Raw genomic sequence first — 144,179 nt, forward strand, 5'->3', positions numbered from 1 at the left:
TTTTTTTAAATGTTTTCAGGGCAGTTATGGACAACTATAAGTTACTGGCACACACGTACACTGTGGGCATCTACACAACTCTAGCCTCGCTAATGGAAAATGCCTTTCCTTGGTGATTGTCATCATTTTAGCACAATACTGGGTAAATGGATCTGAGGCCACGTTACTGTTGATATCATACACTTATAATATATACAGTGTATCATGGGACGCGCCTGTCACTGGCAGTGACACTGAAGACAGCTGGAGGAGATATGGACGGGGGGGTCAGTTACAGTGAGAGGGACAGAAGACGATACCATTCCTTCTCTCGGAACTAACACATCCGTTCTTTAAATAACTCTCTCCTCAGTTTCCCTCTTCCTCCGTCCTGTCCATGGGATTATACAATCCCTAGAAGCTGACGCTCTAATCATGACCTGGGTGCTCGGAGCTTTCTTTCTGCTATCCTCGCTGAACTGTGAGTCTCTGTCTGCCTGTCTATTGTTTTTTCTGCACCTTTCTCCATGAAATGTCTGCAGTCTGTATGTCTGTCAGTCTTTCACTGCTGATCTGCCAATCTGATCATGCTTTTTACTGAGGTCCCTCTGGGAATAGCTGCTCACCCTCCATCTTGGCTGCACCTATACTTCATTATTCTTACTATAGTATCGTGTTAAGACTCTCCACATCCGGCATCCGCCCACAGCCCTATGGTTTTATCTCCTTATCATTGAGGAATATATATATATATATATATATATATATATGTAGGTCCCTGTTGTGCCCTTACTTACCCATGGGCCCACTCGTTATCTGTTGACCTTTACCTTACCTGAGGACCCTTACGTTACCCATGGATCCTTCCCTTACCTGTGGCTCCTTTACTTACCTGTGGGCCCTTACCCATAGACCCACTTGTTACCTGTGGACCCTTTTATCTGTTGACCCTTAATTACCTTTATATCCTTTCCATACCTGTGAGCCATTACCTTACCTGTGGGCTCTTACCTAACCTGTGGATCCTTCCCTTACCTGTGAACCCTTTACGTACCTGTGAGCCCTTACCTTACATGTGGGCCCTTACCTAACCTGTGGATCCTTTGCTTACCTGTGAATCCTTCCTTACCTGTGGACCTTTTACTTACCTTTGGGCCCTTACCCAATCTGTGGATCGTTCCCTTACCTGTGGGCCTTTACCTTACGTATAGACCCTTCCCTTTTCTGTGGATGATATATGTTTTAGATGTTGTATACTGTGAATTACTCTCATTATACATCAAGACGCATGCCACCAAAGACTTTGGGAAACTGTTCTTACTCTGTTAAATCAAGAGTATTTAAGATATAAGATATAAGATCCTATATAAGATATAAGAAAACCAACAATGCTGGCAAAAAGGCAATTAGAATGGCTAAACTAGAAAATAAGAAATTGATAGCCAAAGAAAGCAAAAACAATACCACATTCTTTTAAGTACCTAAGTTCTAAAAAAACAAAAAATGAAAGTATAGGTACACAGGAAACAAAGATGGGTGTGTTAGTTAATGACGACCAGGAAAAGGCAGACATTTCAAATAACTATTTTTCCTCAATTTATATTAATTATATGAAAATATCATTTTGCCTCTTTATAAATCGCTGGTAAGACCACACCTTGAATATGCTGTGCAATTTTGGGCACTCGTTCTAAAGAAAGATATCATGGCATTAGAAAAAGTGCAGAGACGAGCTACAAAATTAATAAAAAGGAATGGAGCATTTTAGTTATGAAGAAAGGTTAGAAAATTTAAATCTCTTCAGTTTGGAAAAACGGCACCTCAGAGGGGATATAATAACATTATACAAATATATTCCGGGCCAATACAAACCATTGTCTGGAAATCTATTCATAAACAGGACAATACATAGGACATGAGGTGATATGTTTAGACTGGAAGAAAGGAGATTTAGTCTAAGGCAAAGGAAAAGGGAATTCTTTGCCTGAGACATCCTGGTCTATATTTCTTCTTCTTAGAATGCAATTAAGTTACTATGACATGACCTATGTTTTATAATACCATGATGATGTTCTTCTCAATTAATTCTTGAATATTATCCCTTAATAACCCTCGATATACTTTCTCAGCCACAGTTAAGCTCACAGGTCTATCATTTCCAGGCAAAGATTTTGCACCCTTTTTTAAAATAGGAACAACATCTGCCTTTCTCCAATCCTCCGGTACAATTACTGAAAGAAAAAAAGATTAAAACCAGAGGTTCACTTATTTCCACCTTTAGCTCCTTAAAGGACCACTACAGGCACCCAGATCACATCAGCTCAATGAAGTGGTCTAGGTGCCAGGTCTCTCTAGTTTTAACCCTGCAGCTCTAAACATAGCAGTTTCAGAGAAACTGCTATGTTTACATTGAGGGTTAATCCAGATTCTAGTGGCTTCTCCCTGACAGCGATCCTCAATGCGAAAATTGCATTGAGGACATGCTGATGTCCATAGGAAACTATTAAGTAAAGCTTTCCTATGGGCGGTTTAAATGCGTGCGCGGCGCTGGTTGCGCATGCGCATTTGGAGCTGACGTTGGCAGGGGGAGGAGAGGTCACCAGCACCGAGGGATCCCGGCGCTGTATTAAGGTAAGTGGCTGAAAGGATTTTACGTGACTGAAGGGGGGCCCTCAGGGTGGGGTGGCCCTTATAACCCTAACTAGTTTTTTTTCCTGGCACTATAGTGCTCCTTTAAGTACTCGTGGGTGAATACCATCAGTTTCTGGAGTTTTGTTTACATTAACTTTCTTTTGTTGCTGCAGCACCTTAATTATTGAGTCATCCAATCAGAATTTTTCTACACTTTTTTTGCAGCAATCGTTTGCCTATATCTTGCCATAGGTCCCTCCTTAAAGCGGCACTGTCATGGCCGAATCCCGTTTTTTTTAACCCCCCTCCCATCTCCACTACATCTAACTGACCCCCTAGTCACCCCCAAATGCCCCTAAGCAGGGTCGGCCTTAGGCCTTTGGGCGCCCTGTGCGAAAAAATTTCACAGCGTCCCCCCCCACCCTTCACGTCCCTCCCTCCCCCACTCCTTCCTCCCCTCCATCCCCCTTCACACAAATCCTGTCACACACACACAAGAAGACAGCCATACACACGCACACACAAACACACGCAGGCAGTCACACACAGACAGCCACACACAAACACACACACACAGACATAGAATGTGATGGCAGATAAGAACCATTAGGCCCATCTAGTCTGCCCAGTCAGTCACACATAGGCAGTCACACACACACACACACACACACACAGGCAGACAGCCACACACACACACACACACACAGGCAGACAGCCAAACACACTGAGGGAGACAGACAGCCACACACAAACACACAGGCAGACAGCCAAACACACAGAGACAGACAGACACACACACACAGTCACACACACACACAGGCAGACAGTCACACACACAGACAGTCACACACACACACAGACAGTCAAACACACAGACAGTGACACACACACTGGCAGACAGCCACACACACACACACACACACACACACACAGAGACAGTCACACACACACAGGCAGACAGCCACACACACAGGCAGACAGTCACACACACACACAGGCAGACAGTCACAGTCACACACACAGGCAGACAGCGACACACACAGGCAGAGAGTCACACACACACACACACACACACGCAGACAGTAACACACACAGACAGTCAAATACACAGTCACACACACACGCAGACAGTCACACACACAGAGAGTCAAACACACAGTCACACACACACAGGCAAACAGCTACACACACAGGCAGACAGTCACACACACACATTCAGACAGTCACACACACAGACAGCCACACACACAGGCAGACAGTCACACACACAGACAGTCACACACACACAGACAGTCACACACAGACAGTCACACACACAGACAGTCACACAAAGGCAGACAGTCACACACACAGGCAGACAGTCACACACACACACACACGCACAGACAGTCACACACACAGACAGTCACACACACAGGCAGACAGTCACACACACACACGCACAGACAGTCACACACACAGTCACACACACACACAGGCAGACAGTCAAACACACAGACACACACACACACACAAGCAGACAGTCACATAGTTACCTCTGTTAATTATGGAGGCAGACAGGCAGTGCAGCTCCTGGATTCTGGTTGTTGGGGGAAGCAGGGACTCCTTCCTGCTTCCCCTGCAGCAGTTCTCCGGCGCTTTTAGCTCCGCCCCCGCCGCACGGTAAGCTCCGCCCCGCCGCACGGTAAGCTCCGCCCCCTCCGCAAATTATTATTTTTTTTTTTATCCCGACGGCCATGTGTGAGCCTGGACATGCGACACAGACAAACACCTGGACATGCGAACAGGAATTTTATCCATTCATTAATTCGTCAGAAAGCCGAATGAATAAATAGAAAAATCAGACGAACAAACAAACACCAAATATCAGTGTTTGTTTGTTCGTTCAGTTTATTACAAGGAGGGAGCTACCGGCGCGCAGCTCCTTCCTTGTAATATGTAAAGATAGAAGCGGCAGGGAGCTGTGCTCCCCACCACTTCATAAGCCCCCCAGGTCCCCCCTCACTCTATGGGGGTCAATATGACCCCCATAATAGCATAAGGGAGATTAAAATCTCCCCAATGCCCCTACTCGCGGTATAGCCAGTGGCTGCTCACTGTTAAAAAAACAAAGCCTACTATCCGACCCCCACCCCTGCGCGGTGGGTGGGGGCCATAAATTACAATGGGGAGGGGGGGACCACCTATCCTCCCCGCCGGCCCCCACCCTTGAGCGGTGGGTGGGGGCCATAAATCACAGTGGGGAGGGGGGGACCTCCTGTCCTCCCCCCCGGCCCCCACCCCTGCGTGGTGGGTGGGGGCCATAAATCACAATGGGGGGGACCTACTGTCCTCCCCCCACCCCCACCCATGAATGTTGGGTGGGGGCCATACAAATAATGAGGGGGGGCTACTGTCCTCCCCCCCGGCCCCCACCCCTGCGCGGTGGGTGGGGGCCATAAATCACAATGGGGGGACCTATTGTTTTTTTTTAGGGCCCCCACCCACCGCTCAGGGGTGGGGGCCAGGGGGGGAGGACAGTAGGTGTCCCCCACCATTCTTATATAGGGCCCCCACCCCACGCTCAGGGGTGGGGGCCAGGGGGGCAGGACAGTAGGTCCCCCCCCATTGTAATTTATGGCCCCCACCCGTCGCACAGGGGTGGGGGCCAATAGTTGGTTTTTTTTGTGTGCGTTTTTTTGTTACAGTAAGCAGCCACAGGCTGCTCACTGTTTACTAGACATGCCCCTACTCGCGGTATAGCGAGTAGGGGCAGATCATTTACTAATACTAAGTAATCTTTACTTAGTATTAGTAAATTTGGCTGAAAGACCAATTTAGGTCTTTCAGCCTTTTAGTAGATAGCTCCCTAATACCGTGGGAATTAGGGAGTTATCTACTAAGCGGCTGCAAGATGCAGCCACAGCACGAATAGGATCGGAGTTTCATTCATTCTAATGAAATTCCGATATGAACAAAGTCCCGAATTGCGTTCTAACACGAATGGAGAAACTGTTGGAACGCAATTCGGCAGTTTTGCCGGCGTTCTGTCTAAGTGACAGGACGTTCGGCAATACTGACAGGAGGCATCGTGGGAACAGGGAGGAAAGCTAAGGATCATGGGAAAATTGCTGTTACCACCGGAAACAAAGCACACTTTGCTGCTCCGCTGGTCACCGCATAGGAAACCTCCAGAAGAGAAATAGTCCCTACTTTTTCTTAAGTTTTAAAGAAAACTAGAGCAGATAGGAAGAAAAGAAGAACAGATCCTGAGAGATGGGGAGAAGAGGAATCGATTGGGGAAAGGTAAGTTCGGCATGACAGTGCCGCTTTAGTAATACTGAGCAAAAATAGTTATTTCAAATTTCTGCCTTTTCCTGGTGTTCATTAACTAGCATGCCCATCCCAGTTTTCAGAGTACCCTACACTTTCATTTTGAGCTTTTACAGAATTGATGTACTTGGGGGTTGTTTTGCTCTCATTGGCTATAACTTTCTCACTTTCTAGTTTAGCTCTTCGAATCGCCATTTTGAATGCCCGGTGTGGCGAAACCAACCTCGCCACTATGAGCTGGAGAAGCCTGGTTGCTCGCCTGCTTCCTTTGGACTATGGACCAGACTCTAAAAAGCTTATTTTCCCTGCAGAAAGGCTTATTCGTGCCTTTTCTACCGAACAAACTAACGAATGTGGGACCACCTGGGAGCTGGAGTGTGCCGTCAATTGACCGCCCAGAAGCTGCGGTTAACCGCAGCTTAATTGATGAACGCTGGGTGGCCTTTGTTTGTTTGCCGAACACGTGGCAGCGGCCATTTTAACTCCCGAACAGCCAGCGGTGTTCAGTGCTCAAACTATGGAACTGTAAACGGACACTTATTTGCACGAACACCGCTGAGCCGTCCGTCGCCTGGTTCCTATTCGTACAAGTTTAACCGAACACCGGCATTCGGTGTTTGTATATGAGAATATGTGTTAACCCAGATAGCCATGCCATGGAGCCTATCAATGGGATTAAAGACTTTGGCTCCATGGCGATTAAACTGTATTTGTGTGGTCTGAGTGCCATTCACCTAATAATGTGCACTCAGACCTGAGCTATCTGGGGATGTGTGACATGTCTGTGTTTTATGTATAAAAGGTAACTTCGTGTATTTTAAGGTGTTTCACTGTATTTTGTGTCCCATGTGTGTAATGGAGTTTTGCCTCTGTCCTGGGAGATAATTGAATTACTTCTCCAATTATCTCCAGGATAGAGGGAGGAGATCAAGATGCATTGTGGGAATGTTTTACTGCTGTGTGTCTGTAATTGGTTTATGTCTGTCCTTTGTTACAGTCTTCCATTTGGTCCCCTAGGGGAGTGTCCACCAGGTGGGAGACCTGCATAAATACTGGGCAGGTAGCCCTGAGTAAATGAGTTCCTGCTTAACCCTCAAAGCGATGTGTCGTCTCGTTCTTTGGGGGAATTGGATTGTATGCTGACTGCCAGGAGTGTAAGCGGATTGTATGCTTTTCCTGTTCGGCTGATTCCAGGGTTCGTGTGTTTGCAGTTCGGGAGTTGGTGAATTCGTACAGTTTATAGTTTGGGAGATTGGTGATTGCAGTAGCTGCTGGTCTATGGGAAAGGGGATTATCGCCTAAACGTTTTTTATCCCCTTCTGAGCGAAACGGTCCGTTACAATTGGTGGCAAGCGGCGGGATCGTTCCTACAACCAGAGGGACAGCTACAGACAACACCATTCCTGGGTTACAGATTGAGGGCAACGCTGGTACTCGTACAGCGACCCTATCTACAAGTGAAACCAACTTCAGTAGAGCAAGCATGGCACCCAGGTACACGCAGGAGGAGTTTGACAAAGAGCTGAGATCACGGCTGATTTTCCTCGGACCCAACCCCCCGGAGAAATACGTGCAGCTCGTGAGTAGACAGGTAGAAGAGTACCTGCAGGTCGGAGCAGGGAGGGCACGGAAGTTGGCAGGTTGGGAGAGACCCCAGTGGCCGAGCAAGTTGCAGGGAGAGAAGCGTGTTGTCCTTCCTCCCCAGCGGCAGTGTGTACCCCAGGGAGCAGAAGGTGCCGTCCTTCCTCCCCAGCGGCAGTGTGTGTCCCAGGGAGCAGAAGGTGCAGTCCTTCCTCCCCAGCGACAGTGTGTACCCCAGGGAGCTGAAGGTACCGTCCTTCCTCCCCAGCGGCAGTGTGTACCCCAGGGAGCAGAAGGTGCCGTCCTTCCTCCCCAGCGGCAGTGTGTATCCCAGGGAGCTGATGGTGTCGTCCTTCCTCCCCAGCGGCAGTGTGTATCCCAGGGAGCTGAAGGTGCCGTCCTTCCTCCCCAGCGGCAGTGTGCACCCCAGGGAGCTGAAGGTGTCGTCCTCCCTCCCCAGCGGCAGTGTGTGTCCCAGGGAGCAGAAGGTGCAGTCCTTTCTCCCCAGCGACAGTGTGTACCCCAGGGAGCTGAAGGCGCCGTCCTTCCTCCCTAGCGGCAGAGTAAGTCAAATGAAAACTTGCCTGCTCATATATATGAACCAGTTTGAAAAAGCTGCAGATGTTTTGTTTGAAGCCTTTGCAAGCCCTCCCCTTTTAACCCCGCCCAGACTTTCTGTGGCTTTCACAGACTTCACATTGCAGCTCAGTGAGAAGTCTTTGCAAGGCAGGAGCTCTGGGCAATTTCTGCCTCTTGAGTTTAGCTCCACTGTGCTCAGGGACGGTGCTACCATAATACCGTATGTACTCGAGTATAAGCTGAGTTTTTCAGCACATTTTTTGTGCTGAAAAACCCCAACTCGGCTTATACTCGAGTCACTGTCTGTATTATGGCAATTTATATTGCCATAATATAGACTGGGGGCTGGCAGCGAGCGCTTACCTCTCCTGCAGCTCCTGTCAGCTCCCTTCTCCTCCTTCTCCGCACTATGACCCTTCGGCTCTCGCGAGACTTACACTGGGAGCTGACAGAGGAGCTAACCGGACCGCCGCTGAACTACCAATGCCACTGGACCACCAGGGAAGGAGAGCCAATAATAAAATATTAAAAATAATAATAAAAAATAAAATAATTTAACAAAATTAAATTAAAATAATAATAATAAAAATGCCCACCCCCACCAAGGCTCTGCAACACACACACATACACACACACACACTGCACTCATACACACTGCACTTATACACACACACACACACTGCATTCATACACACACACTGCACACATACACACACTGCACTCATACACACACTGCACTCATACACACACTGCATTCATACACACACACTGCACTCATACACACACACTGCACTCATATACACACATTGCACTCATATACACACACTGCACTCATACACACACACTGCATTCATACACACACACTGCACTCATATACACACACTGCACTCATACACACTGCACTCACACACACTGCACTCGTACACACACACTGCACTCGTACACACACTGCACTCATACACACACACTGCACTCATACACACACACTGCATTCATACACACACACACACTGCACTCATATACACACACACACACTGCATTCATACACACACACTGCACTCATACACACACACTGCATTCATACACACACACTGCACTCATACACACACTGCACTCATACACACACACACTGCACTCATACACACACTGCACTCATACACACACTGCATTCACACACACACTGCACTCATACACACTGCATTTATACACACACTGCACTCATACACACACTGCACTCATATACACACACACTGCACTCATACACACTGCATTCATACACACACACACTGCATTCATTATATACACACACTTTAAATAAATATTCAATTAATATAATTTTTTTAGGATCTAATTTTATTTAGAAATTTACCAGTAGCTGCTGCATTTCCCACCCTAGTCTTATACTCGAGTCAATACGGTAAATATATATTAGGTAAGATGGGCAAAAGGGGGGTTAATAGACACACAGGAGTAGACAAACTGTGGGGGCGGCAAAATTCGTCTTCGTCTGTGTAGACAAAATCCTTGCTCCGGCCCTGACTGAGCTAACCAAGCCAGGAAGTAAGAGGACCTGCTGTTTGCTTAAAAAATGCATAATTAAATGCTTCAAAGTTTTCATTTAGGATATGTCTACTTAACAATGATTATTTATTTTGTATTTGGGCAGTGGAGTGTCCCTTTAAACCCTCCACCCCCCTTCCTCCGCCACACACAAAATATGTTATATTCAGATTAATTAAATCCTAACCACGTTTGGTATCTCCCATGCTCCCTGCCACATTGTCAGACGAACTATCAAAGAATGTTCGTTTTTTTTATTTATTTCTGATTTGATATCTTGTCCTCGGCCATAGATACGTAGTATACAGAAAATTGTAAACGTATACATAAATGTCTCTCCATTTCCCTGCCTGCAGATTCCTTGTCCAGCGATGAGAAAAGACTAATACAGGACCTGTTCTCCAATTATGACAGTAATGCCAGGCCTTCGAAACACATCGACGACATCATCAATGTGAAACTTAAACTCACACTGACCAACCTCATCTCCCTGGTAGGAGTCCACGATCAATAGTTCATGTGCTGAAAGCCCCAGTGAACAGACACACCATTATACAGTCAGTATCAGAGTAAATCTAAGAAACAGATCCCTCATAAACCTACATAATACAGAGCCCTAATAATCTATCCCCTATATAATACAGGACCGATAGAGGGTCTGTATATCATTCTATAGGACAGAGCCCCAATAATCTATCCCCTATACTATACAGGACCGATAGAGGGTCTGTGTATCATTCTATAGGACAGAGCCCTAATAATCTATCCCCTATATAATACAGGACCGATAGAGGGTCTGTATATCATTCTATAGGACAGAGCCCCAATAATCTATCCCCTATATAATACAGGACCGATAGAGGGTCTGTGTATCATTCTATAGGACAGAGCCCTAATAATCTATCCCCTATATAATACAGGACTGATAGAGGGTCTGTGTATCATTCTATAGGACAGAGCCCCAATAATCTATGCCCTATATAATACAGGACCGATAGATGGTCTGTGTATCATTCTATAGGACAGAGCGCTAATAATCTATCCCCTATATAATACAGGACCGATAATCGGTCTGTGTATCATTCTATAGGACAGAGCGCTAATAATCTATCCCCTATATAATACAGGACGGATAAAGGGTCTGTGTATCATTGTATAGGACAGAGCCCTAATAATCTATCCCCTATATAATACATGACCGATAGAGGGTCTGTGTATCATTCTATAGGACAGAGCCCTAATAATCTATCCCCTATATAATACAGGACTGATAGAGGGTCTGTGTATCATTCTATAGGACAGAGCGCTAATAATCTATACCCTATATAATACAGGCTGATAGAGGGTCTGTGTATCATTCTATAGGACAGAGCGCTAATAATCTATCCCCTATATAATACAGGACCGATAGAGGGTCTGTGTATCATTCTATAGGACAGAGCCCCAATAATCTATCCCCTATATAATACAGGACCGATAGAGGGTCTGTGTATCATTCTATAGGACAGAGCCCCAATAATCTATCCCCTATATAATACAGGACTGATAGAGGGTCTGTGTGCCATTCTATAGGACAGAGCCCTAATAATCTATCCCCTACATAATACAGGACTGATAGAGGGTCTGTGTGCCATTCTATAGGACAGAGCCCTAATAATCTATCCCTTATATAATACAGGACCGATAGAGGGTCTGTGTGCCATTCTATAGGACAGAGCCCCAATAATCTATCCCCTATATAATACAGGACCGATAGAGGGTCTCTGTATCATTCTATAGGACAGAGCCCTAATATCTATCCCCTATATAATACAGGACCGACAGAGGGTCTGTATATCATTCTATAGGACAGAGCCCTAATAATCTATCCCCTATATAATACAGGACCGATAGAGTCTGTATATCATTCTATAGGACAGAGCCCTAATAATCTGTCCCCTATATAATACAGGACCGATAGAGGGTCTGTGTATCATTCTATAGGACAGAGCCCCAATAATCTATCCCCTATATAATACAGGACCGATAGAGGGTCTGTATATCATTCTATAGGACAGAGCCCTAATAATCTACCCCCTATATAATACAGGACCGATAGAGTCTGTATATCATTCTATAGGACAGAGCCCTAATAATCTATCCCCTATACAATACAGGACCGATAGAGGGTCTGTGTATCATTCTATAGGACAGAGCCCTAATAATCTATCCCCTATATAATACAGGACCGATAGAGGGTCTGTGTATCATTCTATAGGACAGAGCCCCAATAATCTATCCCCTATATAATACAGGACCGATAGAGGGTCTGTGGGTCATTCTATAGGACAGAGCCCTAATAATCTATCCCCTATACAATACAGGACTGATAGAGGGTCTGTGTGTCATTCTATAGGACAGAGCCCTAATAATCTATCCCCTATATAATACAGTACCGATAGAGAGTCTGTGTATCATTCTATAGGACAGAGCCACAATAATCTATCCCCTATATAATACAGGACCGATAGAGGGTCTGTGGGTCATTCTATAGGACAGAGCCCTAATAATCTATCCCTATACAATACAGGACCGATAGAGGGTCTGTGTGTCATTCTATAGGACAGAGCCCCAATAATCTATCCCCTATATAATACAGGACCGATAGATGGTCTGTGTATCATTCTATAGGACAGAGCCCTAATAATCTATCCCCTATATAATACAGGACTGATAGAGGGTCTGTGTATCATTCTATAGGACAGAGCCCCAATAATCTATCCCCTATATAATACAGGACCGATAGATGGTCTGTGTATCATTCTATAGGACAGAGCGCTAATAATCTATCCCCTATATAATACAGGACGGATAAAGGGTCTGTGTATCATTCTATAGGACAGAGCCCTAATAATCTATCCCCTATATAATACAGGACCGATAGAGGGTCTGTGTATCATTCTATAGGATAGAGCCCTAATAATCTATCCCCTATATAATACAGGACTGATAGAGGGTCTGTGCATCATTCTATAGGACAGAGCGCTAATAATCTATCCCCTATATAATACAGGACGGATAAAGGGTCTGTGTATCATTCTATAGGACAGAGCCCTAATAATCTATCCCCTATATAATACAGGACCGATAGAGGGTCTGTGTATCATTCTATAGGATAGAGCCCTAATAATCTATCCCCTATATAATACAGGACTGATAGAGGGTCTGTGTATCATTCTATAGGACAGAGCGCTAATAATCTATCCCCTATATAATACAGGACCGATAGAGGGTCTGTGTATCATTCTATAGGACAGAGCGCTAATAATCCATCCCCTATATAATACAGGACCGATAGAGGGTCTGTGTATCATTCTATAGGATAGAGCCCTAATAATCTATCCCCTATATAATACAGGACTGATAGAGGGTCTGTGTATCATTCTATAGGACAGAGCGCTAATAATCTATCCCCTATATAATACAGGACCGATAGAGGGTCTGTGTATCATTCTATAGGACAGAGCCCCAATAATCTATCCCCTAAATAATACAGGATTAATAGAGGGTCTGTGTATCATTCTATAGGACAGAGCCCTAATAATCTATCCCCTATATAATACAGGACTGATAGAGGGTCTGTGTGCCATTCTATAAGATAGAGCCCTAATAATCTATCCCCTATATAATACAGGACTGATAGAGGGTCTGTGTATCATTCTATAGGACAGAGCCCCAATAATCTATCCCCTATATAATACAGGACCGATAGAGGGTCTGTGTATCATTCTATAGGACAGAGCCCTAATAATCTACCCCCTATATAATACAGGACCGATAGAGGGTCTGTGTATCATTCTAAAGGACAGAGCCCCAATAATCTTTCCCCTATATAATACAGGACCGACAGAGGGTCTGTGTATCATTCTATAGGACAGAGCCCCAATAATCTATCCCCTATATAATACAGGACTGATAGATGGTCTGTGTATCATTCTATAGGACAGAGCCCCAATAATCTATCCCCTATATAATACAGGACCGACAGAGGGTCTGTGTATCATTCTATAGGACAGAGCCCCAATAATCTATCCCCAATATAATACAGGACTGATAGATGGTCTGTGTATCATTCTATAGGACAGAGCCCCAATTATCTATCCCCTATATAATACAGGACCGATAGAGGGTCTGTGTATCATTCTATAGGACAGAGCGCTAATAATCTATCCCCTATATAATACAGGACCGATAGAGGGTCTGTGTATCATTCTAAAGGACAGAGCCCCAATAATCGATCCCCTATATAATACAGGACCGATAGAGGGTCTGTGTATCATTCTAAAGGACAGAGCCCCAATAATCTATCCCCTATATAATACAAGACCGATAGAGGGTCTGTGTATCATTCTATAGGACAGAGCCCCAATAATCTATCCCTTATATAATACAGGACCGATAGAGGGTCTGTGTATCATTCTGTAGGACAGAGCCCCAATAATCTATCCCCTATATAATACAGGACCGACAGAGGGTCTGTGTATCATTCTATAGGACAGAGCCCTAATAATCTATCCCCTATATAATACAGGACCGATAGAGGGTCTGTGTATCATTCTATAGGACAGAGCCCCAATAATCTATCCCCTATATAATACAGGACCGATAGAGGGTCTGTGTATCATTCTATAGGACATAGCCCCAATAATCTATCCCCAATAAAATACACGACCGACAGAGGGTCTGTGTATCATTCTATAGGACAGAGCCCCAATAATTTATCCCCAATAAAATACAGGACCGACAGAGGGTCTGTGTATCATTCTATAGGACAGAGCCCTAATAATCTATCCCCTATATAATACAGGACTGATAGAGGGTCTGTGTATCATTCTATAGGACAGAGCCCCAATAATCTATCCCCAATAAAATACAGGACCGACAGAGGGTCTGTGTATCATTCTATAGGACAGAGCCCCAATAATTTATCCCCTATATAATACAGGACTGATAGAGGGTCTGTGTGTCATTCTATAGGACAGAGCCCCAATAATCTATCCCCTATATAATACAGGACTGATAGAGGGTATGTGTATCATTCTATAGGACAGAGCCCCAATAATCTATCCCCAATAAAATACAGGACCGACAGAGGGTCTGTGTATCATTCTATAGGACAAAGCCCTAATAATCTATCCCCTATATAATACAGGACTGATAGAGGGTCCGTGTGTCATTCTATAGGACAGAGCCCCAATAATCTATCCCCTATATAATACAGGACTGATAGAGGGTATGTGTATCATTCTATAGGACAGAGCCCCAATAATCTATCCCCAATAAAATACAGGACCGACAGAGGGTCTGTGTATCATTCTAAAGGACAGAGCCCCAATAATCTATCCCCTATATAATACAGGACCGATAGAGGGTCTGTGTATCATTCTAAAAGAAAGAGCCCCAATAATCTATCCCCTATATAATACAAGACCGATAGAGGGTCTGTGTATCATTCTATAGGACAGAGCCCCAATAATCTATCCCCTATATAATACAGGACCGATAGAGAGTATGTGTATCATTCTATAGGACAGAGCCCCAATAATCTATCCCCTATATAATACAGGACCGACAGAGGGTCTGTGTATCATTCTATAGGACAGAGCCCTAATAATCTATCCCCTATATAATACAGGACCGATAGAGGGTCTGTGTATCATTCTATAGGACAGAGCCCCAATAATCTATCCCCTATATAATACAGGACCGATAGAGGGTCTGTGTATCATTCTATAGGACAGAGCCCTAATAATCTATCCCCTATATAATACAGGACCGACAGAGGGTCTGTGTATCATTCTATAGGACAGAGCCCTAATAATCTATCCCCTATATAATACAGGACCGACAGAGGGTCTGTGTATCATTCTATAGGACAGAGCCCCAATAATCTATCCCCTATATAATACAGGACCGATAGAGGGTCTGTGTATCATTCTATAGGACAGAGCCCCAATAATCTATCCCCTATATAATACAGGACTGATAGAGGGTCTGTATATCATTCTATAGGACAGAGCCACAATAATCTATCCCCTATATAATACAGGACCGACAGAGGGTCTGTGTATCATTCTATAAGACAGAGCCCCAATAATCTATCCCCAATAAAATACAGGACCGACAGAGGGTCTGTGTATCATTCTATAGGACAGAGCCCTAATAATCTATCCCCTATATAATACAGGACTGATAGAGGGTCTGTGTATCATTCTATAGGACAGAGCCCCAATAATCTATCCCCAATAAAATACAGGACCGACAGAGGGTCTGTGTATCATTCTATAGGACAAAGCCCTAATAATCTATCCCCTATATAATACAGGACTGATAGAGGGTCTGTGTGTCATTCTATAGGACAGAGCCCCAATAATCTATCCCCTATATAATACAGGACTGATAGAGGGTCTGTATATCATTATATAGGACAGAGCCACAATAATCTATCCCCTATATAATACAGGACCGACAGAGGGTCTGTGTATCATTCTATAGGACAGAGCCCCAATAATCTATCCCCAATAAAATACAGGACGATAGAGGGTCTGTGTATCATTCTATAGGACAGAGCCCCAATAATTTATCCCCAATAAAATACAGGACCGACAGAGGGTCTGTGTATCATTCTATAGGACAGAGCCCTAATAATCTATCCCCTATATAATACAGGACTGATAGAGGGTCTGTGTTTCATTCTATAGGACAGAGCCCCAATAATCTATCCCCAATAAAATACAGGACCGACAGAGGGTCTGTGTATCATTCCATAGGACAGAGCCCCAATAATTTATCCCCTATATAATACAGGACTGATAGAGGGTCTGTATATCATTATATCGGACAGAGCCACAATAATCTATCCCCTATATAATACAGGACCGACAGAGGGTCTGTGTATCATTCTATAGGACAGAGCCCCAATAATCTATCCCCAATAAAATTCAGGACGATAGAGGGTATGTGTATCATTCTATAGGACAGAGCCCCAATAATCTATCCCCTATATAATACAGGACCGATAGAGGGTCTGTGTATCATTCTATAGGACAGAGCCCCAATAATCGATCCTCAATAAAATAAAGGACCGACAGAGGGTCTGTGTATCATTCTATAGGACAAAGCCCTAATAATCTATCCCCTATATAATACAGGACTGATAGAGGGTCTGTGTATCATTCTATAGGACAGAGCCCCAATAATCTATCCCCTATATAATACAGGACTGATAGAGGGTCTGTATATCATTATATCGGACAGAGCCACAATAATCTATCCCCTATATAATACAGGACCGACAGAGGGTCTGTGTATCATTCTATAGGACAGAGCCCCAATAATCTATCCCCAATAAAATTCAGGACGATAGAGGGTCTGTTTATCATTCTATAGGACAGAGCCCCAATAATCTATCCCCTATATAATACAGGACCGATAGAGGTTCTGTGTATCATTCTATAGGACAGAGCCCCAATAATCTATCCCCTATATAATACAGGACCGATAGAGGGTCTGTGTATCATTCTATAGGACAGAGCCCCAATAATCTATCCCCTATATAATACAGGACCGATAGAGGGTCTGTGTATCATTCTATAGGACAGAGCCCCAATAATCTATCCCCTATATAATACAGGACCGATAGAGGGTCTGTGTATCATTCTATAGGACAGAGCCACAATAATCTATCCCCTATATAATACAGGACCGATAGAGGGTCTGTGTATCATTCTATAGGACAGAGCCCTAATAATCTATCCCCTATATAATACAGGACCGATAGAGGGTCTGTGTATCATTCTATAGGACAGAGCGCTAATAATCTATCCCCTATACTGTAAAAATTCAGTTTTTTTCAATTCATTAAAGTTTTTGATGACTTTTTGGCAGAATGAGAAGGAGGAAACTCTGACAACGAACGTTTGGATACAGATAGTGAGTATCAGACAGACTGTGTCCCAAAGTGAAGCAATTCCTTAATTTACTGCTCAACTTTCTTAAATATCAATTGTTCTCTCTAAGGAATGGGACGACTACCGCCTGACCTGGAACACGGCTGATTATGGCGACATCGACATTGTGCGTGTTCCTCATCATATGGTATGGTTACCGGACATTGTACTGGAGAACAAGTAAGTCTGTCCCTCCCCCTGCAGGGTGACACAGTGACACAGACGGAAGGAGGGTGACATTGTGTAAGCAGATATTAATTATTAACGTGGGTTCTGTTGTCTTGCAGCATAGATGGCAATTTTGAAGTGGCGTATTATGCTAACGTCCTTGTCTATAGCACAGGATACATGTATTGGTTGCCACCAGCCATCTACCGGAGTACCTGCAGCATCGAAGTGACCTATTTTCCTTTTGACTGGCAGAATTGCTCTTTGGTATTCAGGTAAAGTTCTGCTCTTTGTGTGCCATCCTAGAGAGATCTCAATATTTCTGTATTGGAGAGATCATGGTCCAATGGGGAAAGGTTTTTATTTTCTGCTCGTAACCTTTATTTTCTGCTCGTACTTAAAAATCCCAAATGTTAACTAATTTATAATTACATATATCATACTAATCTAGGTTGAAAAATGTCTCAAGTCCAACAGGATCTTGAAAACGCTTCTTTTTAGTTTGTCGAAAACAAGGCAAAAAAGCCCAAATTTAAGGAATGTCCAATTATGCCACAAAAAGGGAAGAGACAAAGGTTCTTCCTGACTCCATAATGACAATCAGCTTTCTCCGTGGATCAATAACTCCCATACATGTTAGTAAAAGCCTTGATTATTCTGCTTTTCAAATAGACATCCTCTTTAGGCAGAGAATTCCACATCTTTATTGTTCTTACTTTAAAGAACTCTTTCCTCTGTAAAATGCATTTATTTCAGTCAAGATGGGTGACCTTATATCTGCCGTATATTCCTGGTAATAAACAGGTTAGTACTTAGTGGTTTGTTTATATTTGTATAATGCTATCATACATATAAAAAGGCAGATTTGTATTTTGATCCCGCGAATCAATCCCCCCTTTTTTTACACAAGTTTTTGCAACCTTACTGGCTTTTGCAACAGCAGACCAGCATTGCGTACTGTTGTCCAGTTTGTGATCTATAATTGTTCACAAGTCCTTTTCATTTATTGTTACCCGTAACTCATCCCCATTTAATGTATAAGTGCCTTGTAGGTTCCTTATTCCAAAATGCATAACTTTACATTTATCTATATTTAATCACATCTGCCACTTGCCTGCCCAGTCCCCCAATTTATCGAAATCCCTCGTTAGAGAAGTTATGTCATGTTAAGACTGTATTTTCTTAGCTTTATTTGTGTCATCTGTAAACACTGACAAATGACTCTCAATGCTAACTTCAAGATGATTTATAAACGGATTAATTAGACGTGGACACAGGAGAGAACCCCGAGGAACTCCACTTACCACTTTATTTAAAAGCAAAATTATTCCTATGGAGTAATATTATTTTCTACATAAACACAATTGGTGTTTTGTTTGGATAACCTGCAAACATTTAATGAAACATATATAATAAACTAAAACTAAACTTTTTTTTTTACACATAACATAAAAGTTTCTTTAGAAAACTAAGTTAAAATAAACCACCAGACAGTGATAACTAGGTCTGTGCAAAGTGTACAGCAATGATTTCTGGTTTAACGAGATAGTGGGCTATTTGAAAGGTTTGTTTGAAATCTTCTGCAAATGTTCCCCATAAGATAAGGCAGTTTTTAAAGTGTTAATGATCCTGCATAGACAGTTTCTGTTGACAGTTCTACTCTATTAGTGTTGGGGTGATTGAATATGCGCTTTTCTATCCATCCCTTCATCACACAGAAAACCTTGGCAAGACAATTTATTTCCACCACTTTTTCTAATGCTAGATTGTAACATAGTCCCAAACTGGTTTTCATGTTGATTCTAGGCCAGTGGTTCCCAAACCTTATTCCAAGGGAGACATTAACAAAACCTGGACTGTTGGTGGGTCTTGAGGACTGGTTTGGGAAACGCTGTTCTAGGCATTTAGTATAATCATAAATGTTGTTTCTGTCTCAGTGGATTAAGGGGCCCTAGATCCCACATGTTGCCTTTGTATCTGTATGGTGGCTTATTGCGGCTGTCACTGTTCTGCAGGTCTAAGACGTACAACGCAAATGAAATAAACATGGAACTGGCCTATGATTTTGAAACAGAAAAGCTGATAGAATGGGTTGACATAGATCCAGAGGCGTTCACAGGTGACTCCAACAAAAATTCCTTCTAATTATATTCCAGTCTTCTTTTCTGTCACTAAGGCCTCCAAACCATCATTCTTATTTATAGGAACACTTCAAGCACCATCACCACTACAGCCCGTTGTAATAATTATGGTTCCAGGAGTGCTCTGGCACCCTACCAGAGTAAGCAGTTAAATCATTTAAAGCAGCACTGTTAATTTTTTTTATTTCCTAAACCTAGAATCTTTACAAAATATCGACCTTGACTGTCCCAACACTATACAAAGATACCATAAGACAAAGTAGGGACCAGTAGGGACAAAGTTGACAAAAGGTGGAGCCGTCAACTTTTGTCCAATCCCAGTAACAGTCACAATTGGCGATAGTGGGATTCAGACATAGATCTATGGAGGCTCCTGGGGTCTTGCGCAATCCTCTACAGATATCAACGATGAGAGATGAAGCCAGGAGCTGAAGAGGACGCACAGAGCGAAGACTGCGGAGGCCGCAATGGACAGCTTCAGGTAAGTACAAAAACCTTCCCCTGAAGCCTGCGACAACCAGGCCATCACTGGAGGTGTCCCTCTTGGGGGTATTTGTAAAATATGAGTGACAGAACCACTTTTAAGAATCACTGTAGGCACTATAACCGTTCCAACTCATTGGACTGTTTATAATGCCTGGAGTACCCTGGCACTGTCCCTCCATTCAGTGTTAAACCATTTTCGAGCAGTTTAACATTGAATAAGGGTCCATTGCTACCTTAGCTGATCCCCCACTGGAGGTATGGGTAAGACAGAGATTACACACTTCCTTGCAGTCATACCAATTCTTACCTGCAGCAGTACAGTGATAGGCAGAATGCAGTCAGATAACACGCTCAGCCAATCGCAGTGACCAATTTGCTGTTCAGGCTAATGCCTAATCATTAGCCCAAGCAGCACAAAGGGGATGGGCTGCTGGGGATACTTGGTCAGCATTAAAACATTAGAAACAGTTAAATGCTGAATGGACGGACAGCGCCAGGGTGTTCTAGACACTATAACCACTTCAATGAGATAAAGCATTTATGGTGCCTACTGAGTTCCTTTAAGAACAGTTTGATACATTTCTGGATAACCCTGGGCTCCCACAGTGACAGCCCTGTTTTTAGATTGTCCTACACTGTAAATCTGGGTAGCGCCACTGAGCTAAGCAGGGCTGTTCAGGGCCACATTCGTTGACTGAGAGCATCAGCTGGGCATTCTCTGTTAATGAACTCGGACCCATGTCCTGCCATGCTTAGCACAGCCAAGACGTCTGGCTTCTCCAAGTAAAACTGAGGCTGACATGGCACTCCTGGCTGTAGTGGTTATGGTGATTGGAGTAATCATTTATTAATGGAATGCTGGAATACTCTCTGACTCTCTTATCTCCTCATGAATGACACTTTCTAGCACTCCTTCTATCTGATAAAAGATTCTATTCCCTCCATATTCTTGACTACTCATTCTCCATTTTTTAATATCTCTCTTAACTAGAGAACGGGGAGTGGGCAATAAGGCATCGACCAGCACGAAAGGTTATTAATCCAAAATATTCTCTAGACGACCTACAGCATCAAGAGATTTTATTCTGTCTGATCATCCAGCGTAAACCTCTATTTTACGTCATCAATGTTATTGTGCCTTGTGTCCTTATCTCCTCCTTGGGAGTTCTGGTATACTTCCTTCCAGCCAAAGGTGAGTGACATGTAGCCACCACCCAAATGTAAGATTACTGTAACTTCTATGTGACCCTGAGATAATCAGAGGTTGTTTTGTTTAGCCACCTTTACTTAGTCCAAATTCACAGCTATGGTCAGTAACGATGGGATACACATAGCTATGGTCAGTAACGATGGGATACACATAGCTATGGTCAGTAACGGTGGGATACACATAGCTATGGTCAGTAACGATGGGATACACAAAGCTATGGTCAGTAACGATGGGATACACATAGCTATGGTCAGTAACAATGGGATACACATAGCTATGGTCAGTAACGATGGGATACACAAAGCTATGGTCAGTAACGATGGGATACACATAGCTATGGTCAGTAATGATGGGATACACATAGCTATGGTCAGTAACGATGGGATACACATAGCTATGGTCAGTAACGGTGGGATACACATAGCTATGGTCAGTAACGATGGGATACACAAAGCTATGGTCAGTAACGATGGGATACACATAGCTATGGTCAGTAACGATGGGATACACATAGCTATGGTCAGTAACGATGGGATACACAAAGCTATGGTCAGTAAAGATGGGATACACATAGCTATGGTCAGTAACGATGGGATACACATAGCGATGGTCAGTAACGATGGGATACACAAAGCTTTGGTCAGTAAAGATGGGATACACATAGCTATGGTCAGTAACGATGGGATACACATAGCTATGGTCAGTAACGGTGGGATACACATAGCTATGGTCAGTAACGATGGGATACACAAAGCTATGGTCAGTAACGATGGGATACACATAGCTATGGTCAGTAATGATGGGATACACATAGCTATGGTCAGTAACGATGGGATACACATAGCTATGGTCAGTAACGGTGGGATACACATAGCTATGGTCAGTAACGATGGGATACACAAAGCTATGGTCAGTAACGATGGGATACACATAGCTATGGTCAGTAACGATGGGATACACATAGCTATGGTCAGTAACGATGGGATACACAAAGCTATGGTCAGTAAAGATGGTATACACATAGCTATGGTCAGTAACGATGGGATACACATAGCGATGGTCAGTAACGATGGGATAAACATAGCTATGGTCAGTAACGATGGGATACACAAAGCTATGGTCAGTAATGATGGGATACACATAGCTATGGTCAGTAACGATGGGATACACAAAGCTATGGTCAGTAATGATGGGATACACATAGCTATGGTCAGTAATGATGGGATACACATAGCTATGGTCAAACACAAAGATAAAGCACCGTGCTTACAGCAGCAGTAGCTTAGTATCCAGCAATATCCAAAATATTCTCTAGACGACCTACAGCATCAAGAGATTTTATTCTGTCTGATCATCCAGCGTAAACCTCTATTTTACGTCATCAATGTTATTGTGCCTTGTGTCCTTATCTCCTCCTTGGGAGTTCTGGTATACTTCCTTCCAGCCAAAGGTGAGTGACATGTAGCCACCACCCAAATGTAAGATTACTGTAACTTCTATGTGACCCTGAGATAATCAGAGGTTGTTTTGTTTAGCCACCTTTACTTAGTCCAAATTCACAGCTATGGTCAGTAACGATGGGATACACATAGCTATGGTCAGTAACGATGGGATACACATAGCTATGGTCAGTAACGGTGGGATACACATAGCTATGGTCAGTAACGATGGGATACACAAAGCTATGGTCAGTAACGATGGGATACACATAGCTATGGTCAGTAACAATGGGATACACATAGCTATGGTCAGTAACGATGGGATACACAAAGCTATGGTCAGTAACGATGGGATACACATAGCTATGGTCAGTAATGATGGGATACACATAGCTATGGTCAGTAACGATGGGATACACATAGCTATGGTCAGTAACGGTGGGATACACATAGCTATGGTCAGTAACGATGGGATACACAAAGCTATGGTCAGTAACGATGGGATACACATAGCTATGGTCAGTAACGATGGGATACACATAGCTATGGTCAGTAACGATGGGATACACAAAGCTATGGTCAGTAAAGATGGGATACACATAGCTATGGTCAGTAACGATGGGATACACATAGCGATGGTCAGTAACGATGGGATACACAAAGCTTTGGTCAGTAAAGATGGGATACACATAGCTATGGTCAGTAACGATGGGATACACATAGCTATGGTCAGTAACGGTGGGATACACATAGCTATGGTCAGTAACGATGGGATACACAAAGCTATGGTCAGTAACAATGGGATACACATAGCTATGGTCAGTAATGATGGGATACACATAGCTATGGTCAGTAACGATGGGATACACATAGCTATGGTCAGTAACGGTGGGATACACATAGCTATGGTCAGTAACGATGGGATACACAAAGCTATGGTCAGTAACGATGGGATACACATAGCTATGGTCAGTAACGATGGGATACACATAGCTATGGTCAGTAACGATGGGATACACAAAGCTATGGTCAGTAAAGATAGGATACACATAGCTATGGTCAGTAACGATGGGATACACATAGCGATGGTCAGTAACGATGGGATAAACATAGCTATGGTCAGTAACGATGGGATACACAAAGCTATGGTCAGTAATGATGGGATACACATAGCTATGGTCAGTAACGATGGGATACACAAAGCTATGGTCAGTAATGATGGGATACACATAGCTATGGTCAGTAATGATGGGATACACATAGCTATGGTCAAACACAAAGATAAAGCACCGTGCTTACAGCAGCAGTAGCTTAGTATCCAGCAGCTTAAAATACATAGTAAAAACAAAGAGAACGTTACCTGCGCTCTGGCACACAAACTTTGTGTGGTTAGAACTAGCCCACCTTTATTAACACATAGAAATTTGTACTGGGTGAAACAACAGGGGGTAACCAACAGAACAGTCCCTCCCTGGTGCCACCTAGTCTGAGATTCAATTAGTGTCCGGAGAAGGTTCCTGGCTGATTTACTAACACATTATTAGATTTTATAAGTAGATAGGGAGGAGTACCCAGAAGACCCCAATGTAACCAAACTGTGGCACTCTGGCACCATAACCACTATAGCGTGCTGATTATGGTGCTTAAAATGTTCCTTAAAAAAAATAAAAAAAATTAAAAGAGGGTTTGGTCATCAGACACCAAATATGGATGAGTGGAACAGAAAGGTGATAAATATAAAACATTCATGTCATGTATAGCATTGGGGGCTCAGTTCAGATTACACCTAAACTCTCTGCATAACAAAGTGCCCATTAAGAATCCCCTTTGTAGAGAAGGGTTAATCTACCTGGAGCAATGAGATACTGAGCATGAGTGAATCTCGAAATGCTCCCAGGGTAATCTGAGTTTTACAATACTCCCAAAGCTCGTGGAAGATCCTGTTAACGGTCCTTTGTGTAAAAAAAAAAGGTTACTGTAAGTAAAATCTCTTCTTCTGTATTCTTAACCTACGGTAACTCCTCCTTCCTGTCGTTCTCCAGCTGGGGGACAGAAGTGTACAGTGTCCATATCAGTACTCCTGGCCCAGACTGTGTTCCTCTTCCTGATTGCTCAGAAGGTCCCTGAGACATCGCTCAGTGTCCCCCTCATTGGCAAGTAAGTGTATTACAGAGTCCTCTGGCCTGAAACTATATATACACCTTTTCAATATCACCTAAAAAAATGAGTGCTTGCAAAGAATCCCTGTTGTATATGTATTTAATGTGCTCAAAGCCTTCCCAACTCCTTAGCTGCCATGAAATTTGACCTACAAAAGTTGTTGTAGAGTGTGCAATTGAGGGCTTGCACTGTCTGTCTGCAGAGATATAGGGGGCAGAATGGGGTCACAGGCAGAAAACTTCATCTTTCTGTATGGTAAATGAAAGGTAAGAGGGTTATATAGGGTTACATATCCTTTTGCACTGCAGATAGCTGTATATGATAATTCCTAGATTTTACTAGTAACATGACGTAAAGTCATGATTTTATTAAAGACACGGAGGCGAGTATTATGCATATCTCTTTCTTTATTTCCTCAGCAGCAAAGATAGAGGAATATAAATATTATCAAAAATGAAAGAAAAAACTGTACAGGCATAACGAGTAGCCAATCACATAACAGAGGAAGTAGCTATATAAGTCCTGTGTCTCCCACAATCCCCCTCTTTCTTGCGCAACCGAAGACCAGGTAAGATAAACGATGTCCCACTTGATCCAAACAGGAAACGGGAAACAAAACGAGAACTTCAAGCTAAAAAAGATAGAAAAATATGGTAATTTCCAAACTCAAACTGTAGACTTACCAAACATAAACGTGAGGGATCTACATGAAACATGATGCTGAAATAGAATATATATACATGATTAGAAATCAATATAAAACTGTCAAATCATCTAAGCATGATAAAAACTACACAGTACAAAAAACATGAACTCAATACAGACCCAATTGCCCACGTACTCGTATTGCATCGAAGCATCTCCAATCCCAAATCCACACCGGGAGGGTGGGAGGGAATAATACTCGCCTCCGTGTCTTTAATAAAATCATGACTTTACGTCATGTTACTAGTAAAATCTAGGAATTTTATTAAAGACACGGAGGCTCCTATTATGCAAGTTTAAAGCTGTGCTATCACCTGAGATGCGACGTGTTCAATTGGTCTGAAATAGAAGTCTCTGAAGGTCGACTCTCGGGACCAGTCCGCTGCGCGCATGATGTCCTCTAGGCGGCAACCAACTGTGGATGCCTTCGAGGCCATAGCACCCCTTACAGAATGAGGCGTAAAGACAGATGTGTCTATACCCGCTAGGGATAAAAGCCAACGAATCCAACGCGCCAGCGTCGGAGTCGATACTGGGCGATGAGGAGCCTTAAACGAAATGAATAGGGGATGGCGTTCAGATGAGCGCACCGCACGTGTAGCCTCTAGATAGGCCTTCAAACAATCCACCGGGCAGAGCGCCGGACACAACGGGAACCTAGGATATACGAAGGATTTGGACGCCGACTTAGTTCTCCTAGATATGGTGAAAGTAACGCCATCCGGCGTAAACACAAAGGCACCCCAGTCAAGAGCCCTAACATCGGAGACTCTCTTACAAGAGACCAGGCAAAACAGCATAACCATCTTGGAGGATAGTTGTTTAAGAGTCAAGTCCTGGTTAGGGTATCAATCCGACAGAAAACGCAACACAATGTTGACGTCCCAAAATGTCGAAAACCGCGACCTAGGCGGACGGACGAAGCGAATACCCTTGAGAAGACGGCATACAAAAGGATGTTTGCCGATGGGTACACCTTCCAACCCACCATGACCGGCCGATATGGCCGATCGAAAAACATTGATAGTCCTGTACGCCTTGCCTGAGTCGAACAGGGCTGTAAGAAACCCCAGTATCAAATGGAGAGGGGCAGATATGGGATCCACTGCCCGTTCCATGCACCAATCAGACCAAGACTTCCATGCAGCTCGGTAAGCTGATCGTGTGCCCGGAGCCCAGGCGTTATCGAGGAGCAAGAGAGTCGACTGTGGAACGTCAGGGACAAGCCAGCGTCCCCTGAAAGGAACCATGCTACCAGGGGCAATTGGTGCTGGAGCACCAATTCGTGCGAGTTCCCATCCGGATCCAGAAGGAGGTCCTGGAAGTTCGGCAACAGACGAGGGAAGTCTATGGACAACTCCATCAGACGAGGGAACCACGGCCGTGATCTCCACAGAGGGGTGATCAGGGTCAGACAACAGTCGTGACGAACCAGCTTCGAGATCGTACGAGCGATCATGTTGAATGGGGGAAAGGCATACAGGTGGCCTGGAGGCCATTCTTGAAGAAAGGCATCCGTCGCCACTGCCGCCGGGTCCGGTCTCCAACTGAAGAACCTCGGTAACTGAGTGTTCAGTCGAGATGCGAACAGGTCCATCTCGAACCGACCCCACAGCCTGTTTAGGCTTTGGAAGACCGAGGCGTGCAAATGCCAGTCTCCCGAGTCTCTCAAATGTCTGGAGTTCCAATCCGCACCTGAATTGTCCAGACCCGGAATATGTTCCGCCGTCACCGAGACGTTGTTTAGGAGGCAGAACTGCCAAAAGTCCTTCGCCAGCAGAGCCAACATTTTGGACTTGGTTCCGCCCAAGTGATTTATGTATCGGACTGCCGATACGTTGTCCAATTTGAGGAGAACACAACAGTTCGCCTTTCCAGGGGTAAGGCTGCGAATCGCAAAGGCCCCCGCCAGGAGTTCCAGGCAGTTGATGTGTAACGACTTCTCTGCGTCGGACCATCTGCCCCCCGTGGAGATGTCGCCACAACGAGCCCCCCAGCCGTGCAAGCTGGCATCTGATTCTATGACCACGTCCGGAACGGAACCGAAAATTGCTTTTCCGTTCCAGGCTTCCATGTGTGCCAACCACCATACCAGCTCGTCTCTGGACTCCTCGTCCAGACAAAGTCGGGATTCGTATGATCGACCCGAACGTAGGTGTGACCCCTTGAGCCGTTGGAGAGCCCGGTAATGTAAGGGGCCTGGGAATATCGCCTGAATGGAGGAGGCCAGTAGGCCGATGATCCTCGCCAACTGCCGGACTGACAAGTCCGAAGCGCGAAGAGCTCGACGGAGCTCCTTCTGGATGGCTTTTATCTTGGATTCTGGCAAGTACAGGAACTGCCGCACGGAATCCACCTGGAACCCCAGGAACTCCATAGACTGGGCGGGTGTCAGGACCGACTTGTCCCAGTTTACCAGAAAACCTAGGTTCTGTAAGAGGTTGATCGTCCAGTCTAAATGCAACTTCAGGCATTCCAACGACTGTGACATGATCAGGATGTCGTCCAGGTAAATAATTAGTCGAACCCCTCGGGTACGGAGGAACGACACCACCGGCTTCATAACCTTGGTGAAACACCAAGGAGCCGAGGAGAGGCCGAACGGAAGGCATGTAAAACGCCAACGCCGTCCGTGCCAGGTGAAGTGCAAGTAGTCCCTGGATTCTATCGCTATTGGAACCGTGAAGTATGCATCCTTCAGGTCCAATTTGGCCATCCAATCCGACTGTCTCAGGAGGTCTCTGAGACAATGGATGCCTTCCATCTGGAAATGTTGGTAGCGTAGGAAGGCGTTGAGAGGGCGAAGGTTTATCACTGGGCGGACACCGCCCCCTTTCTTGGGTACAAGGAAGAGATTGCTCGTAAAGCCTGGAGTGGCGAACGGCAATTCTTCGATGGCGCCCTTTGAGAACATCTCCGCGACTTCCGCGGAGATCATCGCGTCCTGCTCCCGTGGGAGGGACAACTCCCTGGGGGTATACGTTTGGACAGGCAGGGAAACAAAATCTAGTTGGTAACCCTTTACGCATTGCAGAACCCAAGCATCTGAGGTAATAACTGCCCACCTTGGGTAAAATAAGGCTAGCCTCCCCGCCACCCGAACCTGATCGAGAAGGGAAGAAGGGGTACTCACCATAAGGGCGTCTGCCCGACGACCCACCACGGGGGTATCTAGAGCCCCACGATCTCCCTCTGGCCGGGAAGAAAGGAGGCGTTTTCGGGTCCTGGAGCCCACGAGAGGGGAAAAAGGAACCTCTGTTGGCCCTGAATGAGCCACGGAAACCACGGCCGGGAGGACGGTTCCTGCTACGCCCGGCCCCACCGAAAACCTTGGGCGCGAAGACGCGCTTCATATTAGCTTGCGCCTTGTCAATAGCCGTAAAGGTTTTTACATAGGACCCCATGTCCTTCACAAAGGATGTGCCGAACAACATCCCCTCATCGGCTGAGTCAGGTTCAGCTACGGTCATAGCAGCCAGTTTAGGGTCTATTTTCAAGAGAATAGCCTTGCGTCTCTCGGAAGACATAGCCGTGTTGGCATTCCCCACAAGGCATATAGCTCGCTGGACCCACCCGATGGCCACGTCCATATCTAGAACTGAGTCGCCATTACGGGCTGCCTCGAGGAGCTCGTACAGTTTAGACAGGGGGCCCAGCGTATCCAGAATTTTATCCTGGCACCCTTTTAGTGAGTGATCAAGACCCTTTTTAGGCTTCCACCCAGATTTATTAAGAAATTGGGCAATTTGAGGGTCCACTTCAGGGGTCTTACAGGCAGCGCCAGGGAGGGAGGGTCGTGGGCATTCGGCACGCAATTTATTGCGGCCTTCCTTTGACAGAGGTGTGCGAATCCTCTTAGCCACATACTGGGCGATATGGTCCGGAGGGACCCATTCGGCAGACCGCGGGTGACGCAGGTCGTCCGGGTCAAACAGGGGGTTCCCCTGTGGGTCTAAAAGCCCTTTATCATTATCCCCAGCGGGGTCAGGCACTTTTCTACGGGGGACGGCAGAGGACCCCGAAGGGGTGACACCCGTAAGGGGTTGATCCTCGCCAGACTCGTCCTCCCCATAGGAGTCATATTCCATAACATCGGAATCATTGTCCACACTCCGGTCGGTATCCGACCCATCATCCAGGGCTCTAGCCCGTTTCCACAATCTAGCCTTTTTAGCCCGGCCAGGGGCTCTTGTGCGCGTGGGATGCGCGCTATCTGCGACCGCCAAAGGCGTGTCAGTCATGACAGGCAAAGCCTGCATCGAGGAGTGGGACCCGAGATGTCTAGCCTTTGCCTTCGCCTTACGGGCACCCGGCACAGTCAGGGCAGGGGAAGGGGACCCCGCACCCAGGGGGTTAGGGGCAGCCATAGAAGGCAAGAGCACAGACTGAAGTGACTGGGCAAAGGAGGATGAGACAGTCCCCATAGCGGAGGCAATAGCCTTTTCAAGGGAAGAAGCCATAGTAGCTTCCAACAAGGCTTGGAGTTCCTGAGAGGCCATAGCGCCCTCGGGATTATCTATCGTAAAATCCCCAGAAGGGACAGTAGGCCCATCTTTGCAATCCTGCATAGTGAGGTACAACAGAAGCAAAATTGAATACTAGAAAAAAATGGGTTGATTAACCCAGTAGAACAGAAAAAATGGCTAAACCTGATCGTTGGTGTAGCAAGGGGACCCGTAGGAAGGGACCGACCGCCCGGCACAGCAGGGTGAAACGAATGATCGCCCAAAATGGCCGCCGCACGTGTCAGGGTGTGCCCGTGGACCGGCTCCAGGCGGGGGAAGGGGCGCGTGCACCCACCCGCGTGGGCAGCCCGCGAGAGTGGAAAACGAGCACACTCAGTCGCGTCCACAGAGAAAGGGGGCACGCGGCTGAGATAGCGCCGAGAAGCGGCAACAGGGGCGGTATGAGGGAAAACAGCCCGCGGCGGCGGGCAAAGCCCCTAGGGGAAACCCCCAATACACCAACGATGCAGGTACTAGATAGTAATCAACAATAAATAAAAACGACAATAATGAAACAACCATAAGCAAAACATGAATCACAAGTAAACAAAATGCAATGAGTAGGAGAGCTCAAGTAAAATACTTAGCTGTCTGAGGAAGCAGCAAAGAAAGAGGGGGATTGTGGGAGACACAGGACTTATATAGCTACTTCCTCTGTTATGTGATTGGCTACTCGTTATGCCTGTACAGTTTTTTCTTTCATTTTTGATAATATTTATATTCCTCTATCTTTGCTGCTGAGGAAATAAAGAAAGAGATATGCATAATAGGAGCCTCCGTGTCTTTAATAAAATTCTATTTTTCTTTGTTAAAGCCCTTCGCAGTGACTTCGCCTACACAATGAATGGTTTCTGTCTTACAGGTATCTGATCTTTGTCATGTCCGTGTCGACTCTCATTGTGCTGAGCTGTGTCATTGTCCTTAATGTTTCTCTGCGGTCACCAAGTACCCACCGTCTCACCGCCAACATAAAGCATGTGAGAGGCTACTGACTAATCCTGGGACATATATCTCCAAACTCACCTGCTCAATCCTAAACTGTGCTGGGAAATCAGCTTGTCACAATTATCATCAGTAATGAGACAGGGAACGTGCTCCGTTATCCCCTACACAGCAGAGGGGAATACAAATCCCTTTCATTCATGTAACTCCTGGCAATTATCTATCTCCGAGGGTTTAAGCCACTCTTCAATATGGCATTGCCAGCTCTCATACAGAGTTATTAACCAGAATCTGAATATTCCTGAATTAATTCCGAGTCGCCAAACTGAGTCAAAAATAGCCAAGGTATGACTATAGCAGAGTAGGAGATTTTAGCGATTAATCCTGAGATTGTTACCTTGACTTACATGAGTAACATTGTGGTATTAAAGGGTTATCCTGACCCGGTTCCCCAGTTATGGGGCAAAAAGTTTAGCACCAGTTTGCTGCCTTACCCGTGTCCATGCCATGCTCCAAGGCTCCCTGGCGGTCTGGTCACATGCTCCGAGCTGTAGAAGCCGTTGCAATTTACTGGCAGAGAGCATCAGCTGACCACCTTCATTCTGTGAAATGATGCTACCGGAGCAGAGTTACCCTTCCAGCAGCAGAGGGGTCAAAATCCGTACAAGCAACATTTCATACTCCAGGCACCATGACCACTTCAAATCACTCAAGTGGTGATGGTGCGTGGAGTAACCCATTAAACATTCTGCCAGAAATGAGGAACTTGTAATGTTAAATATTGGAGCTGGGGTTGTAATGCCTCTCTCCAAAAATCCATGGACTGTGAATGAGCCAGTGACCTCCATAGCACTGCCCCCTCTCTATTCCGAAACATTACCAGATGGCATCACATTCTATGTTATCCACTCATTCTGCACTTTGTCATCGGGCTACATAAGCAACATGATATAGCAGTGCTACGGAAATCTGTGGCCATTAACTAGACCACCAGAAGTAAATACCCCACAAAGTCACCATAGGTAATAAAATGGCATTTTTATTTAAGGATTTAGGGTCTTAAGGGACAAACCTGGTAATGAGAACATAAGTCTGGGGAGGTGTACGACAGCTGGAGAGGAAAGGATTAAGGGATGGGAGCACCAAAATTAATAGGTTGGCACATTCCTGGACTGGGTCCCACCACCGCCATTGTGTTTTCCTGCTGTGGGAGGGCCCCTTGAAGTGATGCTATTAGTAATATTAATATCCATTTATTGGAAGATGTTCCTGGAGGTGCTACCTCAATACCTTCGGATGACGGTGGAGCCCTGTGAAGAAGCTGAGGAGACCCCTCGCGAACGAAGGAGAAGCTCATTGGGTATAATGCTCAAGGCTGAGGAGTATATCCTAAAGAAACCGCGTAGCGAGCTAATGTTTGAGAGACAGAGGGAACGGCATGGAATGAGCAGGGGGCCCGGGGGCCACAAAGGTGAGTGAATGACAGCCAGGAACGTTTCCCTAGACTGAGCTCTCAGGGTCAATATATATCTCTGCCTGGCAGTTACTGGAAGCCATGAAATGGTAGGATGACTGACTTTGGATCAATGTTAACCTCGCTACCTTCTCTGTTACAGCGGATGGTTTTGATGTGGGGGTTACAGCCACGTTATATCGGAACCTGGCACAGTGTGCCCCAGAAATCAAGGACTGCGTGGATGCGTGTAACTTCATCACAGTGAGCACAAAGTCACAAAATGTCACAGGAGCGGTAAGAGCGACACATTTAATACCAGTCATTCTCGTCCATGTGTGACTCACTGAATGGGAGAGAAGACATATCCAGGCACACCTGAGGTTTCTTCTAAATGGCAGTCTTTTTATTTCAAACAAGGAACTGGAGACAACGTGTCGGCTTCTCTCCGAGCCTTTATTAACCCCTTAATGACCAAACTTCTGGAATAAAAGGGAATCATGACGTGTCACACATGTCATGTGTCCTTAAGGGGTTAAGGAGCTCAGAGAGGAGACGAAACGCTGTCTCCACTTCCTTGTTTAAAATAAAAAGACTGCCATTTAGAAGAAACCTCAGGTGTGCCTGGATATGTCTTCTCTTCCATTTGCTGTCTTTAGGGATTGGCCCTCTGTTTCTGGAGCACCCTGCAGGAAGTATTCTCCATTTTTTTGTGTGGGCATTATACTCTTGTTTTTTTCAAGTGACTCGCTGAATGCTAACAGGATAGAGGAGACCCTGGCATCAGTGTTAGGACTTCCATGATGGAATTTGTCAGAGAATTATATGTGTGCACCCTGACCACTGAAAAAAGCAAGAGACTAAATAAAAGGAGAAAGCATCATGGGCTATCAGGTGACAACAGCTATATACATATATTCACTATATATGCAGTGACCAGGGAAGGCAGGGTGACACAGACAAGGAGCTGAGGCTGTCCCTCCCCCTGCAGGGTGACACAGTGACACAGACAGAAGGAGCTTTGAGTCTGACCCTCCCCCTGCAGGGTGACACGGTGACACAGACAGAAGGAGCTATGAGTCTGTCCCTCCCCCTGCAGGGTGACACAGTGACACAGACAGAAGGAGCTATGAGTCTGTCCCTCCCCCTGCAGGGTGACACAGTGACAGACAGAAGGAGCTATGAGTCTGTCCCTCCCCCTGCAGGGTGACACAGTGACACAGACAGAAGGAGCTATGAGTCTGTCCCTCCCCCTGGCTGGGTGACACAGACAGAAGGAGCTATGAGTCTGTCCCTCCCCCTGCAGGGTGACACAGTGACACAGACAGAAGGAGCTATGAGTCTGTCCCTCCCCCTGCAGGGTGACACAGTGACACAGACAGAAGGAGCTATGAGTCTGTCCCTCCCCCTGCAGGGTGACACAGTGACACAGACAGAAGGAGCTATGAGTCTGTCCCTCCCCCTGCAGGGTGACACAGACAGAAGGAGCTATGAGTCTGTCCTTCCCCCTGCAGGGTGACACAGACAGAAGGAGCTACGAGTCTGTCCCTCCCCCTGCAGGGCAGTGACACAGACAGAAGGAGCTATGAGTCAGTCCCTCCCCCTGCAGGGTGACACAGTAACAGACATAAGGAGCTGAGTCTGTCCCTCCCCCTGCAGGGTGACACAGTGACAGTAGGAGCTATGAGTCTGTCCCTCCCCCGCAGGGTGAGACAGACAGAAGATGCTGTGAGTCTGTCCGTCCCCATGTCATAACAAAACACTAAGCCATCAATGAACACTATCCTAGCAACCTACTTTTCTACCCTACCCTTACTTTTGTGTCACTATACCTCACCCATCTAGCATGTACGCTCATTGAGCAGGGCCCTCAATCCCTCTGTTCCTGTGCGTCCAACTCGTCGGGTTACAAATACTTGTCTGTTAGTCCACCTCTTGTACAGCGCTACAGAACTTGTTGGCGCTTTATAAATAATAATAATAATCTAATTTTTTATGTTTCCCCTCTGTCTCATTGTTCAGGAGATGGAAAACTGGATAATGATTGGAAAGGTATTGGACGTTCTCTGCTTTTGGTGTATGCTCCCATTGTTTGTAGCAGGAACACTTGCCATCTTCCTCATGGGACACTTTAACACGGCCCCAGACAGACCCTTTGAGAATGACGATGGCCTCTACTCACCTTGAATGAGTCACACCTTGACTTCTGAGCTTCCAGTGAGTGGGGACCTGAGTGCAATGCATAAGTTTACGCGTGGATTAAAATCCGTGTACGGTTACAGCGACACGGACGGTTCTCTTCTGCATAACATTTCTAAATATCCAGCACTGACAAAAAGCTGGAGGCATAGCCGTGTCTCTGTATAAAAGTTTACTCGTGTAAAAGTGCCACTGTTCTAGATTATAAATTCACATGTATGTTTGTACAGCGCTATGGAACATGGTGGTGGCTAATCAATAAAATGGAATTACTTGACAACATGACTATGACGGGAGCTGTAACTCATAACAGCTAAAATTACCTGAATTTCTAGAAAGTAATGTTTGACCCCAGATTTTCAGCCTGTCATAAGAGAACATCTAGTTATAGAAAGCAATGTGTCATTGTGTAAACAAATATGTTGTTATACATTTATTGTGTATAAATAGTACTGTACGAGTTTAGAAGACAGAGCTAAAGGGGAGTCACCCTCTTTGGGCACTATTACATAGGTTAGTATGTTCCCATGACGAACCTCATATCAGTTGAGTCAGAGCGGTTTATTCAGTAAACTAGGAATTGTGGAGAAATAAGTGATCTGTAGACTTTAGGCCAGTATAGATAAAATGTAAACATTTTCCAATTCTGTTTATCCTATTATTTATTTATTAAACTTCCTTTTCCCAGCCAGCCGTGGGGGAGGAAGGAAAGTTTTCTTTGCAAGACAACAGATACTTACTGTATTTAATCCTAAATAAAAGATTTATACCATACAGCTCCAGGAAATATTAGCTTAGAGCAGTGATCATTTAGTCCTAGTGCGGATTCCTGTATTGGATCCCAACTGACTGAAACAAGACTAGCCTATGTCAGGGCCTGCTTTTGTATTGGGGATCTGCCGGACATAAGGCATAGTCTAACAATGATGGTTATGGTCAATATATCCTGTAATATATTGGTATTGAAGAAGGCATTGCCAATTTAATGCTGCGAACATCATTTAGGTAATAGAGAAGACAATGAGCTCTAAGGAAAACAATTTAGAAAAAACTTTTTCCATATGGCTCCCACTTATTGAAAACACCTAAGTTACATATGGCTTAATTATTCTATTTGCTGTACACCATGCTTCGGGGCAGCATGTGTAATATAGCCCAAAGAAACACGGAGGATCTGACACCCCTACAACCACACAAAAGAGAGAAAAAAAATATCAAAACAAAATAACTCTAGGTACAAATGCCATTTATTAATCTTATTAATAATTTAATAAAAGAGACGTCATTCTGTGTCATTTAATTTTGCTTTCCTTCCCCCTCAACCCCTATAAAGGCACACTGAGTTGCCACGCACTGGATCTACGCCCACCCCACCCGTGGCATTTTACTACCATTGCTGCGTTACGGGTATTTCCAGAAACCTCTGCAGTAAGATGGACGGCAAGTTGGGGTGATGTGGCTTTCAATGAGTTCTCATTTGCATATAGTAATGGCTGCCCTGAGACCAAGTATTCGTTTGTAGAACAGATTCATGATTCTTTCAGGATCGAAAAGGTTTTAAACCACGTATTGTCCCAGGCCATGGATACATTCATGCCTGCACGGCCGTTTAAGAGGTAATTGAGAAAACATGCCCTGGGTGCTATACGGTAATTTTTGTATTTCGAAAACTTGAGTTGTCCCTGGAAGAACAGAAAAAAAAAATATATATATGAAATTCCAAGCGAGATGGAGAAATGTGAGCGATAAAATGAAGTCTCCAGACATATTGAGTTTAGAACAGGCCAGTTACATGGGGGGAGAGGGGGGGTTATGTAACAGAAATGTCTGTAAATGTGATTTTGTAATTCCACATGACTCGCAGTATAATAAACTGCGGCATGGATAACCTTAAACTGTGAATAAATAAATAAGATACGGAAACACTGAAAGAGTAACGATTACCACATCACAACAAACCTTCAGTACTTGCGCTGGGTAGCTTTTCCAGTTTTCCTTGCTGACAATTAGATTTGAAAACATTTGACACTATTTTTGCCACTTTAACCAAATGAACCAGCTCACTGGCTGATCTACGAAAACAAGGCTATTGTATAGGGCTTACTTGAGACTGTCCGTGTGAGTTTTGTATTCCATGATTGTATTGGGAGGTAGATTTAAAACTCTCCTTAACGTGTCCCGGATTCGCACTGTGCTCAGCTGGTCATTGGCCGTCTTGTTCCAGATAGAAAGGAGATCCTCCTGCGGGGAGATAAGGTGTGAGTATGGCAGACGGACACAGAGAACACCAGTAACAAACTGCACATAGAAAAACGAAACGTTTACATTAAAATGCCTGCAGGGACATACTATACTCACCATATCAACTTCATTAAAGGGACACTATAGTCACCAGAACAACTACCTTTTCAGAGAAAAAGCAGTGTTTACATTGCCTCTACGGACACCTCAAAGAGGCGACTCCTTAGATGGCCACTGGAGGTGCTTCCTGGGTCAGCGCTGCTGAAAAAGCAGCAATAACGTTCAGCGTCCCCAAGCTCTGCATGGAGATGCTGAATTTTCCTCGTAGAGATGCATTGATTCAATTGGTCAAAATGGCATTTGGACCCACCCCCATGCCGATTTTGGCCAATCCAATGCTTCCCCTACGGATCCAGCGCGGCAATTGAAATAAGGGAAGTTTTAAAGTTTTTATAGGGGTGCAAGCCACCATAATGGTGGGTTAAACACTATAGGGTCAGAAATACATGTTTTTGTTCCTGACCCTATAGTGTTAGTTTAAGCTGTAGTTCTTCTGGTGACTACAGTGTCCCTTTAAACGCTCACTCTCCTCCAGAAAATAGACTGTGTGAAAGCTTGGTGTCTCTCACCCACTAACATCTTAATCACTAGGATACACATATAAACCAAGTCGGTATGTTGGACATGCAGGGAGAACATAAGCCTATGTGAGAGAGTAGTGTTGTGCAGAGATATATACAAAGAGAATTATCAATAAACTATGACTAGCACAGGATGGATTGCGGGGAATGAAAACCAAAATACAGGTAATGCCAAGGAACAATGTGATTTACTGAGAGAGCAGGGAGACTGTGTCAAGGAGTAATACAAACAGAAATGAAAGATCTCAGATTGAGAGACTATGCAAACATTTCCCTTGGAAGCAAAGCTAAAATAGTGTTTCCAACAAAGATTACACATCAGAGAGGAGAGATTATAAAATAACACAGCAAAAGGCCAGCATTATAAGTACTGACAAACGGGGAGATCAGCAAAGTGAATAAAGATCCTGGACATTAAACATGTTAGATATTGGGAAAACAAAGGTTGCAGTAGAAAATATCAACCATGTATGAGGTTGGTATAGGCCACTTCTAGCCAGGAGGATTGCAAAAAACACATAAAAATAACCAACAAAAACCACCGACATGCAAACTGGTAAAGAAGTGCAATATATATGTATATGACACCCTCCAAATTAGTGAACATGATTGAGAAGAACCCACCTGGAAACGAATAGAGACCACCACCCCACAGATCTCCTCTCCCACCATAAACTGCTCCCCTAGCATGGCCAGGATAATATTCTCCCAGAATCGAGACGCCAGGCCCTTCCGGAGGCGAATAATCCACTTTCCACCATTTTTATTAGCTTCATCCTTAGAACAAAAATTAAATAAAGTAACATGATGAAGATGCAAATAATCAGGACAGCCTTTCTTTTCTATCACGGCAGATTAATTAAATCACTGTGCACAGACACTGCTTACCAGTCCATACACACATTATATTGCTCACGCTGCACAGACACTGCTTACCAGTCCATACACACATTATATTGCTCACTGTGCACAGACCGTGCTTACCAGTCCATACACACATTATATCGCTCACTGTGCACAGACCGTGCTTACCAGTCCATACACACATTATATCGCTCACTCTGCACAGACACTGCTTACCAGTCCATACACACATTATATCGCTCACTCTGCACAGACACTGCTTACCAGTCCATACACACATTATATCGCTCACCAGTCCATACACACATTATATTACTCACTGTGCACAGACACTGCTTATCAGTCTACACACACACACACACACACAATATTACTCACTAACAGACAGTCCATACACACATTATATTGCTCAATGTGCACAAACACTGCTTACCAGTCCATACACACACATTATATTGCTCATTGTGCACAGACACTGCTTACCAGTCCATACACACACAAACATTATATTGCTCATTGTGCACAGACACTGCTTACCAGTCCATACACACACAAACATTATATTGCTCATTGTGCACAGACACTGCTTACCAGTCCATACACACACACACACACACACACATTATATTGCTCATTGTTCACAGACACTGCTTACCAGTCCATACACACAATATTGCTCATTGTGCACAGACACTGCTTACCAGTCCACACACACACACACACACACATTATATTGCTCATTGTGCACAGACACTGCTTACCAGTCCATACACACATATCTCTCACTGTGCACAGACACTGCTTACCAGTCAATACACACAAATTATATTGCTTATTGTGCACACATTAGATCACTCACGGCGCAGACACTGCTTACCAGTCCATACACACAATATCACTCACAGACACTGCTTACCAGTCCTTACACACATTAGATCACTCACTGTGCATAGACACTGCTTACTAGTCCATACACACATTATATTACTCACTGTGCACAGACACTGCTTACTAGTCCATACACACATCACTTACTGTAAACAAACACTGCTTATAAGTCTATACACACACACATTACATTACTCACTCACAGACAGTCCATACACATTTTATCGCTCACTGTGTACAGACACTGCTTACCAATCCATACACCCATTAGATCGCTCACTGTGCACAGACACGGCTTACCAATCCATACACACATTATCACTCAATGCACAGACACTGCTTACCAGTCCATACACACATTATCATCACTCACTGCACAGACACTGCTTAACAGTCCATACACACATATCGCTCACTGTGCACAGACACTGCTTACCAATCCATACACACATTATATCGCTCACTGTGCACAGACACTGCTTACCAGTCCATACACCCATTAGATCGCTCACTGTGCACAGACACGGCTTACCAATCCATACACACATTATCACTCAATGCACAGACACTGCTTACCAGTCCATACACACATTATCATCACTCACTGCACAGACACTGCTTAACAGTCCATACACACATTATATCGCTCACTGTGCACAGACACTGCTTACCAATCCACACACACATTATATTGCTCATTGTTCACAGACACTGCTTACCAGTCCCCACACACACTATATTGCTCATTGTTCACAGACACTGCTTACCAGTCCATACACACACACTATATTGCTCATTGTGCACAGACACTGCTTACCAGTCCACACACATTATATTGCTCATTGTGCACAGACACACACTATATTGCTCATTGTGCACAGACACTGCTTACCAGTCCATACACACATATCTCTCACTGTGCACAGACACTGCTTACCAGTCCATACACACAAATTATATTGCTCATTGTGCACACATTATATCACTCACGGCGCAGACACTGCTTACCAGTCCATACACACAATATCACTCACAGACACTGCTTACCAGTCCTTACACACAATATCACTCACAGACACTGCTTACCAGTCCTTACACACATTAGATCCCTCACTGTGCATAGACACTGCTTACTAGTCCATACACACATTATATTACTCACTGTGCACAGACACTGCTTACTAGTCCATACACACATCAAAATACTGTAAACAAACACTGCTTATAAGTCTATACACACACACACATTACATTACTCACTCACAGACAGTCCATACACACATTTTATCGCTCACTGTGTACAGACACTGCTTACCAATCCATACACCCATTAGATCGCTCACTGTGCACAGACACGGCTTACCAATCCATACACACATTATCACTCAATGCACAGACACTGCTTACCAGTCCATACACACATTATCATCACTCACTGCACAGACACTGCTTAACAGTCCATACACACATTATATCGCTCACTGTGCACAGACACTGCTTACCAATCCACACACACATTATATTGCTCATTGTTCACAGACACTGCTTACCAGTCCCCACACACACTATATTGCTCATTGTGCACAGACACTGCTTACCAGTCCACACACACATCACTTACTGTACGCAGACACTGCTTATCAGTCTATACACACACACACACACACTATATTACTCACTCACAGACAGTCCATACACTACTTACCAGTCCATACACACAATATCACTCACAGTCACTGCTTACCAGTCCATACACAAATTATATCACTCACAGTGAATAGGTAGTCCTTAATGGGCCATGTCACATATAACACTCACTTCCCACATGGGTTTGATGCCATCTTTGAAGAGATGAAAATCACTGTATCCTGTAAGGTCTCCTGGACGTACTATATGGCTGTATATTCTCCAGAACTGTTCCACCTGTGTGTACATGAAGACAAGAGATAATGTACATGGCCTGGCACCGTTGCAGTCTTTACATATCGTAATGTATTTCAGTGACAAGCTCTTAGATGGTGCAACACCAATAAATGGCTATTACACTTAAACGACCACTCCGCAATTAAGTTATTATGGTGCCTGGAATTTTCCTTTAACAAGAACCATGTGGCTAGATTTGAGAATGAGAGGTTGGCAGTGTACCCGTCTGTGCTGTATATACATTTTTATAGTGGGTGAGAGTGAGCCTTGTATTCTTGCGGTTTATATGCCATAGTGAGAATGAGAAGGTGGCAGGCAATTCTAGTAACTGATCTATGTGTAAGTGTAATAGTATTTTAGGGTGGAGACAAGTACTATTGTTTAATAAGAGACACTTACTGATGCTACGGTGCCGAACTGTCGGATATTCTGCTCATAGTTGTGGGTACTTGCTGGCCGGGATGGTGTTCTACGAGAGTACCAGAATGTGTACTTATATTGCAGTGGGTGCTCCCCAGGGGCAACGATTATCTCCTGCACAAGAAAAACCTGCATTATTACATTATTATTGCATTATTTGCCATTACAGAAAGCCATCATCTTTCTTTCAGAAAACCATTTCATCAATATTACTTGTATAAGCTTTTCTGTATAAATACAAGTAAAACTAGACACATTTTTACTCTTAACATGCAACCTTGCATATGTCAAATTTACTAAAAGGCCTTACTGACATAGGCTCACTAAATGAAAATTAGTAATAAGGTGAAGTTTACAAGGGACACACAAAGTTGTATCAGTACTTAAAAGGAGAAAAATTAAAAATCATTTTCAGGATGCCTGTGTGACCCAAAATATCTTCATATTTATGTTATGGAACCTGTGATGTACGGCTCATCAGTTAAATGGTACAGAGATGCTCACTCCCTGTATAAGGCGATGCACGTCATAGTACACACAGTACTATACCTTGTTTTTAGAAGGGGATGTGGAATCATCCTCTGAGTTTGTGACATCGATGGAATTGCTGGATAATCCCATTTCCTGTCTGCACAACTCAAAATAAAGAGAAATAGTACAATTTAATAAGTTTGTCACATGTGGTTATTTGGGGCATTTATTGTCTACAGCTTCTGAATATGGAAGGTGTGATCTACCTTCTACAAACAACTTTGGGGTTTAATCCATTTATTCTCTACCCTCAAATAACCCCACTGCCCTCCTTGGCAAGCACCCCTTTATCTACACCTCCTCTGTACCCAAATATTACCCAACTTACAGCACCTTTATATTTTAATATAGCCTCATTACATCCCTGGTCAGCAGCACCTATATATTACCAGCACCTCTATATCTTAATATTACCCCCCTGCTCCCTCTCTGTACCCAAATGTTACTGCCCACTGATCAACAACTCCTCTGTACCCAACATGACCTGACTTACCAGGACTTCTATATATTAATATTACCCACTATCTCCATAACTAGCTGCCCTCCTCTGTACCCCAATATTACCCACTATCTCCCTGACTGGCCCCCTCTGTACCCCAATATTACCCACTATCTCCCCGACTGGCTCCCTCTGTACCCCAATATTACCCACTATCTCCCCGACTGGCTCCCTCTGTACCCCAATATTACCCACTATCTCCCCGACTGGCTCCCTCTGTACCCCAATATTACCCACTATCTCCCCGACTGGCTCCCTCTGTACCCCAATATTACCCACTATCTCCCCGACTGGCTCCCTCTGTACCCCAATATTACCCACTATCTCCCCGACTGGCTCCCTCTGTACCCCAATATTACCCACTATCTCCCCGACTGGCTCCCTCTGTACCCCAATATTACCCACTATCTCCCCGACTGGCTCCCTCTGTACCCCAATATTACCCACTATCTCCCTGACTGGCCCCCTCTGTACCCCAATATTACCCACTATCTCCCCGACTGGCTCCCTCTGTACCCCAATATTACCCACTATCTCCCTGACTGGCTCCCTCTGTACCCCAATATTACCCACTATCTCCCCGACTGGCTCCCTCTGTACCCCAATATTACCCACTATCTCCCTGACTGGCTCCCTCTGTACCCCAATATTACCCACTATCTCCCTGACTGGCTCCCTCTGTACCCCAATATTACCCACTATCTCCCCGACTGGCTCCCTCTGTACCCCAATATTACCCACTATATTGCCCTGACTGGCTCTCTCTGTACCCCAATATTACCCACTATCTCCCTGACTGGCTCCCTCTGTACCCCAATATTACCCACTATCTCCCTGACTGGCTCCCTCTGTACCCCAATATTACCCACTATCTCCCCGACTGGCTCCCTCTGTACCCCAATATTACCCACTATATTGCCCTGACTGGCTCTCTCTGTACCCCAATATTACCCACTATCTCCCTGACTGGCTCCCTCTGTACCCCAATATTACCCACTATCTCCCTGACTGGCTCCCTCTGGCGTCCGTGTCTGTGAATGATGGGAGTTGCAGTTCGCTGGCTCAGACTCACTCCTCCTGCATGTCACTGGGCCTCTTCTCGGACACCATGCACACACACCGGCTGCAAGTCAGCACTGCGCATGCGCAGCGTCATCCATTAGTACGTCATCACCGAACGCCTCGGTCTTACCTAATAAACGTCACGCCGTGTTCGGCCTCAGGGAACAGAGTGAGCATGCGCAGCCCGTACAAAAGACATAGACTATGTCTATGGCCCGTACAGCTATTACATCATCACTGCGCGCCTGTTACTATTGCCAACCGCTGCTTCTCTTTGCCACGCCCACCGCCACTGCCTCTTTCCTCACAGTCCCCTACCTGGATTAACCGTTACAGTGCCAGACACCATTAACCCTCATTAACCCTTACACTGCCAGACACCATTAACCCCTCATTAACCCTTACACTGCCAGACACCATTAACCCTTACACTGCCAGACACCATTAACCCTCATTAACCCTTACACTGCCAGACACCATTAACCCCCCATTAACCCTTACACTGCCAGACACCATTAACCCCTCATTAACCCTTACACTGCCAGACACCATTAACCCTCATTAACCCTTACACTGCCAGAGACCATTAACTCTCATTAACCCTTACACTGCCAGACACCATTAACCCCCATTAACCCTTACACTGCCAGACACCATTAACTCCCATTAACCCTTACACTGCCAGACACCATTAACCCTCATTAACCCTTACAGTACCAGACACCATTAACCCCCATTAACCCTTACAGTACCAGGCACCATTAACCCCCATTAACCCTTACAGTACCAGACACCATTAACCCCCATTAACCCTTACACTGCCAGACACCATTAACCCTTACAGTACCAGACACCATTAACCCCCATTAACCCTTACAGTACCAGGCACCATTAACCCCCATTAACCCTTACAGTACCAGACACCATTAACCCCCATTAACCCTTACACTGCCAGACACCATTAACTCCCATTAACCCTTACAGTTCCAGACACCATTAACCCCCATTAACCCTTACACTGCCAGACACCATTAACCCCATTAACCCTTACACTGCCAGAGACCATTAACCCTTACACTGCCAGACACCATTAACCCTCATTAACCCTTACACTGCCAGAGACCATTAACCCTAATTAACCCTTACACTGCCAGACACCATTAACCCTCATTAACCCTTACAGTGCCAGGCACCATTAACCGCTTATTAACCCTTACACTGCCAGGCACCATTAACCCCCATTAACCCTTACACTGCCAGACACCATTAACCCCCATTAACCCTTACAGTTCCAGACACAATTAACCCCTCATTAACCCTTACAGTGCCAGGCACCATTAACCCCCATTAACCCTTACACTGCCAGACACCATTAACCCCCATTAACCCCTACACTGCCAGACACCATTAAACCCATTGACCCTTACACTGCCAGAGACCATTAACCCTTACACTGCCAGACACCATTAACCCCATTAACCCTTACAGTGCCAGGCACCATTAAACCCCATTAACCCTTACACTGCCAGGCACCATTAACACCCATTAACCCTTACAGTGCTAGACACATTAACCCTTACAGTGCTAAGGACCATTAACCCTCACAGTGTCAGGGACCATTAACCCTTACGGTGCTAGAAACCATTAACCCTTACAGTGCTAGAGACTATTAACCCTTATAGAGCCAGAGACCATTAACCCTTATAGAGCCAGAGACCATTAACCCTTACAGTGCCAGAGACCACTAACCCTTACAGTGCCAATGGCCATTAACCCTTACCGTGCCAAGTACCATTAACCTTTACAGTGCCAGATTTCATTAACCCTTACAGTGCCAGATTTCATTAACCCTTACAGTGCCAAGGACCATTAACCCTCATTAACCCTTACAGAGCCAGAGACCATTAACCCTTACAGTGCTAGAGACTATTAACCCTTACAGTGCCAGGCACCATTAACCCTTACAGAGCCAGAGACTATTAACTCTTACAGTGCCAGAGACCACTTACCCTTACAGTGCCAATGGCCATTAACCCTTACAGTCCCAGGCACCATTAATCCTTCCAGTGCCAAAGACCATTAACCCTTACAGTCCCAAGGACCATTAACCTTTACAATGCCAGATGTCATTAACCCTTACAGTGCCAAGGACCAATGAACCTTTACGGTACCAGATGTCATTAACCCTTAGAGTGCCAAGGACCATTAACCTTTAAAGTGTCAGAGACCATTAACTCTTACAGTGAGAGAAAGCAGATCTGGAAATGAAAGAAAGTGGGACTGTCACTGCTAGAAAGAAACTCACTAAGGAAAAAAAAATAGCAATAAATGTCAGCTCAGCAGTCAACATTGAATAATGTCATTATCATGGGAAGGCAGGGGCGTTTGCTGATGTATGTTGTGTTATTTGGAATGTATTATTGCTACTGGAGGGACAGATAAACTCCTTATCAGCTCTTTAGTAATCTTAGTTGAAAAAATGGCCCGTAAATGTCCATTTCCCCAGCCGGTTCTCCATTATTAACAGTTTACTGAATAATCCCAAAAGAACACTGTAGACACTATAACCACTTCAATTGATTGCGGTGGTCAGGGCTGAAACTTTGCGCTTGCCATTAGCAAATCAAAACTTAGACCTGGCATATAGAAACGCACCCACCCCTGCAGGGTATACTATGACATGCGGTGGTGAGTAACTTTTAATGCCTGGCTAGTAGCATTAGAATTCAAAGTTTTTACCGTGGTAGTGGTTAGGTGCCTGGATACTGCAGGTGCCGGTCCAACATCACTGCAAAATGGTTTATTGACTGTTTAGCAGCAAGTCTCAGTTTCTCCTGCCTCCAATGACAATACAGCACAGGTGGTGCTATGCTACGCTTTACACTGACGATACGGCACAGGTGGCGCTATGGTAGGCTTTATGTTGAAGATACGGCACAGCTTTCGCTATGGTAGGCTTTATGTTGAAGATACGGCACAGCTGGTGCTATGCTACTGTTTACGCTGATGATACTATACATGTGGAGCTATGCTGCGCTTTACGCTGACGATACAGCACAGGTGGTGTTATACTACACTTTACATTAACGATACGGCACAGGTGGCGCTATGCCACGCTTTACACTGATGATACGGCACAGGTGGCGTTACGCTTTACGTTGATGATACAGCACAGGTGGTGCTATACTACACTTTACATTAACGATACGGCACAGGTGGTGCTATGCCACGCTTTACGCTGATGATACGGCACAGGTGGAGCTATGCTATGTTTTACGCTGATGATACGGCACAGGTGGTGCTATACTACACTTTACACTAATGATACAGCACAGATAGCGCTATGCCACGCTTTACACTGACGATACGGCACAGGCGGCACTATGACACGCTTTACGCTGACGATACGGCACAGGCGGCACTATGACATGCTTTACGCTGAAGATACAGCACAGGTGGTGCTATGCCACACTTTACGCTGATGATACAGCACAGGTGGCGCTATGTCACGCTTTACGCTGACGATACAGCACAGGTGGCGCTATGCCACGCTTTACGCTGACGATACAACACAGGTGGCGCTATGCCACGCTTTACGCTGACGATACAGCACAGGTGGCGCTATGCCACGCTTTACGCTGATGATACAGCACTGGTTGCGCTATGTCACGCTTTACGCTGATAATACGGCACAGGTGGTGCTATGCTAAGCTTTACGCTGACGATACGGCACAAGTGGCGCTATGCTAAGCTTTACGCTGACGATACAGCACAGGTAGCGCTATGCCACGCTTTACGCTGACGATATGGCATAGGTGGCGCTATGCTAAGCTTTACACTGACGATACAGCACAGGTGGCGCTATGCTACGCTTTACGCTGACGATATGGCACAGGTGGCGCTATGGTAGGCTTTACGCTGATGATACGGCACAGGTGGCGCTATGCCACGCTTTACGCTGACGATATGGCACAGGAGGTGCTATGCCACGCTTTGCGCAGACAATACAGCACAGGTGGTGCTATGCTACGCTTTACACTGACGATACGGCACAGGTGGCGCTATGGTAGGCTTTATGTTGAAGATACGGCACAGCTTTCGCTATGGTAGGCTTTATGTTGAAGATACGGCACAGCTGGTGCTATGCTACTGTTTACGCTGATGATACTATACATGTGGAGCTATGCTGCGCTTTACGCTGACGATACAGCACAGGTGGTGCTATACTACACTTTACATTAACGATACGGCACAGGTGGCGCTATGCCACGCTTTACACTGATGATACGGCACAGGTGGCGTTACGCTTTACGTTGATGATACAGCACAGGTGGTGCTATACTACACTTTACATTAACGATACGGCACAGGTGGCGCTATGCCACGCTTTACGCTGATGATACGGCACAGGTGGAGCTATGCTATGTTTTACGCTGATGATACGGCACAGGTGGTGCTATACTACACTTGACACTAATGATACAGCACAGATAGCGCTATGCCACGCTTTACACTGACGATACGGCACAGGCGGCACTATGACATGCTTTACGCTGACGATACGGCACAGGCGGCACTATGACATGCTTTACGCTGAAGATATAGCACAGGTGGTGCTATGCCACACTTTACGCTGATGATACAGCACAGGTGGCGCTATGTCACGCTTTACGCTGACGATACAGCACAGGTGGCGCTATGCCACGCTTTACGCTGACGATACAACACAGGTGGCGCTATGCCACGCTTTACGCTGACGATACAGCACAGGTGGCGCTATGCCACGCTTTACGCTGATGATACAGCACTGGTTGCGCTATGTCACGCTTTACGCTGATAATACGGCACAGGTGGTGCTATGCTAAGCTTTACGCTGACGATACGGCACAAGTGGCGCTATGCTAAGCTTTACGCTGACGATACAGCACAGGTAGCGCTATGCCACGCTTTACGCTGACGATATGGCATAGGTGGCGCTATGCTAAGCTTTACACTGACGATACAGCACAGGTGGCGCTATGCTACGCTTTACGCTGACGATATGGCACAGGTGGCGCTATAGTAGGCTTTACGCTGATGATACGGCACAGGTGGCGCTATAGTAGGCTTTACGCTGATGATACGGCACAGGTGGCGCTATGCCATGCTTTACGCTGACGATACGGCACAGGAGGTGCTATGCCACGCTTTGCGCTGACGATACGGCACAGGTGGCGCTATGGTAGGCTTTACGCTGATGATACGGCACAGGTGGCGCTATGCCACGCTTTACGCTGACGATACGGCAAGGGTTGCGCTTTGATCTGCTTTACATCGTATCAGAGGCAACGTTCAGCTAATCGTGGCCCCAGTTCCTGGTATGAATTAGTATGGCGAGAGGCGAACGCAGTGCAGTGTACTATTAATGAGAATCTGAACAAACTGTATCACATGTCTTCATTATTTCCGGTTTAGTGAATAAGCCCCCAGGTGAAAGGGGCTGGGGGCGGAGCTCAGCCAGTTATTGACAGCAGAGGAAAAAACATCAGCTCTCAGGGCTGTCCATCACAAAAGCAACATCCAATCAGATAAGAGTAAAGCAAACAGTCAGCCAATAGATAACCAAAGGAGGCGGGGCGATGGTTGAAGTTCTAAACAATACTGCCTCTCTTACAGAAAGACCTGACTCTGTCTCTAGTGTTCTAAACATCAGAGACTCCCCAGGTCCCGCCTCTGCTGAGCATCAACCAATCGGCTGTCCACACGCTATCGCAGCCACTGCGCTGATTGGCCAGCCAGGGGCTCGAGGCTACAGCTGATTGCCTGCTGTCTGGGCTGGGAACCGGAAGCGGAAGCGAATATCTGAGCCTGGAACTCCAGGATGGTCAGTGTATGGTGACAGAGGAGCAGCAGGTAGGACCCAGTGACAGCCATTACTGTATACAGTGCAGGTAGGAGAGGCTGGGATAGTGACAGCCATTACTGTATACAGTGCAGGTAGGAGAGACTGGGATAGTGACAGCCTTTATTGTATACAGTGCAGGTAGGAGAGGCTGGGATAGTGACAGCCTTTATTGTATACAGTGCAGGTAGGAGAGGCTGGGATAGTGACAGCCTTTATTGTATACAGTGCAGGTAGGAGAGGCTGGGATAGTGACAGCCATTACTGTATACAGTGCAGGTAGGAGAGACTGGGATAGTGACAGCCTTTATTGTATACAGTGCAGGTAGGAGAGGCTGGGATAGTGACAGCCATTACTGTATACAGTGCAGGTAGGAGAGGCTGGGATAGTGACAGCCTTTATTGTATACAGTGCAGGTAGGAGAGGCTGGGATAGTGACAGCCTTTATTGTATACAGTGCAGGTAGGAGAGGCTGGGATAGTGACAGCCTTTATTGTATACAGTGCAGGTAGGAGAGGCTGGGATAGTGACAGCCTTTATTGTATACAGTGCAGGTAGGAGAGGCTGGGATAGTGACAGCCATTACTGTATACAGTGCAGGTAGGAGAGGCTGGGACAGTGACAGCCTTTATTGTATACAGTGCAGGTAGGAGAGGCTGGGATAGTGACAGCCTTTATTGTATACAGTGCAGGTAGGAGAGGCTGGGATAGTGACAGCCATTACTGTATACAGTGCAGGTAGGAGAGACTGGGATAGTGACTGCATTTATTGTATACAGTGCAGGTAGGAGAGGCTGGGATAGTGACAGCCTTTATTGTATACAGTGCAGGTAGGAGAGACTGGGATAGTGACAGCCTTTATTGTATACAGTGCAGGTAGGAGAGACTGGGATAGTGACAGCCTTTATTGTATACAGTGCAGGTAGGAGAGGCTGGGACAGTGACAGCCTTTATTGTATACAGTGCAGGTAGGAGAGGCTGGGATAGTGACAGCCTTTATTGTATACAGTGCAGGTAGGAGAGGCTGGGATAGTGACAGCCTTTATTGTATACAGTGCAGGTAGGAGAGGCTGGGATAGTGACAGCCTTTATTGTATACAGTGCAGGTAGGAGAGGCTGGGATAGTGACAGCCTTTATTTTATACAGTGCAGGTAGGAGAGGCTGGGATAGTGACAGCCTTTATTGTATACAGTGCAGGTAGGAGAGGCTGGGATAGTGACAGCCTTTATTGTATACAGTGCAGGTAGGAGAGGCTGGGATAGTGACAGCCTTTATTGTATACAGTGCAGGTAGGAGAGGCTGGGATAGTGACAGCCTTTATTTTATACAGTGCAGGTAGGAGAGGCTGGGATAGTGACAGCCTTTATTGTATACAGTGCAGGTAGGAGAGGCTGGGATAGTGACAGCCTTTATTGTATACAGTGCAGGTAGGAGATGCTCGGATAGTGACAGCCTTTATTGTATACAGTGCAGGTAGGAGAGGCTGGGATAGTGACAGCCTTTATTGTATACAGTGCAGGTAGGAGAGGCTGGGATAGTGACAGCCTTTATTGTATACAGTGCAGGTAGGAGAGGCTGGGATAATGACAGCCTTTATTGTATAAAGTGCAGGTAGGAGAGGCTGGGATAGTGACAGCCTTTATTGTATACAGTGCAGGTAGGAGATGCTGGGATAGTGACAGCCTTTATTGTATACAGTGCAGGTAGGAGAGGCTGGGATAGTGACAGCCTTTATTGTATACAGTGCAGGTAGGAGAGACTGGGATAGTGACAGCCTTTATTGTATACAGTGCAGGTAGGAGAGACTGGGATAGTGACAGCCTTTATTGTATACAGTGCAGGTAGGAGAGACTGGGACAGTGACAGCCTTTATTGTATACAGTGCAGGTAGGAGAGGCTGGGATAGTGACAGCCATTACTGTATACAGTGCAGGTAGGAGAGACTGGGACAGTGACAGCCTTTATTGTATACAGTGCAGGTAGGAGAGACTGGGACAGTGACAGCCTTTATTGTATACAGTGCAGGTAGGAGAGGCTGGGATAGTGACAGCCTTTATTGTATACAGTGCAGGTAGGAGAAGCTGGGATAGTGACAGCCTTTATTGTATACAGTGCAGGTAGGAGAGGCTGGGATAGTGACAGCCTTTATTGTATACAGTGCAGGTAGGAGAGACTGGGATAGTGACAGCCTTTATTGTATACAGTGCAGGTAGGAGAGGCTGGGATAGTGACAGCCATTATTGTATACAGTGCAGGTAGGAGAGACTGGGATAGTGACAGCCTTTATTGTATACAGTGCAGGTAGGAGAGGCTGGGATAGTGACAGCCATTATTGTATACAGTGCAGGTAGGAGAGGCTGGGATAGTGACAGCCTTTATTGTATACAGTGCAGGTAGGAGAGGCTGGGATAGTGACAGCCATTATTGTATACAGTGCAGGTAGGAGAGGCTGGGATAGTGACAGCCTTTATTGTATACAGTGCAGGTAGGAGAGACTGGGATAGTGACAGCCTTTATTGTATACAGTGCAGGTAGGAGAGGCTGGGACAGTGACAGCCTTTATTGTATACAGTGCAGGTAGGAGAGGCTGGGATAGTGACAGCCTTTATTGTATACAGTGCAGGTAGGAGAGGCTGGGATAGTGACAGCCTTTATTGTATACAGTGCAGGTAGGAGAGGCTGGGATAGTGACAGCCTTTATTGTATACAGTGCAGGTAGGAGAGGCTGGGATAGTGACAGCCATTATTGTATACAGTGCAGGTAGGAGAGGCTGGGACAGTGACAGTCTTTATTGTATACAGTGCAGGTAGGAGAGACTGGGACAGTGACAGCCTTTATTGTATACAGTGCAGGTAGGAGAGGCTGGGATAGTGACAGCCTTTATTGTATACAGTGCAGGTAGGAGAGACTGGGATAACGAGACCCTTTGTTGCATACTGTGCAGGAATTAGTCTTTTCGGTTTATTGGTTGGCGAATATTAACATTGATAACAATGTATGTGTTGCAGTGTACTACATTGTGGCATGTTATGAGGTCAAGTATTAAAATGTCATACATCTTAGATTTTAAGGGACTCTGTAGACGATAGAACCATTTTATTTAATTTGGTTGGTTATAGTACCTGGAGTCCTCGGGTGCGTTTTCTCCTTTTTTGCATTGACAGTTGAACATTGAATTAATGTTTCTGGCCACCTACTGCCTGGTCCCTACTGGAGTTGTTGCTAAGCAGAGATCACATGCTTTCTTCTAGCCATACCAATTAATATCCGCAATGGGCACTCTGATAGTCTGAAAGCAGTCGGCTGATACTCTCATTTACCCATTGCTACTTGTGTAGAATCACCTAGTCACCATCCGCTTCCTGGAGAGAAAAAAAAACAGGTTGCAAGAGTATTCTGAGAACGGACAGCAGCTGAAATAGCCTGCCCTTCGGTGGGTCCCCGCTCAGAACTCAAGCTGGTTTTAGCTCATCGTGTGCCATTACAGAGAGAACATATCTGAAGCATATCAGACTGGTCCCACCCATACGGGCAGTCCAGGTCCGAAATGCCAGCAAGTTCTCTCTGCACGAGAGACACAGCAACCCCAGACGATCGTTTCAGCCTTGTTAGGCATCATCAGTGAGGCATAGCTGATATCTCTCTAGGCACCGTGAGCAAGGGGTCCACGTCTGGATTACCCTTTAAACTTATGGAGAGAAAAAAACAGGTTGCAAGAGTATTCTGAGAACGGACAGCAGCTGAAATAGCCTGCCCTTCGGTGGGTCCGCATCCTGGCTGTTTTCTTTTGTTACCCCCTAAAGACTATTCTTACTGCCCATGGCACCCATCTCCAGGCCCACCAACCAGGAATGCCCCTTCCTCTGGCTGTAATTGGAGTCCAGAAAGCTGCAAGGACTATAGCGCGATTTCATCCACAACTTCCCTGGAACTCCCCCACTTCCCAAACAGATAGAAGAATGCTTTTTGGAGGGAAGGTGCCCCGAACTATGTGGAACAATCGCTCCATGAGGCAGGGGCAACACAGGAACTCCCAACTTTGACCGGCAAAAGCCTAATTTATCCGTAAACTCTTTTGGGCATGGAATTTGTTAGCAGCTGGTCAAAACTTTACCCCGATGGTGATTTGTCAATTCTTCATGGATCCGGGCTCTATTTTGTCAACATGGACGTTTAGATCAGAGCTATCCAGGGATATATCTTGTGTTAGGGTTTTGGAGTGTTTTTGTGTTGTGCTTTCTGTATCAGGGAGATTATTAGTTTAGTGAGCGCAATGATTTCCCAGACACAGGGGCACTAGGGTGGGGATTATTTGCTGTTGAATATGGACCCCATGCTGGGAGTCAGTGTATAAATGACTTTGATTGTGCTAATAAAATCAGATCTACTCCCAACATTAAGGCTCAGCTAATGTATTGGGGTGGAAGAGCTATAATCACTTGCACTGGATGGAGCTTTAACACTATGAGAAAGGGAATCCTTGGCAATGATACAGCGGCAATCTTCCACGGTGCTCAAGTTAATGCTTCTGTGGGTTATCCCAAGCAGTTCATGGGGTGCACTGTCTGACAATCTTTTGTAGCATTAATGCTATAAAAAGAGTTTAAAACTGAATGGCAGAATAGTGCAAGGGGAGTCCAGACACTGTAATGACTTTAATGACATTAGGTAGTTTGTGTCCCTTTTAATTTAGATTCTTTACATTTCACAATACCCGTGAGAAATTTGACCACAGCATTTCCTTGTGTACATATCTTGTATTTCTTGCTCAAAAGTGAGCAGTAATCTCAAATGTCACAGAAGGCCTCCACGCTGCATTGTTCACTGCGTTTAGTGCACAGACCTGCATGCGACAATGCAATTGATGGATTTCTTACTGATAAGGTGCCATCTGTGTGTCTTCCGACTGGCTTGTGCCCTTCCATGTGTGTCTTCCGACTGGCTTGTGCCCTCTCCAATTGATCATGTTAGGCTTTCTTCTCATCCTAACATTGTCTTCTGCTATTTTTATATGCTTTATTTTTTTAATTTTGTTTTGGTACTTTGTACATTGACTGTTACATTCTCGAAAATTGTTAAACCTTAATACCCAACAAAGTGGTTTTTAGTGACTAAATATAGGGCTGTACTCTGATAAAGATAAAATCTTAAAAGATAAACGTGACTGCATCCTCTTACCACAAGGCATGATAATTCTACTTGTGCACAAGTCCTTTAGAGCAAACCTAGTGGCAATTTCACAGTAATGCGTCTTCTTGACTTCTGTGGCTCGGAATAAACTTGAGATTACTGTAGATTTATGGGCTCAGATTAGTATTTTTCACGTAGGTTTTCATTCTTGATGGAAGTATGATTTGCTACTGCTAAATTTTATTGGCACAATAGTCCCTGCGCTGTTGAGATGTCACAAAAGCCAGCCAACATGCACTTTTTCCATGTTTATGTGTTTACTAAACTGTGTATTGAGTAGTATAACCTATATTAGTTTGATTCATTACAGACGTCAATACGATTTTTTATTTTTTGTGTGCGAATACAGGCAAGTGTTCCATTTTCAATTCTAATCCATTTGTGCCAAAATTAATTCCTGCACATAGAATAACAAAATTTAAAGATACATGGCATGTCCAACCACAAGAGGCATGAACTGTTCTGTTTTTATTCCATTTACATCAAATTTTCTTGATTTTTATATACGTGGCACTTTGATTTTCATGTAATAAAATGCTGTAGTTTGCAGTGAAAAAGATTTACAGATAGAAAATATATTTTAAACATATTTAAATTTGCTGACATGACTAGTGCTAGGAAGCACAGTAAGTGTCCCCCATACCCTTCCCCACAGTGACCGTGCATTTTAGGGGCTCTTTGGACTAGGTCCGTGGGCAGTAAACTGGCCTTCGAGCTTCCATCACATGTACAACCGCTTACAGCTCTCTGGATAGGTCAGCTACTCTATTTCTAAATTTTAAAGGAAAACGGTCACCTCAAACTTATTTTTAATATAAGCCTTTCATCACGTTTTGAAAGAAAATACATTTTTTCTTTTTTCTCTATAGTCTTCCTTTGGGAGTGAAGCAGGGAAAACCATAGACTTTGTCAGGTTGCAAACATTGTCTGACCCAAGGTTCATGTACAGGCTAGGCCAAAATTCAGAGTAGGGATTGAGGAGTCAATAACTTTTTATTTTCTATTAATGAACTACGTAATTTCATTGATATTGCATACAATGAATGCTTTAAGTATGGAGATTTGTTTGAATAAGTATGAAAGAAGACGTGTTTTTAATGAGTTACATTAAAAAAAAAATATATCGAAGGAGTTCCATTTACTGCCTCCCAAACTCAGTTTTTTTTTTTTTTTTTTTTTAATTGCATTGTGTGGCAGAAGGGTGAAAAGGAACTGGTTTATTATGGCCAAGTTGCCTACTTTTATACACAGCCCCCATCATAAGGTCTCTATTTAATGCGAGACAAGCCACTCCCATAAATCTCTGTGCCTGGGAGATAATTGGGTTAAAGACTGGTAAAGTAATTATCTCCCAGGAACAAAGAGGCAAACCTAAAAATACCCCCAAATATCATAAAAAAGCCCCACAAATAATACATCCCCAAATAGCCCTGATCTGAGTACCCAAGTTCTCCATATAGCGCTCAGATCCATGCAATGTAGGGGAAATGCCACCATGTTAAAGTTCTGACCGTCTGCAGACAAGGTTTTATGCTCAAACAGTTTCAGGGCATTTTGTGCTTTGGCCAGCCAACTTTTGGGAACTCCTGCATCCGAAATATAGGGTGGTTCGGCTGGCTCTTAGGTTGCGTTTGTTCCGCTTAGTATCAGGCTCCTTTTCTCCAAAAAGCACTCTCCTGGCGGGTTGCAAAGTTGTTCAAAATCCCGGACCAAGTTGTCCAGGAGCCGCATGGTCACCTCATGCCGAAAACCGTTTCATAACATTTGCGGCTAAGTCCCACTGAGGTGACCGGGAACCTACGAAGTCCTCAAGCCGAATTTAGTTCCATGACGATCGCAGCTAAGTACCGCTGAAGACAATTCATGTATTCCTTCATGTGAACGGACGCCAGGGAGCTAGTGTTGGGTTCCATTCGAATGAAGGGAAAGTGCCGAACCAGGGGCATCCATGAAAAGCTGCTGATGGCGGCTGGGGAGGTTTAACTCCCAAACAGGGTCTTTGGGTGTGGCTCGTAGTCCTTGGGCAGGAGGCTAGCAGGCAGGTTCCTCCAGGAGCTTGTGGCATATGCACATTTGCCACACATTGTTTATAAAATTAGTTAATGTTTGAGGCGTGATATTGAGCAATTCAAGTGTACACGGATTGTTCACGTACACCCACTCCTTTAGCTATCCTCTCAAACGTAATGTGACTTTCTTTATTAGTTGCTAGCCAAACATTTGTCTCAGGAGGTCCACTGTGGCCCTGGTTGTATGGGCAGTAGCCTCATCCTGATGACACCACATTTCAGATTTTCCTCTTTGCATCAAAATAATGGACCTTCCAGTTTTTCTATTTTATTTTAATTTTATTTATTTTAGACTTTTTATGGTGAAGGGGCTTCAATGAAGCTATGAGCTATACCATGTAGGGGCACACAAGATGAGCAGGTCATAGCAGAGAGGTCAGACAAATCACGGTCCACTGGAGAAGGAACTAGCAACCCACTCTAGTATCTTTGCTAAGATAGCTATATGGACAAGCACAACCAGTGACATAACGATATGGCACTGGAAGATGAGCCCTTCAGCTCAGAATGTACCTACCACATTACTGAGGAAGAGCAGAGGGCGAGTAAGAGTAGCACCAGATCTAATGAAGTAGTTGGGCCAAAGCTGAGAGGACACCCAACTACAGATGTGTTTGGAGGGGAAAGGAAAGTCTACTGCTGCAACAATTTAACAAAGGAACCTGGAATGTTAACACTATGAACCAAGGCAAATTGGATGTGATCAAACTTGAGATGACAAGGTTAAACATTGATGTCCTGGGAATTAGTGAACTCAAATGGACTGGAATGGGACATTTCACATCAGACAAACATTTCATCTTCTATTGTGGTCAATAATCCTGCAGAAGAAATGGAGTAGCCATCATAGTAAATCATCGGGTGGGCAAAGCAGTGCTAGGCTACAACCCAATAACTGACAGAATGAATTCAAATCGAATTCAAGGCAAGCCATTTAACATCACAAGTTTATTCTCCAACCATGGATGCTGAAGAGGCTGAAATTGTCCCGTTCTATGAAGATATTCAACACATGATAGATATAACACCAAGAAGAGATGTTACTATCCTCATGGGAGACTGGAATGCTAAAGTAGAGAACCAGAAGACTCCCTGGAATAACTGGCAAGTTTGGCCTTGGAGTTCAAAATGAAGCAGGTCAGATATTAGTAGGATTGTCAAGATAATTCTCTGGTCATAGCAAACACCCTCTTCCATCAGCCTCCGAGACGACTCTACACATGGACATCAGAATATCAAAAATATAGAAATCATATTGACTATATACACTGCGTGCAGAATTATTAGGCAAATGAGTATTTTGACCACATCATCCTCTTTATGCATGTTGTCTTACTCCAAGCTGTATAGGCTCGAAAGCCTACTACCAATTAAGCATATTAGGTGATGTGCATCTCTGTAATGAGAAGGGGTGTGGTCTAATGACATCAACACCCTATATCAGGTGTGCATAATTATTAGGCAACCTCCTTTCCTTTGGCAAAATGGGTCAAAAGAAGGACTTGACAGGCTCAGAAAAGTTAAAAATAGTGAGATATCTTGCAGAGGGATGCAGCACTCTTAAAATTGCAAAGCTTCTGAAGCGTGATCATCGAACAATCAAGCGTTTCATTCAAAATAGTCAACAGGGTCGCAAGAAGCGTGTGGAGAAACCAAGGCGCAAAATAACTGCCCATGAACTGAGAAAAGTCAAGCGTGCAGCTGCCAAGATGCCACTTGCCACCAGTCTGGCCATATTTCAGAGCTGCAACATCACTAGAGTGCCCGAAAGCACAAGGTGTGCAATACTCAGAGACATGGTCAAGGTAAGAAAGGCTGAAAGACGACCACCATTGAACAAGACACACAAGCTGAAACGTCAAGACTGGGCCAAGAAATATCTCAAGATTGATTTTTCTAAGGTTTTATGGACTGATGAAATGAGAGTGAGTCTTGATGGGCCAGATGGATGGATTGGTAAAGGGCAGAGAGCTCCAGTCTGACTCAGACGCCAGCAAGGTGGAGGTGGAGTACTGGTTTGGGCTGGTATCATCAAAGATGAGCTTGTGGGGCCTTTTCGGGCTGAGGATGGAGTGAAGCTCAACTCCCAGTTTCTGGAAGACACCTTCTTCAAGCAGTGGTACAGGAAGAAGTCTGCATCCTTCAAGAAAAACATGATTTTCATGCAGGACAATGCTCCATCACACGCGTCCAAGTACTCCACAGCGTGGCTGGCAAGAAAGGGTATAAAAGAAGAAAATCTAATGACATGGCCTCCTTGTTCACCTGATCTGAACCCCATTGAGAACCTGTGGTCCATCATCAAATGTGAGATTTACAAGGAGGGAAAACAGTACACCTCTCTGAACAGTGTCTGGGAGGCTGTGGTTGCTGCTGCACGCAATGTTGATGGTGAACAGATCAAAACACTGACAGAATCCATGGATGGCAAGCTTTTGAGTGTCCTTGCAAAGAAAGGTGGCTATATTGGTCACTGATTTGTTTTTGTTATGTTTTTGAATGTCAGAAATGTATATTTGTGAATGTTGAGATGTTATATTGGTTTCACTGGTAAAAATAAACAATTGAAATGGGTATATATTTGTTTTTTGTTAAGTTGCCTAATAATTATGCACAGTAATAGTCACCTGCACACACAGATATCCCCCTAAAATAGCTATAACTAAAAACAAACTAAAAACTACTTCCAAAAATATTCAGCTTTGATATTAATGAGTTTTTTGGGTTCATTGAGAACATGGTTGTTGTTCAATAATAAAATTAATCCTCAAAAATACAACTTGCCTAATAATTCTGCACTCCCTGTACTTTGCAGCCAAAGATGGAAGAACTCTATACAGTCAGCAAAAACAAGACCTGGAGCTGACACTGGCTCGTACAATGAGCTTCTCATTGTAAAGTTCAGAATTAAACTGAAGAAAAGAGGGAAAACCGTTAGACTAATCAGATACAACATACATAATATTCCTTGTGAAAATGCAGTGGAAGTAAAGAATAGATTTGAGGGACTAGACATGGACGATAGAATAATTGAAGAACTTTGGACCTAAGTTTGCAATATTATCCAGGAAACCGCAAGAAAATCTATCCCCGAAAGAAATCTAAGAAGTAAAACTGGCTACCTGATGAGGCTTTCAAAATAGCCCAGGAAAGAAGGAAATCGAAAGGTAGTGGAGATTGGAAAAAAATTTGTCCAACACAATTCGAAAGGATAGCCAGAAGAGACAAGGATACATTCTACAATGAGCAATGTAAAGATATTGAAGACTATAACAGAATGGGAAGGTCAAGAGATCTATTCAGGAAAATTGCAGATCTAAAAGTTACCTTTCATGCCAAAGTTGGTGTGATTAAGACAAAAATGTCAGGGACTTAACAGAAGAAGATCAGATAAAGAAGAGATGGCGGAAATACACTGAAGATCTATACAGGAAGGATTTTAACAGCAGTGATGACCTCAATAGTCCAATGAGATGGAACCAGAAATCTTGGAGAGCAAAGTGAGATGGGCTTTAGGATGCCTTGCAGATAACAAGGCTGCAGGAGTTGATGAAATCCCAATTGAACTATTCAAAATTCTACCAGATGATGCTGTGAAAGTGCTGCTTGCCTTATGCCAGGGGTGGGGAACCTTCGGCTCTCCAGATGTTTTGGACTACATCTCCCTTGATGCTTTGCTAGCATTATGCCTGTAAGAGCATTATGGGAGATGTAGTCCAAAACATCTGGAGGGCCGAAGGTTCCCCACCCCTGCGGCTTATGCCAACAAATTTTGGAAAACTCAAGTGGCCAAAAGACCTGAAAAGGTCAGTCTACATCCCAATCCCCAAAAAAGGCAATGCCAAAGAGTGCTCCAATTATTGAACAATTGCACTAATTTTACATGCCAGCAAGGTAATGCTTAAGATCCTACAAGCTTGACTCAAACAATACATGGACCGGGAATTACCAGATGTACAAACTAGATTCCGCAGAGGACGAGGCACAAGATCAAATTGACGATGTACGATGGATAATGGAGAAAGCCAGAGAGTTCCAGAAAAACACATACTTCTGCTTCATAGACTATATTCTAAAGCCTTTGACTGTGTGGTTCACAACAACATGTGGCAAGTTCTTAAAGACATGGGCGTACCAGATCATCTCATCCGTCTCCTGAGGAATCTGTATGTGGACCAAGAAGCCATTCAGAACCGAACATAGGACAACAGAATGGTTCAAGATTGGGAAAGGAGTGCGACAAGGTTGTATATTGTCACCTTATTTATTCAACTTCTATGCAGAATACATAATGCGTAAGGCTGGGCTGGAGGAATCAATATTGCTGGAAGAAATATCAACAACCTCAGATACGCGGTTGATACTACTCTGATGGCTGAAAGTGAGGAAGCACTAATGAGGGTAAAATAAGAGTGTGCAAAAGCTGGTTTGATGCTTAACGTTAAAAAGACTAAGATCACGGCAAACCGCAATCTTAACAACAGACACCAAGAAGCAAAAATTCACAAACTGTGAATATAATGCTGACTGGAGATAGACGTAGGCACCAAAGCATCCAGTGATATGGAACAATGTAACCAGAGGGAGACCACGAAATATCTGCACTAACAGACAGTATCATCAAAGAAATAAATTGTGACTCCAAATATTAATAAATACCGAACTAGCCTTATAAAGCTACTCCCATGCCTAAGAAAGTGAGGAGATAAAGTTACTAAACACCCAAATCTTCAATATTTGTATAGGCTTTATTAGTCCTGGCCCTTTAATGCATAGGGTGTTCGTAAATCCCCACTTAGTACCTAAGCACCAGAAAAAGTGCCAAAGGGAGAAAGGTCACTGTCTAAAAGACTGGCATCCTTAATAATCAAATGTCGACAGACGGATAAAGTAAAGTGAAATAAGGCACATGAAGAAGTGGACGACAGACGGAGATGGATAGATGAGGTCACTGAAGCTACGAACATGACGTTGTTGGAGCTCAGAAGGGCAGTGACTGACAGATGTTATTGGTGTGCTATGGTCCATATGGTCACGGAGAGTCGGACACCACTGATCGACTAAACAACAACAATTTAAAAAATCCATTTCCTTTTAAATATTCGATGAATGGATTATGGTATTAAAATAGCTGAGGTGACCGCTATCCTTTAACTTGCATCCTGATGGTAATTCTCCTTTCCTTCATACCAAGAAGTGAATAGTGGAAAAAGTCTAAGAAATGGTTAATCAGTGCTTTGTATTCGCTACAGGTGTACATAGCGAGCGTGTATAATATCGGTTGGAAATTTCCAGCTGGGTGTGTATTCCTCGTAATGTGTGTACAAAGGGCTGGGAACTTACGCCAGGCTGAGATGTGTAAATACGGCCAAATAACCCCCAGTCAAGGAATCCAGCAAAGCAGCCTTCTTAATGTTTTACAGTTTTTATAAAGCTGTTATTGAGTTACTGAAGGGTTTATTTGCTACATAGTGAATTGAAATCCAAGTGACTGAGTTGGAAGAATCCTCTCTCCCAGTTTAGCCACACTTTGGCCATTTGAAATATCCTACTGTGGTGTTCAGATCTGCTGAATAAATCCCATTACTTTAAGCAATAATATTATATAAAAATTCCTTTTTGCTTTTTATTATATATTGGGGGTATGTCATTTAAAAGTTGACTACAGACTGTTTTGAAGAGTGTGATGTGAGTTGGAATCCAACTAGAGCAAGCCGAACATTGTATGTAGAAATGGCTGAGGATGACGATGTGGGAGTCATTTTGTTACACAGGTTCTTATGTTAATATCTATTTTTCGTTACCAGGAGTGGCTGCTGAGTGAGGTTCAGGACGTCTCACAGAGAGAGTCCCTGGAATGGAGCGAGAGAAGCGCAGTGTAGGGGGGATCCTGTCGTCTCTCTCCCTCCTCTGCGTGGTCCTAGATCTCCAGCTGGATGGTAAGCGGGTGATACAAGCTGTGGAAAATCCCCCGACATAGGCAGTCCTATTGGACCAAGCTACTCATTTAACATCAAGGGTGTCTTATAGTAACTGACCAGGAAAACAGATAAAATCCAGTATTTATCCCAATATCTGTATGTGTTCAGACAGTGCTGGCTTCATATCTAATGGACCACGTGCTATCAGGACAGGCTCAGCCAGTGTTGGGTTCATATCTAATGTACCGTATGTTGTCAGAGCAGGCTCAGACTGCGCTTGGTTCATATCTTATGTATTGCATGTTATTAGGACCGGCTCAGACAGTGTTGGGTTCATATATAATGTACCGCATGTTATCAGGACAGGCTCAGTTTATATCTAATGTACTACATGTTATCAGGACAGGCTCAGACAGCGCTAGCTTTGGATTTAACATATGATGTTTGGTTTCTAGGATGTTTAGCCGCCAGTCATGCAGAAATTGAAAATCACTTGGAGATGGGAAGGAAGCTTCTAGCTGCTGGGCAATTGGCTGAAGCTCTATCTCACTATCATTCTGCTGTGGGTGAGTAACACACCTCTCATGTCACTCCTCGGTATTAGGTAAAAGTGGTGGATAAACAGAGCAGGGTGACACAGTGACACAGACAGAAGGAGCTATGAGTCTGTCCCTCCCCCTGCAGGGTGACACAGTGACACAGACAGAAGGAGCTATGAGTCTGCCCCTCCCCCTGCAGGGTGACACAGACAGAAGGAGCTATGAGTCTGTCCCTCCCCCTGCAGGGTGACACAGACAGAAGGAGCCATGAGTCTGCCCCTCCCCTTGCAGGGTTACACAGACAGAAGGAGTTATGAGTCTGCCCCTCCCCCTGCAGGCTGACACAGTGACACAGACAGAAGGAGCTATGAGTCTGTCCCTCCCCCTGCAGGCTGACACAGTGACACAGACAGAAGGAGCTATGAGTCTGTCCCTCCCCCTGCTGGGTGATACAGTGACACAGACAGAAGGAGCTATGAGTCTGTCCCTCCCCCTGCAGGCTGACACAGTGACACAGACAGAAGGAGCTATGAGTCTGTCCCTCCCCATGCAGGGTGACCCAGTGACACAGACAGAAGGAGCTATGAGTCTGTCCCTCCCCCTGCAGGCTGACACAGTGACACAGACAGAAGGAGCTATGAGTCTGTCCCTCCCCCTGCAGGGTGACACAGACAGAAGGAGCTATGAGTCTGTCCCTCCCCCTGCAGGGTGACACAGACAGAAGGAGCTATGAGTCTGTCCCTCCCCCTGCAGGGTGACACATTAACACAGACAGAAGGAGCTAGAAGTCTGTCTCTCCCCCTGCAGGATGACACAGTGACACAGACAGAAGGAGCTATGGGTCTGTACCTCCCCCTGCAGGGTGACACAGACAGAAGGAGCTATGAGTCTGTCCCTCCCCCTGCAGGGTGACAGTGACACAGACAGAATGAGCTATGAGTCTGTCCCTCCCCCTGCAGTGTGACACAGTGACACAGACAGAAGGAGCTATGAGTCTGTCCCTCCCCCTGCAGGGTGACACAGTGACACAGACAGAAGGAGCTATGAGTCTGTCCCTCCCCCTGCAGGGTGACACAGTGACACAGACAGAAGGAGCTATGAGTCTATTCCTGCCCTATAGGGTCACACCGTTGCATACAAAAAAAGTTAGAAAAAAAAAGTTGTTTATCTGTTGCAGATTTATTTTCTCGTAACATTTTACCTTTCAGATGGAGATCCCAGAAACTACCTGACCTATTACAAGAGGGCAGCAGTGTATTTGGCATTGGGGAAATTCAAGTCAGCCCTTCCTGATCTCAGCAAAGCCATTGACCTAAAGCCAGACTTTATGGCTGTAAGTCTCTATTGATAACACTATTCAGCTCAAATATTCCCTGGGTGTCATTTGTCATATATCTACTTCCATTTTATGTTGGTACCACCTGCACTAGTGAAATATATCCTCTATATAATCATCAACTAGAGTAGTAGAAATGGGGGACATGTAGTTACTTAGGCTGAAAAGAGACTTGTGCCCATCAAGTTCAGCCTTCCTCACATTTGTTTTTGCTGTTGATCCAAAAGAAGGCAAAAAAAAAACCCAGTTTGAAGCACTTCCAATTTTGCAACAAACTAAGAATAAAATTCCCTCTTGACCCAAGAATGGGAGTCCGATTAATCCTTGGATCAAGCAGTTATTACCCTACATTAAAAAATTATATCCTTGAATATTCTGTTTTTGCAAGTTTTCATCTAGTTGCTATTTAACCCCCTTAAGGATGGCGGGCGTGCTATGCCATCCTTGGGAACCCTGCTCTAAACGCTGGCGGGCGGCATAGTACGTGCACGCCGTCCTATTTACTTACCTACTCGCCGGCGATCGCTATGGGGGGGACTTACCTGGCATCCCAGGGTCACATGGAAGGAATAGCCTTTCAAATTATTATTTTTTTTTTTTTTCATTTTTCACAGAGAAACAAATATTAACGCTAACTTTGACCAGTGTTTGTGACTAAGTGGCTACAAAAAAGACTGGACATACCCTATTTGCAATACCGGAGGTTGTCTACTATATTGCAAATGGTATGCCATCATGGGCATCAGGATGTCTCAGGCAAAGAATTCCATATCCTTATTGTTCTTACGGTAAAAAACCCTTTCCCTTTCCTTTGCTTTAGACTAAATCTTCTTTCTTCCAGTCTAAACACATGACCTTGTGTCCTATGTAAAGTCCTGTTTGTGAATAGATTTCCACACAATGGTTTGTATTGGCCCCGAATATATTTGTATAATGTTATCATATCCCCTCTGAGGCAACGTTTTTCTAAACTAAAGAGGTTTAAATTTGTTAACCTTTCTTCATTGTTAAAATGTTTATTTCCTTTTATCAATTTTGTAGCCCTCCTCTGCACTCTTTCTAGTGCCATAATATCCTTCTTCAGAACAGGTGCCCAAAATTGCACAGCATATTCAATATGTGGTCTTACCAGTGATTTATAAAGACACACAGTGTATGGACAAAAGTATTGGGATCACCTTAAATTCAGGTGATCTATCAAACCCTTAGCCATGGGTGTATAAAGCACCTAGCCATAAAGCCATGGTTGGATAAGTTTTGTAAGGAAGAACATGACTGGCCCCCACAGAGCCCTGATTGAATACCTTTGGGATAAACTGGAATGGCGATTGAGTCCTGCATCAGTGCCTGACCTCACAAATTTATGGTACTGGATGAATGGGAGAATGCCTTCCCAGAAGAGTGGAAGCTGTTATAGCTGCAAAGGAGAAAACAACTGCATGTTGATATCTATGTATTTAGAATTCAATGTCTTAAAATCCCCTACTGGTATAATTGTCAGGTGCCCCAATACTTTTGTCCATATAGCATATATCTGTTTCTGTGGGTTTGGTTTGCAGTACAATGTAATGGGCTTCCACTCTGTAGCTGGTCCTCACCCCAAAACAAATCTCTGATTCTCCATTCAGTCCCTCTTTATTCCTCTTTATCTTCCTTCGAATGCATCCCCCTCTCACCTTCTGTGCTGCGGAGTTGGTTAAAAACCCCTTATGTCACTTTCCTGATTATAGCACACATGTTCCTCCACACTTGTTCAGACTCCACCTTCCAGACCAAAAGTCTCCTAACCACCCGGAAGTCCCTCTAGTGGCTGTCTTGTAGACAGTCATTAGAGGTGGAGTTAACCCTAGCAGGTAATTATTGTAATTTATTAAAAACCGCACTATTTACCTTTGCAGGGTTAAGGTACCTGTCAGTCAATTAGCAGAAGTAGTTTGGGTGTCTATAGTGTCCATTTAATGGCAAAACCCTTCCAACTTTGATATCTGTCGAGCACAAACTATACCTGATGAACAAACATTATGCAAAATTTACGATCCACTCTACAGAACAGATAATTTTGGCAGCAAATCCTGCCTCTTGAAGAGTTAATTTAACCTGTTCCTAGTGCATGTTGTTGGTCTACTTGCAGTCAGATTCTTGTTTCCAGTAGTACAACCCCCTTATGCTTTTACGTTATGGGTTAACCTGTCCTGTTTTTTCGTTCCCAGGCCAGACTGCAGAGAGGAAACATTCTCTTAAAACAGGGAGATACTCAGGAAGCCAAGGAAGACTTTGAAGCTGTTGTGAGTATATATGTATATAAGGTATCTCACAAAAGTGAGTACACCCATCACGTTTTTGTAAATATTGTATTATATATTTTCATGTGACCACACTGAAGAAATGACACTCACTTTTGTTGCCGATGGTTTAGACATGAATGGCTGTGTGTTGAGTTATTTTGAGGGGGCAGCAAATTCACACTGTTATACAGGCTGTACACTTACTACTTTACATTGTAGCAGAGTGTAATTTCTTCAGTGTTGTCACATGAAAAGATATAATAAAATATTTACAAAAATGTGAGGGGTGTACTCACTTTTTTGAGATACTATATCTTTTTTTTTTTTTTTTGTCCACGTTTTCTCTCCAGGAGTCTGTTTTTTTTTTTGTATTTAGTTTTTTTTAGCGCTCATTTTCCTTGTGTGGGTCTTGTTTGTGACTGAGTTCTGAGATGTTCATGCGGCACTTTTTTTTTTAGAATTCTTTATTTTTCCATCTTGACAAGAGAAGCATGTAAAATATATGCAGTTACGGCTTGTGCAAAAGCCCAATATTTTACCACATATGTGAACGTAGTTATATAGTTGCCTATACAATATATATCAAGACAAGCACATTTGACTTTAGGCTTGTTCGGCTGTTTGTCAAGGGTTTTGTTACTTATTAAATTCTTTATTTTTGTAGTGCACATAAAGGGTTACAGGCAGGCATGAGGTGCCCCGAGAGCAGTCCCCAAGCATTCACTCCGCTTAACATGCGGGACATTAGAATAGCAGGCACATTTTCATATATAAGATTGGTTGCACATATATTCAGATGGTAAAAGTAGATACTGTCACCATAGCTAGGGTAAGTAGTTTTGACATAGCTTGACAATAGTTAGACGTGAGTGTAAACTGCAAAGTTTTAAATAGAATTCCATTGCTTATCTAGGGGTTGTTCTAAGTTGTTGCATATGGAAGGTAGGTTACAAGATTAAACGGTTAAAGGTTAAACATGGCAGGGTGGTATATGTCTATTGCCGTGGAGTAAGGCGTAAGAGTATAGGGCCACCGAGTATTAAAGCATAGAAACATAAAGCTCTGAGTAGCTTAGTAGAAAAATAGTAGCATGACTCAGGAGAAATGCGTGTTCTAAGAGCAGTAAGCATGTGTGCATTTCTAGATAGGAGCACATTAATTACAGTAGGATGCTAATATGTTGTATAGTGGTGGTGATGGGAGCTAGTGTATAGTGTGGCAATACATTACATAAAGTCCCAATAGGTAGAAGCAAGCTCATGCATCTGTTTAGTAGTTTAGTCCCACTGAGTAAAGCTCCTTCACCAAACTGCAACTGCATCCCCATCCAGGCTTGTCATCCGATTCCTGAGCGTCGCTGAATGTGGGATCGTTCAGGGGAGTACAGAGGTGCTGCCGCTCCGGCGGGGGTGGGGGTGTCCCTCCTGCCCCAGGCTGGTGTGTAGGCCTGCGTCTTCTGGCCCGAGACTCGGTGGCATATTTTTCCCGAGTGTCTCCCCCTCATGAGGGTGGCGGGAGGTCCGCATGGTGGCTGCCGCTTGTGTTTCCGCCCATGTGGCCGACGCTTGTGGGTTGTAGCCCTCTTGGCCTTCCGCCCGGGTGGGCTGGGGTAGGTGAGTGTCAACTTTTGGTCCGGTGCTGCGCCCGAGGGAGTTCCCCTCTCGCCCGGCTGCCCATAGTTCTCCTTGCGTTTTGCCTCGGCGCGCTGTGCGCGTTGCTGGAGCTTCTTCCAGAAGTTATGGAATAGGGCATCCAGACGCTGCCCAAGGTCTGTGCCATAGTCGGGGCCCTGCTCAGGAGCTGCAGGCTGAGTTTGCTTTTGTCGCAAATATTCCGCCGCCATGTTTGATGGGCCACGTGTCGCCGGACCCGATTCCCTCACGCTGTGTAGAGGCTCGGTCTGGGTTCGCGGCGAGGACCGGGATGACCCCCACCGGTCCCGGGGGAGGGGGGGGGGGGGGTAGGATGATTGAGCGTCGAGGTGGTCGTGGAGCAGGTAGGAGGAAAGGAGAGCGGCCGTCTCCCCCTTGCCAGCCATTCTGTAGGCCTCGGTCACCGCAACTTGGGGTCTCGGGGGGGGGGGGGGGGGGGGGGGGTAGGTCGTCGATTAGGGTGTCCAGAGGTGCACCCCGAGAATCCCCGTTCAATTATGCTTCTTTAGAGTGGGTCTGTGCCAGGTTTACGGGGTATTTTCCCCAAAATCAGGCAGAAATTGCAGGAGCTGAGTTTTGGCACGTCCACTCTGCTTAGCAGCTAGGCTCCGCCCCCGGGTTTTGTTACTTAAATATAGAGTATTGAAATCATTTAAAACAGTGGAACTTAAACAGAAACATAAATATCTAGCTATACAATCGGATATATTCAATTTTAGCTTTGACATGCCATACAGCTTTTAGGCAGAACTTGGGCTTGTGCAAAAGCCGGGTGCGGCACTTTTAATATATAATATTCAAGCTCCTCTTGCATATATGGATTCACTGATTTAGATTTTAAGACAATGTTCAACTGTTTGCTATTCTGCTAGCGTTAGTAGCTGTCCATGCAAACACTTTATCCTACTGATCATCTGTTTTCCTGACACGGAGAATGGCCAACATAATCTTGTAATAAATCATCTTTTTATGAAAGCATGTAAAGGCTATATGTCTCTCTCTCGGAGGATATAGCTAGGTGCCAAAAAGATTGTGGTGAGACCAAACCCATCTGTGATGGAGTGAAGCTGAAGAAAGGCGATAAGCGCGCACAAATAAGGAATTGTTACCTCATACATACAATTCCTCCTTTTATAGAGAACACAAACATTTCCTATACAGAAGTAAAAATAAAATACAACCGTGTAATCTGTATACATGTTTCTGTAATTCGGTGTCAGAATTAGGAATTTTCTGAGCCCATTAAAGTTGGCTCTGGACTATAGAACATGTATGTCTCCATAGGGACACAAGGTAGCTTCCTCCAAAAATGGGGTCCCACAAAGTGCAAGATTGCTGGAATCAGGAACTCCAAGAAGAGGCAAGTTGCTTAAAACGATTTATTGGATAAAACAATAAAATGGGCACAACGCGTTTCAACCCTACAATGGGTCTTCCTCGGGGCTGTAGAATATTGCAGTGGTCTAAACATGCTTGTATATGTATATACTAATTAACAATAACGTACACATTTTGTACAAGAAACACTCCCATCTCCAAATATGGTCTGAACCGGAAACGTCGCCATTTTGGGGGTGGCAAATACGTTTTCGGTTCGGACTGTATTTGGAGATGGGAGTGTGTACGTGTACCACTTTTAGATTCTTGAGCGCCACCTATACTTCGTTTCTGAAATTACATCTGTGATGGAGCCTCCGTGCCAGGGAATTTTGGAGAGGCTTGAAGGCCAGTCCTGCCCACAAAATATGGGCCTGGTCCTTACTGACACTTACTGGGCTTTCCAGACAGACATGAGGACCTTCGGGGATTGCATGGACTCCTTTTACACATTGAGCGACTAACCGGCAGATACTCTGGAACTGTTGATTGGATCGGGACTGTGCCAAGGTCAGATCAGTTTTTCAAGCAGTTATTGCTCATTTGGAGGTTAGGTCGAGGAGGCAAGAAGGCATCAGGGGATACCTGGGGCTATACCGGAATGCTGAGAAACTACTTTTTAGAGACCCGGTATAAGTTGCTTCATGCCTGGAACTCTTGTCGGATTGGAAAATAGCTGCAAATCAGTAAAACTTTAACACCCTGTAACTTTGTAGCGGATTTTCGATCAAAGTGCTGTTTGGATAGTAGGGCATTCCGAGGCTCTATATTGTCTTGGGGTACGACCCGGGGAAAGGGGCTTCTCCGGACATTTTGTGTGCTGTGTCTGTAGGACTGTGAGAGCACTGCAGGGTCCTGATTGTGTTTGCTGGGGATAATGTAATTAAGTCCCCAGACATACTGCGCATTGCTTTGTTTGGAGGAAACCCAGAAGGGAGAGAACGCAATGCTATGTATCAATAGCTGTGTGCTGAGATATAAAGAGCATTCTAGCCCCTGCATTCAGACTTGTCAAATGTGTGTAGAAAAAAACTAGTCTTTGCTTTAAAAGAGAAGGTCTCCTGTGTTATAATCACTGCAGCCTAGTCCGGTGGAAGAGGTCCACAGTGACTGGGTCTGAGGGGCTTCAGAGTCCCTGGTAGCTGAGAGGAGGCTGACTTGGGGTAGTTATCAGTCAGATTTACGTCACATTTACTGTTCTGAATAACTTGCATATCTCAAGTTGGGCTTTGACCCACACCTTTTGGCACCTAGCTCTCAGAGAGACTTCAACTTACAGATCTCTGCCTGCACTGTCTCTAAATACTGCCTTTACAAAGGCACTTGTGGCTCTCAGGCCTTGCTCGTTCTTAGGTCATCCTGGGGATCAGGGACCAGTGCAGCCGGCCAACCAGTCAGAAAGCTCCAGATCTCTGAACAAATGCGACCGGACACATGGTTCCCAGTAGAACACACAATACCGTATTTTCACTCAGGACCAACCCTATCTGCGTTACACAAACCATAATAGCATGGGGGATCATGCGGCACTCATGTAACACAATACAATAAATTATAAAGGGGTGGGGAAGACCAACACTGACATGTTATGCCTCCCCTGCCTGACTAAACCATAAATCATAATATGCAAATCTACCTGAATATGCACATTAACAAACCTTGCTATTCAGGTTGTGCACCACGTGACTGTTCCAAGATCTTCACAACCAACAGGTGGCGCGTCACAGGCTCCACAGTCAAATCCACCTAGTTGTCTGAGGGCATCAGCAGGACAGGAGAGCACACAAAACATTAAACAATTAACAATAAATACACACCCTGCACCTATAATGGGCACAATTAGTGTCAGAGACATACACAAACAGGCATAACTCCCAACTGCAAACCTATTTCCCAGCCCATGGTGGAGCAACACTGGGAATAACGGAGACCAACCGTTACTAAAATAGCTGCCAGAGAGAAGGCAGAGTTTATATGGGCCCAGCGACTGTGATCGTCACAGTATCTGCATAAATGCTGGCGGAAGTGTGAAACAAAATGTCTGTCAGGCTGACTGCAGTCAACTTTCTTATTAGAACATTCTGCGCTACATTTAGAGATACAATTTGCTGGCCTTTAATGGTAGTACAACTGTTTGTTTTAAACTCTTACATTATCACCCATAGCAGGTGAAGGGCAGACAAGAACGGCGGAGCTTTCCTCTGCAGCTGAGCAGGAGTCGTCAAAATATAAATATATATATAAAATTCTGCTTTTAGTGGTGGTTAGTGGTTTATATTTAAATGCACTGCTATGAGCATGCTGAGCATTAAACCTCTCGGTAGGTCAGGTTAACCGTTTGTATGTTAGTCTGCAGTATTATAAGTATTTCGAAATCAAAATAAAGGGAGTATCTAATGGTTTTATCTATTTCTCTCATGTCAGTTGTTGAATAGTCCTTCAAATGAAGAAGCCCAGAATCAGCTGGAGAGAGTGAGAGAGCTTGATGACCGGTTACAGGAAGCATGGGAGGCGTACGATAGACAGGATTACGGAGAATCAATATCCCTGCTGGAAAGAGTGGTTGAGGTAAATATTCCTTTCTATATCACTTCTCATTCTACCTGTGTCACCCTGCAGGGGAAGGGACAGACTCATAGCTCCTTCTGTCTGTGTCACTGTGTCACCCTGCAGGGGGAGGGACAGACTCATAGCTCCTACTGTCTGTGTCACCCTGCAGGGAGAGGGACAGACTCATAGCTCCTTCTGTCTGTGTCACTGTGTCACCCTGCAGGGGGAGGGACAGACTCATAGCTCCTTCTGTCTGTGTCACCCTGCAGGGGAAGGGACAGACTCATAGCTCCTTCTGTCTGTGTCACTGTGTCACCCTGCAGGGGGAGGGACAGACTCATAGCTCCTACTGTCTGTGTCACCCTGCAGGGAGAGGGACAGACTCATAGCTCCTTCTGTCTGTGTCACTGTGTCACCCTGCAGGGGGAGGGACAGACTCCTAGCTCCTTCTGTCTGTGTCACTGTGTCACCCTGCAGGGGGAGGGACAGACTCATAGCTCCTTCTGTCTGTTTCACCGTGTCACCCTGCAGGGGGAGGGACAGGCTCATAGCTCCTTCTGTCTATGTCACTGTGTCACCCTGCAGGGGGAGGGACAGAGTCATAGCTCCTTCTGTTTGTGTCACTGTGCATTTATTTGTACTACATATACTTATTTTCTCGTTTACTTCTAGTTGTCCCCATGGGACCCTAATGTTCGAGAGCTGAGATCTGACTGTTACCTTGAAGTTGGAGACCTGAACAAAGCCGTGCAAGATCTTAAGCCCACAACAAAACTGCGCAACGACAACCGTGCAGCCTTCCTTAAACTGAGCAAACTGTACTACACCATGGGGGAGCACGAAGAGAGTCTGAGGTAATGTGTGTGTGTGTGTGTGTGTGTGTGTGTGGAGAGGAGGGGGGAGGGCTCAAGTTGTATTACAGTATAGTGGAGAACGAGGGGAATCTGGGGTAGTGTGAGCAGGGTGAGGTTGTTTTACAGTATAGTGGATAATGAGGACATTCTGGGGTAGTGTGAGCAGGGTGAGGTTGTATTACGGTATAGTGGAGAACGAGGGGAATCTGGAGTAGTGTGAGCGTGGTTAGGTTGTATTACAGCATAGTGGATAATGAGGACAGTCTGGGGTAGTGTGAGCAGGGTGAGGTTGTATTACAGTATAGTGGAGATTGAGGAGAGTCTGGGGTAGTGTGGGCCGGGTGTGGTTGCATTACAGTATAGTGGAGAACGAGGGGAATCTGGGGTAGTGTTCTCCACTATACTGTATAGTGGAGAACGAGGGGAATCTGGGGTAGTGTGGGCCGTGTGAGGTTGTATTACAGTATAGTGGAGAACGAGGGGAGTCTGGGGTAGTGGTGCGTGCTTGAGACAAGGGGTGTATGAAGCTTTGTTATTAGGGAACACAAGGGGATTATGTAGGGAGAGTGGAGGTTAAATTGAGATAATTCTTGTTTTTCTTTTTGAAGTCATGTTCGTGAGTGTCTGAAGCTGGACCAGGATGATAAGGATTGTTTTTCACACTATAAACAAGTGAAAAAGTTATCCAGACAGTTGGAATCTGCAGAAGAGTTAATTCGAGAACAAAGGTGAGTGTTTGTGTCGTCAGGTGTCAAACAATAAAGCGTGTGTGCAAGCAATCATGCACTTGTTCTGGATGGGTAAGACACATCTATTGTCCATGTCTGTTAGTGAGTCTGGCGTGTTGGTGTGACTCTGCTGCCCAGTGTCCCGGATGCTGTTTCGTGCCCCATCTGTTAAAGGGATACTAAATGCATTAAAACAACTTATAGCTTTTTGAAGCAGTTTGGTGTATAGATCAGAGGTTCCCAATTGATTTTTTTTTTTTTTTTTTTGTGGAACCCTTTAACATAGTGTACCAACAGCATGGAACCCCCCCCCCCCCCAAAAAAAATATTGTGCTGTAACACAGACCTTATAATTGGCAAAGTGTAATGTTTTCTTTTTTTTCCGCAAATTTAGTTTTTTGGTATATGTACAATTTCTATCACTGTATCTGTGTGTGTGTGTGTGTGTGTGTGTGTATGTATCGGAGTGTATGTATCAGTGTGTGTATTTGTATCTGATACATACACTCAGATACTGACGCAGCCACACTGATACATACACTCAGATACAGATACATACACTCAAATACAGATACACACACACACTGATACATACACTCAAATACAGATACACACACTGATACATACACTCAGATACAGATACACACACTGATACATACACTCAAATACAGATACACACACTGATGCATACACTCAGATACAGATACACACACACACACACACACACACACACACACACTGATACATACACTCAGATACAGACACACACACACACACACACTGATACATACACTCAGATACAGATACACTCAGATACTGCCTGCAGTCCTGCTCTCCATCTACTACCTCCTCCAAAGCTCTTTATTTCACTAAATTAAAGGCTTTGAAGCAGTGCTCCAAGCCATCTGGATGTGAGAGCAGGGAATCTTAATTCCCAGTGTTCTATCAAAAAAACCCTACACCGTGAAATTTTCCTATCACCTTCACTACCGATGACACTGCCAGATCCGAAGTGAGCAGAATCTGCTGTAGGTTGGCTTACCTGTTTGGGGCGCCTGCGCCCCATCAGAAGGGGAGGTAGGGGATTATTCCAGTACGCTGTGGTGGTGCTTGACAGTGTTGATAGTGCGTGCAGGGGAATGTGTCTGTATGATGTCAGTAGTGCACATGCGCAGTAGTGTGGGGTAGTGTATTTTCATGATGCGCATATGCATGCTCAAGCACTAGCTGTGTGGTACGCATGTGCAGTACTGGGTCAGGTATATTAACAGTGCTACTGCTGATTCGGGTCATTTCGGTGTGGCAGCATCACTGGACGTAACGTGGGTAGGGAACCTTTTCTCATACCGTGATGTTACATTGAATCATGTATTCAGTGATTCTCTGGCACAGTTATGGCCCGAGGAGGTGGTTGTGGCAGCTTTGAAGGAGGCACTTGAGAAAAGGTAATTTGTTTTATTTTAATTTTACTTTGTGTGATTGTGTGTGTGTGTGTGTGTGTGTTGGTTGCTTTTCTTTTTATATATACGGTCGCTTAAACTAAACAGGCACATCCGTAGCGTTGGGAATAAAGCAGACAAGTATTCCTTACACTATAGTGCCCCTTTAGTAATCTAACCTGGGTAGTTTAGAACTGAAGGGGTACAAATAATAATGTAAATGATTGCATATATATTCCAGAAGAAATGTAGCTTCTGGAGAAAGGAAAAAAACATATATAAAACTATTTTTTATGAAGTTTGATCAGAGCAATTCCCATCCACGGCACAGGTATGAAGACGCCATTGAGAAACTTGAAGCCGCCATCAAAACTGAGCCACACGTTGAGATTTATAGAAAGCGAGCAAAAGAGAGAATATGTCACTCCTTGTCAAAGGTATTCTAATTGTGTAGCATGTACTCTGCCCCAATATACACAGTGTAAGCCTACACACACACACACTGCCAGCATATACACTGCATGCCTGCAACCTGCCACAATATACACAGGGTAAGCCTTCACACACACACACACACACACACACACACTGCCAGCATATACACTGCATGCCTGCAACCTGCCACAATATACACAGTGTAAGCCTTCACACACACACACACACACACTGCCAGCATATACACTGCATGCCTGCAACCTGCCACAATATACACAGTGTAAGCCTACACACACACACTGCCAGCATATACACTGCATGCCTGCAACCTGCCATAATATACACAGTGTAAGCCTTCACACACACACACACACACTGCCAGCATATACACTGCATACCTGCAACCTGCCACAATATACACAGTGTAAGCACACACACACACACTGCCAGCATATACACTGCATACCTGCAACCTGCCACAATATACACAGTGTAAGCACACACACACACACACACACACACACACACACACTGCCAGCATATACACTGCATGCCTGCAACCTGCCATAATATACACAGTGTAAGCCTTCTCTCACACAGCCAGCATATACACTGCAACCTGTACACTGCAAGTCCGGATATACCCAGCATGGTCACTGCCGGCGTACATTAAAACCACTGACAGGTGAAGTGAATAACTTTGATTATATTGTTACAATGGCACCTGTCACGGGGTGAGGTATATTGGGCAGCAAGTGAACAATTCAGTTCTTGAATTTCATGTGTTGGAAGCAGGAAACATGGGCAAGCGAAGAGATCTGAGTGACTTTGACAAGTGACAAATAGTGATAACTATATGACTGGGTCAAAGCATCTCCAAAACTGCAAGTCTTGTAGGATGTTCCTGGTATGCAGTGGTTAGTACATTTGAAAAGTTGTGCAAGAAAGACAACTGGTGAACCAGGGTCATGGGCACCCAAGGCTCATTGATGCACAGGGGGAGTGAAAGCTAGTCCATCTTGTCCGATCATACGCAAGCGCTACTGTAGCTCAAAATGCTGAAAACCATAATGCTGGCCACGATAGAAAGGTGTCCGACACAGTGCTGTGTAGCCACAGACCCATCAGAGTCCATGATGATGATTTTTCCACTTCCTAAAGCACCTTCAGTGGGAACTTGAGTGTCCCAATTGGACCGTGATCTCCCCAGATCTCAATCCGATTTAAGCATGTGTGGGATGTGCTGGAACAGCAAGTCCGGTCCATGGAGGCGGCCCCTTGCAACTTGCAGGACTTAAAGTATCTTCTGCTAATGTCTTGGTGCCAGATATCACAGGACACATTCAGAGGTCTTATGGAATCCATACCTTGAAGTATTACAGCTGTTTTGGCTGCACAAGAAGGACTAACATGATATTGGGCAGGTAGTTCCAAAGTTGTGGCTGATCAGTATATAATGTCTCACCCACAGTATGTAGGCTGCTAGCATTTACACATTATGCCAGTAGTATGTTAAGTGCTAGAAAATACACAGCATGCCCAGAGCACTTACTTAATTCCTCCATTATTGTATTACTTATAAAGGCAACTCCTCTGCAACATGCACTCCATATATCTCCATGAGGACTGCAACACCAGAACTGCTCCCATGTTGCCTTCACAGCTGTGGCACTGCTTGCATGTTTTTTTTTTTTTTGCCTTTTTTCTTAACCCATGCATTACCTTGGTGTGTATATGCAACAAGGGGTGCTAATGGTGCTCTCTCTCCCAGAGTCAGCAGATCGATCAGGCAATAACAGTCTGTACAGAAGCACATCAAAGAGACCCACAAAATCCATTTCTCCTCAAAGACCGAGCTGATGCTTACATCCTAAATGAAGAGTATGAAAAAGGTACGATCATGCAGAGGATGATGTGGATATTTGTAGTGGGGGGGCTGGGTCTATATTATTTGGGTGTGAGGTTATATAGTTACTCTGGGAGAAGGGAGTTTGGGTGTGTGGTTAGTCACCCCAGGAGAGGTGAGATTTTTGCGTGTGGTTATATAGTCACCGTGGGAGAGGTGAGATTTTTGGGTGTGTGGTTATATAGTCACCGTGGGAGAGGTGAGATTTGGGGGTGTGGTTATATAGTCACCCTGGGATAGGTGAGATTTGGGGGTGTGGTTATATAGTCACCGTGGGAGAGGTGAGATTTGGGGGTGTGGTTATATAGTCACCCTGGGATAGGTGAGATTTGGGGGTGTGGTTAGTCACCCTGGGAGAGGTTAGATTTGGGGGTGTGGTTATATACTCACCCTGGGAGAGGTGAGATTTTTGGGTGTGGTTATATAGTCACCCTGGGAGAGGTTAGATTTGGGGGTGTGGTTAGTCACCCTGGGAGAGGTTAGATTTGGGGGTGTGGTTATATAGTCACCCATGAGAGGTGAGATTTGGGGGTGTGGTTATATAGTCACCCTGGGAGAGGTTAGATTTGGGGGTGCGGTTAGTCACCCTGGGATAGGTGAGATTTGGGGGTGTGGTGGTATAGTCACCCTGGGATAGGTGAGATTTGGGGGTGTGGTGGTATAGTCACCCTGGGATAGGTGAGATTTCGGGGGGGTGGTGGTATAGTCACCCTGGGAGGGGTGAGATTTCGGGGGGTGGCTATATGATTTATTTTTTCTGATTCTGCTTCTAGCTGTGGAAGATTATCAGCAAGCTAAAGAGCTGGATGGCGAGAGCGAGGAATTTAAAGAAGGCCTTGAGCGAGCCCAAAAACTACTCAAGCAATCCAAGAAACGAGATTATTATAAAATCTTGGGTGTTAAAAGGTACTCTGTTTTTACACAGTGGACATGACCTATCTTAACTGTGAGAGAATCTTGAAAGCAGGCAGCGAGTGAAAATACCAAATCATATACATTGTAAAGGCCTAACTTACTGTGTCATTTCTACTCTTTGCCCTCTGTTGCATTTTATTATAATTTTTTTTATTAAATGTGTCCTCTCTGGCTGGTGGTGTCTCTCCTTTCCTCTGACATTATATGTCAAAAGGTCTAGCCAGGCAAAGTCTGCGTTGCCCTGCAGTAGCTTGGTGAGCATTCCCTGCCTGGCACCGCACTCTCCACACAGCTATTGTAAGAGAAGGAGACCTGACAATTCAAAGGGGAAAGCTAGACTGCCTCGCGGGATGACCCTGGAAACGGGTGGGTTTCAGCAGTTAAAATCAGGAAAATTGAGAAATGAATGGTACATTTTTAGGGACAACATAAGTCTCATAACCACCAATAAATATTGTACAATAGGTTGCATGATGTAAAGTTCATTATATATAATCATCCTTTGAGTATACAAAATATATTAACTGTTCCACAATAATTTTATGATTTAGATCAAACAGCACAATAATGACCACAGTTCACATTTGAATGCCGAATGCATGTGACTGTGATAACGTAAAATTGGTTTCCTCTCTCCCCCTCTCGCTCCTCTCCCCCTCTCTCGCTCCTCTCCCCCTCTCTCGCTCCTCTCCCCCTCTCTCGCTCCTCTCCCCCTCTCTCGCTCCGCTCCCCCTCTCTCGCTCCGCTCCCCCTCTCTCGCTCCGCTCCCCCTCTCTCGCTCCGCTCCCCCTCTCTCGCTCCGCTCCCCCTCTCTCGCTCCGCTCCCCCTCTCTCGCTCCGCTCCCCCTCTCTCGCTCCGCTCCCCCTCTCTCGCTCCGCTCCCCCTCTCTCGCTCCGCTCCCCCTCTCTCGCTCCGCTCCCCCTCTCTCGCTCCGCTCCCCCTCTCTCGCTCCGCTCCCCCTCTCTCGCTCCGCTCCCCCTCTCTCGCTCCGCTCCCCCTCTCTCGCTCCGCTCCCCCTCTCTCGCTCCGCTCCCCCTCTCTCGCTCCGCTCCCCCTCTCTCGCTCCGCTCCCCCTCTCTCGCTCCGCTCCCCCTCTCTCGCTCCGCTCCCCCTCTCTCGCTCCGCTCCCCCTCTCTCGCTCCGCTCCCCCTCTCTCGCTCCGCTCCCCCTCTCTCGCTCCGCTCCCCCTCTCTCGCTCCGCTCCCCCTCTCTCGCTCCGCTCCCCCTCTCTCGCTCCGCTCCCCCTCTCTCGCTCCGCTCCCCCTCTCTCGCTCCGCTCCCCCTCTCTCGCTCCGCTCCCCCTCTCTCGCTCCGCTCCCCCTCTCTCGCTCCGCTCCCCCTCTCTCGCTCCGCTCCCCCTCTCTCGCTCCGCTCCCCCTCTCTCGCTCCGCTCCCCCTCTCTCGCTCCGCTCCCCCTCTCTCGCTCCGCTCCCCCTCTCTCGCTCCGCTCCCCCTCTCTCGCTCCGCTCTGTGTGTCTCTGTGTGTCTCTGTCTCCTTGTACTGGCTAGCAATACAGCAAAATTATATTTGGCACAATTCTTAAGCAAATGTCTTGGTTACTAATGTGAGGCTTCATGGATTCCTACGGTGAGGCATCTGTTTAGTAGTTCATTAAATGAGTTTTCTTTTCTTATCATTTCTTCCTCTATTCCCCTAGAAATGCCAACAAGCAGGAAGTGATCAAGGCGTACCGAAAGCTGGCTCAGCAGTGGCATCCAGATAACTTCCAATCAGAGGATGAGAAGAGAGAGGCAGAGAAAAAATTCATTGATATCGCAGCTGCCAAAGAAGTTTTAACAGACCCAGGTATTATATAGCACTGGGCCCAATTATTTTCCTCTATCACCTGCTCTCTCACCTTTCTGCAACTTCTCCTATTCCTCAATATAACGTCTCCTATTACTTTATATAGCCTTCCATACAGCCGCCAGGGAGCTAGCATTCGCTTCCATTCGAATGAAGGGAAAGTGCCGAACCAGGGAAAGCTGCTAATGGCGGCTGGGCAGGGTAACTCCAGAATGGTGTCTCTTACCTGACCATAGTCGGTGGGCAGGAGGCCAGCTTCCACGCTCCTCCAGGAATTTGTGGCAAACGTTTGTGGGATGGAACGTTTGTCACAAAGCCCTCCATATAATCCTCCCATAACTCCTCCTATTACTCCCTATAACCCTCTCTATAACTCCTCCTATTACTCCATACAAGCCTCCCTATAACTCCTACTATTACTTCCCTATAACTCCTCCCATTAATCCATAAAACCTGCTCTATAACTCCTCTTATTACTCCATATAACCCTCTCTATAACTCCTCCTATTACTCCATATAACCCTCTCTATAACTCCTCCTATTACTCCATAAAACACTCTGTATAACTCCTCCTATTTCTCCATATAACCCTGTCTGTAACCCTCTATCTATCTATAACTCCTCCTATTACTCCCGTAGCGGAATGGATGCTTCACAAGACACTTTTTATTTACGTATCACCTGTAGCAGAACTTCCACCTTTCGTGTGTTGTATTCCTGTTATTTCGTGTGGTTCCTTTTTGGCCATTCGGGAGACTTCATACGAACAGAATCCCTTGGTTTCCCGAATGAGGACCACCCCTTAGAACGTTGACACCAACCACTTAAGTGCGAAACCGCAAGGAAAACCCTCTCTATAACTAATAAGGGCTTCCCCTGGGTGGCTGCCAGTTTGTATAACTGAACACGTGGCAGCAGTACTTGGTCGTTGAGTGCCTCAAACTCTTTTCGGCTATGCACTCGCGTGAGCACCGCTAAACTTAAAAAACGCTGCCCGTTCCAGTTCCCGACCACCTACACGAACAACGTTGGGGATATATGAACTACCAAACGGGGGGGGGGGGGGGGGGCAGCATTCGTATTCCGAAATAAAGAGATTCCCTTGTATGGTGTAAGCACAAGAACCTCATGAACGGGACCGGCCAGTGCACCAATTTCCCTGGAACTGTATGGCCAGTCAAAACTTTACCACAATGTCATTCCCATTCTGCCAAACCGATCTGAGTGATTATTGGATATGTTGGACACTCAGATTGGGGCTATTGGGGGATGTAATTGGGGTTCTGGAATATGGTTTAGGTTTTTGGGGGGTACAGGATATTTTGTTGTATTTTATGTATCTGGGAGATAATTGCCTGAGCAAACTAATCTAATTTAATTATCTCTCAGGCACAGAGGATCCTGGGATTGAAAACCTCACATTATTGTATGTGAAACCCCTTGCATGGGACTGGGCATAAAAGACGTGTATGTGCCAATAAATTTCAGTTGTACCCCCAGAGCTGTGTGTCGTCCAGTTACTGGGGAGGAGGTGGGAGATTCTTTGACTATTTTGCTTGTTCTTAATTGTACTTTCATGTATCCATCTGAGGAGAGTTCCTGATGGGACTAGGGCTCTGCTACAACTCCATATAACCCTCTCTATAACTCCTCCTATAACGTCATATAACCTCTCTATAACTGCTTCTATTACTTCATATAATCCTATCTATAACGCCTCCTACTACTTCATAGAACCCTCTCTATAACTACTCGTATTACTCCATATAACCCTCCCTATAACTCTTCCCATTACTCCTATAGCTCCTCCTATTACTCTATATAATCTGTGACGGGATCGTTGCCCATCTGTGAATTGTCTTATGTGATTGCCTGTATGTTCCCCATGTATTTGTGAATCTGTGTATGTTTTACCTGCTACCCGTATGGGAGAGCTCATTCGAACGGGTTCCGTTCGTCTCCCGAATGGGGACCACTCCAAGATCCCATTTAGAATAGTTAGAACGTTTACACCTTGCTAACGAGGTTTGGCAACTTGCAACATAAGTGCAAAACCACAATAACATTTCGCAACAAGTGTGAAACCGCAAGAGAAGTAATTGAGTGCTTCCCTGGGTGGCCGCCGTTCGTATGGACGAAGGCTGTCCAGGGGGAGCATTTGTATCCCGAAAGGAGATGCTTCCCTTGCCTGGTTTCACACAGGGACTTCATGAACGGAGGAGGTTCGCACTGGACACAGTTGTGGAGGTCCCTGAGAATGGTGGGGACATTCCTTGGGGATAATGGCGGTGTGGCGGGCTTTCCTTAGCTGGGATTCACAGAGACAGGAAGCTTTCCTGCGTTGGGACTCCCATGGACAGAGGCTCATTGGATAAAGACTCCTGGTCACCAGAGGTGGGAAACCCTGAGGATAGGTGGCGGGAACTGGGGTTAAAGGAACTAGAGTTCCTGTCACACGCACAGGCACCTGGGAGGGGACACTGAATGGCGGAAACAGGGGACAAAGGGACTGAGGGTATGTAACCCTCAGGAGGAGGACCCTGGGAGGGGACATTGTCATTGTGTGTGTTCCACCCCTTCCATGGGGAAAGTATAAAGTGAAGCCAATAAAGTGTTGTTGGACCCCCAGGACTGTGTGTTACTGGGGGAAATGGGACTCTTCTTTCTGTATTAGCAGAGGTAACCAGTCGGATAACCCTCCCTATAACTCCTCTTATTACCCCATATAATCCTCCCTATAACTCCTCCTATTACTCCATATAACCCTCCCTATCACTCCTTCTATTACTCCATATAACCCCTCCTCTAACTCCTCCTCTTACCCCTCCCAATTTTGCTGTATATGACGCACGTTTTCCCTTTATTCTCAGAGATGCGTCAGAAAGTGGATGCTGGGGAAGACCCCTTGGACCCAGAGAATCAGCAGGGCTCCGGACACCACCAGCAATGGCCTTTTGAATTTAACCCTTTCAGCTCAGGAAACTTTCATTTCAAATTCAACTTCAATTAATTGTCCTCTTAAGACAGAAAGAAAACCTTTTTATGGATTGTTTAACTCAGACTGTGAGACTAACACTCCATTTATCGTCAGACCCACGCAGCCCACTGGCATTGATAGGGTTAAAGGAAGCCGGTATTTGGACTTGAGAGAAATCTCCATGGTGCTGGCACTTCGGGAATCATTGGCCCTTCAAGAGAATTTACTGTGACTTAACATGGAGAACGCGGGCGGCGTGCCTAATCAGATGTCCAACTAGGTCAAGAGTTTCAGATTTTATTGACTTTCTTAATGCAAAGAATTTAAAAGAAAATATATATAAAACAGAACTTTGGTTGGGTGGGAAATAAAAAAATAATAATAATAAATTAAATGACATTTCATGATTTCTTTTCCAATGGATAATGCAGCTGAATTACCATGTCAATGTTTATTATGTGGAATTGAAAAGGAATAGGGGGAATATTTGACTGGTTAATTGGATCTTAATTATTTTATTTACTTTATTACTGGAATTTGTAAAGCGCCAACATATTCTGCAGCGCTGTATAATTGGGAAACAGACCAATACAAAAGCTAGAGGGCCCTGCCTGTGAGCTTACAATCTAAATGTTGACATGGGGAAATGACACAAGAGGTAGCAGAGGAATTTGAAGGTGATGGCAGAGAGAATTAATAGTATGATTGCAGTAACTGATAACATGTGAAGGGAATGAGGAGGTGATGGACTGTGATTCCAAACAGCTGCAAGTAATGCTATATAGTTAGAAGGAAACTGGCAAGCAGAGGAGAGGAGTGGTAGAACCATTAATAACTGCAAGTTCAAAATATTACAGTAGTAAACTACAAAAATAGCAGGGTGATTATAGTAAAGCAATAATCTAGTAACAAAAGAAATCCGGTGCAGTATCTTCTGAATTTCAATCTGTACTTTAAAGTTGTAGCGTTCAAATTGTAGAGGCTTTGTTGCAGATTAACCCTTGTGCATGACTGGTGAAAAAATGAGCTATGAGTCTGTCCCTCCCCCTGCAGGGTGACAGTGACACAGACAGAAGGAGCTATGAGTCTGTCCCTCCCCCTGCAGGGTGACAGTGACACAGACAGAAGGAGCTATGAGTCTGTCCCTCCCCCTGCAGGATGACCTAGACAGGAGCTATGAGTCTGTCCCTCCCCCTGCAGGGTGACACAGACAGAATGAGCTATTAGTCTGTCCCTCCCACTGCAGGGTGACATAGACAATAGCTCTGAGTCTGTCCCTCCCCCTGCAGGGTGACACAGACAGAATGAGCTATGAGTCTGTCCCTCCCCCTGCAGGGTGACACAGACAGAATGAGCTATGAGTCTGTCCCTCCCCCTGCGGGGTGTCAGTGACACAGACAGGAGCTATGAGTCTGTCCGTCCCTCCCCCTGCAGTGACACAGACAGAAGGACCTGTGAGTCGGTCCCTCCTCCTGCAGGGTGACACAGTGACACAGACAGAAGGAGCTATGACTCGGTCCCTCCCCCTGCAGGGTGACACAGTGACACAGACAGAAGGAGCTATGAGTCTGTCCCTCCCCCTGCAGGGTGACACAGTGACACAGACAGAAGGAGCTATGAGTCTGTCCCTCCCCCTGCAGGGTGACACAGTGACATAGACAGAAGGAGCTATAGGTCTGTTCCTCCCCCTGCAGGGTCACACACTGACACAGACAAGGAGCTATGAGTCTGTCCCTCCCCCTGCAGGGTCACACACTGACACAGACAGAAGGAGCTATGAGTCTGTCCCTCCCCCTGCAGGATGACACTGACAGAAGGAGCTAGGTGAAAGAGGGTGACAGAATTAGAAGTTAGGATTCTGTTCCCCCATCTTCGTACAGCTCCATGTGCAAAAATTTTTAGAAAGGATTTATTATAAATTGATGCGTGTGATTCTATTTCTCTTGCTAGATTGAATAGTGGTTTGGTTTCACATTTTGTCAGTGATCGCTAGCATTTATTGGGGTGTTCCTGCTCTGAAAATACTGAAACTAACTTAGGGAAAAAACCCTTAGGATTAATTGAGTGCCCTGTGATTCTCTGGTTCCTCTGCTCATTCTGAGTGCTGAGTCTCCCTTCTCCTCGTGTTGTCATCCTGGAGGCGTGCCGAGCAGTGCGCAGTGGGGAAAGTAGACACATGCGTTGCGCTCACCACGCAATCGAATACGAATCGTATTCAATAATTCTCTATGGCCGACCGTGCCGTCACGGTGTGTTATGGTATGCGAGGCAAGACTAAGTTTCCCGGCTCTCGTACATTTGGAAGCACCACCTGTTTAGTAAAATAAAGGATTTTGGGGGAGGAGGGGCAGGTTTGCAGGCACTATAACAACTTCAATCAGGTGGATCGATCAAAGTGAGTACAGTGTTCCTTTTATAAATCACAAGAAGCACATAACTTCACATCTGTCCTGACATTTGTTTCCTCCCACATCACTATGCCCCAACTCTTTAGTTGTAGATTTCTCTGGATCTGGTCCAGTTACATGCTCCCCTATGGTGTTTTACATTTAAGTGAAAATTCTATGTGAATTTAAAATTTTACGTTCTAAATTACCAAACTGGAAAGATTCTTTAAGGCAGCTATGCTTCTTCATCTAGTCTGTCCTTACACTTGTAACTCACTTTAAATTCTCCCTTCAGTAAGTAGCACTGCTAGGCTATAATGACCAGTATTAACTGTGGCGGACGACCTGGCACCCCGACCGGGTGCCTCCGCCAATCGATGCTCCCAGTGCTCACCGAGTACTCCAAGCACTCCACCAGACACCATCGGCACCGTAGTCCCACGTCCAGCATTACAGCTTGGCTGGGAACTCGCCGTCCTTCACCCACCCTGGACCCAAGACCAGGATCCAGCTTCCAGTGGGTGACCTCTCCTACTCTATAAAGTATAGGAGGAACCGCTCTTATAAGAGCTAGTGATTACAATCCAGGGCGGTATTGTGATATAGTAATCCCCAGAGCAGATACAGGTGTTCCCCCCCACACATGAGATGAGACTCTATGTTGAGGGTAGGCAGGAACCAATTTATTGGTAACCACAACTGGCCTTATATGCAGGTCCCCATGCAAGGGGCACTCCCCCCTGGACCTTTTGGTAGCCTGCAACAAACTTACACAAACCAATGACATTGGCCCCCAGGTCCAGGACACTCCCATACATAATTATGCAATTCCTCCCCTCTGCCTGGGAGATAATTGAGTCAGGAACTGTACTAACTCAATTATCTCCAGGCACAAAAAAATAATTTTTATAAAACCCCAAAAGTACCTCTAAAACCCATGGAAACCCCATAAGTTACATCCCCTGATAGCCCCGATCTGTGTGAACAACAGATCCAAAAATCACCCAGATCGGTTCAGGGATTCAGGAATTTCCGGGTAGTGAAAGCTTTGACCGGCCGCACGAATGATCCGATGCACAAAACGGTTCTATATAATCGCGGCTAAGAGGGGGGACGGACCAGGAACTGCGAAGTCTTCATGCCAAAAATAGTTCCAGGGTATTCGTGGCTAAGTCCCCCTAAAATCTATTCGCGTTTTTGTTCCATGCGAACAGCAGCCTGGGAGCTAGAGTTCGGTTCTATGGAAAGTGCTGAACCAGAGGGAATAAAATATGGGTCTTTACAGACGCTGACCTGGCCCATAGTTTTTTAGCAGGAGGCTGGCAAGCAGGCCCCTACAAGAGCCCGTGGCGAGGTTCTATACGCCACATATCTCTCCCCCCTCCCAAGGTAAGACTAGCCAGGTACCTGACCTGCTGCCGGTCAGTACCTGAGTTAGTCGGGCAGCCCACCCACAACCAAGTACTTGACCGTAGTTCTCTGGTGCCTGGCTTTGTCCTGTATGTCCCCAGCTGCTGAGTGGGCATCCATCACCACCGATCTCCTTTGTGCTCCCAGGCATGGAGTTTTAGGTTCTTGGTGGGCAGAGGCCAGCGGCGCTCTGCCCTGTAGCCAGCACTTCTGCTGGGGTGGCCCTGGTATTCCGGCCCTGGACAAAGGGAAAGGGGAGGACAGAGGCCAGCTGCTCTCTGCCCAGATGCCAGCTCTTCTGATGGATGGACTGGTACATAGTCCTGCCCTGTAACAAGGGCATAGGTCAGCGGCGCTCTGTCCTGATGCCAGCTCTTGCGCTGGGATGGGGTCAATGGATACTGCCGTCTCATCCACTACCCCTGTGACCTGGTTGTGGGTTCTCTGCTGCGGGGAGGGATCGTCCACCACCATCCCCTGGTATTCCTGCTGGGGCTGTTGGGGATCTGAGATGGCTGTCCAGCATCCCTGTAGGTCTGGTGCAGAGACGACGGTCCCATCTGCACCAATGGGGTCCCTGAGGTTGGTGTGGACACTTCTGAGCACTGGCTAGGTTGGCAGGCTCTTCGGTGCCTGCGGGGATAAAGAGACCAGCTCTTTTTCCCCTCGGGCCGGCTTTTCTGTGCCTGGGAGACAAAGCGACAGTCCCTTTATCCCGCGCCGGCACAGAGGCTCCTGGGAAGACCCCCTGGCGGTTGTTGTGGAAAACCCTGTGTTTCGGTGGCGAGCTTTGGGGAGGGGGAGGGTCCTAGGATGTGACCCTGTATGGTTGTGTGGTATCCCTTGCATGGGTTATGCATGAAAGCTGTGTGTGGCCAATAAAATTGGTGGTGTACCTCCAGGACTGTGTGTCGTCCAGTTACTGGGGGGAGAATTGGTCTCTTCCTGACCGGCTGAAGGAAGGGAATTAGTGGAGGTAACAGGTCGAGTTACCCATGGTCCGCTACAACTGGTGGCAAGCGGCCGGATCACAATTCACAGCCGAATGAGACCAACGTTCGTGAGCCGAACAGGCCCATGGACTACACGACTCTAAAGAGGCAAACACTACAAGAGTTTCTGGAGGCCAGAGGGCAACCTGCCGGCAGTCGTACTAAGGTGGATATCATTGCCGCCCTCATGGAGGACGATCGGCTAAGCGGTGAGGCAGCTGTGATTCAACCGAAGGGCGAAACAGATGCCCTTCGCGAAGAAGTAGCCTGGCGCCTGACACTCTACAAAGAAACCCTCTCGGAAGAAATCATGACCAAGATCCTCTCTGTTATGGTACTTTTTAGCAGTAAACCAAAATGTTTAAATGTCTATCTGTTCCTGTCCAAATCAATAAAATAAATTGCGTATATACGCTGAAGTAATTAAGTCTGACACACAAGGTTCAGGTTAAAATAACTTCGAGAAAATTTATTGGCAAGTGATTAAAAAGCGGACACGCAGGTCCTTTTAAGAGACATTTTACGTCATCATTGCTTATTAGAATATCAGTAAATAAACATCATTAATTGGATTAATTGTCAAGTGTCGGGATTAGTGTCCACCTATCAATATTATTAATTGGCTCAAAAGACTAAGTGGTTAATCCCGTGTCCACCCACCAAGAGGTGGGATTGTTCTGGACACGGGTGGGGGACAAGGGGTCTTGAGCGTCATTTTACACGGTCGGTGATCTCAGGCCTCGTGGCCAGGTGCAAGGTCTCTTATGAATAGAACATTTCATTACTACTGTGTTCGCATGGCCTTCAAATTATACTTTGTTGCAAATCTAAGGAAAAGTCAGCAATTCCTGTGTTAATCATATCTTTATAGAAAATACAGTCTTTGTTCTATTGTATTAGATGTGCTGGGAAATTCTGTCATGTAAGGTGATTTTAAAATGAACAAGTTAGGTTATGAGGACAAAATGGAGGATTGAAGAAGTCAGGTTAGGGGGACAAAATGGAGGATTGTCACAGTATAAAGTTAAAATGGAGTTAGTGCAATAATTGAATACAAATACAATAAGGTTTTTTAAATAATCCCACATCAGTCCCCCCTATGAAATGTTAGATTCTAAGAGATAAAACTTTATTAAGTTAGTACCAGGAAGACGTGTTAACCCAAAGGCACAGAAACCCCGTGGCCGCTAGCTAGGTGTTAATGCAAAGTGCAAGGCTGTCCCTAGATCTGACCCTAATAGGCTAACTCATCCGTCAGTATGGCTCTCGAACACTTCACACCCAAGGGTATCCCATGGCAGCTAACCCACCACTTCTCCACATGGGGCCTTTACCATTCACTGACAGATGCTGTCCCTGAGCTAGTCCCTTCCTAGAATTCCTGCACTTTATCAACAAAAGGGATTGTTTGCAGCGGCAGACAGGGTGAGTTGATGTCTTGGAAATCTTGGTCATCAACTTCAAGATGGGCGAAAGTTTGTGCCGCTTGGTCAACAGTCTTCAGGAGGGATTTTCTCAGACATGGGAGAATACAACAAAAGAGAAGAGCAAAGAGAAAAAGAAAAATTAGTATAGCCATACCAATATGCATTAAAGCCTTTTGCCATCCCGTCATCCAGCCAAACCATCTTTCCCAGGGATCTTGTATCCCAGAATTCCTTTTCAACTCTATAGACAGGTCATTTAATTTCTCTATGGCTAATGTAACTTTACCATTAGGGCCTGTGTTTTCTGGGATATAGGTACAACATGTCAAGGTGTCGGGCAAAATTTTACAAACTCCTCCTTTTTCGGCTAAGATCATATCTAGGGCCATTCTATTCTGGAAAGCCATTTGGGATGTGGCCTGCAATTGTTCGGCCAATCCCTGGAGGGCGTCTCTGGTATAATTAACAAAACGCTGTTGATTATAATAAATGTAATTTATCCAATTTAAATTCTTGTTTGTGGTAACTATGGCAAAAAGTGATTCAAATCCTGCAGCAACTTCATCTCTTGCTTTAAATTCATTGGGCACCCCCCTAGGCACCCCAATGGCATCAATATAGACATGAGGATCAAAACTTCCTTTTACTGGGGCATCACGCTTAACCTTAGTGTGTCTGGACTCATGGGTGTTGAGGTGTGTGTCAGAGATGATATGTATAGGCATAATAGCTTTAGCCAAAGTACACTCCCCCCACCACTCCTTGTCCATTCTGGATCTTAACTGTAAATCCCCACACAACCAGTAGATATCCCCTAATGACCTGGTGTGAAACTGTAACAAGTTCATAGAGACACTCCTGTAGGTAGCACAATACCCCTTAGAGAAGTTACCCAAGAATTTACCAATTCCATCATAATTAGCATAACAAGTGTAATTACCTTTATACACGGTAATACCATCTGGGGGTTTGACATCCTTGGTTAGGAGAGGATACTCCTTTGTCCATGCACTACATATGGACCTGTTAAAATCATAGTGATAGGCAAAAAGGCTTAAAACACATTCCTCTATATCTACTGGCAGGATTAGAGGTACGGTACCCAGGTGAGGCCGGGCACCACCACACACATAACATGCAGTCTTATTATGCTTATTAGCATTATATTTCATCCATTCTAACCATAAATTTACATCATTAAAACCTGTTTCAGCGGCCATGGTATCTTCAAAGGTGGGGTTAGCAATGGCCATCATGTCTTGAAAGGTCTGGATATGAGGTTTTAATGGGTTAGGGACCATATGGGTGGCCCCTTGCCACTCGGAAGAGTTGCACATATCTTTTAGGAAGAAATGCCCTAATTTACGGTAGGAACCCTTTTTCCAATACATTCCCATCACATACTGGTCGGCATCCGTTGGGCTTGGATGCTCAATGTTAAGGATTAATTTCATTGGTGTACCTCCCCCAGGCTTTCTCAAAGTCATTCTCTGGAGAAGGGATCTACCTTGTTCATCTACTTTAGATAAGGCACTTTTTGGTTTGTAACCCCAGGCAGGCCCGGCATTCCATCCCGCTGCCCCCCAATGATTACAATTGTGCCCCCATTGTTTGTCAACTACACAAACATATGGGTCTTTTGAATGTGGGATATCTCTGTAAATACTCTGGATTTGTGATGTGGGGAACGGGCATTCTACAATATCACAATAGTCAAAGGTGTAAGTAGCCACATGGGTGCATGATGAATTGTACCAGAAGGTATACCCACTAATATCTTTGGTGATGGCTACTTGTTGGGCCTTTATGAGGCTGATTAAGGAGAAGATGTGCCAGAGGTACATGCTTGTGCGGTATCTGCTTCCTCTGGGGCAGGAGATTTCTTGCAGTGGGAAGCGTGGATCCAATTTGGCCTACCGGCCAGTTTGACGGAAGTTGCGGTAATCAGGAGAACTTGGAATGGACCGTCAAATCTTGGTTCCAGGGTATTTTTCCGCACAAACTTCTTGACCAGAACCCAATCTCCGGGGAGCAGGTTATGGGCACCTGTATCCAATTCGGGATCTGGAATTGAAGAGAAAACTTGGGCATGTATTTTGTTTAAGGCACTTGCAAGTTCAGTTACATAATCTACTAAAACATCTGATTGGAGCTGTAACTGCTGCGGATAATAACAACCTAGTCTGGGTGCTGTCCCAAATAGAATCTCATATGGGGACAGTGAATGCTTCCCTCTAGGTGTGTGCCTAACACTGAATAAAGCTATTGACAGGCTTTCTGGCCAGGGCATCTTTGTTTCTTGCGACATTTTTAACATTCTGGCTTTTAGAGTGCCATTCATGCGCTCTACTTTACCACTACTTTGTGGGTGGTAAGGGGTGTGGAAGGCTAGGGTCACCCCTAGAGCAGTCCAAATTTCTTTAGTCACTGTTGCTGTGAAGGCTGGGCCTTGATCACTTTCAATGACTTCTGGGAGTCCAAATCTACATACTATCTCTGTAAGTAGGCGTCTTGCGGTTGTCTTTGCAGTGATATTGGCCACTGGGTAGGCCTCTGGCCACCCTGAGAACATGTCCACTATGACTAGTGCATATTCATGGGGCCCACTCTTGGGCATTTGGATGTGGTCAATTTGAATTCGCTGGAAGGGGTACATGGGCTTTGCCAGGTGTTTTGCAGGCACCTTGATTGGTCTTCCTGGATTGCATTTTGCACAAATAACACAGGCCTTACAGAAGCTGTTGATCAATGTTGTGATTCCGGGTGCTTCATAATACTTCTGTATGAGGGCGGCCATCAATTCTTTTGACAGGTGTGCAGGCCCATGTGCCCATTGGACAACTGCTGGATATAAATTTTTTGGAAGGCAAAATTTGAAGTTGTTGTAATATACTCCGTCCTTTTGGACAGCTCCTTTATTTTTCCATTTTTGGGTTTCTTCAGGAGTGACTGCAGCTTGCTGTTCTCGCAAAATTCGCAAATCAGTAGGAAGAGTTTGCAGAGCAAAAATAGGGACTTCTTCTTCTTCTTCTTCTTGTCCGGACACTTCTTCATCCACTTCCTGCAGATCCCTGGCTGCTAGCTTAGCAGCCTGATCAGCCAAATGGTTGCCCTTTGCTTCATCTGTATCCAATTTCCCATGGGCCTTTACCTTCAAAACGGCCACTTCTTCAGGGAGTAGGAGGGCATCCATTAGCTCCTTAATTGCAGTACTATGTTTGACTGGTGTACCGGCGGTGGTAAGAAATCCTCTTGTCTTCCAAATTAGGCCGAAGTCATGTGCCACACCCAGAGCATATCTTGAATCTGTATAGATGTTGGCACGTTTTCCTTCGGAAATTTTGCATGCTGAAGTCAGAGCCTGTAATTCGGCTTCTTGCGCAGACATTGCTGGCGGTAAAGATGATGATTTGATAACTTCGTCTGTTGTGGTTACGGCATATCCTGTATGATATCTTCCTTCTTCATCAGCATATCTTGAGCCGTCCACAAACAGGGTAAAATCTGGATTTTGTAATGGATTCTCATGCACAGTTGGTAGGTGCACTGTCTCCATTTTCATCTGTTCAAAACAGTCATGAGGTGTTTCGGGGTCATAATCATTCACTATGACCAGATCTTGAAATTCCTTTTCTAGGAAGTGGCGTGGCCATGCTTCCAGAAGGTCAGTTGTTGGGTATTTGACAATACCATTTTCCTGTAGCTGTTCTTCATCCATGGTGGCCCATAGCTTTGCCATGGGCCCAAGGTCATTCCATGACCTTGTCTTCAATTTGGTAACAGGAATATGTGGGATAGCAGTATCCCAATGGCGGTAGAGGTAGTTAAGTTGTTGAGGTAGTTGGACCAAGACCATGCTATTGCCTTCAGAGTCACAATAGAAATCTTGAGCAGTGAGCTTAACATCAGTCCAATGGTAGAGCTCATCTTCATAGCAAGGCTCGGGAGTAATGTCTGGTTTGTACCACATGGTACAGAAGGCGTGATCTGGGCCTTCACAGAGAGGCTTTTCACCTTCATAAAATGTCAAATGTGGATGCATGACTTTCTTGATACATCCACAAAGCAGGTAAATGTAGGTTTCATCTGTGATAAATCCATAATAGATACCCCCCTCAGGGAGTGGAAGAAGAGTGGATGGGTTAAGAACTTGACATCTTTGGATGGAAATGTTGTCAGGTAGAAGAAGATGGCACTGGAGGCGTAGGTGTCTGGCTGGAGACACGTGCTTGAGCTGGACTTGGTTGATGATGGCAGAAATGTCATGAGGGGCCAAAACAACCAGGGGGTGGCCAAGGACCAGGTCTGAGGTTCTTTCTATGAGCTCTCTTGCAGCAAAAACAGCCCTGAGACAGGAAGGAGTCCCTCTGGCCACAATGTCCAGTTGACATGAGAAATATCCAATAGGCCTCTGGCGGCCTCTTAAGTCATTAGTTTGGGTGAGAACTCCTGTTGCGTGGCCTTGTCTTTCAGAGACAAATAATTTGAAAGGTTTGGAGTAATCAGGTAGGCCCAAGGCAGGAGCAGAAGCAATGGCACGTTTGAGAGCATTGAAATTGTCCAGAGCTTCATTAGTTAAACAGAAAGGGTCAGACTTAAGTGCGTCATAGAGGGGTTGCATGAGCAGGGAGGCTTCTGGGATCCATGCTCTGCAGTAGGAAATGAGGCCTAGGAAGGCATGGAGAGATTTTGAGGTTCTTGGAGTTGGAATATCCAGTACGGCTCTTACCCGGTCCCGGGTAAGATGTCTGGTACCTTGAGATAGGCAATGTCCAAGGAAAATTACTGAGGGTTGGCAGAACTGTAGCTTGATGAGTGAAGCTTTGCATCCTTGTTCTGCCAAATAACAAAGCAGGCTAATTGAGCACTTTTCAGTAGTGGGTATATCATCTCCACAGAGCAGCAAATCATCCACATACTGAAGCAGAACAACTTCTGGGTGCTCGGCTTGCCATGGGTCAAGGATGGTGGCCATGGCCTTTGCAAACTGACTTGGTGAATTTTGTGCCCCTTGGGGCATGACAGTCCAGGTATACTGTTGCATCTCATGGGTGAAAGCAAACAGGTATTGGCAGGATGGGTCCAGTGGAACACTGAAAAAGGCATTTGCTAGGTCAATGACTGTGAAAAATTTTGCAGATGGTGGGACTCCAGAGAGCAGAGTATGGGGATTTGGTACAAGAGGGGTGTCCAGGACGGTAGCTTCATTAACAGCACGGAGATCCTGAACCATCCTGTACTTCTCTGGCTCACCTTTTGGAGTTTTCTTTTTCACAGGGAATAATGGGGTGTTGCATTCAGATTTGCATTTCACTAGGGCACCCTTCTCCAAGAGTGCCTTGATGTGGGTAGAAATGGCAGCAGCCTGTGCTGGTTTTAATGGATATTGTGGTTTTCTTGGTAATTTAGCCCCTGGAATAAGCTTTACCACCACAGGGGGAACATTTAGGTGACCTATGTCCTCTGGGCCTGAGGACCATAACTTGGCGGGCACCTGTGTTTTTAATGCCTCTGGGAAATTGGACCTTAATTCTGCTGCTTTCTCACGGGGCTTTTCTAAATGCAGCATTAGAGGCAAGGAGCACAAGGCTGAGGTGTCTGATTCAGATAGAGGTGTGGACATTTCTACCTGCCCATCCGGGGTAAAGGTGATGGATGCTTGCAGGCGTGAAAGAACATCAGCACCTAATAGGTTAATTGGGCATGTGGAGGATACCACAAAGCGAGCAAGCAGGCTAGAGCCAACTCGTAATGGAGTTGTTAGAGGGCTATGTCTTGGCTGGCCATCCACTCCAACACAAGAGACGTCAATATTTGACAGAAAGGATGGGTCTGGCAGGTCTTGTTCTCGCAGAACACTACGGGCTGCACCTGTGTCAACTAGAAATGTGGTAGGGTGGCCTTCAATGGGCAAAGTCACTGTGGCAAGTGGCCCCCCCTTATCCCCTGTAGACACTGCCATAACAGGGGTTGCAGACACAGGCTTGCCAATTTCCTAATCATCTGGTTCCTCAATTATCGGAACCTGTTTGGTGGCTTTGGGAGCTGGGGCAGGTTTGGAGGGCTTTCTGGGCTCCCTTGGCTCCTTTTTAGGTTCTGGGCAGTCACTTCTAAAGTGCCCCTTGGCTCCACAATTAAAACAATGTCCCCCCTCCTCCGGTCTAGTACCTTTTGGGACTGGGGTGGAGCGGGATACCATGAGAGGCGCTGAAGTGGATCTTCTTGGGGTCTGAGCGGATTCCAAACCTCTAGCAACTAAAAGTAGGGTGTCCAGGGGAACAACCTTATATTCAGGGCGTGCAGCAATGATTCCCTTGCGTATAGAGTCCTTAACACCTTGGACAAACGCACCTGACAGCATTTGTGAATGAATCTTGTCAGTAAGATCAAACCCCAAATCTGTAAACATTTGATACAGTCTTGCATGAAACCTTTCCACTGATTCTCCTTTATCTTGAATAACATCAGTAAGGCCAGCAGCCTGATCTGCAAGTTTGTCCTTAGCCCATTCTTTTAATTGGGTGCAAAAAGTTACTCCAGAGGGGTAATCAACATCACTGTTGAGCTGATCTGTACTGAGGTGTCGGGCCATACTTGGCCAATACGCATCCCCTGCTTTAATAGCACAAATGCTCAACAAATCACGCCATGCGGCTGAATAAGTCTTTTGAATTTGAACTATCCCTCGGTAGAAGGGCATAGGCTGCTTTTCTGGGTCCGGGAGTGATTTCATCAGAGCACTAGCTTGAGTGGGGTTAAAAGCTACATATTTAGGAGGGGCCTGTTCTCCCCGACCCTTGTGGCCGAAGGGATCATCGATAGAACGATGAGATGGGGCTCCCGCAGCAAGTTCCGATGAGACATGGGACACCCTGTCCATCTCGTCATCATCGAATTCTATGATATTGACTCTTCTACGCGGTGCAGGTCCCGCGTGAGGTGAAAGGGTCGGTGGCTGGGAATGAGCCCCAGATGCAGGGGTGGCTAGCGAGTCGTAACCTGGGGACAGGTAGTCGCCGGGAATTACTGGCATCAGGGCTGAACTGGGAGCCGCCGTATTGGAGGCGGGGAAAGGAGTTGCTTCAGGATTAAGGGAAGAAGCGGCGGCCATATTTGATATGGGCACTTCCGGGGCAGATTGGGCCGGACTGGGCATGACCGGAACCTGGGGAGCGGCTTGGGGAAGGGGAGGGTAACCGGGGTAGGGCAGGGCCATGGGATATGGGAAGGGGTAGGGCCAGGCAGGGGAGGGCAAAAGAGTAGGGTGGGTAGGTACGGTTAAGGAGGTAGGATATTGGACTGGGGCGGAGCTGGTTATCGGAGGAGACAGGACAAGATTAGTAGGGATGGATGCAGAAAGAGGAGTCGTAGCATGGGAGGGAGGGGTAGTTAGCTGGATGGGTGCTGATGGAAGGGGATTAACCATAGAGAGGGATTGCAGGGAGGAGGCGGCAGATGAGATGTTAGGATTAGGCATGGAAGGAAGCGTGGGGATGGCTGAGGATGATGGGACCGTTAGAGAAAGGGAAGGGGTAAAGAAAGATCCATCAGAATTCAGGACCGGGCAGACAGGGGAGGTGATGGGATGGGATTCGGGAGGATCGGGAGTGGGGAACATAGTCAGCTGGCTATCACCTATGGCTGACTGAACCTTGGGGACGGACATCCCCTGGGCGCCATTTTGGGGCGCTGGCTGAGGGTAAACCCCAGCAACACAATTTTTATGATACACAAACAATTTTACACCTTTGTGATTTACTTCTTCCTCAACCCAACCTTCTAACTGAATAGCCTTCGCTACTCTGTACCATGCTTCAGCAGTCTTTAATAAACCATTATCTGTAAGCTTGCCTTTCATTTCTGCTAGTAACTTGCGCCAACTTTCTGGTTGCAATCTCCCACATGTCGGTACAGCAATTTTACATACTTTTGCAATCTTTTCAACACCTTTAACCATCTCTTCACCCTCTCTGTTCTCTACCAAATCACATGCTAACCAGCCCTTGCTGGGCTTATCTAAATCCTGTCCCATAATCCCTTTACCCCTATACCAGCGTCCTAGATATAGAGGGAGAGAAGGAAAATTGAACAAGAACGTCTACAATGCTCGACTGCCACCCGAGAATCGTGGGACTTTCTCAGGTGCGTCTTCCCAAAACGTAGACCAGTCACTGAATCCGCCTACCCGGGGTGGTAGACACGGATTGGAGCGAGGTGAGAAGTGTGTGACCAATCACTTCTCTTTTAAGAGGAATGGGAGTGGATAGTATAATAATATAGAAAGTGTAGAAAAGATGAAAGGCAAGGAAAAATCCTTAGAGACAGACACAGGAGTACATGAGACTCCTCATTAAACAAACAAGACAACAATACAGTTGAAATACAGTGTATGCATCACAGTTCAAATGATTCCTTTCCTTTACTCATGTGCTTATCCCAAAGTCACCTCCCTCAACCCCTGTAGTGCCCCTATAAAACCCACTTATAAGTCTCACTACCACAAATAAACAGAAAAACTGGAATTCCACCAGCCCCCAGCGCTCAGGGCGGCGGTTACCAAGAGAAAACTGGAATCCCCCCAGCCGAAGCTGAGGTTTACCAAAACTGGAATCCCCCCAGCCTCGGTACTCGGGACAGTGGTTACCAAAATTGGAATTCCACTAGCCCCAGTACTCGAAACTGTGGGTTACCACGTGCACAATGAGGCTAGCTAAGCTCTCAGAGTGTCACGAGAAGGATCACAGGAAATTATGAGTCTACACAAAATCCACAGTTCCAACAATCCCCTTTTTCCTTACAGCCACAGCCACGAGGCTCCTAAAAGAGGTAAACAGGCAAAGAAGACCCCCAGGAACGCATCCACAGGTCAACCCCCCTTTTTCCCTACAACCACGGCACCGTGGTTCCTAAAAGGAGTAAAACAGGCAACAGAAGACCCAGGCAAATCCCCTCGGGTCCACCCCCCTTTATCCCAAAAGGGGCAAAATACAAACAGATAAACAGACAAAACAGAAGACCCAGGCAAATCCCCTCAGGTCCACCCCCCTTTATCCCAAAAAGGGGAAAACAAGCAAGACAGAACCCCAGGCAAATCCCCTGCAGGTCCACCCCCCATTTATCTCAAAATGGGGAAACAGGCAAACAATTCAAACACAATTCAAACACACCCAGGCAACAGATAGACTAAAATGCAGGTAAACAAATGAGTAACGAGACACCGGGCAAGATATTACCTGTCTTTGATGTCCTCCCGGGAAGCAGTCACAGACACGTGGACGGGTCAATCAAAGGGGCCGGAACGTACCGGTGGCTCTGCAGAAGTCTCTACCGTGTATCTGGAGGTGATCAATCTCCCTTCCTTCCCCCTGGATTCCTCCGTCCACCCTTGTCTTCCTTAGGACGGCTCACCGGCCGGACATAGCCCGATGCCCCACGTTGGGCAGCCAAGTTGTTATGGTACTTTTTAGCAGTAAACCAAAATGTTTAAATGTCTATCTGTTCCTGTCCAAATCAATAAAATAAATTGCGTATATACGCTGAAGTAATTAAGTCTGACACACAAGGTTCAGGTTAAAATAACTTCGAGAAAATTTATTGGCAAGTGATTAAAAAGCGGACACGCAGGTCCTTTTAAGAGACATTTTACGTCATCATTGCTTATTAGAATATCAGTAAATAAACATCATTAATTGGATTAATTGTCAAGTGTCGGGATTAGTGTCCACCTATCAATATTATTAATTGGCTCAAAAGACTAAGTGGTTAATCCCGTGTCCACCCACCAAGAGGTGGGATTGTTCTGGACACGGGTGGGGGACAAGGGGTCTTGAGCGTCATTTTACACGGTCGGTGATCTCAGGCCTCGTGGCCAGGTGCAAGGTCTCTTATGAATAGAACATTTCATTACTACTGTGTTCGCATGGCCTTCAAATTATACTTTGTTGCAAATCTAAGGAAAAGTCAGCAATTCCTGTGTTAATCATATCTTTATAGAAAATACAGTCTTTGTTCTATTGTATTAGATGTGCTGGGAAATTCTGTCATGTAAGGTGATTTTAAAATGAACAAGTTAGGTTATGAGGACAAAATGGAGGATTGAAGAAGTCAGGTTAGGGGGACAAAATGGAGGATTGTCACAGTATAAAGTTAAAATGGAGTTAGTGCAATAATTGAATACAAATACAATAAGGTTTTTTAAATAATCCCACATCACTCTCCAAGGCACAAGCTTACGTCCTGGCTCAGAAGAATGGGGTGAACCCCACACAACCAGACGAACAACGGGCAGGGGAGAAGTCCCCGGGGAGTCCAGCAGCCCATGCAAGAAAACAGAAATTGCCCTTTGACGCCTTCAAGGATTTCAAGGAGGCAGAGGAGGACATTGACTGCTTTTTGCAGGACTTCGAACGCCAGTGCTACCTACAAGAAGTCGTCCCCACAGACTTGGTTACCATCTTGGCCAGGAAGCTAGCAGGAAAGGTGGCGGATGCCTACCGGGCTATACCTGCAGACAAGCTCCTGGAGTACAAATTTGTCAAACAGGTCCTGCTTGTCAGATATGTCACAACCCCAGAGTCATACCGCAGAAAGTTCAGGGAGACGAAAAAAGGGGAGAAGGACTCCCATGCGGAGTGGGCCTGCCGCATCACCGGAGCAACCCAGAACTGGATGGACTCGCAATAGGCAAAGTCCCCCAAAAGAGATCATCCAGCATTTTATGCTGAAAAACTTTTATAATGGGCTCCCTACCGAGGTGCAGGATTGAGTGAGAGACAGGCAGCCCAAGATACTAACTGAGGCAGCCCAGTGGGCCAATGAGTATGCTGATACCCGACAATCCCAATGCCCCACTACCTCTCACAGCTACTGGCGCCCCATCAGACTCCTTCTACAGCCCCATCTGCTGCAGCAACCCTGCTCCGAGGTTTCCCGGCTCTGGCACCACCGTAGCGGGAGCCGACTGGGGCAGACCGGCAATGTTTCCAGTGCCACCAGCCCGGTCATGTCAAACCAAATTGCCCCCAGCTCAGAAGCTGTCCCCAGTGGGTCAGCCCAGTGGCCCCTTCTGCCCTGTGAGCAGCAGCGCTTTGTTACCAAACCGCCTCCACGGACACCCATAACCCCAATGAAGAAGCCTGGCCCTTCCTACACGAGGTGAACCCCATCCTGGCCACCATCGACAACCGGGATCACCACAGGCAGCTGGTTCAGCTGAACGGCCGCACTGTGCAGGGGCTAGGAGACACCAGAGCCACCCTAACTCTAATTTGACCTCCGCTCATCACAGAGGAGGAGAAGACAGGGGGAACAGTCTGGTTAGCAGGTGGAGCAATCCACTGTTCATGTTCACCTCGACTGGGACGCTGGAGCCTAGAGAGTGGAAGTCGGGATCATGAATAAACTACCAGCGGTAGTGCTACTCGACAATGACCTGGGCCACCTTACCTCCTAGTACCCCTCCAGGCTCCGGAAGAAACCTACCCGGTGATGACCAGACAGCAAGCTCACACTCTGAGGCTCAGGTAGTCACAATACCCATTCCCATACCCCAGTTCGACGTATTCGCCCCAGTAAGCAGACTCCCTGGGCTAGTCCCATTTTCCCTGTACCCTGTGGTCCCCCTCTTGCCCCGGGCCCCTTACCTTGGTACACCCCTGCCGAGTTCGGGAGGGAAGTAGCATCCGACCCTACCCTTAATCCGTATAGGGATAGGGCAGCCACTGGTCAGGAGGGCAAGGATGAGGTTCACCTGGGACAAAGGGTAGTTATACCGCATAGTGGAGAAAGGGAAGTCAGGGACAGCTCCTACTACCACCAAGCAGTTGGTGGCGCCCAGGAAATATCATAATGAGCTGTTGAAGATAGCTCAAGATATTCCTCTACCCAGGCATTTAGGAAAGGGTCGTACTCACCATCGACTCACCCAAAGCTTTTTCTGGCCAGTCATCTTGAATGATCTGTTTCAGTATTGCCAGACCTGTGATTTCTGCCAGAGAGTGGGGAAGCGGGGCAATCAAAACAAAGCCAAGCTTCAGCACCTACCCATCATTGAGGACCCCTTCAGCAGAGTAGCTGTCATAGGTCCCCTGGCTAAGCCTATCCGCTCTGGGAAGAAATATATTCTGACCATTGTGGACTAAGCAACTCGATACGCTCAGGCAGTCGCCCTGAGCAACATTCAGGCTGAGACTGTGGACGAAGCCCTGATGCAGGTGTTCTCCCGGATGGGTTTTCCCCGGGAGATCCTCTTGGATCAGGGCTCCCAGTTTACTGCCGAGATGACTAATAAACTGTTGAGGTTATGCGGCATTAAACTGATACTAATCTCCCCATATTACTCCCAGACTAATGGCCTGTGTGAGCGCTTCAATGGCACGTTGAAGAATATGCTCCGTACCTTTGCAGCAACTCGCAAGTATTGGGAGAGATTCCTGCCACATCTTCTGTTTGCATACTGGGAGGTGCCCCAGGAATCCACAGGATTCTCTCAGTTTGAGATAATGTTCGGGAGGAGGGTTAGAGGGCCCGTAAACCTTGTTCGGGACCACTGGGGGGGCACTGGGGAATGGGAAGGGACCCCCATTGTCCCATATGTACTGGAGTTTAGGGACCAACTGGAAGAACTCACTCACCTGGTGTGTGGGAACCTCCAGGTGCCCCAGAGACGCCAGCGCACTTGGTATGATCGGGGAGCCTGGAGCCATAGCTTTCAGGTCAGTCAGAAGGTTTGAATCTCGTCGGGCACGACAGGCTACAGGCTGCCTGGCAGGGTTCGTACCGGGTAGTGGTACCCTACCACGAGCAGACCAGGGATGTAGCCGCCATATGTGGTTGATAATCTTCCCCTGCCTGACGTCCTAGAGGACCGAGTTCAGACAGGGTCCATCGAGGAGGTTCACCTAGGTGACAGACTGACCGAGGAAAAACGCCAACAGGCACAGCAGATGCTGCCGGGAAAGAGGGAGAGATTCTCCAATCTGGGATACCCCACTGGCCACCCACCAGGTACAGTTCCCACTGGCCACCCACCAGGTACAGACCCCCGACCAACAACCTCTGCAGCAAACTCCCTACAGGATAGTGTGGTAGACCCCTTGCATGGTGTATGCATAAAAGCCGTGTGTGATCATTTAAATTGGTGTTGTACCTCCAGAACTGTGTGTCTTCCAGTTACTGGGGGGAGAATGGATCTCTTTGTATTTAAATCTTTCCTGACCGGCTGAAGGAAGGAAATTAGCAGAGGTAACAGGTTGAGTTACGCATGGTCCGCTACATTCACTCCCCAGGTGCATCAATGAGTATCGGGACCCAGATGCTGGTTTACTAATTGTTCTTCCTATCATCTCTTTTCAGATACCTCTGACCCAGTTGTCTAGCCATCATTATTTGTCCCTTGTCAAAATCACAACTTTTCGCTTGCCCATTTTTCCTGCTTCCAACATGACCGACTATTCACTTGCTGCCATATATATCCTACCCATGTATAATCAATGGACAGTGTGGCGGAACCAGCCTCACCACTGGGCATTGGAGAAGACTTATTGCCAGCCTCCTGCCATGTGACTATGGCCCCTGGGATGTATTGCCTGCTCTCCTGTACTGCTGAGGATTGCTACCAACTAGGTGGATTTGGCTATGGAGCTTGTGTAGTGCCCTCTGTTGGTAGCAACAGTAATATGCACTACCTGAATAGCAAGACTGGTAATTTGCATATTCGGGTAGATTTGCATATCGCTAATTCTGCATGCAGGAGAGACATTTTGTGTTAATTGTGGTCTTCCCCACCCATTTATAAATATATAATTATGTATGTTGCCTGCTATGATTTGACTGTTTGTAATTTTATTGAGTTTTCACAGCAATGTTAATGTAATGACCATATGGGCTAGTCCCAATTAAAATAAGGCTTTAGTTAGTTCTACTTCACCTTCAATTTGGAGTCCTGTCTCTTATTGGGGGAATCTGCTACAAGGGATTGCTATACTCTGCATATTCCCTTGCTATAATCACTCCTAAGCTCATTTAAGAGCTCATTCCTGCTACGCTCTGAAGGAAGAGAGTTTTGGCCTGCGGTGGTTGTGGTGTCGGCTAGAGTGCTTGGAATCCTCAAGAAGCGCTAGGAGCATCCATCAACGGAGGTACCCAGTCAGGGTGCCAGGTGATCCGTTACAGACAGTATAATCATATAATCAATGTATTCCTTTTTTACCGGTCAGTGGCTTTAATGTTAAGCGGCTGATTAGTGTATATATTAGTTCCCAAGTGGTTAATAAGCATTTTATTTAACGCCTTAAGGACACAGGTTGGAAAATGTCTGCTAAAATTAACCTAAGATTGCCACAATCGCGGCGATCATGGGGTTAATGTTCCTGCAGTGTGCCTCCATGTCTGAGGTACACTACAGCAAGCAGTTTCACTTTCACAGCCCATGTGATCGCTCTGACCGGGAGTTCACATATACCTCGCAAACGTTCGTACTGGGGTATTGCTGTACTCAGACAACATAGCTGAGCAACATATGAAGTATTAGAAAGCCGTAGTACACATAAGGTTTGCAACATATACAGTACAAACTCACTATGTGTCAAAAAGGCATGAAACATGCTTAATACCAATACACTTTGTACAAGCTAGCAGAAAAATTATCTCACGCTAAGGTTCAAAATATGCCTTTTGAAATACCCTCGGGTGTCTTCTTTAAGAAATAGTATGCCTTTTTGGGGTAGTTGGAATAAGCAGCCTGCTAAAATATTTCAAAATAGAACACGGACCCATCAAAACCATCTGAAAATTGACACTTAAAAATCTGAAATTAACAGGTCTCTTTTACAGCACTGTAACTTCACAAGATAGTGTCTAGGTCAGGGTTTCCCAAAGTTCGGGTGATTCCGCTGACCTACACCTCTAGGTGACCTAAGAGACCATCAAGCAGCCCTGATTATTTGGGCCCTCGGTCTATGACCGCGGGCCCGACACCAGGAGGGAGCCCGGCAGCTTGCCCTGTATGCCGCAGGGCTCTGTCCAATCAGTCTGCCCAGAACCTCCGGTCTGCATTTCTGCCGGGTGCAGAGCTGCAGACCGTGTGATAGAAGTCTCACAAGCACCCAGAGCATTACCATGGCAACACTCTGTTTGCTCGCAAGACTTCAATCACATGGTCTGCAGCTCTGCACCCGGCGGAGCTGCAGACCGCAGAGTTAACCCACTGGACCACCAGGGAGAGACACTGAGATCAGTCGATCAGTCTCCTTCTTACTGAAGGGGGTTCTATTTTGGAGAGGCAGGTACAGTGGAGCTATTCAGACTCCCCCCCCCCCCCCCCCGGTCTTGGTTTGTCACTGTTGCAAAGCTGGGGTGTCCTTGTTTTAAAAGGTTTTTTTTCCCCAGACTTGCGATGAATGTCCCGCACCCTCTGTTGGTGACACTGGGAAATGCTTTGATTTATATAATCACAATATGCAAATTGGGAAATTACAAACAGCTGACCAGTTGCATATCATTATTATTATTATATTATTTACATAGCGCCATCAGATTCCGTAGCGCTGTACAATTGGATATGTTTTTTTCATGGATTGGAAAGTTGAGATTTTGTTATAAATTTGCTGCATTAGTATGCTGTTTGTTCTTCAAGTTTTCTATGTATGTTTATATGTATATGGATTTCCCCACATGTTTAAAGACAAGTCAACAAAGGCTAATCCTTGCACAAAATAAACTATTCCATTGGGAACTGTGTGCCCTGTTTGCTTTGTTCAGGGACCCCAGTGTAACGGATCACCTGGCACCCCGACTGGGTACCTCCTTTGAAGGATGCTCCTAGCACTTCCTGAGGGCTCTAAGCACTCCAGCCAACACCATAACCACCGTAGACTCCTTCAGAGAGCAAGACAGGAACAAGCTCTTACAAGAGCTTAGTAGTGATTTAGCAAGGGAGTATGACAAGCATAGCAATCCCTTGTAGCAGATTCCCCCAATAAGAGACAGGACTCCGATTGAGGGTGAAGTAGAACTCCGTTTTACTTGGCACCCAAGGGCCTTCTTTTATGCAGGTTTAACACATACAGGACCACCCACAGGGTTTTTCCGAACAACCAATAAAAACATTACAACACATACAAAAAAGTAAACCACTCCCAGCAGGAATCCTCCCCTCTGCCTGTGATACAATTATCTCAAGACAATAGAGTAACTTAATTGGCACAGGCAGACAATATACAGTTTTTACACAATTCTTATAACTTTAAAAATATGCATGCAATATTAATAAAAGTTACATATTTGAAATCAGCGTCCTTCAAATATAAATATACTCAAAAATCATTCAAATTGGTCCAGCGGTTCAAAGGTTAGGTTGAAAGTCCTCTGTTTTGTTTTTTTTGTCTTAAATATTTTTATTAGTTTTATCACAAAGTACATAAAAAATCATTTACATACAACACACTCAACATAGGTATTGGTTTGAGACAGGTTACACAAAAAAAGTAAAAAAAAAAACACACATAACAGTCTGTCTATCAATACATACTATCTTAATATAGTGATAAACCCAAATTTCAAATAATAACCTGCACCCTTCACCCATCTACCCAACTTCATCGCCAATCTCCACATAATCCTGTGTTAAGGGCCTATTCCAACTCCACATATTGATCATCATCTACAACCATATCTTAGAGGAAACGCCCTATAACGTAAAAAGCACTCTATATAAATAGGAGTGAGGAAATATTCCAAAAACTGTAAAATGGGAAACCCGGGAAGATGGGGTGTGTCCAGGTCAAAACCCTCAATACCCATGTACAGTGGTGTATCTTGGTTTTGTGCTGCCCTAGGCAGGACAAAACTCAGACACCCCCCCCCCCACGCGCGTGCGCCACCCCCACCCAACCCTTCCCCCCTGCCCCGCTTTCTAAATACACACACATTCACTGACAGATACGCATACACTAGCTAACAGACACACACAGTCGGACACACACACACACACTAACAAACACACACAGTCGGACACACACACACACTAACAGACACACACAGTGAGACACACACACTAACAAACACACACAGTCGGACACACACACTAACAAACACACACAGTCGGACACACACACTAACAAACACACACAGTCGGACACACACACACTAACAAACACACACAGTCAGACACACACACTAACAAACACACAGTCGGACACACACACACTAACAGACACACACTGTCGGACACACAGTCAGACACACACTAACAGACACACACACACTAACACACACACACACACTAACACACACACACTAACACACACAGTCACAGACACACACTAACAGACACACACAAACAGACACACACAAACAGACACACACAAACAGACACACACAAACAGACACACACACACTAACAGACACACACACACACACTATCAGACACACACTGTCAGACACACACACACACTCACATTAACACATTTTTTTAAATTATTTACTCCCCCCCCCGCTCCCTACCTTTGGGAATGCTGGGGGTGGGGGGGTTCTCCCATTCCCTGGTGGTCCAGTGGCTGCAGGACGGCACTGGCGGGCAGGCTGGGCGGCCGGCGAGGGAGCTCTTCCCCTGAGCTCTCTGCTCAGCTCCCTTGCGCGCCGCCCGCAGAGTGAGGCTGGGAGGCGGAGCCGGAATATGACGTCATATTCCGGCTCCCAGTCTCACTCTGCGGGCGGCGCGCGAGGGAGCTGAGCAGAGAGCTCAGGGGAAGAGCTCCCTCGCCGGCCGCCCAGCAACCAGCAACCAGCCCAGCATGTCTGTTAGCCGCAAGGCTAACAAGACATTTGCCTTGGGCATTTGGGGGCGGCGTTTTTTGCCGCCCCCTGGAAAATGCCGCCCAAGGCAAATGCCTTGTTTGCCTCGCGGCTAATACGCCCCTGCCCATGTACAACAAGCACACACATATCACAAACATAGTTCCGAAATCCCATGGGGAAGTGAGCTGATGTGTAGCTTAAACTATAAAGAATGTTGTCCATGGGTTAAACAATAGTCATCACAGATGGCTGTAAACCCCTAAGTGTCCATCCTCTCCTTCTAATGCTCTATTTCTCTGCATCACCCTTTCCACGTCTGACCATTTTGGCAACCGCTCTGCTTTCCAATTTACAACAATCAACCATTTCGCTATTGAAAGAATACAAAGCAGGAGGGATTTTAGTTATTTTGTGCGGTGACTAGGTATAAAGTGAAACAGAGCCAGTTCTGGGGTTAAATTAATCTTTTCACCAGTGATACGAGACACCCCATATAGTACCTCCTTCCAATACTTTTATATGTGAGGGCAGGACCACCACATATGTATCGCTGAGCCTACTTGGTTACAGCCTCTCCAACAGAATTTAGAAGTGTCATCTTTCTTTATTTGCCATAGTTTAAGTGGCGTTACATACCATCTATTTACAATTTTAAAGTATAACTCCCTATATGAAACGTGTTTAATTAATTTATCCGTTAAGACGGAAGCAGCCGACCATATCTCTATGGGCCAGGATTGATTTGATTCTTCTTCCCAAATTCTCATATTTAGACATTTGATGTTTAAATCCCCATCTCTCAAAAGACTAAAGCATTTCGAGAGCATATGCTTCCTATTTGTTGAACATATAATTTTTTCACAAGGAGTCAACTGTCTAAACTCTTTTAGGCGATAGATTGATAAATAAATACTCAATTTCAACCTGTTATATTCTAACCACATTAGCTGGAATATTAAAATTAGACCGGATATAGTCAAATTGGAGGAATTCATTATCAACATACAAATCTCTTAAGTATCTACATCCGGCCTTTAGTAGTATCTCTAGCAAAGGAGAATGAATCTTCTCCTGAATCCATAAAATAGGCGTGATCGGACTTGGAAATGGAATCAGAGAATATTTATGATTCAAATTCCGCCAGCCTTTGAGAATATGCCATAATGGTGAATTTTTACTATGTACTAGACCACTGGATAGATCATCTCGAAAAGGAATTGAGTTCAGATGTGTTTCTTTAAAAAAGAAGGCTTCTATCGATACCCAATTATTATTTTGTGCCTCTTCCTCCCATCTCAATGCGTGTGCCAGAAGGGAGGCCTCCTGATACTTAATGTCTTAATGTCTGGGTATGCGATCCCACCACCAGAATTTTTTTTGGCCAATATTGGTATCTTAATTCGCATTCTTTTATTCTGGTAGATGAATACATCTATCGCCCGTTGTAGATTATTCAACAAATAAACAGGACATTGCCAGGGTATACATCGCATAATATAAGTGATCTAAGGTAATAAAGTCAACTTAGTCGCTGCTATTCTACCTGACCAGGAAATCCTAAGATTTTTCCATGTAGATAGTACTTGCATTATATTAGAATAGACTAATTGGAAATTAACAGTTATGGTTTTTTTCATTTCAGCAAATAATTTAATTCCTAAATGAGTTATTGAGTGTTGCCAATTAAACTGATATAATTGGCTAAGAAGATTTTTCTCAGACCGCCTTATGTTGAGGCCCATCGCTTCCGATTTTCTTACATTTAAAGCGGCACTGTCATGCCGAACTTACCTTTCCTCAATCTCTTCCTCTTCTCCGCCTCTCTCAGGATCTGTTATTCTTTTCTTCCTGTCTTCTTTAGTTTTCTTTAAAATTATAAGACAAAGTAGGGACTCTTTGCCTTATGGAGGATTCCTCCGCTTGACCAGCTCTGACCAGCGGAGGAGCAAAGTGTGCTTCATTTCCGCTGGTCAGAGCAATTTTCCCATGATCCCTAGCTTTCCTCCCAGTTCCCACAATGCTTCCTGTCAGTATTGCCGAAAGTCCTGTCACTTAGACAGAACGCCGGCAAAACTGCCGAATTGCATCCTAACAGAATGAGAAGAGTTTCTCCATTGGTGTTAGGATGCAATTCGGTACTTTGTTCGTATCGGAATTTCATTCTAATGAATGAAACTCCGATCCTATTCATTGCCGCGGCTGCATCTTGCAGCCGCTTAGTAGATAACTCCCTAATTCCCACGGTATCAGGGAGATATCTACTAAAAGGCTGAAAGACCTGAATTGGTCTTTTAGCCAACTTTACTAATACTAAGTAAAGATTACTTAGTATTAGTAAATAATATGCCCCTACTCGCTATAGGGGCATGTCTAGTAAGCAGTGAGCAGCCTGTGGCTGCTCACTGTAAAAAAAAACAAAAAACACCTAATAACCCCCCCCCCCCCCCTGCGCGGGGGTTAAAGATGGGGGGGCCTACTGTCCTCCCCCCTGGCCCCCACCCCTGCGCGGTGGGTGGGGGCCCTAATAAAATAATAAGGGGGGGGACCTACTGTCCTCCCCCCCTGGCCCCCACCCCTGCGCTGTGGGTGGGGGCCCTAATAAAATAATAAGGGGGGAATAAAATAACTAACCTGTAAAAAAAAAAATTAAACTTACCATTTGACGTCTTCTTTTTTCTAAATTCTTCTTTCTTCAGCCCCCAAAAAAGCCAAATAAAAATCCATCATACCCGTCGCACTTTAAAAAAAAAAAACAAAAAACCGAGCGCAAAAAAAATAATTAATCCATGTTCACCCATGGAGGGCACGCCGCGTACTGAGCTCCGCAGGGCGGGTCAAGGCTTATATAGCCTTGCCCCGCCCTGCAATTAGGCTTAGAACACACTGATTGGTTGGTTTAAGCCAATCAGAGTGCTCTGTGTCATTTTACACAGCGTGGGAAAATTCACAAATTTAGTGCGATGGGTATGATGGATTTTTATTTGGCCTTTTTGGGGGCTGAAGAAAGAAGAATTTAGAAAAAAGAAGACGTCAAATGGTAAGTTTAATTATTTTTTTTACAGGTTAGTTATTTTATTCCCCCCTCACAATTTTTAGGGTGAGGGGGGTAGGTAGGGGTTAGAATGTTTTGGGGTGGGGTGGGGGGGGGGTGACTAGGGGCTTGGGACCCCTAGTCACCTTGATGGGGGGGGTTATTTAGGGCCCCCACCCACCGCTCAGGGGTGGGGGCCAGGGGGGAGGACAGTAGGTCCCCCCCCTTATTGTTTTATTAGGGCCCCCACCCACCGCGCAGGGGTGGGGGCCAGGGGGGAGGACAGTAGGTCCCCCCCTATCTTTATTTAGGGCCCCCACCCACCGCTCAGGGGTGGGGGCCAGGGGGGAGGACAGTAGGTCCCCCCCCTATCTTTATTTAGGGCCCCCACCCACCGCGCAGGGGTGGGGGCCAGGGGGGAGGACAGTAGGTCCCCCCCCTATCTTTATTTAGGGCCCCCACCCACCGCGCAGGGGTGGGGGCCAGGGGGGAGGACAGTAGGTCCCCCCCCTATCTTTATTTAGGGGCCCCCACCCAGCGCTCAGGGGTGGGGGCCAGGGGGGAGGACAGTAGGCCCCCCCCTTATTATTTTATTAGGGCCCCCACCCATCGCGCAGGGGTGGGGGCCGAGGGGGAGGACAGTAGGTCCCCCCCCCTTATTATTTTATTAGGGCCCCCACCCACCGCGCATGGGTGGGGGCCGGGGGGGAGGACAGTAGGTCCCCCCCCTTATTGTTTTATTAGGGCCCCCACCCACCGCGCAGGGGTGGGGGCCGGGGGGGGAAGGACAGTAGGTCCCCCCCCTTATTGTTTTATTAGGGCCCCCACCCACCACGCAGGAGTGGGGGCCGGGGGGAGGACAGTAGGTCCCCCCCCTTATTGTTTTATTAGGGCCCCCACCCACCGCGCAGGGGTGGGGGCCGGGGGGGAGGACAGTAGGCCCCCCCCTTATTATTTTATTAGTGCCCCCACCCACCGCGCAGGGGTGTGGGCCAGGGGGAAGGACAGTAGGTCCCCCCCCCTTATTACCATTTATGTTTTTACAGTGAGCAGCCGCAGGCTGCTCACTGTTTAGTGGACATGCCCCTACTCGCGGTATAGCGAGTAGGGGCATTGGGGAGATTTTAATCTCCCTTGTGCTATTATGGGGGTCATATTGACCCCCATAGAGTGAGGGGGGGACCTGGGGGGCTTATGAAGTGGTGGGGAGCACAGCTCCCCACCGCTTCTGTCTTTACATATTACAAGGAGGGAGCTGCACGTCGGTAGCTCCCTCCTTGTAATAAACTGATCGAACAAACGAACACTGATACTCAGTGTTAGTTTGTTCGTCTGATTTTTTCTATTCATTCATTCGTCTGTCTGATGAATGAATGAATAGATGAAATTCCCGTTCGCATGTCCAGGTGTTTCACTGGGCATGTGCGGGAATCTTACAGTCTGTGTAGTGTGGGTAGATGACGTGTCCCACAGGGACTTCACCTACCCACACAAAGATGGCGGCGCCCTGAATAAAGATCGGGGCAGAAGATACAGATTTAAAAATAGGTAATCTGGGGGGCTTAGGGGCATTTGGGGGTGACTAGGGGGTCAATTGGATGTAGTGGAGGCAGGAGGGGGGTTAAAAAAAAAAAACGGGATTCGGCATGACAGTGCCGCTTTAATTTATAATTAGAAATTTCACTATATTCAGTTATAACCTCTTGAAGGGCTGTTAGGGATTTTTCCGGATTTTCTATTGTTATTATTACATCATCAGCATAAAGAGAGATTACATGGGATTTTCGATTTACAACAATTCCTGTTATATCAATAGATTCCGTTATCGCGCACTCCAGTGGTTCAATAATCAGAGCAAAAATTAAAGGAGCTTGGCTGCTTCATCTAAGTGTTGCTTCTAAGTGTGTGGTTGGAGATATTCTGGAGAGTTTTACAGAAGCTTCAACTGTCTAAGAGTTGTGCTAAGAGTTTTCTTTTTTACTGTTACAGGTAAGATGCATCTGTAGGAAAAGGTTACTGATTGCACAAGGTTTGATTTCCTGTTGGTAATTGTAGTAGATTATTTTCTGCAAACCAATAAGTTTGAATGACTATCTGTTCCTGTCCAAATTAAAAATAATAAAGTTGCGTGCACGCGGAAGTAAATTCACACTGAGACACAGGGTTCAGGTTAATGAAAGAACTTCGGAATGGTTTATTCAGAGGGGCAGGCAACCCCTTATAAAGCACAATTACATCATAAGCATTGTCAGAGATAACATAGAATTATAAATCAGTAATTGGTTAAGTGTTAAGTGGTTCATTCAAAGCACGTCCTACTGGGTGTGCCATCTTATGTCATTACTGTCGTCATGAAGTTCTCCCCCGGATTCCAGCACCATCTTGGAAATGAGAGTGTTTGGTCGATGGGTGGGGTACTCCTGAGTGACATCTAGTGGTCATTTTAGTAATTTATTGAATAATACTGATTATAACTAAATGGAGTAAATAGGCATTATTACATGACTGAAGAATTCAAGATAACAACAAGTAAACATTATTAATTGGTTTAGGTGTTAAGTGGTTAGTCAAATGCCCTCCCATCAAGAGGTGGTGACATTCTTGACACGGGAGTGGACACAGGATGTAGGTGCCATCTTGTTAGCACGAGGTGTCCACTCGATGGGAGGGGTGCTTTGGCAGCAGTTTTGAGTAGTTGGCTTTATTAGTTTCATGCTTATTTTTCAAGGTTTTTAGTAGATTTTATTATTCAGCTGACACATACTTTATTGAGACCAACATGTCGTTCATCGGCCACAATGTTTCATTCAACAGGAACACACTGTTCCGCTGACGCACATTTCTTCCTGACAAAGCATTCTCTTATGCTGATTTCATGAATTCTAATAATTCTACAACAGTGCCCCCTTAAAATGTTAGTTACTAAAAAAAAACTTAATTTGTTAATACCAGAAGACTTGTTAGCCCAAAGACACAGAAACCCCATGAATTAATGGTTCCTGAAATCCTTTTAATTCTTCAGAGGGGCACCCTAGCTTCTCTATTGTCAAGATTATGTTACCATATGAACCTGTGGTATCTGGAATGTAGGTACAACATGTCATGGTGTCAGGTAGTATTTTACATACACCCCCCTTCTCAGCTAGAATCATGTCTAAGGCCATTCTGTTCTGGAAGGTCATCTGGGATGTGGCCTGCAACTGTTCGGCCAAGCCCTGGAGGGCATCCCTGGTGTAGTTGACAAAACGTTGTTGGTTGTAATAAATGTAATAAATGCAAATAAAAATATCATTAGCAGTGACGGTTGGGAAAATGGACTCAACCTTCTCTTTAACTGTGAAATCATCTGGTACACCCTTTGGCCCACCTATGGCATCAATATATATATATATATATATATATATATATATATATATATATATATATATATATATATATATATATATATATATATATATATATATATATATATATATATATATGCAGGTCAACCTTTCCTTTACAGGGGTGCTCCTTTTTGTCCTGAAGCATGAATGTGGTGTGTCAAGAGTACCTTGTCATGTATTATGTGTATGGACATAATGACCTTGGCTAGGGCACATTTACTTATTCATCATAGTATGAAACCTGTCCCATGCTACGTCAGTGTAGGTGGACTTAGATCATTTAGTCAATATTAATATCACCACAAACTCAAGATGGGCAGATAATCCTGAAGAAGCTTGGCGTCTGAATCTCTTTAGCTTCACGAGGTCTCCTTTTGGGGTCCTCGGCTTTCCATCGATGGCAGGTGGTCAGGCGTTATTATGGCCATCAAAACACCTACTTGTTGATAATTTCTTCCCTAACAAGTAACTTTTCTTTTAGAGTCAAGGGTTTGTCAAGATCAACAAATGTTACTTCCCATGTTGCAGAGATAGTCTTGAATCTGGAATGGTGAATCCACTGAGTGATCTCTGCAACCTTCATGATGCACTACTGGGTATATGGTCTTGGTTGTCACATTGATGACTGACTAGGCCCCTGGCCATCCTGATAAAATGTCTATTATAACTAGTGCATATTTGAACCGGCAGCTCTTTGGCACCTGGATATAGTCACTTGGATTCTTGAAAGGGATAGTGAGAGTTAGCTAGATGCTTAGGTTTTTTGATAGGTATAAAGCTCCATGGGCCCACCGGACCACTCCCCAGTACATGTTTTTGGGTAAACAAAACTTGAGAGTGTTGGAGTACAGCCCGTCTTTAAGGGTTGCCCCTTTCTGTTTCCAGCTTTGTATTTCTTCAGGGTCAGCAGCTGCTTGTTATTCCTTTAGGAGCTTGAAATCTGTAGATAGGATCTTCATGGTGAATATAGAAGTTTCTTTAGCGGACACCCTTCTGTCCACTTCCCTTGGTGCACTTGCGGCTTGTTCGGCAGCTTGGTCGGCTGAGTAGTGCTTCTTCTAAATTCAGTTTTCCATGGGCCTTCAGCTTCAGCATGGCCACTTTTTCAGGAGTAGTAGGGCATCCACCAACTTCTTAATAGCCGTGTTATGCTTAACTGGCGTGCCAGTCGCTGTGTGAAATCTTCTTGTCTTCCAGATTGATCCAAAATCATGTGCCACACCCAGGGCATATTTTGAGTCAGTGTAGATATTAGCACGTCTTCCTTCAGACATATTGCATGCCACTGAGGAGGCTGTCAATTCAGCGTCTTGAGCAGATGTGGGTGAGGAAAGTGAAGATGCTTGACGTAACAGCAAATCCAGTATGGTACCTTCCCTCTTCATCCGCAAATCTAGAGCCATCCGCAAACAGAGTGGAGTCAGGATCTGGCAAAGCTATTGCATGCCCTGTTGAGAGGTGTCTTACTTCCACGGGTATCTGGATCAGGACCGCACTATTTCCTTGAGAGTCCTCAAGACAGGTCTGTCATGATGAGGCGTACCTCCACCAGTCTGAATAATTCTTTTTCGTAGTGTGGATCTGGTCCTGGACGTCAGGGTCTATGTCAAGACTGTACCAATAGTGTGATATTCCCCCCTGGGAAGTGGCAGAAGAGTGGCCGGAGTAACATTTCTTCGAAATATGACATTGTCAGGTAGAGGCAGAGTTGTCTGTGGGCGGAAATGTCTTAGAGAGGTAAGGTGCTTTGGCTGGATACAATAGAGAATATAATTAATATCATGAGGAGGAAGAATCAGAAGCTTGTGTCCAAAAATAAAGTTGTAATATTCAGGAGTTTGCATGCTGTAGAGATTGGCCACAGGCAGCAGGGGCCTCCTTGTGCCACAGGGTGCAGCTGACAGGAGTAGAGTTAATAGGACGCTGGCAGGAACCAAGAGATAGTGTGAGCACCCCAGAGGCATGATTCAGTCTGTCAGGAGCAAACAGTTTAAAAGGTGTCTGGCCACTTAAGAGGCCCAGAGTCATTGGCGGATCCAGGGGGGGGGGGGCAATGGGGCAATTGCCCCCCCCCGAGATTCCCCCCTGCCGGCTAGTGCAGGGCTGGCATTGCCCAAGCGCCAGCCCTGCAATGTGCCTGCGGATCGAGGAGAGTGATCAGTGATCTCCCTCCCCGGTCCGCAGGCACTGTGCTGACAGCTGGCAGGGGAGGGAGGGAGAGAGGACCCGGGAGCTGTTACCAGCAGCTCCTCCGGGTCCTCCTCTCGCGAGATTTGGAGCGTTGCCGCGGTTACCACGGCAACGCTCCAAATCTCGCGAGAGTGAACTCTAGCCCTGGAGCGCGGGCTAGAGTTCACTGGAACCACTGGACCACCAGGGATTGCCCACTGGGACCACCAGGGATCCAGAAATGTCCCCCCTCCTCCTCAATAAAGGAAAGAAGGGAGGGGGGACATAAATATATTTCATTAAATACAATTTTTTTATTTTTTATTAAAAAGCCTCCCTTCCCTCCTCCCCTCCCCCCCATACACACTGCCCCACATACACTGCCCCATACACACACTCTACACACACTGCACACACTGCCCGCATACACACACTGACCCCATACATACACTGCCCCCATACACACACTGACCCCATACACACACTGACCCCATACATACACTGCCCCCATACACACACTGACCCCATACATACACTGCCCCCATACACACACTGACCCCATACACACACTGCCCCCCTACACACACTGACCCCATACACACACTGACCCCATACACACACTGACCCAATACACACAACACACACTGCCCCCATACACACACTGACCCCATACACACACTGACCCCATACGCACACTGACCCCATACACACACTGCCCCCATACAAACATTGCCCCATACACACACTGCCCCCATACACACACTGCCCCCATACACACACTGCCCCATACAAACACTGCCCCATACAAACACTGCCCCCATACAAACACTACACACACTGCCCCACATACACACACTGACCCCATACAGACACTACACACACTGACCCCATACACACACTGCCCCCATACACACACTGACCCCATACACACACTGACCCCATACACACACTGCCCCCATACAAACACTACACACACTGCCCCACATACACACACTGACCCCATACAGACACTACACACACTGACCCCATACACACACTGATCCCATACACACACTGACCCCATACACACACTGACCCCATACAAACTTTGCCCCCATACAAACACTACACACACTGCCCCACATACACACACTGCCCCATACACACACTGCCCCCATACACACAATGCCCCCATACAAACACTGCCCCCATACAAACACTACACACACTGCCCCACATACACACACTGACCCCATACAGACACTACACACACTGACCCCATACACACACTGCCCCCATACACACACTGACCCCATACACACACTGCCCCATACAAACACTGCCCCCATACAAACACTACACACACTGCCCCACATACACACACTGACCCCATACAGACACTACACACACTGACCCCATACACACACTGACCCCATACACACACTGACCCCATACAAACACTGCCCCCATACAAACACTACACACACTGCCCCACATACACACACTGTCCCCATACACACACTGCCCCCATACACACACTGCCCCCATACAAACACTGCCCCCATACAAACACTGCCCCCATACAAACACTACACACACCGCCCCACATACACACACTTACCCCATACAGACACTACACACACTGACCCCATACACACACTGCCCCCATACACACACTGACCCCATACACACACTGCCCCCATACAAACACTGCCCCCATACAAACACTACACACACTGCCCCACATACACACACTGACCCCATACACACACTGACCCCATACAAACACTACACACACTGCTCCCCATACACACACTGTCCCCATACACACACTGTCCCCATATACACTCTGTCCCCATATACACACTGTCCCCATATACACACTGTCCCCATACACACACTGCCCCATACACACACTACACACACTTCCCCCTTACACACACTGACCCACAAACTGTCAGGATACCTGTGGTCTCTACCTCCGAAAGAGGTAGAGACTTAGCTGTTCCTCCATCCAGACGGCCTGATGGCTCCCTTCCCCACGGTCTATCCGGTCATGCAAGGCCGGCCGCGAGGGAGTGACTGCCTTTTACAGCATCTAGGCAGGAAGTTGTCATCAGGACACTCCTCCGGAACGACCTGTCACTCAATTGCTGCAGGACCAATCAGGACGCCTCGGAGGCGTGGTTACTGCTCTGAACAGGGTATTTAACAGAGCTTCTTTCATTAGCTCATTGCCAGTGGCGTACACACACTCTATGGGGCCCCGGTGCGAAACTGATCCGTTGGCCCCCCCCCCTACCGTGAACCTCTCCCCCCTGACTGTGAGCCCCTCCCCCCCGACACATACATACAGACACAAACACATACCCCCGACAGACACATATGTACATACACACATGCAGACACATACATAGACACACACACATACACAGACATACAGAAACAGACACACACACACAGAGACACAGACACACAATCATACATACACAGACATACATACAGATACACACACACACACAGAGAGACAGACAGACACACATGCAGACACATACATACAGAGACACACACGCAGACACATACATAGACACACACACATACACAGACATACAGAAACAGACACACACACACACACACAATCATACATACACAGACATACATACAGATACACACACACACACATACATACAGAGACACACACGCAGACACATACATAGACACACACACATACACAGACATACAGAAACAGACACACACACACACAATCATACATACACAGACATACATACAGATACACACACACACACACACACAGAGACACAGACATACATACACACATGCAGACACATAAATACAGAGACACACACGCAGACACATACATAGACACACACACATACACAGACATACAGAAACAGACACACACACACACACAGAGACACAGACACACAATCATACATACACACAGTGGTGTATCTTGGTTTTGTGCTGCCCTAGGCAGGACAAAACTCAGACACCCCCCCCCCCCCGCGCGCGCCACCCCCACCTAACCCTTCCCCCCTGCCCCGCCTTCTAAATACACACACATTCACTGACAGATACGCATACACTAGCTAACAGACAAACACAGTCAGACACACACACTAACAAACACACACAGTCGGACACATACACTAACAAATACACACAGTCGGACACATACACTAACAAACACACACAGTCGGACACACACACACTAACAAACACACACAGTCGGACACACACACTAACAAACACACACAGTCGGACACACACACACTAACAAACACACACAGTCGGACACACACACAATAACAAACACACACAGTCGGACACACACACTAACAAATACACACAGTCGGACACACACACACTAACAGACACACACAGTGAGACACACACACTAACAAACACACACAGTCGGACACATACACTAACAAACACACACAGTCGGACACATACACTAACAAACACACACAGTCGGACACACACACACTAACAAACACACACAGTCGGACACACACACTAACAAACACACACAGTCGGACACACACACACTAACAAACACACACAGTCGGACACACACACACTGTGAGACACACACACTAACAAACACACACACTAACAGACACACACAGTGAGACACACACACTAACACACACACACAGTCGGACACACACTAACAAACACACACAGTCGGACACACACACACTAACAGACACACACAGTGAGACACACACACTAACAAACACACACAGTCGGACACATACACTAACAAACACACACAGTCGGACACACACACACTAACAAACACACACAGTCGGACACACACACACTAACAAACACACACAGTCGGGCACACACACTAACAAACACACACAGTCGGACACACACACACTAACAAACACACACAGTCGGACACACACACACTAACATACACACACAGTGAGACACACACACTAACAAACACACACAGTCGGACACACACTAACAAACACACACAGTCGGACACACACACACTAACAAACACACACAGTCGGACACACACACACACTAACAGACACACACAGTGAGACACACACTAACAAACACACACAGTCGGACACACACACACTAACAGACACACACAGTGAGACACACACACTAACAAACACACACAGTCGGACACACACACACACACTAACAGACACACACAGTGAGACACACACACAGTCAGGCACACACTGTTGGACACACACACACTCACATTAACACATTTTTTTTTTTAATTTACCCCCCCCCCGCCTCCTTACCTTTGGGAATGCTGGGGGTGGGGGGGGTTCTTCCATTCCCTGGTGGTCCAGTGGCTGTAGGGCGGCACTGGCGGGCAGGCTGGGCGGCCGGCGAGGGAGCTCTTCCCCTGAGCTCTCTGCTCAGTTCCCTCGCGCGCCGCCCGCAGAGTGAGACTGGGAGCCGGAATATGACGTCATATTCCGGCTCCGCCTCCCAGCCTCACTCTGCGGGCGGCGCGCGAGGGAGCTGAGCAGAGAGCTCAGGGGAAGAGCTCCCTCGCCGGCCGCCCAGCAACCAGCCCAGCATGTCTGCTAGCCGCAAGGCTAACAAGACATTTGCCTTGGGCATTTGGGGGCGGCGTTTTTTGTCGCCCCCTGGAAAATGCCGCCCAAGGCAAATGCCTTGTTTGCCTCGCGGCTAATACGCCCCTGCATACACAGACATACATACAGATACACACACACACACACACACAGAGACAGACAGACATACACACAGAGACACAGACACACATATGGATACACACACACAGAGACACAGACATACATACACACAGATACAGACACAGACATACACACATACAGACACACATACACAGACATAAATACACATAGACACATATACACAAAATGTTTCCTACCATGTGTGGGTCCAGTGGTGGCTCAGCCTGATGGGAGTCAGAGTTCCCACTCTGACTCCCTCCCCCTCCTCCTTTCTGTTTCCTCCCGCGCGGGCTCTCAGTATGCTGGGAGGAGTGACGTGCGGTCACTTCCTCCCAGCGTGTGATGTCATCACAGGGGGCCCGGTCGCGCTCTTAAAGCGCCCAGCGCAGACCGGGCCCCCTTACAATCCATGTCCATCGGGTGGCCCTGACAGCATGGGCCACCCGATGGACCCCTTGACATGCGGCCCCGGCGGTTTGCCGCACGGGCCGGGGCCGCAAAGCGTGGCAGCTGCTACCCGGTCGTGGGGGGGCCGCAGGGCGGCCGGGCCCCCTGGAGTGCCGGGCCCGGTCGCAGCTGCGACCCCTGCGACCGCGGTACGTACGCCACTGCTCATTGCCCTGTCGTGGTTCTAGCTTGTTCTAGTCACTCAGTGCTTGTGTATTCTATTATCCCTTTTGGTTTTGACCCGGCTTGTTTACCTTACTCTGCTTATCTCTGTTACCCTTGATTCGGCTTGTCTCTCGCTTACCTGTCTTCTGTTACCCTCGACCTCGGCTTGTCTTTGACCATTCTATACTGTACTACTTACGTTAGTCCGGCCATTCTAAGGTCCGGTATACGTATCTGGCTACTGTTTGTACTCTGCGTGTTGGATCCCTGTCCCGATCCTGACACAAACACTGCCCCACATACAAACACTACACACACTGACCCCATACACACACTGCCCCCATACACACACTGCCCCCATACACACACTGCCCCCACATACAAACACTGCCCCACAAACACTGCCCCATACACACACTGCCCCACAAACACTGTCCCCATACAACACTGTCCCTCAAACACTGTCCCCATACAACACTGTCCCACAAACACTGTCCCCATACACACACTGCCCCACAAACACTGCCCCATACACATACTGCCCCGCACACTGCACACCCATACACACACAGTGCCCTACACACACTGCTGCCCCCATACACACATTGCCCCAAACACACACACATGACCCCCCCATACACACAGTGCCCCCCATACACACACTGCCCCACACATACATACAGTGCCCCCATACACACACTGTCACCCTTACGCACTCACACTCACTTCACCGCTCACACACACACTGCACCTTTCACACACACTTCACCCCTAACACACACCACTTCTCCTATGCCCTATATCCCAGCAGACCCCAGGTAAGTTGTCAAACTGTTCTTAAACGGTATGACTACTTACTCTGGGGTGGGATCCTGGCACTACTGGCACCATAACTACTACACTGAGCTGTAGTGGTTATTGTGCCAGGATTATTTTTTTTAAATAATCTACAAGTGCCCCTCTCGAGATCAGGCTCTGGATCTGCCACTGCCCAGAGTAGGGGCTGAGGAGGTAACAAGTTGCAAAGCACAGAAGCCGTAATAAGCTTCATGGGACAAGTAAAAACTCAGACTTTTGAATAAAGGTACAGTCTTTGGGGGATTATACAAATAAAGTCCTCAGATAACAAGGCAATTCAGTAGGAGATGAGGAAGCTCTAGGTGAGGTGAGGGTGCCAAAACAATGTCCTAATAGTGATGTACCGAACTGTCCGCCGGCGAACAGTTCCCGGAGAAATTAGCGTGTTCGCGTTCGCCGCGGCGGGCATCATTGGGCAAACTTTGACCCTGTGCCTCTCGGTCAGCAGACACATTCCAGCCAATCAGCAGCACTCCCTCCCTTCCACACCCTCCAACCTCCCTCCCAGCATCCATTTTCGATTCATTCGGAAGATGCATGCTTAGTGAGAGGAGGGAAAGTTTAGCTGCTGCTGATTAGATAGGGAAATTGATAGCTAGGCTAGGGTATTCAGTGTCCACTACAATCCTGAAGGACTCATCTGATCTCTGCTGTAAGGACAGCACCCCAAAAAGCCCTTTTTAGGGCTATAACATCAGGCTGCTTTTTTTTTTTTTTTTTTTTCTGTGTAATGTAATTGCAGGTGCCTGCCTGCCAGCTTCTGTGTGAGGTTCACATTGGATACTGTGCCTATTTGCCCAGTGCCACCACTCATATCTGTTTTAACAATAGGTTAAGCTTTACATTTAAAATAAATATTTTTTTTTCATCTGCCCACAGTCATGTGTTTCTGTCAAGGACATGTTTGAGCGTAAGAAGCCAATGTCACCAAGTCACCCACTTGCCCAGCGTCTGACAGCTGGCTTGTCCGAACTATTAGCCCGCCAGCTTTTACCATACAATCTGGTTGAGTCTGAGGCGTTCAAAAAATTTTTAGCTATTGGGACACCGCAGTGGAAGGTACCCGGCCGGAATTTCTTTTCACAAAAGGCAATCCCCAACTTGTACTCGATTGTGCAAAAGGAAGTCATGGCATGTCTGGCACACAGTGTTGGGGCAAGGGTCCATCTGACCACTGATACCTGGTCTGCAAAGCATGGTCAGGGCAGGTATATCACCTACACTGGGCATTGGGTAAACCTGCTGACGGCTGACAAGCAAGGAATGCGTGGCATTGCAGAGGAGTTGGTGACACCGCCACGAATTGCAGGCAGTCCTGCTGCCACCTCCTCTACTCCTCCTACTCCATCCTCTTCCATAACCTCCTCGGCTGAGTCCTCTTGTGCCGCTGCTTCTTGCTCCACATCAACGGCACCCCCCCAGCTCCCCAGGTACTATTCCACATCCCGGATACGGCAGTGTCACGCCGTCTTGGGTTTGACTTGCTTGAAAGCAGAGAGTCACACCAGACAAGCACTCCTGTCCGCCCTGAACGCACAGGTGGAAAAGTGGCTGACTCCGCAGCAACTGGATATCGGCAAAGTGGTGTGTGACAACGGAAAAAATTTGATAGCGGCATTGAAGTTGGGCAAGTTGACACATGTGCCGTGCATGGCACATGTGTGTAATCTGATCGTACAACGCTTTGTGCATAAGTACACAGGCTTACAGGATGTCCTGAAGCAGGCCAGGAAGGTGTGTGGCCATTTCAGGCGTTCCTACACGGCCATGGCTCACTTTGCCGATATCCAGCGGCGAAACAACATGCCAGTGAGGCGCTTGATTTGCGACAGCCCTACACGTTGGAATTCAACACTCCTAATGTTCGACCGCCTGCTCCAACAAGAAAAAGCTGTTAATGAATATTTGTATGACCGGGGTGCTAGGACAGCCTCTGGGGAGCTGGGAATTTTTTTGCCACGTTACTGGACGCTCATGCGCAATGCCTGTAGGCTCATGCGTCCTTTTGAGGAGGTGACAAACCTAGTCAGTCGCAGTTGTGTGTGTGCGTGTGTATGGCTGTCTGCCTGTGTGTGTGTGTGTGACAGGGTGAAGATTTCTTGCACATGGGTGTGACAGGGTGAAGATTTCTTGCACAGGGCGCCCAAAGGCCTAAGGCTGGCCCTGCGCATGGATCAGTGGCTCTGCACCAGACTTCCCTCCAATTGATCAAAGTTAAAGGATTTCAAGTGGACTGATTACAATTACAGGGCCTCTAAAGAGTCCTGTATTGTTATTTGTCGTCACTACCTTCCCGCGTCAGGAGTGGGTCATTTGCGCCCCTGCTGCCTTCCTTGCATGTGGTAGCTGTTTGTCAGGGATTTGTCAATCCATATCTGCCAAGTGACCCTATGTAGGGGTAACAGTCCCTATTCTGCTCTGTGTCAGTGTGTATCATGGTCTCTGTGGACAGGGAACAGTCTCTATTCTGCTCTGTGTCAGTGTGTATCAGGGGTTTTGAGGACAGGTGTCAATCCATATCTGCCAAGTGACCCTATGTATATCTGCTGTCAGTACACAGGAAAAGTTTAAATATTTCTTGTTCTACGTTCTCTGCAACTCCACGCACCGACTCATCCAATACGTGAAGATCTGGGGTTTCTCTGACTCTCCTCAGTAGTGTATCAAACAGAGTCTGCACTGTGGTAACACAGACATCTTCAGGACATAACTCAACTATTTGCAGATAGGCAGTCTGCAGCTTCTCTTTTTCACCTGTTCTCTTCTTTCTCTTATGCGTATTCTTGTCTATATGCAGGTGGTCTCTTGCCTTTCTTTTAACCAATTCGTTCCTTCCATATGGTTTCAAAAGATCTCTGGCATCATTACTTTCAACGCAAATAACGTCATCATAGTTAGTCTCCTCATTATTCACCGGGAAGAGAGTGTTTGCACTGACTACCCACAGCATGCTCTTGCCATTGCCTACTCCACCTTCAACGACAGGGTGCAAGTCCCAAGGAGAAGGATCATTCACTTTATTATCTGTCTTTATTTCACAAGTAGTGCCTGGAACATCCTCATGGGTCACAAGATGTAAATCTGGACTAATGTCAACCCCAGGGTCTGGAAAATCATCAATTTGAAATTTTTCGAATAATCCCAGTGGGCTGCCACATTCTTCCTCCTCTGATGGTATTAAAGTTTGCATAGATTCACTATGGGGTGGTGTCAAGCATTTTGGAGAACAATTAAGCATCTCCATCCCATTACGTTTCAGATGTCCTATCAGCTCTTCCACCCTATGCGATACTATGGGCAGGCTACCCGTGACGTCATTACTCACGGCCCTATTTCACGCGGACACTCTGTGTCAGTGTGTATCATGGTGTCTGTGGACAGGGAACAGTCTCTATTCTGCTCTGTGTCAGTGTGTATCATGGTCTCTGTGGGCGGTGAACAGTCTCTATTCTGCTCTGTGTCAGTGTGTATCATGGTCTCTGTGGACAGGGAACAGTCTCTATTCTGCTCTGTGTCAGTGTGTATCAGTGGTTTTGAGGACAGGTGTCAATCCATATCTGCCAAGTGACCCTATGTAGGGGGAACAGTCCCTATTCTGCTCTGTGTCAGTGTGTATCAGGGGTTTTGAGGACAGGTGTCAATCCATATCTGCCAAGTGACCCTATGTAGGAGGAACAGTCCCTATTCTGCTCTGTGTCAGTGTGTATCAGGGATCATTAGGATAGGTGTCAATCCATATCTGCCAAGTGACCCTATGTAGGGGGAACAGTCTCTATTCTGCTCTGTGTCAGTGTGTATCAGGGGTTTTGAGGACAGGTGTCAATCCATATCTGCCAAGTGACCCTATGTAGGGGGAACAGTCTCTATTCTGCTCTGTGTCAGTGTGTATCAGGGATCATTAGGATAGGTGTCAATCCATATCTGCCAAGTGACCCTATGTAGGGGGAACAGTCCCTATTCTGCTCTGTGTCAGTGTGTATCAGGGGTTTTGAGGACAGGTGTCAATCCATATCTGCCAAGTGACCCGATGTAGGGGGAACAGTCTCTATTCTGCTCTGTGTCAGTGTGTATCAGGGCTGGGCTTTGAGGACAGGTGTCAATGTTAGGTGATTTCTGCCCTTTATGGATTAAAAGCAGACTCTGCATCAACTGTGCAATTTTCCATGGGAGTTTTGCCATGGATCCCCCTCTGGCATGCCACAGTCCAGGTGTTAGTCCCCTTGAAACAACTTTTCCATCACTATTGTGGCCAGAAAGAATCCCTGTTGTTTTTAAAATTCGCCTGCCCATTGAAGTCAATGGCGGTTCGCGCGGTTCGCCGGTTCGCGAACATTTGCGGAAGTTTGAAAATTTCGGGTTCGCGACAACACTATAAGGGCCGGCACCATGGTAGAATCCTTGACTTAAGTACAATAGGAATGTCCAGGACAGCTTTATTTAAAGTCTCGTAATTTTATGAGTCATCTAAGCAAAATTCTGCATGACAGGGAACAGCTAGGTATAGCAGGGAGAAACACAGGGGCCCAGTGCACCGATTGACACCAGAACAGGGCCTGTAGAACTCAAAAGCAATAGAAACATAGAAACATAGAAAGTGACGGTAGATAAGAACCATTCGGGCCATCCAGTCTGCCCAATTTTCTAAATACTTTCATTAATCTCTGGCCTTATCTTATAGTTAGGATAGCCAAATGCCTATAACAATGGCCGTAACAATGCTAGCGGCATGCAACCGGTTGGAAGACATCTGCACCTAGTAAATTGGTTAAACAGGAAGAGGAGACCAAAGAGCAAGGCTTAGTTAGCAGGCCACTCCAAAGAGTGTCATCTACACCTATACAGGAGACAACAATATTAGGTAGAAATGAGGAGGCAGGTAGGGTTCTCTTCCGCTATGGAGGCCGCAAATAGCCCATTTACGACAACTACTAACTGACCCTATGCTTTCCCTATAGAAAAATAAGAAAAGGCTAACAAGCACATCTGTCTGAACAGGCCTCGAACGCTTCACTCCGTGGGTATCCCGCAGTGGCTAACCCACTACATCTCCCACGACAGACTTTTGCCCGTGGAGACAGACGCTATCCCTGACTCTCTCCCTTTTTTTTTATTTTTATTTTTTTATATGACATATCTCAAAATATAATTCTTACATACATCACAAATATACATTATCACAATTTTATGTCTCGCAAAAGGGATAAACCTTATTTTACTCTTCACTGATAATGTATTAAAACATACAGAATAGACAAATAACATTGTTTTCTGTGAAATAAATGAAAACGATAATGGAGATTTTTGTTAAGCTTTATAAATAGCTATACATTAATCTACCTTTTTTGGTTTCCAGTTTCTGGCTGTTAATGTATTTGCTGCTAGTAACAGATGTGGAATCAATACATTATAATGCCCAAAGTCTCGACTTAAATGTATATGCAATAATAAAATATCTGGGCTTACGTCAAAATTTATGTTAATCAGTTTTTTTTTTTAATCTTGGAGGCTATCATTTTCCAATAAAGACAGATTGGAGCACACTCCCACCTTTTCCATTCTTCATAGTTTATGCTAGTATCTAAATCCTTATTCCATTTGTAAATAGTTAGGCTTATAATGTTTTCTGGTTCCTTTTCAATTAGATCAAAACATTTTGAGACCAATCCTTTAACTGTATTACCATTTGTTCAAGAAAGCTTTGTTTATTAGAAATTTCTTTGAGTAAATATTCTTTAAGATAACCCTTTATTCTTATGTAATTAAAGATCTCTTTATCCTCTAACTTATATTCTTCCATTAAACTATTGAAACTCTAATTTTCTCTTTTCCAGCATATTATCAATTTTGTATACGAAGTTAAAACACATTTGTAACTTACACGTGAATCTATATATTTATATACATTTTTCTCATAATTAATTATCATTGTCATAGACACATTTCTGGTACAGGGAAACAAATAGCAGGATTATTTTAGTAATTATAACTTTCCTGTTCATAAGATGTAGAGTTCAAGGAAAACGGCATATCTTAAGATAGAGCGAGCATGATAGGGGTAGGCCTCATGATGGAGGCAGCCATGACAGGGGCGGGGAAGGAAATGATGGCAAGGGTGGAAGTGACGACCATGATATGTGTGGGAAAGGAAGAGACAGGAGGTGGGGGCATGGTAAGGGCGGAAGTGACGTTACTGTAGGAGCGTACGTGACTGTAGATAATGGTAATCGGGTGGAGGTCACGGGACAAACAGGGCCAACCTCCTTATGTACTAGGCGCCATTTTTAAAAAAAATTTTTAGGGTGGTGGCTGACGTACTTTCAACATTACACTATATTATAACTAATAAAATAAGTCAGAGAAGCAACATTCTGTTCTGCAAAATGAAATACTAAACTATGAACAGACCTGGTGGGTTAAATAAGACAGTTGAGAACATTATGCATTTAACAGTCCATAAAGCTGTCTCTAGAAACATGTACTTTAAAATAACATGATGCAAAACCAATTTACCTTATCATCCAACAGCCATTAATCACTTTCCTCTTCACATACTAACTTAACAACTTTGCATATTCCCTCTATCCACATTGCATAGTATTGCAACAAATCACACTTGCCTTTACACTTAACTTGTCCAAATATACCTCAATTCTTGCATCAGATTCACTTTCCTAAATTCCGTAATCAACACTGAGCTATACCCCGACTCCCTGTCTTATACACCATTCTCAGAGAAAATACTTTGCACCGGGAAAGAAAATACAGCGCCTCAGAAAAGTGGAATGCATTCTTGTGAGCTAGTCTCCCCCACAATCCTCACTGCCTTATCACAAAACACAATATATATATTTACAAAGCGCTACGGAATCTAATAATAATAATAATAATATATACAAACCCTAGAAACCTCTATACGACACATCACTCCTTAACCATCCTATCAACTTCTATGTAAATAACAAAATACACAATTAGAATATTTTCTAGCAAAAATCCAATTTCTAACTCTTATCAGTAGCTCTGAATAACTTTACTGAACACAGACCTGCCACATTCTCCACTGAATGTAGGCATGTTACTCCTCCCCCCCCAAACCTGTACATCACAGAAAGCAAGAGAGGGGGGTGGGGGGAGAGAAATTGAGACAGAGTGCAAAAAGGGGAGAGAGAGAAACGAGAGAAACTGCAGGCATGAAGTTTAACCATGTCAGCGCCGTAAAGTAACAAGACAGAAGGACAGTTACGTTACAATTATTGCGAGCAAAGAGACATAAAAACACAATATTTAGACAATACACCACACACACCTAGGGTACCCACACTATAGCAACAATTGAACAAAATCCACAGAATGGCAGAAAGTAATATGGCCATGTACATATTAGAATAATGTGCATATGAACAGTAAAACACAGCAAATAATCCCTGATCCAGTCAGGTCAATACATGAATAATCCCAGCCTTTCTCTAGACTGTCACCCGACCCTTCTCTGGGTCGTCACCAATAACATAGTAATAATCACAGTACAAGAAAAACCCCAACCCTCTATTAGGGTGGTCCCCAGCCATCTAATGGCTAACACACAATACAAAAACCCCAACCCTCTACCAGGGTGGTTCCCAGCCACTAATTTGGCTAACAAACAATACAAAAAAAAACCAACCCTCTATCAGGGTGGTACCCGGCTCCCTAAATCGGCCAGACCATTGGGGCAGGTGTCAGAGTGGGGCACGGGTAGGGTGGAGGAGATGGGTAGGGATTAGGAAGGGAGGAAGGATATAAAGGATATGGATATGGTGGTTAGGAAATGGAGGAATGAGTAGCTGGTGGAGTAGGAGTAGGAGGAGGTGGAGTAGGAGGGGCAGGGGATGAGGGAGGAGGAGGAGGGGATGAGGGTGATGAGATCTGTAGGACTGAGGGGGGGGGAATAAGGATCCATCAGCATTTAAGACTGGGTAAACAGGGGCAGTGGTAGGGTGGGGACCAGGGGTGGTGACCGTGGTCAGCTGCATTTCGGTCATTGCTGACGCGATGTTGGGAGTGGTCACCTCCTGGGCGCCATAATAGGGCGCTGGCTGGCAAGACTTCCCAGTAACACAATTATTGTAATACACAAACATTCTTAAACCTTTATGATCAACTTCTTCCTCGACCCATCCCTCTTGCTGAATAGCTCTTGCTACTCGGTACCAGGCTTCTGCTGTACGGACCAAATCATGGTCCGACAGCTTCCCTCTCTTCTCTGTCAGTAACTTACGCCAGCTCTCTGGCTGCAATCTGCCGCACGGAGGTACGGTAATTCCACATACTTTAGCAATCTTACTCACTTTCTTAACCATCTCTTCTCCTTCTCTGTCTTCTTACCAAATCACATGCTAACCAACCCTTACTGGGTTTATCTAACTTCTGTCCCATCCTCCCTATATAAGGCGTCCCAGATATAGAGAAAGAGAGAAAAGAAGGTCTACAGTGCTCGACTGCTACGTAAGAGTGGGTTCCTACGCACGTCTTCCCAAAACGTAGACTAGTCACTAATTCCGCCTACCCGAGGTAGCCGCGGATTGGAGCGTGGCGAGAAGTGTGTGACCAATCACTTCTCTCAACAAAGAGAAATAGGAGGGGAAAGTGTAAGTAACACAGAGAGTAAGATAAGATTAAGCACAGGAATCTGTGTTGACAGACAATTAAGACAACATTTCAAATTAAATACAGTGCATGCATCACAGTTCAAATAAAATCAACAGTAATCCCTTTCCTTTACTCATGTGGCAGAAGCCACCTCCCTCAACCTCGTAGTGTCCCTGTTGCGGACCCACCCGCAAGTCTCACTACCACACGGTGATGGAAACAGCAATGCCTGCCTGAATCCAATCCCACCACAAAAACCCAACAATGTCCGTATCCGCGGGCACTGAGAGGTGAAAATAACAATAACACCTTTCCTTTACTCGTGTGGCAGAAGCCACCTCCCTCAACCTCGTAGTGTCCCTGTTGCGGACCCACCCGCAAGCCTCACTACAACGCGGTGATGGAAACTGCAATGCCTGCCCGAATCCAATGCCACCAAAAACCTAACAATGTCCGTATCCGCGGGCACTGAGAGGTTAAAAGAACACTACCAGCGTCAGCGCTCGAGGCTGAAGTGTCCCACCCTCTGCAAGCAGAGTAATGTGTACAATGAGGTTAGCCAGGCTCTCAAAGTGACACCCTGGACCTGAGAAAGTAGTGAGTCCACACAGACTTCCACCAGGTCCCCTCCCCTTTTTCCTTACTGCTAGAGCCACCTAGCACCTAAAAGGGGTAAACAGGCACTCATACTCCCCGGGGACTAAAGCTAAATACAAACCAATACAAACACACCCAGGCAACAGATAGTCAACATGCAGGTAAACTAGGTATCAATAACAATATAAGGACTCTGGGCAAGTTATTACCTGACTTTGATGTCCTCTCGGCAGCAGTCACAGACACTGGGACAGGTCAATCACAGGGGCAGGAACATACCGGCTAGGTGCTGCAGCAATCACTACCGTGTACTCAGAGGTGATCAGGCTCTTTTCCTTCCCCCAGGATTCACCCCCCCAGCATCTTCTTGGACAGCTGTCCGGCAGGACATAACCCAGGGCCCCACGTTGGGCGCCAAATTGTAGTAGATTCTTTTCTGCAAACCAATAAGTTTGAATGACTATCTGTTCCTGTCCAAATTAAAAATAATAAAGTTGCGTGCACGCGGAAGTAAATTCACACTGAGACACAGGGTTCAGGTTAATGAAAGAACTTTGGAATGGTTTATTCAGAGGGGCAGGCAACCCCTTATAAAGCACAATTACATCATAAGCATTGTCAGAGATAACATAGAATTATAAATCAGTAATTGGTTAAGTGTTAAGTGGTTCATTCAAAGCACGTCCTACTGGGTGTGCCATCTTATGTCATTACTGTCGTCATGAAGTTCTCCCCTGGATTCCAGCACCATCTTGGAAATGAGAGTGTTTGGTCGATGGGTGGGGTACTCCTGAGTGACATCTAGTGGTCATTTTAGTAATTTATTGAATAATACTGATTATAACTAAATGGAGTAAATAGGCATTATTACATCACTGAAGAATTCAAGATAACAACAAGTAAACATTATTAATTGGTTTAGGTGTTAAGTGGTTAGTCAAATGCCCTTCCATCAAGAGGTGGTGACATTCTTGACACGGGAGTGGACACAGGATGTAGGTGCCATCTTGTTAGCACGAGGTGTCCACTCGATGGGAGGGGTGCTTTGGCATCAATTTTGAGTAGTTGGCATTATTAGTTTCATGCTTAATTTTCAAGGTTTTTTAGTAGATACACATTTTATTATTCAGCTGACACATACTTTATTGAGACCAAAATGTCGTTCATCGGCCACAATGTTTCATTCAACAGGAACACATTGTTCCGCTGACGCACATTTCTTCCTGACAAAGCATTCTCTTATGCTGATTTCATGAATTCTAATAATTCTACAACAGTAATTATAAGGCATTTGATTTGATTAGTTAGCTACTTGCTATTGATTGCTGTTTAACCATGCCGTCCCGCATTAAAAGGGCTTTAAAGCCGTTGCGGCGGCATGGAACGCCGTAACGGCTTTGAGCCCCATGGAGGAGAGGTGTACTCACCTCCGCCGCGATCCTCTTCTGCAAAATGAAGGCAAATGAGGCCCCCGGGGGCCATGTGATCGCTCTCAAAGAGCGATCACATGGCCCCCTATAGCTGGCTATGGATCTGCCAGCAGGGGGACTGTCTGAAATATCAGACAGTCCCCCTGCTGGTGGGAAAGTAAAAAAAATATATTAGACAAGTGTAAAAATAAATTAAATATATTTATATATATATATAATATGTATATATATTATATATATAATATATATACATATTATATATATGTAACGTCATACAAAGTATATTTTAATATTAATATAAGTTACATATATATAATATGTTTATATATTATATATATAATAGATGTACATATATATATATATTATATAAATACGTATAATTAAAATAATAAATAAATAAAATAATAAAATAAATAAATAAAATATTGAAACAAAATTTAATATAAATTATATATGCATATGTAATTTCATTCTAACTGTATTTTGTTATTAATATATATGTATCGGTAACAAAATACACTTAGAATGACATTCTATATATATCTTTCTATATATAAAATACAAATAACCGCAAATATATATATATATAGATAAATACAAATAATTACATAAAAGATTACATTAGTATACATGTAGAATTTAAATACCTATAAATGCATATATATTAAAATTCTACATGTATATTTAAATAATCTTTTAACATAATTATGTGATTTGATTAATTAAAATTTGATTGACATGCCTGACAACACAGGGAGAAAGTGCAGAGAATTTAATTCACAAGCACTATATTTGACCCTGTAACTCTCCAAGACACCATAAAATCTGTGTATAGGGGGTACTGTTTTACTCGGGAGACTTCGCTGAGCACAAATATTAGTGTTTCAAACTGGTAAATTGTATTACAACGATGATATTTTAAGTAAAAGTAAAATTTTTCACATTTTTTGCAAGCGAACTGCACTTTTATGGTCTATATTATTGTTGTAATATGTTTTACTGTTTTAAAACACTAATATTTGTGTTTAGTGAAGTCTCCCGAGAATAACAGTACCCCCCCATGTACAGGTTTTATGGTGTTTTGGAAAGTTAGAGAGTCACATATAAGGCTTGCATTTCATTTTTTTACATTGAAATTTGCCAGATTGGTTATGTTGCCTTTGAGAGCGTATGGTAGCCCAGGAATGAGAATTACCTCCATGATGGCATACCATTTGCAAAAGTAGACAACCCGAGGTATTGCAAGTGGGGTATGTCCAGTCTTTCTTAGTAGCCACTTAATCACAAACACTGGCCAAATATTAGTTTTTTGCTTTTTTCACACAAAAACAAATATGAACGCTAACTTTGGCCAGTGTTTGTGACTAAGTGTCTACTAAAAAAGACTAAACATACCCCACTTTCAATACCTTGGCTTATCTACTTTTTCAAATGCTATGCCATTATGGCGGTAATTCTCATTCCTGGCTACCACACCGTCTCAAAGGTAAAATTACTAATCTGGAAAATTTCAATTTGAAAATGGAATGTTCTTTATTTGACCCTGTAACTTTCCAAAACAACATAAAACCTGTTAACCCCTTAAGACCGCAGCCAAATGTACAAGTTGTGAACGAAACAAAATGTAAACAAAACCTGGCATTTGCGCTATATGTCTGTCCAACCGTAATTCACCTCTTTCATATGAAATGCACCCCCCCTTATTATATATCATTTTATTCTGGGGAGACAGGGCTTTCATTTAATATCAAATATTTAGCTATGAAACATAATTTAATATGAAAAAAATGGGAGAAAATAAGATTTTGTTTATTTTTTTGGTTCTACATGACATTTTAACTGTCAATGTCATAATACTGTTTGCTTTTACTGCAATAAAATACACATATTTGTATTCAGCAAAGTCTCACGTGTAAAACAGTACCCCCTATGTACAGGTTTTATGGTGTTTTGGGAAGTTACAGGGTCAAATACAGCGTGTTACATTTGAATTTGAAATTCAACAGATTGGTTCCGTTGCCTTTGAGACTGTATAGTAGCCCAGGAAATAAATTTACATCCATAATGGCATACCATTTGCAATAGTAGACTGCCCAATGTATTGCAAATGGGGTATGTCCAGTCTTTTTTAGTAGCCATTTGGTCACAAACACTGGCCAAAGTTAGCGTTAGTATTTGTTTGTGTGTGAAAAATGCAAAAAACGCCAATTTTGGCCAGTGTTTGTGACTAAGTGGCTACTAAAAAGACTGGACATACCCCATTTGCAATACCTTGGGTTGTCTACTATTGCAAATAGTATGCCATCATAGGGGTAATTTTCATTATTGGGCTATCATAGGGTCATAAAGGCAACGTAAGCAATCTGGCGAATTTTAATGTGAAAAAAATGAAACACAAGCCTTATATTTGACGCTGTAATTTTTTAAAACACCATAAAACCTGTACATGAGGGGTACTGTTGTACTCGGGAGACTTCGCTGAACACAAATATTTGTGTTTCAAAACAGTAAAAAGTATTGCAGCAATAATATCGTCCGTGTAAGTGCTGTTTGTGCGTGAAAAATGCAAAAAACGTCAATTTTACTGGCGATGTCATCGATGTAATACATTTTACTGTTTTGAAACACTAATATTTGTGTTCAGCGAAGTCTCCCGAGTAAAACAGTACCCTCCATGTACAGGTTTTATGGTGTCTTGGAAAGTTATAGGGTTAAATATAGTGCTAGCAAATTAAATTCCCTATACTTTCGTCATGGGTTGTCAGGCAGGTCCCGCTAATTGTAATTAATTAGGATACCTAATTATGTAAAATTATTACAGAAATATATGTGTAGAATTAATATATGTATATATATATACATTTGTGTATATACACGTATATATATATATCATTTTTTTAAAATATTTTTATTTATATATAGGTATAAATAGTAATATATACGTATATATTTATGTATATAGATATATATATTATTTCGTTCTACGTGTATTTTGATATAAATATATATATATTAATATCACAATACAGTTAGAACGAAATAAAACACATCTTTATATTTTTTAATATTTTATTTTTAATTATTTTTTTTATTTTATTTGTTTACGTATTTACATATTTTCTATATTATATATAAATATATATATAACAATAATTATATATATATTTAATCAGTATCAGTCTACATGTAATTTGATATTAATATATATATATATATATATAATTATATATATATTAATATTAAAATACACCTAGACGGTGGCGGAGCCTGACCGCATGGCTGACTAGACGTGGGGGACGAGAGCTCCTGCTAAGCGAGCAGAATAACGGGCATAATCGACGGCTATCTAGCCCCAAGATTCACCGGAGGGCACTACCCACGTCGGGGGTGCGCTCCTGAACAGAAGGGTACTTTTCTGGTACCCATCGGAGCAGGGGGAGTGAGACGCCAGGTGCGGCCTACTGGAGTTGGAGCTGGGGAGAGGCGGCCGTTCTCTCCGGCACCAGATTCCCCCCCCACCGAACTCGCTGATTTATCATTCCCCCCCCCCCGGACCGATGGGGGTTATCTCGGTCCCCCATTAATCAGGCGGAACGAGCTGGCAGACGAGCTGCGGAGACTGCAAGGGTACTGAGCGGCTAAGGCACATTCAAGATGGCCACTCCACAGAGACCAAAGGGACAGAGCAAAGGCACCCAAGCGACTACTCACCCCCTGGAAGCCCTCGACAGACTCTGTCTGGGCCTCTGCTCGGCGCTGTGTGAGCGAGGATTTCCCTACAGTCAAGCAGCGCGAGTGGTGGCCTCGTGGGTCCGCCCTGCAACCCGCCGACGCCATTATGGGCTTTCGCTTCAGGCCTTTAAAGCGACCATCCGACCACGCAGACACCAAAACCCGCGGTGGCGGGAAACCAAACCAGGCTACCTGGGCGCACGCACCCGCTCCCACCTACATAGGAGCCGGGTCACCAAGCAACCCCTAAACTACAGTGACTCACCTCAGCAAAGATCCTGGGATCAGCATGACACAACTCTTCTCTCCAAGGCGGTGGCTGAGCACCGTGCCGTTGCTCTGAGGCATGCCCAGGGGGACACCAGACAAGCAAAGTGGCACCTGCTCGGATCAGGCCCGAAAGCAAGCAAGCCGTGGGGTGACAATGGAGAGGGACTGAAGCATCCACCCGCAAGCAACCCCCCTTCCCAGGGCATTGGCTGAACTTTCTAACTTTTGGACTGCATCAGAGCTGCAGGTTTATTAGACCCAACAGCTTATATATGCTCACTAATGCCACTTTACTTACCTATAATATGAAAAGTGTACACAATTCTGCAGCCATTATGCCTTTAGCATCTCCCCTCTGTTGTTGCAGACACTGCACACCATCCTTCTTATTTTGTTTAGTTATTCTGCTCATTATTTAATCTATTATTTAGGCCTATGCCTTGCTCAATCTGCACCTATTATTGTGAATGCCCTCTGCGAGCATGGTCTACCTACCCTTGATGCGGTTGGGGGGTCAATACAATCTACGCTGTTGTGGGGTGTGTTAAAACATTGCGGTTTTATTTTATTTTACTTCATTAGAGTTAAACATATTTTGACGACATAACCAATTAGTCATGCATGATATACAACGAAAAATGTGCGAATTTCTATGCCGCTACGTAACTACTGCTAATCTTGAGATATGCTAATGTGGCGGCTGTTAATACTAAGGCTAAACGATAAATGTACTACAGGCGACAACAGCATAAACATACTTCTATATAGAAAAATGTGTGAACATGCAAACCACTGGCATACTCCTTATCTATGTTGATATATGTTAATATACGCTGTCGTGGTGTTTGCGAACACATTGCTGTTTCATTTTATTTTATCTTATTCAAGTTAAACATATTCTGACGACATACCTGTTTAGTCATACATGATATATAACAAAAAATGTGCAAATCTCTATGCCACTAGGTAACTACTGTTAATCTTGAAATACGCTGTTGTGGCGTCTATTAATAACCTGTAACCACATGCACAACCAAAATAAAGAATAAAGAAACCTAGACAGTGTATGTGTATGTGTGTATATGTGTATATACATACTTAGATCATATATATATATATTTTTTTTTACACTTATTTACATTTTTTTTATTTGATTTCAGCCAGCAGGGGGACTAACTGTCATTACAGTTAGTCCCCCTGCTCGCATTGCTGCAGCCAGCTATCCTGGCCATGTGATTGTGAGGTCCTCGCAAGGACCTCACTCTCACATGGCCCGGGGGGGCTGAAGAGGATGGAGGTGCCACGGGGGGCTCCCTGGGAGTCCCCCCAACCGCGATCGCCGGCGTGGGATCGCCGGCGACCGGGTAAGTAACAAAAAACAAGAGGGCGTACTATTACGTCCTGCGGCGTTTAGAGCCGCTTTAAAAAGGACGTAATAGTACGCCCTCCGGTCTTAAAGGGTTAATGGGGGGTACTGTTGTACTCGTGAGACATCGCTGATTACAAATATGTGCATTTTTTTGCAGTAAAACTGTAATGATATTGATGTTACAAAGTTTTGGAGTCCAGTAGCCGGATCAGCAATGTTTTCTGCCAGAGGTAGCCACTCGTTACCCAGGTGGTTGAGCCCCTGAGCCTTGAGTGGCCTTCTGGTCTTAAGCAGAGATGGGAGACTGGAACAGAGAGATGATAATCGTAGTGAGGCAAGCCGAGGTCAGTGGGAAGGAGAAGCAGCAAAGTCAAAACGGTCCAAAATCAGCAACAGGTAGGAGAAACAGGAACAAGCTTGATTAGAGAGTACAGGAACCACAATAATCTGGCAAAGGTACAGAGACAGGAAGTGGCTTTTATAGGCCAAGAACCAGACACATGACCAGACACAGCTGAAGAGACTTGTCACTGATACCAATCAGTGGTGTAGTGGTAAGGAAGAGGTTTAGCAGCATGTAAACCAGGGTTTGAAACCCAGCAGAGTCAGTTCCTCACATTACTCCCACCTCTACAGGCGCAGCCTCTGGATGCCCTATTTCCTGGTTTAGCAGGGTACTGTGCATGGAAAGACTGAAGAAGATCAGGAGCATGAATATTGTCCACTGGTTCCCATGATCTATCCTCTTCACCATAGCCTTTCCAAAGAACCAAATATTGAAGCTTGTTGTGGAATATCCTGGAGTCAAGAATTCTTTCCACCTCGTATTCATCTTCACCATCCACGAGGACTGGTGGTGGGGCAGGCAGGGCTCGACCAGGGAAAATATTTTCATGAAAAGGTTTAAGCAGTGCAACGTGAAACACCGGATGTATTTTCATGGAATCTGGAAGTTGCATACGGAAGGTGACAGCATTGATCTGAGCGATGATCTCAAAAGGTCCCATGAACTTTTGACCCAATTTATGAGAAGGAATCCTAAGCTTAAGATTCTTTGTTGACAGCCAAACCTTGTCACCAACATGATAAACTGGGGCCTTCTTTCTATGCCTATCAGCAGCTCTTTTGTAACATTCCTGAGCCTCCGAAAGAGTCTTCTTCAACAGTTCTTGGGAATCTCGTAAGGCGGTTAGCCGGTCAGTGACTGCAGGAATGGAAGTAGTAATTGGGAGACTCACTAGAAAGGTTGGATGGTAACCATAGTTAGCAAAAAATGGGCTCAGAGAAGTGGAGCAGTGTTGGGCATTGTTATAGGCAAATTCCGCCGTGGGTAGAAAATCCAGCCAGTCATGCTGCAGGTAACTAATATAGCACCGCAAATATTGTTCTTACATCTGGTTGGTTCGCTCAGTCTGTCCATTACTTTGTGGATGAAAAGCTGACGACAGATTTACATTAATACCTAGAATAGAACAAAAATATTTCCAAAAATGAGATGTAAACTGCACTCCCCTGTCAGAAATTACTTCATCAGGCACTCCATGCAAGCGAAATATTTCCCGAATAACTAGGTCAGCAGTCTGTTTAGCTGAAGGGAGACCACGAGCTGGTATGAAATGACTCATCTTAGTTAACCGGTCCACAACAACAAGAATGGTAGTGTGTTCCTTAGAGGGAGGTAGTTCCACAATAAAGTCCATGGATATAGATCCCCAGGGACGATGAGGAATAGGAAGAGGCTGAAGCATGCCAACAGGGGATGAGCGAGGAGTCTTATGTCTGGCACATACATCACAAGAGGACACATACTTCTTAACATCCTCATAATATTTAGGCCACCAAAAGGATCGGGTAAGTAGTTCTTGTGTCTTTCGGATTCCTGGATGACCTGCTGGTTTTGAGTCATGGTAGAGACGTAAAACGTCCAGTCGCACTGATTCTGGAACAAACAGACGTTGTTGAAAAATCCAAAACCCATTAAGCATGGTCATATGAAGATCACGAGGAGGATCACGAAAAACTGGATCATCAGCGTAGCCCTTTTTAATGCGAGACATTAGATCAGAAGGAAAGGTAACTCCTAAAAATCTACTCTCAGGCAAGATGGTGGCTTTGGTTACTGTAGTATGGAGGGGGTCAGCTATCCTAGACAAGGCATCTGCCTTGTCATTTCTGGAACCAGGGCGGTATGAAATAAAAAAATTAAACCTTGAGAAAAATAGGGACCAGCGCGCTTGTCTGGCTGACAGTCTCTTAGCTGATTGAATACATTCCAGATTTTTGTGATTTGTGAGGACAGTAATTGGATGGGTGGCTCCCTCCAAGAGATGTCTCCATTCGGCAAAGGCAGCTTTTATAGCCAAAAGTTCTTTATTCCCTATGTCATAATTTCTTTCTGCTGGTAACATCTGGCGGGAATAGAAGGCACATGGATGTAACAACATCTTAGGTCCAGTCCTTTGAGACAGTATAGCCCCAACAGCTGAATCAGAAGCATCTACCTCTACAGTAAATGGCAATTCTGGCTGAGGATGTACCAGGATAGGGGCAGAGTCTTTAATCTGGAAAATGCAGTGTCAGCCTTATTGGACCACTGAAAAGGAGTCCCTTTACGTGTAAGTTCAGTGATCGGTGTAATAACGGCAGAGAAATTCTTAATGAAACGCCTGTAAAAATTGGCAAACCCCACAAATCTCTGAATATCTTTTTCATTCTTGGGGATGGGCCAGTCCAGCACAGCTTTAATTTTACTTGCGCCCATACTTAAACCTTTAGGAGTTATTACATATCCCAGGAATTGAATTTCTGTTTGTTCAAACTCACATTTTTCCAGTTTAATGTATAGGTGGTGGGTACGAAGGCGCTCAAGAACAATGCAGACCTGTTTTCTGTGATTTTCAAGATTGTCAGAAAATATCAGGATATCATCCAAATATGCCACAACAAACTGATCCAGGAGATCCCGCAGTACATCATTGATTAGATGCTGAAAAGTTGCAGGGGCATCACAAAGCCCAAATGGCATTACTAGATATTCGTAATGTCCGTACCTGGTTCTGAAACTGTTTTCCATTCATCATTTGGTCCTATGCGAACCAGATTATATGCCCCCCGTAGATCAAGCTTCGTAAATAGTTTAGCTGAACGAAGTCTCTCCAGAAGTTCAGGAATGAGAGGCAAGGAATAGCGGGTTTTAACAGTGATTTTATTAATGTCCCTGTAATCGACACATGGCCGTAGACTGCCATCTTTCTTTTCTACAAAGAATATAGGAGCTCCTGCTGGAGAAGTAGATGGTCGAATAAAGCCTTTGGCAAGATTTTCTTGTATGTATTCACGAAGTGCTTTCAATTCAGGCTCAGAAAGGGAGTATATACGGCCAAATGGGATAGCAGCTCCAGGTAGCAGCTCTATGGGGCAATCATAAGGCCTGTGAGGTGGAAGCTGATCAGCATTCTTCTTATCACAGACATCTGCAAAATCCCGATATTGTAGAGGAAGCTTAGTTAAGTTTGTATCAACCATTTCATTAATTGTTGTGGCAACAGGTGTTGCCTTAGAGGGTTGACAATTCATTAAGCAGTGTTCTGAAGGAAAGGACAAAGTTCTAGTCTTCCAATCAATCTGTGGGTTATGCAGAGCAAGCCAGGGTATACCCAAAATCACTGGAAACTGTGTTGAGGAAATTAGGTGGAAAGATAAAGACTCATGGTGATTCACTTCCAGAATCAATTTTAAGGGCACAGTCTCATGTGTAACCGGGCCTGACGTAAGTGGAGAACCGTCTACTGTTTCCATTAACACAGGTGAAGATTTAGGGATAGACTGAATTTTATTTCCTGCTGCAAATTTGATATCCATAAAGTTTCCGCCTGCTCCAGAATCTATCATAGCTGTAGTTGAAATTTTATTATCACCATATTGCAAAGTGATAGGCACCACCAAATGAGGATGTTGAGTCATCATACCCTCTTCACCCTGAGCCAGAGAAAACAAGGGTTGTGTGACAGAATCCAGTTGGTCTGAAATCTGGGATTGGTGTTGAATCTGTGCACCCTCAGCAGTCATAGCTATTGTTCTTTTAGACTTGCTAGGGCAATTGATGGCATAATGCCCTGCATTACCACAATACAGGCATAAATTGTGAGTGCGTCGCCACTGTTTTTCTTCATTGGATAATGACCCTCTTATTAGATCTACCTGTATAGCCTCAGGTTCAGATTCTGTAGGTGTTTGTGGGGTCGGAGTAGAAATTCTTGAATAGAAAGTAGGAGTAGCACTTGGTTTAAAAGAGCCCTGTCTTTCCAATCTTCTTTCTGAAAGTCTCCGATCAATACGGATAGCCAACCGCACAAATGCATCAAACTCAACAGGAAGATCAACACGAGCTAGCTCATCTTTTATAGCTTCTGAGAGACCCCTTCTGAAGTGGAACCTCTGGGCTGATTGGTTCTGCTGGTTCAGCTGAAGAGACTTGTCACTGATACCAATGCTTATAGAGTCAAGGTTACCAGATCTCAGGTACATTTGCAAAAGGCAGGCTGGTGTAGTGGTAAGGAAGAGGTTTAGCAGCATGTAAACCAGGGTTCGAAACCCAGCAGAGTCAGTTCCTCACAAAAACCTAACAGTATTATGACATTCACAGTTAAAATGTCCGATGATCGGGCGGAGCCAAGCCGCGAACCTGAATGGCTGCAAGTCACTGGAGCTCCGAAGCAAGCCAACTCACCCGTTACTGTCCTGCACAACAGACCAACGATTCGCTGACCTTGAGGATCAGAGGAGAAGCCTGAACATTAAGATCAGGGGCCTCGGAGACGATATCCCGGAAGCAGAGGTACCGCATTTCATGCGACGCCTGCTACCCGCCAAACAGATGACTCTGGGGAGGATGTTCCGCCTCCCAAGTCCACCTAAAGCCCCAGCTACGGCACCGAGAGACCTCCTAGTGCGCTTCCTGAACCACGGGGACAGAGCAGCGGTCCTCCAAGCGACCAGAACACAGTCACCATATGTGTACGAAGGCAAACAGCTCTCATTCTATGCGGACCTCTCAGTACCGACACTGGCCTGGCGCCGCACCCTGAGGCCCTTCACGGCCCTCCTTCGCCTCCATAACATCACCTACCAGTGGAGGCGACCCTGGATCCTGCTGATACAACACGGCGACACTTCATACAAGGTCCACGACTTACAAGAGGCCAGTGATCTCCTGCCAACCCTGGGATTGCCGCAGAACACACTGACCACCGCAGGACCGGCAACAAGGTCGACAATAAGAGACCCTCTGACAGCGATACCGCGCACCCTCCAGTGGGCGAGAGCAGGCGCACCAACATCGCCAACACTGAACAACCCCTGAGAAGCGCCGGGGCTCAAAACCACCTCATACTCACCTGCTAAA

At 45.4% G+C, this 144,179-nt stretch overlaps 3 protein-coding genes and 1 pseudogene across 4 annotated transcripts; 3 read left to right on the plus strand and 1 right to left on the minus strand.

Moving 5' to 3' along the window:
* The first annotated feature begins 301 nt into the window (after positions 1 to 301).
* On the plus strand, positions 302 to 35,474 carry CHRNE (cholinergic receptor nicotinic epsilon subunit). Its single transcript, XM_063449726.1, has 12 exons — positions 302 to 460; positions 9,999 to 10,135; positions 17,569 to 17,613; positions 17,701 to 17,810; positions 17,918 to 18,073; positions 19,814 to 19,917; positions 21,417 to 21,617; positions 25,117 to 25,231; positions 31,307 to 31,421; positions 32,650 to 32,857; positions 33,003 to 33,136; positions 34,862 to 35,474. Exons 1-12 carry the CDS (start codon positions 415 to 417, stop codon positions 35,024 to 35,026), a joined length of 1,536 nt encoding a protein of 511 aa, XP_063305796.1. The 5' UTR covers positions 302 to 414; the 3' UTR covers positions 35,027 to 35,474.
* A 793-nt stretch (positions 35,475 to 36,267) lies between these two features.
* Positions 36,268 to 44,225, minus strand: LOC134603600 (eukaryotic translation initiation factor 4E type 2-like). Of its 2 annotated transcripts, none has more exons than XM_063449724.1 (7): positions 44,118 to 44,225; positions 42,565 to 42,643; positions 41,995 to 42,129; positions 41,491 to 41,595; positions 38,545 to 38,697; positions 37,143 to 37,279; positions 36,268 to 36,720 (listed from the first exon to the last, which is right to left on the minus strand). In XM_063449724.1, exons 1-7 carry the CDS (start codon positions 44,153 to 44,155, stop codon positions 36,681 to 36,683), a joined length of 687 nt encoding a protein of 228 aa, XP_063305794.1. In that variant the 5' UTR covers positions 44,156 to 44,225; the 3' UTR covers positions 36,268 to 36,680. The 2 variants fall into 2 exon arrangements, with proteins under 2 accessions (XP_063305794.1, XP_063305795.1); XM_063449725.1 differs by having other exon boundaries at positions 42,565 to 42,651; positions 44,118 to 44,207.
* Positions 44,226 to 49,936: 5,711 nt separating this feature from the next.
* Positions 49,937 to 84,355, plus strand: LOC134603602 (dnaJ homolog subfamily C member 3-like). Its single transcript, XM_063449727.1, has 13 exons — positions 49,937 to 49,999; positions 63,061 to 63,189; positions 63,627 to 63,737; positions 64,919 to 65,043; positions 67,257 to 67,331; positions 72,785 to 72,928; positions 73,583 to 73,764; positions 74,373 to 74,492; positions 76,263 to 76,368; positions 78,138 to 78,258; positions 79,046 to 79,178; positions 80,847 to 80,995; positions 83,866 to 84,355. The coding sequence occupies exons 2-13, from the start codon at positions 63,108 to 63,110 to the stop codon at positions 84,003 to 84,005; spliced, it is 1,488 nt and encodes a 495-aa protein (XP_063305797.1). The 5' UTR covers positions 49,937 to 49,999; positions 63,061 to 63,107; the 3' UTR covers positions 84,006 to 84,355.
* Positions 57,726 to 60,300, plus strand: LOC134601933 (craniofacial development protein 2-like; annotated as a pseudogene).
* Positions 84,356 to 144,179: the final 59,824 nt, after the last annotated feature.

The sequence above is a fragment of the Pelobates fuscus genome, chromosome 3 (assembly GCF_036172605.1).
Source record: "Pelobates fuscus isolate aPelFus1 chromosome 3, aPelFus1.pri, whole genome shotgun sequence".
Classification (NCBI taxonomy): Eukaryota; Metazoa; Chordata; class Amphibia; order Anura; family Pelobatidae; genus Pelobates; species Pelobates fuscus.

What these genes read in the sequence shown, in the direction of transcription:
- CHRNE (XM_063449726.1), top strand. Translation starts at nt 415, where the DNA reads ATGACCTGGGTGCTCGGAGCTTTCTTTCTGCTATCCTCGCTGAACT. An exon ending in TGACCAACCTCATCTCCCTG is followed by an intron (nt 10,136 to 17,568) that starts GTAGGAGTCCAC and finishes ACTTTTTGGCAG; the next exon opens with AATGAGAAGGAGGAAACTCT. An exon ending in AGATCCAGAGGCGTTCACAG is followed by an intron (nt 19,918 to 21,416) that starts GTGACTCCAACA and finishes TCTCTTAACTAG; the next exon opens with AGAACGGGGAGTGGGCAATA.
- LOC134603600 (XM_063449724.1), bottom strand. Translation starts at nt 44,155, where the DNA reads ATGGTGTCCGAGAAGAGGCCCAGTGACATGCAGGAGGA. An exon ending in CCCAGTGACATGCAGGAGGA is followed by an intron (nt 42,644 to 44,117) that starts GTGAGTCTGAGC and finishes TGAGTTGTGCAG; the next exon opens with ACAGGAAATGGGATTATCCA. An exon ending in GCATCAAACCCATGTGGGAA is followed by an intron (nt 38,698 to 41,490) that starts GTGAGTGTTATA and finishes TTTTGTTCTAAG; the next exon opens with GATGAAGCTAATAAAAATGG.
- LOC134603602 (XM_063449727.1), top strand. Translation starts at nt 63,108, where the DNA reads ATGGAGCGAGAGAAGCGCAGTGTAGGGGGGATCCTGTCGTCTCTCTCC. An exon ending in TCACTATCATTCTGCTGTGG is followed by an intron (nt 63,738 to 64,918) that starts GTGAGTAACACA and finishes TTTACCTTTCAG; the next exon opens with ATGGAGATCCCAGAAACTAC. An exon ending in TATGTCACTCCTTGTCAAAG is followed by an intron (nt 76,369 to 78,137) that starts GTATTCTAATTG and finishes TCTCTCTCCCAG; the next exon opens with AGTCAGCAGATCGATCAGGC.